This window comes from Rousettus aegyptiacus, unplaced genomic scaffold, assembly GCF_014176215.1.
Source record: "Rousettus aegyptiacus isolate mRouAeg1 unplaced genomic scaffold, mRouAeg1.p scaffold_m13_p_5, whole genome shotgun sequence".
Lineage (NCBI taxonomy): Eukaryota > Metazoa > Chordata > Mammalia > Chiroptera > Pteropodidae > Rousettus > Rousettus aegyptiacus.
In genome coordinates, this window is record NW_023416308.1 from 21,477,904 (window position 1) to 21,599,799 (window position 121,896).

Below are 121,896 nucleotides of genomic sequence, written 5' to 3' on the forward strand. Positions count from 1 at the left end.
TCACAGGGCTCTGATTTTGCACTATTGTACAGTTATGTTCAGCCCCAGGAGCTGATTTAATATTTGTCTAAACCAGTCATGGCACACCGATTTCCCTCTTCCAATGACGGGTCTAGAACTGGGCATGTAGATACAACCAATGAGGCATAAGGGAAATCTGCTAAGAGGCTTTCAGGGAGTAATCATCCTCCCTACCCCGCAACAAGTGAGAGGTGCATGCAGAGAAAGCTCCTTTCCTGCTTTAGCTGTCTTCCCTCCCTTGTTTTAAAGACCATCTTGTGAGAACGTGATTCTTGGAGCTGCAGCAGCCTTCTTGTGACCATGAGTGGGGATCACTGCCTACACACCAGGGAAGGCAGGACGAAAATATAGTAAATATCTACACCTTTAATGACATCGAACCATCCCAGATTTAGCTTCCTCCAGCCAGCCTGGTAAATAAATAAATAAACATCTTTATGATTTAAGCTACTTTTAGGGGTTTCCACCCCCCCCCCCCACACCACCACTTGCCACAGGATTCTTGGTTGCAAGTAACAAAAACCTTTTCAATCTAGTTGATTTGGAAAATGGAGGATCGTCGTAAGGATACTCAGAGAACTCAAAGGTAAGATGTGGATGGATTATGAGAATCATCTCTGAATTGTCTTTCTGTTGGCTTCCTTCTGCTCTCTCCCTACAGACCACTCTCCTCAGCGTCCAAGCCTATGTCACAGTGCAGTGTTACCCATTCCAGATCTTTCCAGATCTTCACCTGCTCCACCTCAGGGATCTGCAAGACTGAGGCTGGAACCTCTTGGTCTCCATTCCAAGTTCCCAATCAAGGCACAGATTGACTCAGTGTGGCTCAAGTGCCCATGCCTGACTTAATCAACCATAGCCAGGATTGGGTCATGTGCCCGGGCATGGCTCCCAGGAGACTGCCATGGAGCAACATGGGTGGGAAGGTGGCCAATTCCTAAGATGGGAATGGAGACGCCCAGCAGACAAAAAAAAAAAAAAAAGTCCACTGTTAGTTCCAGAAAGATTACACATCCAAATTCAAAAGCATTTACTTATGTGTGGTTGAATTGTCAATTTTTTCTTATTTATGCTCATCTGCATTTTCTCACTTCCCTACAATAAGCATGTAAAAGAAACCAGCAAGACTTGGCTGTGCCGTTTACCTCACCTCAGCTGTGTGACCTCACCTTTTTCAACCTCTGTTCCCTCATCTCTGAAAATGAGCATCTTCTTCCCTGTTTCAGCAGGTTGCAGGAAGGATTCAAGGGGATAAATGAGGTCACCAGCTTGACATTCTATAGACTGGGAGGTGTTTATATGTTTGTGTTTATATGCTGAATATGTGTTTCTCTTGTCTCCCCTGCTTGACTGTTAGCCCCCAAGGATCAAGCACCAATCTGCATTTTCCCCTCAGTGTTTCTACCAGATTGAAGTATCCTCCCAAAATTCACATCCACCCAGAATCTGTGAAGATGACTTTATTTGAAAATAGGGTCTTTGCCAATGTTACCAAGTTAAAAGGAGGTCATGCTGGATTAGGGTGAGTCCAAAATCCAATGACCAGTGTCCTTATATGGAGAGGGAGATCTAGAAACACAAACACACAGTAAAGAAGTCAGTCTAACACAGACGCAAAGACTGGACAGATGGTGCCACAAACCAAGGAATTCCCAGGGCCACCTGAAGCTGGAAGAGGGAAGAAAGGATTCTCCCCCCAGAGCCCTTGGAGGGGGCAGGGCCTTGTCAACACCTTGATTTTGGATTTCTAGCTTCTAGAACTGTGAGAAAATAAATTTCTGTTGTTTGAAGCCACCTAGTTTATAGTAATTTGTTAGGACATACCTAGAAAACTAATAGAGTGCTTAACATAGTACCTTGCATATGAGCAATTCTCAGTTAAGTATTTGAGTGAGAATGAATGAATGAATGAATGAGTAAATGAATTAGAAAGAGAGTCTGACAGGCCTTAGCTAAAAAGCTGTACCAGCATCTTTGGCAACCACAGGTAATGTTCAATTACATCTCCCATCCTGATTCATTCATTCATTCATTCATTCATCTATCATTCATATTTATTGAGTTCCTGATTTGGGCGCGATGCTAGGCACTGAATAGCAATCCTATTTTAACTAGAGCAAGGATTTGGGAACTGGTCTCTGTTCCCAATCTCCACCTCCCCACACACCTGTATTTTGATCGATGACTCCCCAGAAACCACCCAACCATGCACATACAATAAAAGGAGAGAAGAAAATTTAATAAGATTCCAAATTGCCTTCCCTTGAATTCAAATTGCCTCATATATTATGTTCACTATAACTACTGTAGTCCCTATTTTTTCTCAATCCCCCCCGTCTTTTCTAATATAAGACAAGTTCTCGTGTTAATGAATTCTAGATTTTCATTTAATAAATGTTGCATAGGAAGCTTCATTATTTGCAACTTCATCAATCTAAAGCAGACACATAAATGCCCCCTTTCTAAGTCCCTGGGATCAATAGAGCATGATTCTCACGTTCTTGGGCCCTACGCACTGCCACCAAGAAGAATTCAGTAATTGAAACGACCTTATAAATCAATACAGCCAAATTGAAAACTCCAAGAGAACTCCACATCATTCATTGAGGTGCTTGTTAAGACTCCTCTTTACTTTCAGAGGGAAAAAAGAAACATCACTAGGAAAAGGTTTGAGATGGGGGCAAAGAAAACAGATATTTCTATTTAATTCTAATCACTCTGCAGAACTGGTGGAACTTCTACTTAGCATTTGGACTTAATTTAGTTTTGATCAGTTGTCCTGATGATGATGATGATGATGATGATTGATGATGATGATGATGATGATTGATGATGATGATGATGATGATTGCCTTTGCCTCTATTCCAACATAATATCTCTCCCCTCCAGACCATGTAGGGATGGTTTTCGAGTCTTCCTCAGGGAGAAGAAGACAGAATTCCAATGTGCATCCATTAAGCCTGCCATATTACAGGTACTCAATAAGTGTTGTGGATTTCAGTTGAATTGCATTGAACCAGGTGACCACTAGGATGGGATAGAACCCCTTTCTCTCTGTTCCCCCACACACTTCCCTTGCCTGACAATTATCTACCATGGCTACAAGAGTTTAACTAAATTTATGTTGAATGTTCACAGCACAGTTGACGTTGTTTTCTTTTTCCTCCCATTTGCTTACTGATTGCAATAATAAAATCAGCTTCAGTAGTTGTAAACTGCCCATCCTGCAGGGAGAGGAATAATCTGTCAGTTGATGGCAGCACCTAGATGTTTGGATGTTTCAGAGATGCTTCAAACGCAACTTGCACAAACCTAAATTGATCATCTGCATCTCCACTCTGGATCCCCCACCCCAATGTGCTTCCCTTCCTGTATCCATGCATGCATTTATCCACAGAGTTGAATAGTTCCTCTGCCTCCCTCTACATCCAATCCCTGGCCAAGTGCCCTTCTCCACTCTCCTTCTTATATATCTCTGGACTCTTTCCATCTTCGTTACCAGCTTGATGCCACACCAGCCCCTGGGATCTTCCTACACTGCATATCTGATTATGTCGCATGCCTATTTTAAAATCCTTCTATGGTTTTCTATTGATTTTGAATTAAGGATAAATTCTTCACACTTCATAAAGTGAAAAAAGGTCTGGCCCCCATGCATCTTTTCTGCCTCGTGTTGTTCCACAACCCCTCCCCCGAATCTTGCTCTCTCCGCTGCAGCCTCACTCTCCTCAGACAGCTCTTTCCTGCCTCAGAGACTTTGCACCCACTGTTCCCGATAGCTAAAAAGCCCTTCCTTCCACACTTCTACTTACTAAGTCCTACTCCTCCTGTGAGTCTCTGTTTCATTGTTCCCTCCTCGAAGAGTTCATTATATGTTCTCAAAGATCCCTTTTTATTTTTTATTTTTTTGTAACACTTATCACAAGTATAAGTACATAACTTTGTGCATGACCATCTGGGACCCTCTTCTCCATTTCTTCTTCTAGCACCAGACCCTGCCCCCTGACCACTGTGATTGATGGCTCTTGACATGGGCATTTGATGCAACCTGAGCCAATCAGAACCTCCTCTGGGGTTTTCTCTCTGGAGGAGCTGGAGGATAAGAACCTTTCTCCTCTGGTTGTTCAGCTCCTCTTTTATGAAATTTCTTTTTCACTCATTTCCACAAGATTATGGAGGGAGCAGCCATATTATAACATGACCCTGCCTCTGATCACGGTTGATGAAACTGGGTGAAATTTGATCCAAGAAAGACTAATTAGTCTTGTAGTGGTTTAACTATATATCTACAAGTTCTTTGATACCCCTTCAAAGGGTGAAGGCTAATCTCTATCCCCTTGAATGTGGGCTGGACTTAGTGCCTTGCTTTTAATGAATCGAACAAAAGTATATGACTTTTAAGACTGGTCATAAAAAAGATAGTTTCTGCCTAATGCATGATAGTGTCTATACAGTGTGACTTTAGACAAGCCACTTAATCTTTCTGTCTTAATTTCTCTTAAATAGGAATTAGAAGGCCTTCTCAACAGAGTTGTTATAATTATTAAATTCAATGACATCTATAAAGCACAATGTTCAGCCACATGGAAGTCTATCAAGATCCTTACTGCTACAAGTACATAAAACTCCTCTCAACCTGTAATATATAATTGGAAATCGCAAGGCCACTCTTTATCTCTAATTCTCTTGATCCTTACTTCTTCATTGACTTCATCCACAAAAAGGCTTTCTTTATAAAAGCAATATAGTTGCAGCAGTTCCAGACTTCTTGTTTAAAACCCACACAATCCACTAAAGAGGATTATCTTCCTTCCAAAATCACAAGCAAGAGTCCTGATATTCACGCTGATTGGACTGACTTAACTCACATGCCTACCCGTGAACCAACCAGTGTCCACAGAAATGAAACGTGCTGATTAAGTTAAGCCAATCAAAATCCATCCCCAGTAGTTGGGGCTGGAGTCAGTCTCCCAGGAGCTAAAGGAAAGTGGAATGAAAATCAGGTACTGTAGGGAATAGGGTAAGAGGGAATGGATGCTGTAGGCCAGGGTTAACTGGCATGCCAGATTCAGCTCTCTGCCTGTTTTTATAAATAAAGTTTTATTGGAACACACTCATACTCATTGATCTACACTGTCTAAGGCTGCTTTTGTGTTACAACAGGAGGTTTGAGCAGTTGCCACAGAGATCATATGGCCTGCAAAACCTAAAATATTTACTCTCAGATTCTTTACAGAAAAATATTCAGACCCCTGCATGTAGGCAAACACACAAATCCCATTGCAATAGTACTCAAAAGCACAATTTCTTTCCATCTCTCTATCCCTTCTCTATTGAGTGACACCATGACAAACCAGCAGAGCAGGCATCTGTATGCAGAAGAATCTTCCCAGGGTCTATCAACTCCCACTCCATTGCCTATAACTAAACACAAAGCCTGTGAATTCACATCAGGCAGAGGATTGAGTTGGGAAGAGCTTTCACGGCTACTGGAGCATATGGGCTCTGACTCCATTACCCACTGCAGAACTTCACCATTCAGAGATCAATGACATGCAGGCTAGATGATGTTAGCAGTCCAGGGGTTGCGGATACCGATTTTTCCTCTGTGATAAATGGGGAGCAATCTCCAGGAGCTCTAGCCTGGAAGACAGCCCTAGTTAAATTACTTTATTGCCCAGCTGAGAGATGGCTAGCTTGGAGAAAATGTACTCAGGCAGCATGCTAACTAGAGTGAGCTGATCAGCACACAGTTGCCTGCCCCTGCCCTTCCTCAGAGCAATTCACTCTCCCTCCTCCTTCCATCGACGAGCAGAACTCCACCCTGGGATTGACCTATGGAAGCCGTGCTCCCTGCCACTTCCATTGTAAAGAAGACTGGGGGTCTGCTACAATATGCTAACCTTACATGCACATGTCCAGCAGTATCATTGCTTGCAAGCTTGTCAAGTGGCAGAGAATTTGTACATGATGGTGTTCTTGCAGACACTTGAAATACTGGTATATCAAGCTTAAAAGAAAACACTAGTGCAGCAGATAAGAGCACAGGCAATGGAAAGAGGAAGAACGGAGTTCAAATCCTAGCTCTTCAATTCTCTACTTATCAGGTGCACGTGTCTCAGTTTGAGATTCCTCAGAAACTTACTCTGAGACAAGTGTTCTAATGCAAGTAGCTGATTTAGAAGGCAACCTCATGAAGCACCAGCAAGGGACTTAGGAAGAAAAGGAGCCAATGCAGGGTATGTATAAGGAAGCTATCAAGGTAGCTGAAATCTGTCAGGAACCTCTAGGAACCAGTGTTGAATACTGCCCCTATGATAACTCATCCAAGGGCAAGGGAGCTGGGGTACTTATACACCAACTACTCTGTCACTATTCAAGGGATGCCCCCAAAGGCATTATCTCCCTGGCACATCTGGCTTGCTGAGTATGGGGACTCTGGTCATCACTGAGAGTGTTCTCAAAGGCAAAAAACTGCAGATTTGCAGGGTTGGAAGTCCATGGACCCTGAAATAGTAAGATCCAAGCAAGTAAGTGTGGAGGAGTACCAACAACATATGCTATACAGCAAGTAACCTAATCTCTTTGAGATTCATTTTCCTCATCTATAAAATATAATAATGTCTAATATTGTGGGGTTGCTTTGAGGGTAAAGGCAATGCCTTAAGTTAAAATATTCAACACAGTGCCTGGCACTAGTACAACTCTATAACTGATAGCTCTATTTAAAAGACCCAGCTTGTAAAATCAAATATGCAATGAATGCCATGCTCGTTTTTTTTTTTCCTATTATTAGAAACTTTTTTTTCCCTGATGAACTTTTTTTTAAAATTAAGTTTATTGGGGTAACATTGGTTAATACAAACATAAAATTTGTACATTATCGTTTTACATCTGCATATTCTATTGTGTTCACCACCCAAAGTCCGGTTTTCTTCAGCTACCATATATTTGATCTCCTTTACCCACTTCACTCTCCCTCTAACCCCCTTTAATAGATTCCCTTTACCCTGCCATGCTCATTTTTAAAAATCTACTCTGAGCCTCCAACCTACAGAGTTGGCGAGGAATTCAATCTCCACATTTTGGGGTGGTCCTTCCACCTCTCCAAAGTCACACTGGAATCTGAGAGGCTTAATATCTGGCTCAGGTAACAAGGATAGGCCTTCAATCTCCCATGTCCTCACTGGTGGGTGACCATCTAACTCTACAGAATCATTTAAGTTTGGACATAGGAATCTTTGTAGAGGCTGAGAGCCCCAATATCCAGGATCCAATGTACCTCAGCCATTTCCCACTTTTCCATCCCAGTACCAGTGGGTCTCCATCCATCTCCCCAGGATCCTGTGAGAGGGTGAATCATAGCACCTGCAGTGTTCCAACCAATTTCCTTCTGGTATTAAGAAATCTCCCTCCACTCGCACTGCTTCTGCCTTTTCCCTGCTCCTCAAAGTCACTTATCTCCCTATCTTCCCCTCTGAGACATCGGCCAAGGTTGCAAACTGAAGGACAAACAGAATGGAGCAAGTTCCCTCCTTGAGACTACAGAATGCCTCATAAAGGGGTTCTGAGCATCTGGGCTGCCAGAATCATCTGGGTGCACATCATTAACTTTTGAATGGTGACATTCTGTAATAGGCAAAGGAATTAGAGCCCTGCACTCTCCTACAGCATCCCTGAAAACACTCATCAACCCAGTCCTCTGCCAGATGTGAATTCACAGGCTTTGTATGTAGGTCACTGGATATGGAGTTGGTTTTGAACCTCCCTGGGAGAATCCTGCCTGCAGATGACTGTTCTTCCAGTTTGTCATGATGTCTAACAAGACAAAAAAGGGAAGAGAAAGGGAAACAAACATTAATTGAGTACCAAAATGGTGGGCATCACATGTCTGCCTACCTAGCAGCCATTCTCTTTTCCCCTTTCCTAATAGGATCCAGTACAGAGAAGGATTTATAAATAACTCCCAATAATTCTGATTCTTCTCCTGTGGAAAAACAAAACACAAATTAATACCTCAATGAATTTCCTGACACATACTCACAAGACAGCATCGAGATTTGGCCCTTTTCTTTCTTTTTCTTCCTTCCTTCCTTCCTTCCTTCCTTCCTTCCTTCCTTCCTTCCTTCCTTCCTTCCTTCCTTTCTTTCTTTCTTTCTTTCTTTCTTTCTTTCTTTCTTTTTCTTTCTTTTTTTAAATATCTGTATTGACTCCATTCTCAGGTAGGTGTTCCCCTCAGCTGACTGACAGCAGTTCCTTGCTCACATCCCAGAAGCTAGGGATCCCAGAAGAAAAAGAATGCCTCTATATCAGTATCTCTCTTGGAAGTCCTGGAATTCACTCTGATTTGACCAGTTCTGTGAGTTACCTGAACCAATCATTGTGTTGGGGATGCAATAAGTGTTCTGATTGGCCAGGCCTAATGTTGTCTATCCAGGGAGCCTGGAAAGGGGCTAATCTAACCCCCTTGAATCAGAGCAGGGATGGCTCCCTACAATAAAACAGAATGATGTTACCAGAAGAGGGAAAATGTATCCCAGGCACGCATGCATAGCTGATGCTCCTGCAGGATCTCCAGCTGTCATCTGATTCTCAAGGGATCCATGATCCCAAAAATAGTCATTTGGGTTTTTTTACTCTTTTTAATGTCGAAGTCATACACACTCATTGTAATAATTGCTTTTATTTTATAGACAAAGAAACTGAGGTTCAGAACAGTTGAGTAATACCCAAACTTTTAGTCTGTCCGATTCTAAAGTAGAGGAGATCCTTAAGCAGCTGAGTGGATCTCATCACTGTCTTTTCTTTTCTTACAGTCCCAGGGGTCATTTTTAGGATTGTCCAAACCCTTGTACTGTACAGTAGTCCCCTCTTATCCACAGTTTCAGTTACCTGCAATCAACCATGGTCTGAAAATATTAAACAGAAAGTCCCAGAAATAAACAATTCGCAAGTTCTAAATTGCACATCATTCTGAGTAGCATGATGAAATCTCATGCTGTCCTGCTCCATCCCACCTGCGATGTGAATTATTCCTTTATCCAGCATATCCATGCTGTATATGCTACCCACCTGTTACTCACTTAGTAGCTATCCTGGTTATCAGATTGGTTATGGCGGGTGAGAAGAAAAAGACCATATTCACATAACTTTTATTATAATATATTGTTATAATTGTTCTATTTTATTATTAGTTATTGTAGTTAATCTTTTACTGTGCCTAATTTATAAATTAAACTTTATTATAGGTACATACATGTTTTGGGCATCCACTGGGGTCTCAAAACATATCCCTCACAGATAAAAGGATGACTACTGTATACATAAAGCAAAGGAACCAGAGTTCCTCACTCCCACATCCCAGGGAAAGCAAACTCCAGCAGCCCATTTGCAGCCACCTGGAAGGGGAACTGATCACCAAACCAGTAATTCTGTGTTGGATAACGGAGTCACCTGGGCACTTGTTAAAAAGGTGGAATCCACAAATGAACAGGACAAACAAACAGAGACTCATGGACATGGACTATAAACTAGTGGTTAACAGAGAGTAGGGGGTGGGAGAGAAGAAGGTAGATAGAAGGTTAAAGGGGGTCAAATATAGAGGAGTAGGGAGAGGGTGAAGTGGGTAAAGAGGATCAAATATATGATAGCTGAAGGACTTTAGGTGGTAAGCACACAATAGAATATACAGATGTCAAATTATAATGTACACCTGAAAGTTATATAATTGTATTAACTAATGTTATCCCAATAAACTTAAAAAAAAAATCAATCCCTGAGCTCTCCTTCACACACCTATGAAGTCATAATCTGCCAGACTGTGTCATCCAGCCTCCAGGATGGTCCCCAATGATTCCTGCCTCCCACCGTATCCCTGGTAGCTGCACCCTTGTGTATATAGGCCCCTTCCACCGTGAATAGGCCTGACCAATTGTCTTAGGCAGGTCAGGCTGCTCTATCAAAAATACCATAGACTGGGTGACTTAAACAACAAATATTTATTTCTCACAGTTCTAGAGGCTAGGAAGTCCAAGATCAAGGTGCCAGGGTTCATTTCCTGGTTTATAGATGGCTGTCTTTTTGCTATGTCTTCACAGGGCAGAAAGGGGTAAGGGAGTTGTCTGGGGTTTCTTTTATTTACTAATCCCATTCATGAGGGCTCCACCCTCATGACCTAATGACCTCCCAAAGGCCCCATCTTCTAATATCATCACCCTCTGGCCCTCAATCCCCAACTCTAGTGAGCAAGTGCTAGGATGAGAACACACACCCCATCTCCCAAGAGCAAACAAGAACATTCGGAGCTGGAGCAAGCTAACTTCAAGTTTGGAAACAGATTTTTCTCCAGCTCTGCAGGGGCACGTTCTGCCAACACACACAGTTTGCATTAGGTTCTCTTTAGAATACTTAACGGCTCCATCTGCAACTTCGGCATTTGGGCTTTCAGAGCTTCCCCGAGAACTGCGAATAGATCATTTTTCTTGTTTTCTGTGTATCCAGTGCTCACACCCAGAATCAAGGGATGGTCTTTCTCAAAGGTAAATTTCAGTCTCCTTCTGGAAAGCAGAAAATGCATGGAATGTATTAAATGAGGGTTTTCCAAGCTTTGAAAAAAAAAAGTGCAAGTTGACTCCACTCTAGGAACACTGTTAAATATGAATTTATATTTTTCATTTATCAACAATATTTACTGAGCATCTAATACATGCCAGACAGTCTTCTAGGCCCTGAGGACACAGCGGTGGAGAAAGCAAACCAGGGTTCTATAGGGATTACATTCTAGTGCCTATATGCATGGAAAAAAAGCCTAAGAATATTTAATGGTTATCCTGAGGACTGTGATAATGACGGATTTTTATTTTTTTATATTTTGTTGATTGAAAATTTTCTGTTTAGTAAAATATCATGGTTCAGAAGAATATTTATAGCTGTGGCTGTATGCTCACAATATATTTATTGTTACATGAAAAGAACTGACTATAGAAGAATGTGCTAAGTATGCTGTTTTTGACAAATATATGTATGGGGAGGTGTGTGTGATGCTAGTGGTAACTTTTGACTGGAGAACTTATAAAGGAATTTGTTATTTAATGTTTTTTGTGCCTTTCTGTGTTTTCCAAGTGTTATGCATCGGGCACATAACCTTTATAAATAGGAAGAAACTGTGATGTAATAACTGGAACTGTTACCTAGCCCTAAGTTATTCTATCTGTTGGCCTATTAGAATACCAGAAATTTCTCTATTAGAGTCGTTCATTTGAATAAGCGTTGTGTGCATGGAGGCTCTAGTTGAAACACTGAAGAGGAATAGCAGACTGGTCTTTCATCATCTGTGAAATGGAAATGTAAGCAAGGGGATCAAAAAACGAACTGTTGCATTGGAGAGAGGGGCGTCCTCCTGGTTCGGTGCACGTGAACAGAGAGGGAAGATGATGGGGGCGTCCAGGTCAGTGAGGGGAAGTGGGAAGGTGGCAACTAACAGAGAGGTGGGAAAAGGGAAGACGCCCTTCCACGTCCCTCCACCTACCCTGACCAATGCCCAGAAATCATCCTGGAGGCCAAGTCAGAGTTGTTGAACACTAATGAACAACATGTTAGCTGAGAGGGAAAGGAAACCTATCTGTAAGAGGTTCTGTCCATAGAGAACAACCCTTCCCAAGTTTCAGAAGCTCCATGTGGGCTAACATCACTCTCCCCATCAGAGCCGCCAGAGCTGAATGTCACAGCAGCACCCAAGGACTCACTCGCCCTGTCTCTCTCGCTGTAGCACCTGCATGTTTTCATCCATTGCCCTGTTTTGTGCCATCTGACAGGAGATCAGAGCATCCTCAGAACCACAGCAGAGGGAGGGGACATGCCAGCCTGCAAAGAGAGGAACACTTCCTGACAGAATCCTAGCACACTTCTATTTTACTGCTTTCTACACTCTGGATGTTCAATGCCACCTGAACTCAAGTCATTCTCAAAGTCTTCTTCTGCCAGGACACTATGATCATGCATATTTAGGGGTGGGGGTGGGGGAGTCATTTAGCCAACATCACTTAAGACAGTAGCAGAGACAAGGCAATGACCCAGATCTCTGACTTCACTTCACTCCAAGGGTCCATTACAGCTCATTCCTCCTGCCCTCCCATGAATCTGAGGCACAGTAATATTAATCATCATAAAAAGGTTAATGAGATAGAATTAGATCTAAATTGAGACAGACAAGTTCAAGTCTATCACCCTTACCCCAATCCAAGCTGTCAGCAAGTTCTATTAGCTCTTCCTCCAAAATATATTGAGAATCCAAAGTGGACGAGGTCTACTTTGTTCGTGTGCCAAGTACATAGTAGGTGCACAATACATAGTAGGTGTACAAGTACATAGTAGGTGCACAATGTCTGAGAAGAAAAGAAGGGAGAAAGGTAGAAGGGAGAAAGAGAGAGAAAAGGAGACCCATGTGGGCTCCTCAGGGTAACATCTATGCCATGGCACCAAACACTCAAGAGCTGGCTAACCAACAAGCCAGCAGGCCCTTCCTTTCAACTGAGGCCACCATGTTCCAAGGTGCCAGGATCTCTTCAGCCACCTCTTCCCTGCCCTCCTTCGACTCTTGCTGCTCCACTGGTGTTCCCACGAAGCAGCTGGAGTCCTCTCCTTAAAATACAAATTGGATCATGTGTCTCTCCCTGGTTTAGAGTCTCCAGCAAATGACTTCTAGATGCACTTAAAATAAAACCTCTGTTTCTCACTCCAATCTACAAGAGAACACATGATCTGTCTGCCTTTCAGACCTCTTCTCCTGCAGCACTCCCCTTACTAACCCTGACTTTCTTTTTGTTTCTGGAAAAGCTCTAGCTCTCCCCTCACCCCACCCCATGGCCTCTGCATTTGCTATACCCTCTCCCTGAAATTCTCAGCCCCTAAGTGTCTGCAGTCAGCTCCTTCTCCCCCTTCAGGTCTCAATTCAGATGTCACTTCTTCCAAAAGGTCCTCCCTGGGCCCATCTAAAATCCCCTAGTCATTCCCATCTCATTAGCTATGTTACCGTTTCAGAGAAATTATCACTATCTGAAATTAACGTGGTCACCTATCTGTTCATTCATTGATTATCTGTCTTCCCAAACCATGATACACACACTACCGGGGTAAGGACCAGGTCTCTTTTGTTCAAATGCCAAGTACACAGTAGGTGCTCAATAAATATCTAAGATTAAAAGAAAGGAAGAAGTTGGAACAGGGAGACAGAGACTTGAAGCCAGTCCCAGCCCTCTGTCAATGCCACCACAGTGGGTGTTGTTTGTCACTTGACTTGGGCCTCCAGGGAATATGGTCATGGTGTGCCCAGAAGAGCCAGGTCCTCTAATAAGGTGTATGAGGACTCACCAGCCATTTTCTTTTTGAAGCCTGTAACGCCATTGCAAATACTTCTCTTTGAGTTGGGTTTGTGGCTCTTACCTGACTCTCATTATCAGGCATAACAATAGTAAGACTGAGAAAAATAGCCGACACCTACAGAATTCTGTCTCCCAGAGCTGGGCCCTGTACTAAAATGCTTTCTGTGTCTCATACTGATGACCGCCCTGTAAGGGATGTACCAAGGTTTAGAGGGCCCAGGGTCACAGAGCTCCTCAGCGACTATGCTGAGATTCATACCCAGGCAGGTTGAGTGCAGAGTCGGTGCTTTTAATCAATGCACAGGATTTCTCCTGGCACTGAGGATGCCATGAGGGGAGTGAAGTCTCCAAGAAGCCTACCTGCTGTTTTCTGCCTTGATTTTCTTGACGAAGGAGGTCTTGGGGTACATGGGTGGCCAGATCACAAGCTGGGAAGTCCACACTGAGCTGGGGAGAGGGTCAGTCCCACCCTGTGCCAGAGCCCTTTTCCCCTTGCTCTGCAAAGAACAGGGGCCTAGGTCCAACCAACCATGGCTGGTTCTCCCAAATCCCACTTTCTCCCTCAGGTAAGGAGAAAGTAATATTGATTCTGCAGGCTCCCAGGATGGTAAATTTGCCCGTGTCAGGCTGGCTCTGCCAGCTGAGGAGAAAACAAACCACTCCGAGCACCTAAATCTAATAAACCTGGGAGAAGTGGCAGCAAAGATTGCTGCTGGGAGGGAGGGGAGGGAGGGCAGGGGCCAGGAGAGATTTATGGGGCACCAGCAGGAGAGAAATGGGAGTGGTTGAGCCCATTCTTCTGTCAACCCCAGATTTATACACTCCAGGTCTAGTTCACTGTCCCCACAGGACTTTGGGGAACTTTCGACCTCTCCTCCTAGCCTTAGGGAGGTTATTCACACATGGAGAGGAGTTAGGTGTCAATGTATCATTGTGAGTGTGCCTGTGTGTGCTTGGGTATGTGTGTGTGAATTGTGTGTCTTTGTATACACAACTTCTGTGTGTTTGTATATCGTTGTGTATGCATGCAATTTTGTCTTTGTCTTTGACTATATCTTTTAGATATATGATATCAACATTCCATTCAAATAGCCTTTGGGGAGTTTACCACAAGATCCACACAATTCACACACACATACCCCTCCCCTACTGAATGTCATCAAACCTCATTTTCTCTTTCCAAATGTCAAGGCACCCTCTCCCCTGCTGGCCACAGAGAAAATCTTGGAAGTGGTCTTAGGTTATATTCAGGGATAAATGAAGATTTGTAATTGTGACAAGTAGATGAAATGGTGGTCCCAAGCCCCTACCTGATGAATACTCCCCACTCTTGCAAGTCAGTTCTTATTTATGGCAAATGTTTTTAAATTCTATGTCTGTAATCAGTTTTTTTTTTTTTGCAATATGTGCAGCTCTTATATTGTCTCTTCCTCTGCTTTCATGAACTAGAATCTATACAATGAGATGGCAACATCACAAAAATCAAAGCAGCCTGAGTCCTTGAGTCATTGCACGGAGGACCACCACCCTAGATGGTCTGACCCTCATCAGAATTTTCATAGGAGAAATAAAGCTTTGCTGTATTAAGCCACAAAGATTTCTGAGTTTGCTTCTTACTGCAGCATTAGTGGATTTATCCTGACTAATACAACACCAAAATCATCTTATATATCCCAAGTGGTAGACACAAAAACACAATGGAATACATTGGACTTGACTATTTCTAAGATCCTATTAATCTCTAAGATGTGCAGATCCTAACCTCTTATGATTCTTTCCCCCAGACCACACCACTGGAGTCTCTCTCAAGATAAAATCTTATCATGACTTTGCCACCCAACCCTCCAAAGTGTAAGGAGATACATCTAAGGATGCCATCAGGCCTTCCCAGAATGGCAAAGCACAGAACAGAGCTTTTCGCTGTGACCATGAGCCTTCTATACTTACCACCCACCTTAGGACTCAGCCAACTGCATGTCACCCTATGCTGGACAACCAAAATTAACCCAACCCAAACTCCTTCTTTCCAACATGTCTTTCTATGATCCAAAATCCTCTTGACTAAGGAAGCCACTTTGAAATTAACTATAGCAGGGCCCCAGAAATGCCCTTGGCTTCAAGCAAGCTGAATGCCTTGAGGGGTTTATCCTGGTTCTTGTCCAGTTGAACTGGACACTCATAAACAACTGGAGTGTCAGTCACCTGCATTCAAATCCCAACTCTGGGATTTCCTAGTGGTAAATTTGGACAATCTACTTAGCCTCTCTGGGCCTCATGTTCCTCACCTGTAAAATATGGATAGTAATAGTTCCTACCATAGGATTGTCCTGAGATTATATAGAACATAAAACTGTTTCCCCAAGGTTTTATGAGAGCAGCCTTCATGCAAGCGGAATGGAGAGATGCACCTGTATTCAATTTTTTCCTTCAAAATCTAACAAAGTATCAGTTCTCTTGCCATTGGAATCACTGATTTAGATAAGGGTACTGCCTCCAAAAATAAACTTGACCTGAGAGAATAGCCCTTCAACTCGCTATTGACCTCTAGCTCAGATTGGTTTCTCAGGTGTGTCATTGTTGTTAGGGATGGGAGGGAATGGGACAGAGGACTAGTAGACTTTGAGGAGGAAGAGTAGGAGGAAAGTCAGTGCTTGGAAAAGTCCCAGCCAGGTTTGAGTCGCCCCAAGCTCCAAGAGACAGCATGAAACTAATGTATGAATCTCCACTTGAGGAGCCTGTTTCTTCCTGGATAGAATCCGTAGGATATATTTAGGTCTAAAGTGGCTGTCATAAACTTTAAAGTGTGGTGGATTTGTGAGATGTTATCATTGCCATGATCATTATGACATATCCTTCTCCCCATGAAAGACCTTACAAAACCACCCCCTCTCCCAATGCCCACCCCTCCCCACACACACACACCCACACATTCTCCTTTTGGGAGCCCATACTACATGGCTAGATAAATCAAAAACCAACACTCTTCAATTTCCAGGACTCTCCTGGAATCATTGTTTGTTTTCCAAGAGGGTAGCTTTTAATTCTTGTGTAGGTGAGAGCCTGGCTTTTATTCCCTCTCTCTGCTGTCATGGAAACCAGCGCGCTGGAAACTTGGCATGGAAATAAGAACACGTTTTTCTTCTTTCACCGAGCAGAGAAAAGGCTGGAACAACTTCAGGGCGGGAGGAGAGACCTTACCCTTGTTTGCTCTCCCTTTGTGAAGAAGGCACAGCCTCCCAGACGATGCCAACAGGGGAGATTTCTGCAGAGACCTGGAACTAACTTCAGAACCATGGAAAGCTCCCTACAGGGTTAAAGGTTGAGCAAGGAGGCTGCACCTACTTCTCAACTTCTACAGGAAGCAGAGTACTGAAGGTGGAAACTGCGCTGTGTTTAAGGTTGTGCCAGAACCACTGAGAGAAAATTTCAAGTATCATTTTGTTCACAGTTCCTCAAAATGTGTCCCAACGGCCTTCATCAGAATACTTGGAGCATCATTCCTTTGGACATCTGAACAATTCTCTTTAAGGCAGAGCCCTAAATGTGTGCTTTGACACATTACCCCCACATAATTCCGATGCACACTAAGGTTCGAAGCTAAATGATCTAGAGTCACACCCACATTTTTCCAGGTGGAGAAGATGGGCTAATACACGTGAAATACAAATTTAAACAGAAAGTTGGATCCATAAGCCACATCTCCCAACTCCAAGATTTGTCTAAACCACCCAGCACTGCTTCAGGTCATACCCCAAATCCTACCCTAAGGACCTGTGCTGGTGGCCCCTCAGGAGCACATGAGATGATCATGCCCTGGGTCATTTCTGAGAGTTTTCCTCCATGTTGCAAATTCTTCCTGGGAGAGGCAAATCATCTTACCACCATATTCACATCCCTGGAACCTAACACACAGATACGCAATACATGTTGGCTGAATTAACTAATTAGTTCATGTGCTAATGAATGAATGAACCAGTGCTGCTCAACAATGGAGTACGATGTCTCTTATTGGAGCTATAAGAAAAACTCACATTTATTAAGCAAATACCATATGCTGGTTACAGGGCTAAGAAACTGGAATTTATTGGCTCATTAAATTTGCACAACGATCAGGTGAAATACAAACTATTATCACCCTCAATTCAAAGATGAAAAAATATAGCTTGAAGAGGCTTAGTAATTTACCCAGGGGGCATACAGCTAGTGTGGCAGATCTGGGATTCAAATCCAGGTGTGCTCAATACAAAGGCTGAGTTCCATCTCACCTTCTCTGGGTGTGCCTGGCCTCTGTGCACCAGGAAGAAAGTTAAACAAAATGACATCAGGCTCCTCTGGTCACTAGCCCAAGCCTCTGCTTGGGGATTACCAAAGAAAGGTGTGATTCATTCATTCATTCATTTCTTCATTCTGAAAACATTTGTTGGCCACCTAGTATATGGCAGGCCCAATTTTAGGTACTGGGGTATAGAAGTGAAGATAGACAAGGTCCCTGTGCTAGGTGACAAAGACAATCAATAAGCAATGAACTAAAAATTTGTATTACAGTGTTAGGTAGTAATGCATGTTAACAAGGATAGTGTAAGATAAGGGGATGGAGAGCAACAGGACCTGTTAGGAAACCGCAAAGGGAGCCACCAAAACATGCAGCTGTGTCTGCAGGGACCCCAAACAGCTGTGTCTGCAGGGACCCCAAACAGATGTGTCTGCAGGGACCCCAAACAACTGGCTGAAAAATAACGTGTCAGGCAATCCACCATTTTGCATCAAAACTTCACAACCTTGTGAGTGATTTCCTCCACTGGACTGATCTTACTTTTTCTTTTTTAACACAATCGCCCATGTACAGATAGAAATAGAACCTGAGAGCCAGAGGTTAGGACTCCATTCCCTGGCCTGCGCCTTTCTTCTGGTTAAGACAGCCCTGCTGTGGACAGTGAGGATTGGCAGGAATGCCCACTCAGGTCCCAAAAACAGAGGCTTGTCCACTGAGACTTGGGTTAGCTGGAACCCTCTGGATGAAAGTAACAGAAGCCTTCTAAATCTAATGTTAGGAATAAAAGAGGACTCTGTTATAAGTATACAGAAGAGTTTCAAGGAACAGAGGCATGCCAGGACTCAGGAGAGACCTCGATGAGCAGGCAGAAGGCTCTCAGGATGCTTGATTCCTCTTTACATCTGTCCCTCAGCTGTTTCTCTCTCTACGTATGCTCCTCTCAGTATATGTGACAGAAAACAAGATAGCTGCCTACAGCTCCTGAGTTATATGGTTTTGCTCAAAGGCATCCCTCTGACACTCTCATTCTTCCTAGTCTCACTCCCAAATTCCCAGGGAAAAGTCTCTAATTGGCCCATCTGGGGCTAGGGAATTCCTCTTTGACCAATCATCTCTGGCCAGGAAAAGTGGAACTTCCCTGAACAAATATGGCCACTGAGTACACATCCCAGGGATACTGTACATCACAGGGGTGGGTGGTTTTTTTGGGGGAGGGGGAAGGGAATTAGTGTGAGCTGTGCAGAATTTTGTAAACTCAGCATGACAATGATATATATCCTGGACCCTAAAAACAGAAACAGTTTATACTCTGAGCACTGAACAATTCAGTCAAGGGAGAACTTGGGGTCCATGTGACATGGAAGCCAGTGATGGAGATGAGAGAGTTAAGCCAAACCCATGAACTTTGAAAAGCACCCAACTTCACTCAGTAGTCATTGAAATGGCCTCCATAAAGCTCTGAGGCAAAATTATAGATCATCATTTTAATTGAGTGAAATTGGCTATACATTAATATTCATGATTATTAGAGCAGCTAATTTTCCCCTTTATAGAAAGTGAGTGGGGGATCATTTCAGCTTCTACTTACTTTTCCTCTCTTAGATTTCTGCGGGGGAGATGAAAGACAATAAAAGACCTGGCACTTGGAATCAGCCATCAAATTCTGAACATTGGGTAATAATTAAGAATTTTTAATTGCCTTGCCCTCGTAGAGGGGGCTGGAGAGAAGCATCTTATGAATATCAAAAACACACCTGTGACCTTTTGGGATTGTCCCTTTTGGCTGAGTAAAAGCAGATGATCTAATAAATGAACAAAGCATCCATTCCACTGTCCCATCAATCTACCAAGGATGATAATAACAACAAAAATAACAATAATAATTGCCATCAGAACCCAAGCAGAAATGAGAAGTGTATCTATACAAGGGTAAGAGCACAGGCAGGGTGACAAAGACATCCATGCAAGGTAGAGGGAGCGACAGTAATAGGAGAATTGTTTCTTTGATCAGACAGCTAAACATATTGATAATGGCAGCCATGGGAGAAGAGAGCTACAAATACAAAAAGAAAGAACACCAGAATGAACTCTAGGTGATGGATTAGAATCAGAGGTATCAATGTTTTTATGGTTCTCAACTATAGGAAAAAAATATAAAAATATAGATATAAACATGTCTATATGTGTGTATACACTTATGCACACACATGTGCATGTAAACACATGTGCACACGCACATACATATCCCCTAGCTTTGTTCACTGAGAGTCTCCCAATAGCAATAAACAAACCTAACACTAACATATTTTTTCTAGATATCCTCCACTAAGTTGAATCAGGGCTCCTTTGAGAAATGATTGATTCCAGGAATGGCTCAGGGAAAGTACAAGATGAACCTGGAACATCTTGTGCCAGATAGCAAGGAAGAGCTCAAAGTACAATGGGGTCATATGAAGGGACAAGGAAGGCAACTTGAAGTGGCTCTCACTAGCCAAAAAGAAGGGGATTTGAGCATCAAAATAAATTGTAATAGTATCGAAATGTAACTCACTAAATAAAACAAAGAATGAGTTCATACTTATATAAATAAATGAGTAAAGTGAAAGATTGATGATATTTACATAGTTTCAAAGAATCTCTCCACAAAAATAAGTACTAACAAAGTATTGTACAAAGAGGAAAAGAGTAACTTCACAGCAGAGAAGCCTGGCAGAAACCACCTTAGTCACATGATCAAAGTGACCATCACCGGTAATGGGACAAACAGAAATCACATGTCACCTGACAGGATTCAATGAGGACACAGTATCACTCCTGTGCTATTTCTGCCAATGATACATGACTTGGATCTGCATATGATCTAATTCATACCTTAAGGAAACTCCCCAACTGTGAAGAGAGACTAGATGGGGCAAGAAGACAAAATGTGGGGGCCGAAGAGCTAGTAAGTGGCAGAAGCAGTATCCCCCACTCTCTTGCTGCTTGTAGCAGCCATTCTGGGTGCCGTCCCCAACCCTCCACACTTACCAAGTTGGGAACCCTGCCCCAACTTCCAACCGCTATGCCAGCTCCAGCTTTCTCTGCCTCGCCAGGGCATACCTGGAATTCGGGGTGCCTACACCCGTGAGAGAGCATCCCTCAACAGACTGCTTGTCTGAGTTAGTGGATAAATTCCACCGCTAACTCAAGAAATATTGAGCCAAATGAGCCACTTCGTAGCAGCGTTGTGGAGTCCATCTTACATGTTAAGGTGGGGAGCATATGAGATCTGGGTTCTAACCCCAGTTCTGCCACTTAGTGGGAGACAATGGTGAAGAGCACATAGGCTTCTTACACTGGAGCCAGTAAAAAAAGAAAGAAAGAAAGACAGACAGATAGACCTTTTTTGTTTGAATACGTTCCATTTTATGTCTCCCCAACAGCTGAGACCAGCATTGTCTCACAGAACTTCCTGCCATGACGGGAGTGTCTGTATCAGTGCTGTCCAGTACGCTAGCCACTAGCTGCATGTGGCTACAGAGCGCTTAAAACATAGCTGGTGTGGCTGAGGAACTGGAGTTTTCATTTTATTTCATTTCTATTGACCTGAAGGTAAATAACCACATGTGGCTATTGACTACAACATTGGACTGCACAGGTCTACACACTGGGACAAACACTAGGGCACGTCTCCCTGGAAGGAGAACACTCACCCAGCTTCTGAGCTCTCCAAGGAAAAGGCAACCAGTGGGAGCAGCAAATCACACAAAGTTGACCTGACCTTTGCCACATGACCCTTGCCCTCTGGTCCCCGGGATGATCAACAGGGCTTCTCTTGCCTTTGTCCCATTGAAACAGTGCTGTTCCTTTACGAAGATGCACAATTATTTTTAATGAGTACAGTGCTAAATTGCATCTCTCTCTCTTTCTTGTCTCCTGACACAATTCTCCCCCTAATAAGATTTCCCCCAGCTAACTCATTTTCACGGCAGCTGTTCTAAATAGCCATCTTCTGGTTGAGCCGTGACTTAAGTAAGGTGTAGGGAAAGGGAGAGCAGGAGGCACAAAGCTAGAGGGATTTAGGTCTGTCTTCTCAGCTCTTTGGGGATAGCCAGGTGATACAATCAAGCCAAAGACATTTCCCTAATGCCTGCTGTGAGGCCAGCCGACCAGCACCTGAGGTGTTTGATTGACAGCAGAAAGCACCCTGGTCATGTGAGAGGCAGGCCTAGGCCCCTAACTTCTCTGGAGTAAACTTTCCTTTGTTCTTTTTGAAAAGTGAAAACAGAGACCATTTCTTGAGAGAAGATGAGTGGAATTTATTCTCCAGTATGAGATTGTGGGAGGAACTATCAGCATCTGACAGTTCTTCAAGTGTCAAGACACAGGTAAGCCTACATAAGAATTGTATAAGTTATTCTTTCCCTTATCCATTATAGCCATTCACAAGTCATGGCCTCTTTATCTCCAGCAAGTACTGAGTCCATTTTTTTCTCTCAGCCTCCCTACAACTGAAGCCCAGCTACCATCATCTCTCACTCTGAGGAAGGAAGTAGCCTTCTCAAAGTTCTCCTTGCTTACTTCCTGCCCCGTGACCCTCCTCTCACTTGGAGTAAAGGTGGCAGGTGGGAGAGGCCATGTTCTGATGCAGTAACAATCGATCCCAAAAAAGTTCATTACGATCAAGGATTATTTCTTGCTCACACTCCATTCAGCTAGGATATTGCTCCATGTCCCCACTTGCAAGATTCAACCATTACAACAAACACTGATGGTGTTTCCTGACAGAAAATGCTACAACCACTTCTCTGCCTCCAGACCAGCCACCTCACACTCCCCACGTCCCTTGCATGCAGCAGGAGCTCATGTCCTCCCCTTTGGCCCTGTCTCCCCCTGGGGCAGGTTGTGACAAAGGTCAGGAGGCTGCAGAATCTCTAAGGTAGACAAATTACCATTTCTGTCAACCTCCTTTAAGCAGTTAATGTCAGGAGTAAAAAAAAAAAAAAAAAAAACCACACAGGGACATACTCCCTCCCAATTTGGTACACGGTCTATCCCCGATTCCCTTGGGCATCCACACCAAGAATGGCAAAATGGTGAGTCCTAAACATTGATCAATTTGAGGTTTTACTTTATAGTTCTCAGAATTATGAAAAGGCAGTGTATGTTGGATAGGCCACCCTGATGTTTTTATTGTCGAAATCATTTCACACCAGTAGCAGAGTCATCTGATAAACAGGAAGGAGAAATCTTTTCCTGGCTTGGTTAGTGCCTATGTTCACCCCCTTATGGGCAATTTTCCTGGCCAAGAAGAAAGAGAGTATAAAGGAGTCTTTTTTATTTTAAGCAGCCTGAGCAGAAGCGAGGGCCTGCAATTCCTGAGCTCCTCTCTGGTGCGGGGAACAGGACAGGGGCGGGAAGCTGCAGCCAAGGGCCAGGATTACCCATGAGGGCGCCAATCCCAGTTCAGCCAATTAATATCTTCCCGTGACTTAGCTAAGCCTCAATTTCCCCATGGGTAAAATGGGGGGAGTAATAAGGTCATTTGAGGATTGAATGGGAGAGGGAAAGTGCATGCAGTTGGCACTCAACATTATGAAGAGTTTTTACGTTTGAGTATTGCTTTGGCTCCTGATGTCGGTGTCTTCCCCAGTTTGTCTACAAGCCCACCACTGCCCTTCCTTCAGGGCCCCCTCTGCTGGGGGGCCCTGAAGGAAGGGCAGTGGTGGGCTTGTAGACAAACTGGGGAAGACACCGACCTCCTTGACTTGATTTCCTTGGCCCATGAGGATCTTCATTGCTTCACAATCTCAGTACACTATTTAGGCCTCAACTATGAACTCCGGATCAGTCTTGCCTCCTCAGCAAGACCATAGTGTCTCTGGAGTTGACACCAAGCTCCGATTTCTTTGTGTCCTTTGCTGTATCCATCAGGGGCTGGACACACAGCTCAGCACCATCCCCTACACTCGATCCCCTATGATCAGTCTTCAGACCACCCTGAGAGAGCTTTTAAGTGCCAGTTAGGCCCTGCCACTACCCTTACTTGAAACCTTGCAGGGACCTATTCATTCCAACAGATAATGCCTAAGCCATTAGAATTTAAGGCCGAACCCCCACACCTCTGCGACCCCACTCCTGCATCCCCTACCCTCTCACCCAGGCCTCCAGCCAGACGGAGCACGCAGCCCTTGCAAATTGTCCAGACTCTGTCCCATCCTTGGCCACAAGCTGCTCTGCTTCTGCAATACCCACCCTCCTCCCCTCATTTCACCTTCCATTGCGCCTCTCCTCCTTTCGGTCATCACCCTTTTGAGAGAAGAGGCCTTGCCTGCCTCGTTTGTCCATGCCCCAAGAGCCTAGAACAGTGCCTGGCACAACAGTAGACACTCAATTAACATCAAATGAATGAATGAATGAATGAATGAACGAATGAAGATGTGGACTTCTCTTTGCTCCATTTTATGTAGGGAAAGGGAATTATAAATCAAGCTCCCTGTCTGGCTGGCAGGAAGAGATGTAGCAGATGGAAATACCCTTATAGACATTCACTCCAGAAATTCGCTATGGGCCTGCTGAGCCCAAGAGGGAGGGTGTGGAGACACTGCTCCCAGGAGGGCTCAAGGCCCTGTTGAAGTCCAGAAGAAAAGAGGCAGCCACCAAGTATTGGCTGAACATGTGCCAGGCTGCTTGGGTTTAAATCCCAGCTCTCCCTCTTACTACCGGGTAACCTAACCTCTCTGTGCTTCAGTTTTCCTTCCCTAAAAGGGGAATTTAACCTCCCCTCAAAATAACATCTGTCCCATTGGATTCTTGTGAAGACTAAATGAGACGATACCTATAAAGCAGATAGCACAGTGCTTAGGACATAGTGAGGGCTACGTCAATCTCAGATACTCTCATTGCCATTATTTTTAATGCTATGAAGAGAACAAACTGGTGAAGGGATAAGGAATGAGAGAGGGGATGTGTTTAGTTAGGGCGACCGTGAAAAGCTTCATCAAAAATTCATTTCAGCTGAGAAGTAAAGAATGAGAGAGAGCCAGGTATGCATAAGAGCTGGAGGAAAGAGCATCCCAGGCTGAGGGGATAGCAGATACAAAGGTCCTAAGGTAGGACGGAACCGGATGCCTCTGAAAAGTCCGAAGCAGAAAGCCGAGAGGGGCTGCGAATGCAGTGAGGTCACTCCCCCACCTCGGTGCCTTCGCACATGCCGTTTCTTCCTACGACACTTCCCCCTCCCTGTCCCCACCCTCACCTCCAGCCCAGCTCCTTTTGCCAACTACCTTTACCAGCTCAAAAGTCACTTCCTTGCTGAAGCTTTCCTTGATTTCTCAGATGAGGTCGTATGTTGTTATTGAACCTGTATTAGTTTCTTAGGGCTGCTGTAACGAATTACCACAAACCTGGTAGCTTCACTCACTCACAGTCCTGGAGGGCAGAAGTCTGAAATCGAGGTGTCAGTAGGGCTCTGATCCCTCTGGATACTCTAGGAGAGGATCCGTCCTCACCTCTTACAGCTTTTGGTGGCTCCAGGTGTCTTTTGGCTTGTGCCTGGATCACTCCACTTTCTGTCTCTATCCTCATATGTCCTTCTCATCTTCTCTCTTATATAGATACTTGTCATTGGACTTAGGATCCACCTGAATAATCCAGGATGCTCTCTTCTCGAGGTCCTTAATTTAATTACATCTTCAAAGATACTTATTTCCTAAATAAGTTCACATTCATATGTTCCAAGGGTTAGGACATGGACATATCTTTCTGGGAGCTACCATTCAATCCATTCTACTTTTTCATATCATCTTGAACCTTTTCTTCAGTCCCTTAAGCACAGTTTGCAATATTATATTTATTTGTAAAGTCCCTTGGCAATGTCTATCTCCTTAGGAAGCTGCAGGCAACAAGAGGGCAGATCCCATGCCTGCACTGCTCACCACCATGCCCCAAGCACCCAGCACACAGTAGGTGCCTGGCATGTGTTTGTTGAACAAACGAACTGCTGAGCCCCAAGCTCCTGGAGGATGCCTCTTGTCAAGGACGTGGGCCTCAAGACTGCAATGTGTTCAAGATTTTACAGCCCCATAAATCCCATGGTTGGCGACACGATTAGGATGAAGTCAAAATGCATGACATTTAATTTCCCAGTGTTCAGCCTGTAGGGCCTCATAAACTCACCCCCCTAAACCAATAACCATAAACTGATAAAACACCATGTGGTTTCCTGTTTCCCAGAAATTGTTCCTGGGCCCAGGGAAGAAGCCATGTTCCACTCCCACTAGAGGTCACTTGAGCAATGTAATTAATGTTTGGTAGAACTCTTCCTAATGGCCTGGGCTCTTTGTGGCCATATCAATAACAGTGATATGGACCCATCCAGTCTGCTGCTGAGTGAGATTCAAGAGGAAAGCTAGAGGAGAATCTCAGAAGCAACTTTACGTACATTACAGGGTAAAGAAACATGGTTGTGGATTTGTATGGTCCTTCAGGCTTTTCATTGCACATCCTAACCGTTGATCTCACATGACCCTTACTTTGTTTGGGTCTTTGAGAAAAGCAAAGCAAGGATTGCTCACTTTGTTTAATGGAAGAGAAAAGTGAAGCCCAGAAAGGGCTTCACCCAACTCATGCAGCTCACGAAAGCTCCAGACCTGACTCCTGATCTCCTTTCACACCATTGGTGCCAATGGTTGGAAGGCCAGTATAACGGTAACTGTGCCTAAGCAGCAGCAGGAAGGAGCTAGGTCAGGTTCAAGGAAGACCTTCTAGAGCATTCTACAGCACGCAACCATCTATAATGTCCTCCTCTTTTGCAAGTTCATAAGAGGAGAGAGCCCTATTCAGGGCTGACGGTCATCCAGATGCAATAGCAGAGCCTCTCACAGACACCCAGAAACCTGTTGCACACAGTCACCAGGGACCTTGTCGCACGCAGATCCCAATTCAGCAGGTCTGAGACAGGACCTGGAATTCTGCATTTCTATCCAGCTCTGTTCTTTGGACCACATTTGAGCGATGGGTGGTAGATGATCTGTGCTAGGATGCTACAGGCTTGGAAGGGCCATGGTTGGGTAAGAAGTCTCCCATGGGACGCTGGGTATGAGCCAGTCAGAGATATAGAGATCAGCTGGAATGGTGACCACCCACTCTCTGAGGCTGTGAAGGATCTAGATGTACTATATTCAGACTTTTGGCAAATGGTCCCATCTCCTCCAGCCCAGTATTCTCATCTGTGAAATGTAGGCTTGGGAAAAAAGGGAGTCGAGCTGCATAGTACCTGAGCTTTCATCTAGCCCTGATATCCTAAGACTCCAGGCATCAAAAATGCAAAGTAGCCTCTCAGGATCCATCTATAAGATCCCAGCCTGATCCTGGCAGTTGGCATCTATAGCTTAGGTCTGCTCAGCATCCATTCCCCACTTTTCTGGCTTTAGGACTTTATTGTCCTATGGAGAACCTCTGCCTCTTTCACTTGGTGGTGTTTAGATGGGCTGACCTTGCCTCCCGCTCCAAGGTGAGTACATACCACATATCTAACCAATCAGAGTGGCTCAGTGGTGGGCACATGACTCAAGCTAAGCCAATGAAATTCAGCCATGAGACTTTTTCTAAGATGTCTGAGGAAACGGCTCTACCTTTCTATCAGGGTTACTACACTAGTAAGATAAAAGTCTGGTACTGCCGGTGGTCATCTTCACCACTGTGTGGGTAAAGCCTGCTTAAAAGCAGAAATGAGAGACACAGACTGAGACGCAAGGCCTTCTATTGGATACCTGGGTCTAGTCATGCCTGAATTTTGCAATCCGTTGAGCCAGCAAATTACCTTACTTCAGCCAATTTGAACTGAGTTTCTAAGGCGGTCAGTCAAAAGAATTCTGACTCACACACTCTAGATTCTATCCCCAAGACGAAGACAGGGAACTGGAGAAAAATCCTTTCTCGCACACATAGGCAGGGATATAACTGGCCTCAATAAATTCCAGGTGTCAGAGCTGAAAGAGCCAACTCATTACACAGAGGAAGAAACTGAGGCCAAAGAGCAGACCTGACTTTCCTAAGGCCACACAGTACAGTGACCAAACCAGGACTCGTGCCCAGTTCAGAGTTCCTTCTTTTACATGCCAGCAATGAAAGCATCTAGCTACACCACTTTTCAGCACCCCTCAAACACACACCAAATCAAATGACCTTTCCACGCCCTGAAGTGCCACCATTGAGGACCCATTCCTCACTGTCTCTGCCTCCAAGATGCATCTATAAAAAGCATAAACCCAAAGAAGGAATGACAGCTAGGCTCTAGAGCGATGCAGCTAGAGAGGTGTGAATTATCATCGGGTAACTTTACAGGTGGGAAAACTGAAGCTAGGAATGGGACCGTGACTGGCCTCTCGACTTTTACAGAGGAATTTGCCTATAGGAGGCTGAAAGCAGAGCTGACACGACTTTGGGAATGACGCCAAAAGGGAAGAGGAAGGTGGAAAAAAAACCCAGTATCTTGATGGTGCCAACATCCCTAATTCACCTGAAATCAGGTGGGCCAGCTGGAAGCCTGAGTACCATAATCTGACCAGGACACAGACTCCATACCCTCCCTCCTTTAAGAGCCCAAAGAATCCAGCAAGCTCTAGTCACTCTTTCTGTGTGCTGAGAACATCATATTTTGCCCTTAAGAAATGGATGTTGACATCTCTTTACATTATTAGAGAAAATGCCCAGCCAAGAAATAAACCACCACTTTTATTTACAGTGTAATTCCCAGAACTCACAGAAATGTCGTGCTTTTCTGCATAGACCTCAGATCAAAGCATAATTTATCACAATACATCAAACTTTACAGTACATAAACCTCTCCCTACCTTATAAAAACATACAAGGAATCACTCACTCTTTACATAAATTACTTAAGAACATCCCAGCTGTACACATCATTTTGAAAGGATTTCTATTACTGGGAAGAACTGTTTTTACCAGGGAGGATCTTTTCGGTGGCTGCTGGGACGATTAAGATGGGAAAGCGAAGTTGAAACAGAGCACTCCGTGGGAAAGAAACCCATCCCAGATCAGCTTACAGCAGGATGCGTGGTTCTAACCATGAAATGTCCCCTTCTTACTAAAGTTCAGTCTTTCGAGGTGGGTGATAGAAATAGAGCAATATTGTAAACAGCCTAAAGGCAAAGGACCATGTCCGGTGTTGTTCACCACTGTATCCCTGGCGCATAGTGGATGCTCAGCTGAAGAGAGAGGGAAGGAGACTAGGAAGGAAGGAGGAAGGGAGTCTCTACAGAATGTAAATGTATCAGTTATCTGCTGCTACAATAATTCTGTGTAATAAATGACTCCAAAACTCATTGACTTAAAAAAAAAAAAAAAAACACTATTTTTATTCCGGCTCACAAGGCTACAGGTCGGCCAGCAGTTTTCTGGCCTCAGCTGAGCTCACGCACATGACTGCTGGTCAGCTGGCTGTTAGCTATTGGCCGATGGCCTTGGTGGGGACAACCGGGCCCCCTGCCACATGTCTCTCAGGTGCATGTGTCCTTTTGGTCTGGTCTGGATGTTTTCTGGATAGCCCAGGTACATTCTCATGGTGGCTGGTGAAGTCCAATAGAGCAAGTAGAAATATGCTAGCACTTCTTCCAGCCTCTTCTTGCATTTTATGCTAATATCCCATTAGCCAAAAAAAAAGTCACGTGTTCAAGGCCAGATTAGGAGGGTTAGGAGGTATAGGACAAAGGGCATGGATTCAGGAAGGACATAACTAGGATGGTCAGTGCAACCAGCCTACCACAATAACGATATCCAATTCCCACCAGCCCCACCCTCGCCCCAAACCCCACCCCACATTCAATGATCTAAAGCCCATAGAAAAAGAATAGAAAATAAGATTCTACTGACCCTGGGGAAAATCGGGGTCAAAGTCGAACTCTTCAATCAGTCGTATTTATTCATCGTATTTACAACCAGCAGCTGTAAATCTTGATATCTACAAGAGACAGGCAGGTAATAATTACTGAGCCAGACCAGGCAGGGATGGCATGAACCAGAAACCACTCCCCCCATCTCCCCAAGGGTGGCTTGGGGGCCACACAGCTCAAGCCAACAAAAGCCTCACAAGAATGCAGACCTAGGGCCACTGGCTCAAGTAATTATTCCAGGAGAATCTGGAAATAAGCATTTTGAAGTGGAATCATGTTTTCAAGTTAGGCACTATTTTAAAAAAAAAAAGTTTTAATCACATTCTGGGCCCTACTTGACTGTAGGCCTGGGTGTATCAGCTCTGATTGCAGACACTGCATTTTGGGGATCTTAAGCCCAATCTTTAACTTAATGATTTTGCTTCACCATGAGTGAGAGGTCAGATATTTTCAGAGGAAATGAAGGCTGGAACTCTGTCTGTCTTGTTTACCACTTTGTTCCCCATCTCAGAACAGGGCCTGGAATGTAACACCAGTTGGAAGAGGAGAAGGGAAGGAGGGTAAAGGGAAGAAGAAGGAGGGAGGGGAGAGAAATTGACATTTATGGAGCATCTGATATGCATTATGCAAGCATTTTACATATATTTTATGGACTGAACTGTGTCCTCCGCAAATTCATATGTTGAAGCCATAACCCCCAATATGACTGTATTTGAAGACAGGGCCTTTAATTAGGTTATTAAGGTTAAATGAGGTCATAAGTGTGGGGCCCTAATCAGATAGGACTGGGTCCTTATAAGGAAAGCTATTCTCCACCTTCCCCTCCCCTCTTTCTCCCTTCTGATGTGTGCTCAGAGGAAAGGCCATGTTGAGGACACAGCTAAAAGCTGCTATCTGCAAACCAAGAAGAGGGGTATCAACAGAAACCAACCTGCTGGCACCTTGATCTAAGATTTCCAGTCTCCAGAACCGAGTAAATAAAACTCTGCTCTTTCAGCCCCCGTTTGTGATATTTCGTGACAGACCTCAAGCTGACTAACACAATACACAACCCCATTCAATTTAACATATAGAACAAAAACATGACGTGGATAAATCCCCAACCCAGAGAAAGGTAAACACCTTACACATGTGTATTATTTTACAATTGACAGGCCCTGGGGCAGGGGGACAAATCTTTGCCTCTGCTTCTCAAATGAGAAGACTGGGGCTCAGAGAGGTTGAGAGACTCGCCCAAGGTCACACAGGGAGAACACTGAGTCGGTCCCGGATTTCGAGAGCACTCTTTCCAGGACATCCCGGGATCACCCACCTTAAACCGACTGCCCTGAACAAAATCGGCGCTCCGCCCAGATCCACCCGGCTTCACCGCAGCCTCTGTGCCGCCGCTGGACACGTTCCCCTCTACCCGCAGCCCCGTGACTCTTCCTTGGAGCACTGCCCTCAACTGCTGGCGGCTCTGTGCTGGTGCTTGTGAAGGGCGAGAAGTGTCTGAACGTTTCTCCCAGGCAGCCCTTCCTTAACGACTATCAGGTGCAAGTTTACGAAAGCCATCTTCCCTTCCAAGACACGGATAACTCTGGGATGTGACACATTCCAGGGCCCCTGCCCCCCGTCACAGGATCAGGCTAGGCTACTCTCCACAGGACTTTGCTGAAATTGTGCCGTGTTTGGCTTCCTCCCTTTCCCTGTCCTGCCCCCGCCCCACCCCCCACTCCCTTCCTTATCTCCCCTGGGACACGTAGATCTTTTTCTCAGGATCTTCTTCTGGGAAACCCAACCCAAGACCACATCCCCTTGAAGACGCATGCCCTACAAGGCTGGTTTTTCACCTCAGCTCCTGGTACAGCAAGAAGCCAGGCAGAGCCTTGTGGTCAATCCAAAGGAAACAGCCGTGTAGCTTTGGGGACAGCTGGGGGTGAGAGTGGGAATAGCAACAGAGATGAGGAGAAGAGAATAAGGCCCTTTGGCCTTTTATGACTTATGTATTGTTACATAATATACATATTCAGTGTATAAAAATGGTTCAATGCAGATTTTTATAAAAAGATTACCCAAAGATAAAATAGGCAGTCAACATATTGGAGTATCTCCAGTCAAACTGTGTGTCTGTGTTTAAACAAAAATAAGGCCATCTCATATATGGAGTAAGTGGCATGTAGAAGAGGCGTTAGGGATGTGGGCTCTACAGCCAGACTGCCAGGATGTGAATCTTGACGTCACGCTTACTAGCTGTGTGACTCGAGGCAACTAACTTTACCTCTCTGTGCCTTAGTTTCCTCATCTGCAAAGTGGTGATAATAATAATGTCAGCCTTAGAGGAGTAAATGAGCTAATGCATGTAAAGCACTTGGAAGAGACCCTGACATCCACAAAATTCTGTAGCTATGTTTGCCATCACCATTATCGCCGTCATCATCATCAGCGCTGTTGTAACTAGAGGTCATAAACCAGCCGCGTCTGGCAGCATCCAACCTGCAGATGTGTTTTGTTTAGTCCAAATAATGTTTTTCATATCTCTTCAGTTGCCAAAATTTCGAATTCCAGAGAGTTCACGTTAAAAGGCAGATTTCTGGCTTCTCGAAAAAAGCAGGACAATTGGGCCACACCTGGCCCACATAGTAGCAGGGTAAAATCATCTCGAAGTGGATCATGGCTGCCCCTGGCAGGGAGGCACAGGGCCTCGACTTGCTGCAGCACCAACTCGGGCTGCTGCCCTCACCCACATGCTTTGTCCCACGGGCATTCATGGGTGAGAGCCCTGTGCCTCTCAATACACAGTGAACACACCCTGTGAGTAACATTTACATAGCATTTTGATAACTCTTGATATTCTGGCCTGTGGCTCCACCCTCACTTATTTCACAGGATCCTTACTGTTGAACCTGGGGAATATTTTGAGTTTCCCACATTCATAAACAACACTCCAATGAATGTTCTAAGACCTACAACTTCGGGAGCACAGAAGAAAGCTGTGGGGAGGGTAAGAGCTGAAAGACTGCAGACATCCAAAGAAAGATTTAAGATAGGAATAGACCAAGAAAGAATGGGTGACAAGAGAAGGAATCATGCTGAGAAGGGAACTGAGGCATTTCAGAAGTCCTCAGGAAACCTGTTGGGTCTCCTTTCTCTCTTCTAGAATAGCAGTTCGGTGATTAAGTCATCTAGGGAGGGTTTAAAGAATCCAGATGCAGTGCATAGACCCCAGACTCAGGATACTCAGATTCAGACACTAGATGAGGCTCCATTACCCAAGTTCAAGTTCTCAACTCATCAAATGGCCCGAGGCAAATCTCTTGATCTCACAGAACTTCTATTTCTCCTTCAATTAATTGGGACAAAAGCCCAGGTCTTCCACCCAAATGGCAACAAAGCTATTAGGCTGTTGTGAAGGTTGAATAAAATAATATCAAAAATAAAATGCAGTTGAAATGTTTTTAAAAATGGTGAAGCTATAAACATCCTAGAAGACAGTGTCAAAGAATATTTTATGATCATTTAAAACCTAAACCCCTATAGAGCAAAAATAAATAAATAAAACATAATGGAAAATAACAAATTAAGACAAACTATCTGCAACATACATGACAGATAAAGAGATTGTTTTTTAAGAGTTTTTATAATCCATAAGAAAAATTTCAGAAACTCAACAAAAAATACGGAGGAAAAGACATAAACAGGCAATTTCAGAAATATGCAAATGGTTTCTCAACTAATAATCGAAGATCTATCAATTAAAACTGTAAAGTCCAATTTTCCCTTCATTCACTTGTCAAAAACCTTAAAGGTTAATAATATTCAGCATAGGGAAGCTCTGGAATGCAAATCGCTACAGTTGCTTTGGAGGGCAGCTTAGCGATCAGACTGATAAATGGGCAGACCCTTCATCCCAGCCATTACCCTGCAGAGAACTTATTCCCCAGAACTATTTGCACAGTCTAAAACATTTTAAGTACTAGGATGTTCATTGCAGCACTGTTCATTAGAGCTGTGATGTATTTTAGATGTCCAATTGACTGGCCATGGGCATTCAGATTAGACATGATTTCTGGGTATGTCTGTGAGGCTGTTTCCTAATGAGATTAGCTTTTGGATCGGGGACCCAGAAAGCAGGTGGCCCTCCCCAATATGAGTGGGCACCATCCAATCTGTTGAGGGCCTGAATAGAACAAAAGGCAGAGGAAGGGGAAATGGGCCCCTTTTTTTCTGCCTCTGATTGAGCTGGGACATCTCATCTCATCTTCTGCTTCAAACTGGACTTACAGCATCAGCTCCCCTGGTTCTTAGGCTTTTAGACTCAGGCTAAATTGCACCACCTGCTCTTCTGGGTCTCCAGCCTGTAGATGGCAAATCATGGGACATCTCAGCCTCCATAATTGTGTGAGCCAACTCTTCATGAAAGATGATGGATAGATGGTAGATAGATAGATAGATAGATAGATAGATAGATAGATAGATAGATAGATATAGGTAGAGAGGGGGAGAGAGAGAGAGAGAGAGACAGAGAGACAGAGAGACAGAGAGATTGAGAGAGAGAATTTCCTATACCATGGTTCTGGTTTTGTTTCTCTGGACTATCCTGACTAATACAGTAGTGAAAATTGAAAGTGATTGCACCAAAAGCAGTATCTTTCACATGGGTAAGTTGATTTAGGACCATGATCTCAGGGACAGGACTGAGGGGCGGCGGAGTGCATGGAGAAGGCGGAAGAGCCAACACAAGGATACATTATCAAACTGGCCACCACCTCCTCTGATGAGCGGCCTACTTCCACGGGATCTTTAGAGCAGCCCTATGAAATGCAGCTCATTAACCATCCTTCTAGGGGAAGACAAGAGGACACACTGCTCTATCAGCTCCTGCCTCCCACTGGTCAAGGACTACCCAAGTGGGATAGACTTCCTGGCACGTCCAGGTGGCACATGTGGAGGTTGCAAGCATGTTCCCCAGAGAATATCAGAGAAGCCCCGAGCAGGCTGAAGGCTGCACTGTATGGCCCCGGCTAGAATAAAAATAATGGCCCGTCACGGGCCAGAGCAGCCTGGCCCACTACATTGGTTTGCTTTGAGGCAAGGGCTGGCTGTGCAGTTCCAGGTTGGCCTTACTTCTCTCCAATGGCTTGTCATAAAGATGTCACCTTCCACGAGCAAGGCCCCTGTCATGGAAGGGCTGTGGATCCACTCAACTAAAAACCCAAGCCCTGCCAGTGGCTTCTCCTCTCCACCGAATGGCAGGACCTCTCTCCCATAATGAGGTCCAGGTGTCACGCCAGCTTGAGTGACGGGAATTACAGCTCTCCAGCTGTGTCGCTCCTTTTCTTCTTTGGAAGAAAGGCCAAGCCCACCATGTCCCCTACAGTCCCTGTCATCACTGATGGTGATAACTACAGAAATTCTGAAACTCTTCCGTGAGTAGCCAACCGCCTGTCCTCTCTGGGTGAGGTGGGGAGAAGTAAGACTTCAAGACATCGGACCCCGAAAACGGATGTTCAAATGAAGATAAGGGAAACGGTGTTTTCACCAGATAAATTCACGCCCTGCTCATTTTAGACTTCTTTGTCTGATACTGTCACCTCTTCCACCCAATTTTCTCGCATTTTCTTGGACTGCTGCGGAATGAGACGTAGTCTTAGATTTTTCACTTCGACTCCCCCTACAACAAGCACAAAAGCCCTCTGAGCTTTCAGAAGGCTTGTATGCTTAAGAGTAACTCTGAGAGGGACTGTAGGGGACACGGTGGGCTTGGCCTTTCCAGGACACTCTCTCCTTAACTGCCCTCTATTCTGTGAGCTTCTAGTAGAGCTGTCAATCACAGCTTCCATGGCAACACCTGTGGTTAATTAGAAACCCCACCCCCCACCCCCAATCCCCGGAGCCAGGCTGGTTCAGGGATATACATGCTACTCAAGCAGCACCAATCAAAATTCTCTCCCTGGAACGTCCCGCCAGAGCCATGGAAAAGACTATATATTGTCCCTGGGGTTGCAGTGCTGGGAGGATGAAAACAGGTTTGTGAGTCACATGTTCCTGCCGCTCAAAAGAAACCTGGAAGAATGACATCAACACATTAAAAGCAGCCAAGCCAAGACATGGGGAGCCCCAAAGACATTACCTGATCCCTGGTTCCATCTTACCTGTCAGTCCTGCCAGTCCTATCTTTCCCAGATACTCGAGTCAGTAAAACACTCTGGAGCTATCGCTAGTTTGGCTGAGATTTTGTCATTTGCAACCAAAAGAGTCCTGAGTTAAGCAGAAATCGCTCGTGGGGTGGGGCAACGGAAAGGAAGCGCAGAAGGTTCCAGGACTCAGGGTTATCGTTTTCAAAGGAAATTAAATTGTGTGGCTCCTGCTTAAAATGCTCCAATGACTTCCGTCACCCTGAGAATAAAATCCAAGTTCTTCACCACCATCTACGAGTCCCTCGAGCTCTGTCCCCTGCCTCACCTCATGCCTCTCTCCCCTCACCCTGCCTGCACTTCGCTTCCGTCTGGCCCTCACTCAGTTCTCCAACATACCATGCCCTCCTCCCCCTCAGGGCCTGTGCACACGATATGCCTTCACCTGACAAGCTCCTCTCCCTGCTCTCTACCTGGCTGACTCACTCCTTTTCCTCCTTGAGGTACCAGCATAAATGTCCCCTCTTCGTAGAAGCCCTCCCCTCCCCCCAGTCATCCAGCATAAAGCCTGTCACCGTGTTTATTGTCATTGTAGGACATCCTCTGAGTTTTACTCATTAGTGCCTGTCGCCCTTGCTAGGCCAGATCCATACCATGTTCATGGCTGTATACCCAGCCCTGGACCTGGCACATATTAGACACCAAAGATATGTCGAATGAATAAATCGATGACATCGTCTAGGTCAGAGGTCATCAGTGTCCTCCCCACCCCACCCTGTAGCTGCCTTAGGTTGGGTTATCTGGAAGCAGTCCCTAAGAATTTGTGTAAAAGTGGTTTTTTAGGGAATGCTCTGCACAGAGAGTAGCCTTCATTCAATCTCCAGGGAGCTCTGGGGGCAGTGCTGTTCCCATATTAGGGGTGATTAGGTCAGAGGCAGGGAGCTGGAGCATTTATTATTATCATCACTGATGGTGATAACTACAGAAGCATTAGGAAGTGTGTGGAAGTTTATTTGGTTGGCAGTGATTCAGTGGCTGCTGGCATATCGATGCCCAAAGACCAGGGATGCTAAACACTATACACTATCACCCCATTCCACAAATAAAAAAATTGTCCTACTCCTATAGATGGCACTCCTATAGTATAACACTCATCTGCTTCTAATTCCTCATTTGACAAGTGAGGAAATTGAGGCCAAGAGAGGGTAAGTGACTTGCCCAAGCAACACAGCAAAAAAGAGACAAAGCTGGGGGCTAAGACACTAGTCTCTTAACAGAAGCCCCGGAGTCTTCATTCCTCCTGAATCCTAAAAGAATATTCTGAGCCCCAAGTGCAAAATCCCTTCTGAAATTCTTCAGTGAGGAGCCAACCGCCTGTCCTCTCTGGGTGAAGTGGGGAGAAGTCAGACTTCAAGACATCGGAGGCCGAAAGCAGATGTGCAAATGAAGATAAGGGAAACGGTGTTTTCACCAGATAAATTCACGCCCTGCTCAGTTTAGACATTAAAATGAACTAACTTAATTTCATGCCATATGCAAATCCTTACCAGCTGTCGGCTCTGTAATCACAGGAGACTTAATGTAGTAACTAAACAAGAATAAAAACGCAGCAAATACAGGCTCTGGGCAAGTCCATTGACAGCGGGCTTTATGTTCCTGGAAACTCAGCAAGTGCAGGGCATTTATGGCGGACATCTGGAAGCAGCTCTGTGCCCAAACGTCTGCCATCTCCTTCACAAAAAAGCCTGTAGCGATAACAAATAATGGCTAAGGACTGATCTGGCTGTTTGGTACCTTGAGCCCCCATGTACCGTGAACATCTCTCTCTACACCCCACGGCTTCTTTCCAACTGTCAAGGTTCAGCTCAGTCCAGCCATCTGGATCGAGCACTCAGAAGTCGCCGAAAGATGTCTCCAGCTCACCAGATTTGGGTCCCCTCACCTAGAACCAAAGAGGTGGGAGGATGGCTGCTGGGGCAGTGAGGGGGAGCAGGAGGCCTTCCAACCTGAGAATGCCACATTCCTCTGCCCAGGCTAAAAATCATAATGGTTAACATTTATCAAATGCTTATCGCAGGCCAGGAGAAAAGCACACCACTGCGAATTGTCTTAATGTTTCCCAAAACATGGAGGATGATTTCAAACTGTCTGTTCATTCATTTATTCATTTATTATTTCGACAAACATTTATTAAGCATCTATTACGGGCCAGGCACGGAGCTATGGATATACCAGCAAACAAAATACATGAAAATCACTGTAAAGCTTAATTTCTGGTGGGACACACATTTTTTGAAAACAGCTATGATATGTATTAGGAGAAAACACTCTGCATTTGTGATGACACTAACATTACTGCCTTCGAGTGAAGCTCTATGTTTAAAAGTTGGTTTAAAATTAATTGATTAATTAAAAGTCAATTTAAAGAAAAATGTTAAGTAAATAATAAAACAGATGATGCACAGATGATGGGTTAAAGGTATTACTGTTAGCCCCACTTCACAGCTAGGAAAACTGAGGCTTGGGGAGATGGAGTCATTTGCCTGAGGTCACATAGCTGAGACGTGATGGAGTTCAGACACGAACCCAGGTCAGTCTTCAGATCCGGTGTTTTAACCACCAGACTGAGCCAAAGTGATACATCAGGTGGCTCGTTTCAGACTAACACTTGGCTCTCTGTCACCAGCTACCAAAATTCACTTTGCAAATGGCTTATACCCTCTCTGAAAATCTCACCAAGAAATTATGCAATTTCTTCTTGTTTATCTTTTAGAGTTGAGGAGGGTTCAATCTATTTTATATCTTTCCTTAAGTGAGGGGGCCAGGACCCCCCCATTCACACAGCAGCCTAACTGAGGGCCTGTGGAAATGACCAGGCTCCCACTACAGGGAACAACTTTCGATAACCCACAGCTAATTCCCCAGCCCCACCAGGACCGAGTCTCGATTGGAAGGTCTGTGACCATGTCAGTGACCAGTGTGTAAGCCTGCCAGCACTCCAGCCAGGAGCAGCTCAGAACATTTTCGTTTCCAAACGCAGGGAGGCCAGCTGTCCAGAAGAGCAATAACATCTCCCATGGACTGCATGCCAAGAGCTCACTCACTCCATGTGGTAACCCCCATGATCATTCCTGTTTTGCAGATGAGAACACTGAGGCAGAGAGAGCTAAGGAACTTGCCAAAGGTCACACAATGGCTCAGTGGCAGACGTGGGTTTCCAACTGCACAGTCTGGCCTCAAAGCCCTACCAGAGATCGGCAAACTTCCATAAAGAGCCCAACAGTAAATATTTTAGGTTTTGTGAGCCATACGGTCTCTGCTGCAATTACCCAACTCTGCTGTTGTACACTAAAGCAGACAGAGACAATATGTAAACAAACGGGCACAGCTTTGTTTACAAAAACAGGTGGCAGGCCGGAATTGGCCCCCAAGCCATAGTTTGCCAACCCCGACCACTGCCTCTTGTCATTTCTAAAGTGTATATACCCCTGTCACCCACTGGGATTTTGTACCATAGAAAAAGCAAATAAACAATAAGTAGGCCTTGAAGTCAGGAGGTAAATCCTGTGGGACCGTGAGGAGATTACGTCACCTCCTGGTTCTGTTTCTTCCACTCTGAAATGGAAATAGTATCTGCATGGTACACAGAGACAGCGCGTGTGTGCGCGCGCGCACACACACACACACACACACACACACTCCATGGGGTTATTATTATGACAATCCAGTAGGATAATGCATGCAAAAGAGATTTATGAAATCATCCCTGCACAAATGTTATTATTGTTATTATTACTATCATTGTTACTGTTACTTATTATTGGGGCTTCCAGCTACTTCTCCAGGAGCTACAGAAAATATTGAGCATCGCTGTTAAGAGGCTCTCGACAATATCTGAGGTCTCCTCCTTCTCTTCAAATCACACTGGAAACTATCATTCGCCCTCCACTCTGGTTCCAATTGAGCCTCTTAATTCCCTCCCTGTTGAAGGCCATAAGTACTAACACGTGAGTTAGCCATAAGTTTAACACTCCACTCCTCACAAAAGTAAATGCATCCACGTACAGGAAAATGTTGAACAACTAACTTTTCTACAGGTGATGTGGCAGGAGCAACTCTCACCTGGCAGTTTCTCTCTGTTGACTCCCGGTTTTCATTTGGAAGAACTTGGGGGTATGAATGGTCAACACTGCCTCCCGTCCCGCCTCACAAAAAACATGCAAAAAATGGTGAGGGGGAGCCACGGGGAAGGCTTTTATAAATGGAAGCTGTAAGGTTCAATAAAAACCTAATCAGTCTAGGATATAAAATTTTTAGTTTCTGTGCTCCAAGCAACTTTTTCAACTAACCCACCAGACACTTGTCAATGGACAAATGACATCAGGCTCTATATAATATGTCATCATGGAAATGCAAATTAAAATAACAAATAGATACCACTACACATCTACTAGAATGGCCAAAATCCAGAACACTGACAACAGCAAACGTTGGTGAGGACATGGAGCAAAAGGTTCTTTTCATTCATTGCTAGTATGAATGCAAAATGATACGACAACTGTGGAAGACAGTTTGGTGGTTTCTTACAAAACTAAACATACTTTTACCATGGGATCCAGCAATTATTCTCCTGGGTATTTACCCAAAGTAACTGAACACTTACATCTACACAAAAACCTGCACACGGATATTTACAGCAGTGTTTTTCATAATTGCCAAAACTTGGAAACAACTAAGATGTCCTTCAGTAGGTGAATGGATAAATAAACTATGGTACAATCCAGACAATGGAATATTATCCAGCGCTACAAAGAAATGAGCTATCAAGCCATGAAAAGACAAGAAGGAACCTTAAATGCGTATTATTAAGTGAAAGAAGCCAATCTGAAAAGGTTATATACTGTATGATTCCAACTATACAACATTCTGGAAAAGGTAAAACTTTGGAGACAGTTAAAAGATCAGTGGTTGCCAGTCGTCTGGGGTTGGGAGGGATAAATAAGCAAAGCGCAGAGGACAGTGAAAATACTCTGTGTGATACTGTAACAGTAGATATGTGTCATTAAACATTTGTCCAAACCCATCGAGTGAAAAACACCAAGAGTGAACCCTAATGTAAACCATGAACTTGGGGTATTAATGATATGTCAGTGTAGGTTCATTCATGGTAACAAATGCACTGTTCTGGTGGAGGATGTTGATAATGGGGGAGGCTGTGCATGTGTGGGCAGGGGGTATACGGGATATCTCTGTACCTTCCATTCAACTTTGCTGTGAACATAAAACTGCTCTAAAAAAAAAAATGTTTAAAATTTAAAAATATTATATTAGGCTGGCCTCTCAACTGTACATAGGACATGTTAAAAGTGAACACTAGGAATGTTATTAAATCTTTAAAAAGAAAGGAAATTCTGACACATGCTACCACATGGATGGCCCCCGAGGACATTATGTGAAGTGCAATCAGCCAGTCACAAAGAGACCAATGTCGTACGGCTCCATTGATAGTGGTCAGAGTCGCGGACTCGGAAGGTAGAAGGGCGTGTCCCCCGGCTTGGGGAGGATGGCATGGGGAGCTCCTGCTTAATGAGCACAGAGTTTCGGTTTGGGAAATGAAAAGAGTGATGGGAAGGATAGCGGTGATGGCAGTGCAACAATGTGAACGTGCGCAACACCACTGAACGGCGCACTTAAAAACGGTCAAGACGGTAAGTTTTGTGGTATGTGTACTGTACCACAATGAAATAATGTAAATAAAATAAATGAACAAGCACGGAAGCAAAATACCTAGACTAACAGACTGAAAAGTGAGGTTATTTCTACATGCATGGTTTATGGCTGAAAAATAGAAAACTAACCCGGATTACAGCCTCGGCGAACATCTTCGTGAAATAGAAGAGGTGGCTTTTCAGTGAATTCCATTAAAAAAAAAGAAGAAGAAAAGAAAGAAAGAAAGACCATTTCTAAAGCAATGAGATAGTCTTAACACACATGCTGCTCCTAGTCTGCCGCCTGGCACTTGGTGGTTGTGATCATAATTCCCCCACCCCAGCCTCAGAAAAAGGGAGACGTGGAAAGCTCACGCTGGCATGACACCTGTCCCGCTGTGATCCAAAGGGGCTACTTTCCCACTTTGGTCTCAGAGCAGCTCAGAAGGCTAAAATGGAAGAGGGAAGGTCGGGGTTGGTGGCATTGGAGGAACCTGCTCACTTCCATTCATCTCCAGCCCACGGTCTAATGTGACAGCTGCACCCCCCAGCCAATGAATTGTTCTCAGAGAAACTGGAGACACTTTTGTCAGGGAAACTATGGAGAACCTTAAGGAAGCAAAGAATAAAAGCACGGAAAGGAGCCAGTCACAAAGGATCACCTGTTGTATGATTCCATTTATAGGAAATGTCCAGAACAGAGAAATCTACACAGACAGAAAATAGATGTGCCAGGGGCTGAGGGAGGACAGTGGTGGAGAAATGGGGAATGATTGCTAAAGGATATGGTGTTTCTTTTTTTGGGGGGGGATGGTGACCAAAGCGTTCTAAAATTGGTTGTGGTGATGGTTTCACAATTCTGTGAATGTACTAAAAAATCACTGAAGTGTACACTTTAAATGAATGAATTGTGTGTTATGTGAATTATATCTCAAGAAAGCCATTACTAACAAACAAAAAAAAGTTGCCTCGGCTCTAAACTTATATTCCAGTTCCTCTAAGAACTCCAAATCCACTATTATCTTTCTGATTAGGTTTCACTATAATTTTTTAAAGAGCATTTCCTCAGCACCTGAATAAAGGCCCTTTGATGTCCATCCAAAGCCTTCCTAGGAATTCTTATCTATCTAAAAGGGGGAAATGGCTATTAAAAGCTTGGCTTTCTTGGCTAGCCAAGCACCCATGTTAATTTCCTTCTCTCCGTGTTACTATGGCAACAGAAAGCTCCACTGAGAGCTTTCGGGGTGCAGCCAAAGGGACTGCAATTTGGACCCAGGGTGAACTGCAGCGTCTCTGCACAGAGCCCCCACGCCCTGTCTGCCTTGCTGATGGACACTGCAGGAAGGGACAACCTACAGTCAGGTAGAGCTGGGAAATCTGAGAGGGAAGAAGATGCAGACAGTGGCTTCTCTGGGTCTGCACTCCATGCTGGCCAAATGACCGCCCTGAGTCACCATCACCATGCAGGTAGAAGAGGGGTTGTTAGTTATATCTTTTAGAGGCTGTGATCTAAGATGGCATCTTGAGCACCTGAGCCAGTCTCCATGTCAACATGACCTGAAAGCTTTCATTAAACAGCTAGGAGAAAGGCCCGCAGCAACTGGGAGCCCACTGTTCTCACAGGTAAGTCTCAGACTGGCAGAAGCTCCCTGCCTCTCCACCCACAAGGCCAAAGGGACCTAAAGTCCGTGCTGCCAGGCTGTTGGGTAGAACTCTTGGGATTGAGGAGGGCCAGGCACAGTGGGTGTAGGGTAGCAGCCTCCAAGACAGTCCCCAATGACTTTCACCTCCTGGTGAACCATAGGTAGTCCCCTCCCGCACCATACCAAGGTTGGTCTATGCTGTGACTCATAGCGTTAAGCAGAGGTGACAGTGTGTGACTTCTGAAGCAAGGTCATAAAAGACATTCTGCTCTTGGATCACTCACACTGGGGGAAGCTGACGGCTATGTTGTGAGGACACTCAAGCAGCCCTATGGAGCAACCCACATGGGGTAGAACGGAAGCCCCCTGCAACCAGCCAGCGCCAACTTGCCAACCACATGAGTGAGCCACCTTGGAAACGAGTCCTCGCCCCCACCAAAGCTTCAGATAAGTGTGCCCCCAGCCCCATGGCCCAGCATGACTGCGATGTCAGAGGAGACCTGGTGTCAGACGGATCGAGCTAAGCTGCTTCCGGATTCTCAACATTCGTGAACTATGTTTGTTTTTGGGTTAAGCTGCTAAATTGGGAAGGGGGGTGATATTTAACATACAGCATGGATAATTGATACAGAGTGAATCCAGATACCCCTAGCATAGCCAGAAATTGTCTTGAGAAGAAAAGATGGCTTTATTAAGATCGTTTCCTCCTTGCTCCTCACTCCCTTCACCAAAGTACTTTTACATAAGAAAATGATGTGTTGATGAATAGAGAGTCTAGAGACCTGGATTTCTGTCCCGGCTCTGACCTTGCTCTCCATCTACCTAAGTTTTCCCTCCTGCCAAACTGAGGAATTAAAGTGTAACTTCTCAGCTCTGAAATCATAGGGTCTCATAGTGGTTAAAATCAGACGCTTTGAGTCAGAAAGACTGGTTGTGAACCCTGGCTCTGCCTCTTGCTTGCTGTATGACTTCAGGTTAATTACCTAACTTCTCTTTGCGTATTTTCACCTTCCACATAGTGGGTTTAATGATATCTACTTCATTGCACGGTTATAAACATCCAATAAAATAATACATATAAATTATTTAGTATATTAAATGCTTAATAAATGGTAATTACCACTACCAATAATGAGATAATGTGACAGGTACATTTCAATTATTTCCACTTATGGCCAAGATACAAGAAGATCAAAAGGGTTGGAGGACTTTATTAGTCTGGAGTGGGCCCAACTATGGGTGTTTTTTAAAAAGCTCCTCTGATGATTCTTTGACAAACTCTGACCTACAGAAACTGATTTTTTGTGCCAAAAAATCGAATGGGAATTTCACTACAGTGCTGTTTATAATAGGGAATGATTGGAGATGATCCAAAAGCTGATCAATAGGTAAATGAGAAATAAACTGTAAATGGAATACTACACAGCAGTATAGTAATGAACCAGATCTACATGTATCAACATGTTTATAAATCTCTAAAATATAACGCTGAACCAACAAAAAATGCAGGATACATAGAGTATATATAATGTGTGAAAATATGCAGAATATTGCTATATTATTTAGGAATATATACATATGGGTAAAAGCAAAAGACCATGCATGGATATAATAGGCATCAACTTCAAGGTGGCCGTTAACTGTGGGAGGGAAGGAAAGGAATGTGATAAGGGGAGAGGATGCCCGAGAGCTTTGGTGTTTGGTAATATGATACACTATTTAGTATTTCTTAAGCTGGGTGACAGGCACACGGGTACCCACTGTATTAGCTATGCCTTCTGGATGTCTGAAAATATCACAATTTAAAAATAGACGGCATAGAAAAATATCTAGTACAGTTGTACCTGGGTATTTTTTCTTCTTATTATTTGTGCCTTCTATTATATCTATAATATCTTGTCTTGCTTTAAAGAAATAGTTGGTTATTTAAACAAGAAAAAAAAAGCAGTTATGTTTAATTTTTTGGAAGTAAGAAATATCACTTCCCCAAATAATTTGCTCTGAAAACACTTATTTGCATGTCTGAGATGTTAACAAATTGGTGAAAATCAATTCATCACTGTATGACATGTGTATATTGAGTCCAGAGCATGAACCATCGGCTCAGGGACACCCACACGGGGTCCCCAAAACTCTGTCTCTTGAGGGTGCCTCAGAAACTGGGCCTCACCCCACCGGGTATGAGTCACGAGGATTAACCATTAGTCAGAGAGAAGGTTGCTGAGGCCTCTTATGCAGCAGCTTTAAGTTCGGAGAAAAAAAAAAAAACCAAGCAGGCTGGGAAAGGAGAGGAACATGGGCGTGAAGGGAGAGAGAACCGGTATGGCATGTTTTCTTTTAAACGAAGGTGAGTCATTCTGGAGCCATCCCAGTGCAGTATAGCCTCAAGTTGGGGAGTTTCGTGTTTCCTAAGCAATCCGACTCTGCCAGTAAGAAATGCTTGAAAGCTGTTTCTTAAAGATGCTTAAGTGTTTTGCTTTGTTTTGTGTTGTTTTATTTTGTTTTGTTTTGTTTTGTTTTGCATAATGGCCACATATCCCATGCAGCCACTTTCTAGTTCTTTATCAAGTGTCAAGGTAAACTTTTTAGAAAACTCCTCCATGGGCCACGGGGAGGCAATTTCTACCCAATACAGTATACTTAAGATGGAGAAAGCCAACTTTTCAATATCGCTTCAGGGACCATATTTTTCATGCATTTAACACAGTGGAATGCAAAGTAAAGAAAGAAAATTAAGTGTGCTCTCCTGACAATGGGGATTGAATGGGGAAAGTGATGCTAGGTGAATTACTGCCCCCTGGTGTCCACGTACAGTGGTGCAATCATTTGCTGAGAGTCATTTGTGTTTTCCTGCGTGGCCTTGCCACCATCTCCTGCCCATTTTAAAGGCCTTTAAGCAGGGAACTGGCAGCCCTCCATAGCCAGCAGGAAAACATGCCAACTGTTTAAAAATCTGGAGATTTTACTTTAAAATCTAGGCCTGAAATTGTTTTTAAAAAATTGGAAAAGCTGTCAACTTTTGGACTGCACCCCAGAGAAATAAATGTAGGCTAGAATTGAGAAACTCCTACCCACTTTGGATAAGGCAGGTGCCTCAGAGTCTCCACACTCCCACCTCTCCCTATTATCTCATTCCCAGGCAGTGTTACTCACTAAGAGTTCTTGTGAGTTTCTAGATTTGCTACCATGGCCTAAAGTCATTAAAGAGTTTACACTGGCATTCCAAGAAGGAGTAGATATGATAAAGGGTCTTTAAGTGTAGATGATTACATCACCTTATGCCTGGGAGGGGACAGAGGTCCACAAACCCTATCATATCCAGTCCAGGGAGATAAGTGACCCACTCGAGGTCACACAGCTGGTAAGCAGTGGGCTCTGCATTTGAACACAGATATGTCTGTCTGATCCCAAAGCCTCACTGCTTTCCACTCCAACCATCCCCCATAATTAGCTGGTTCCACAGCAGGCCCTCCTCTGCAGGACATTTTTATATTACTGCATAGACCATTAGAAGAGAAATTCAGGGGACTCTGAAAGAACAATGTTCAAGACCTTTGTTCAAAAAACAGAAACAAGAAGCTCCAGAAGTAATCACCATCCTCCATCGTTGGTCCTGCTTCAGATATTTCTTATTCAAGTCAATAAAATTTCTCAAGCATCTACCACATGCCATTCTCCATGCCAAGGGCTTGGATTTGGGGAAATTGAGGACTAGTTACAAGTTATAAACAGGGAACCCACTGGCAAGGGCCAAAGCTGTTTGGTTCTTCACCTCGCAATGTCCCCCCATGGTCTCTTTCATAACAGTACACCTCTGGTGGCCTGTACCTGGACACTTCCTTTTGTGCTATCGGTCAATGGCTTCCCTAAACTGGAATCAGACTGAGACCTACAAAATGCCAATGGGGTCTCTCCCCAGTAGTTAGAGCTCTGACAGGTTCTTCTGCAGATAACAAATAAAAGAACAATGACTTGGTGTCTTTTCTGGGAAAAATTGCAACAGCAGATGCTTATTAAGTGTTTGTTCTGTGCCAGGCACATAGGATCTCACTTTGCTCTCACACAAAACCCAATGAGGATGTACTTTCATCACATTACCTCATCTTACAGAAACACAAATGGGATAAGCAAGGTGAAGTCACTTGCAAAATGTACTGTTTGCAAATGGCAGAGCTGGGATTTGAACCCAAGGTTCTGTGGCCCCAGTGGTGACACCCACAATAACTACCTGGGAATGGCTTCCAAGAAGAATGTGTGTCTGGAGGAGGTCAGGTTTGGAAGCTCACTAGGCCTTCTGCAGCAGGGTGGGAGCTGAGCTGTTAACACCGAAAGTTGGCTTACCAGACAGAAGCAGAGCTGCCACACTGATGATGCCTCTCTTGGGCAGCCTCACAGTCTGTTGTCCCAGAATTATGCTGTTTTGTGATTAAGCTGTTTTCACTAAATAGTCTCCCCCTTCACCACAGCCCAAACTGGGGACTCCTGTTGGCACTGAATTGACACCAAAGACCACCGGTTGACATAATATTTTAATGCTCATCATTTATGGGCACGTCGTAGACATCTTGTTCAATATTTGAGAATTAAGATGGAGACTTCCGCTCTCTACGTAAAGATAAAATCCTCTCTCTTTCTCTGGGAAGCGAAAAGAAGCAGCCAGGCCCTTCTCTGAAGGATTCAAATTTAAAAGTCAAGGAGGAAGAGAGAAGGTGAGAGAAAGGAGAAAGAATGCAGCCCCGGTAGCATAGGGTGGAGGATGAGAACACCACTGTGAAGTCAGACTAACAGGGTAAAGAGATGCAAACCATCAGTATCTTCATTTTACACCTAAGGAAACTGAGGTCAGGAAAGATGAACTCTGATGAGACCTGTGAGAAGGGCAGCATCTCCAAGAGGCCAGAACTCCGAGTTTCCGAGTTCCCCTGCCTACACCTTATGGGGCCCCAAACCGCATCCGCCCCGGGCTTTTTTCCGCACCTGCTACTCTGGCCAGTCGCCCAGGTCCCGCCCTTCCATGTCCTTTATTGGCTGCTGCGGGCACGAGACCAACGCAAGAGCTAACCAATGGAAGTGGCCCACGGCGAGCCTTACCCCGGGAAGGCGACGCGGACGCAAGAACCCGGAAATGCGAGGGGCGGACCAGTGCAGAAAGCCAATCCGCCAAGACGACGATGGCGGACCGACCAATGGCGAGTCGCCAAAGGCGGGGCCAGAAGTCGGTGACGGAAAAGGTCCTGGGAGCCGGCGCCGCGGAGCCTGCGAATGCGGGGAAGACGGCCACAGAGTCTGGCAACTGTGTGCGGTGAGGAGGGGTCGAACCCGAGGGTCTCCGAAGAAGCGAACTGGGGAGGGTGCAACAAGGCAGCGAGGCCAAGGGAGGGGTTCGGAAAGGGGCGTCTCCCCAGAGTAACTTTAATCCAGTCCCCTCGCCTCTCCTCAGTTTCCCCTTTCCTGTTCTAATGAGGGGTGAGAGATTCGCGCCTTCCAGAACGCACTTCTTCCTCCTGGGCACACACCGGCGTCAGCCGCGAACTCCAACCTCGCCGGGAAACCGGTCCTTCGGGAAGCGCGCCCAGACCACCTGGACTAATCACCTGGGTGCACACCGTCGTGCGTACCCCCAAAGCACGCCAAGCACTCGCCCATTAGAGCGCGTACTAAGCTATTTCTGAATCAACGTGTCAGGCTCCCCCATTGGACTCACAGCCCTGAGCGATCAGAAACCTAGTCAACCATTTCTGGGTCTTGGTGGCCTAGCACCAGGAGCAGTCCGGAGCAGGTGCACAGGCACTGCTTACAAGGTAGATGTGAAGTTACAGGCACTCTGAACTCAGACGCACGGGGGATTCTTGATACCTGTTTGTGAGCCTTCTGGGTATTGACTTATCCTGTCTCTGCATTGTTTCTCTTGGAGCTGGAGTAGCTTGCCTTCTCGGGGTAGTGAGGGTTAAGTGAGATAATGCATGGCCAGTACTTAGCTCACCACTCAGCACACCATAGTTGCCCTATAAATGCTACTGATAGCATAATGGGGCTCACATACCTGGCCTCTCCATTCCCAGTGCCAGCCCCAAGCACATGCACACTGTCACAGAAGGCAAGTGGTCAGCCACTCTGGCCCACACCCTGAGTTTTTGAGATGCTTGGCCTGTCTGGACTCTAGACAGCATCCTGCTGGACAGGCCAGGAAAGAAAGGCCAGAGAGGGGATCAGCATTGTGGTTAATATCAGGGTGAGGGCAAGAAGAGATGGCCACCCATATGGCAATAAATTAGGACACCAAACAGTTGTGCTTATGCTTATCAAAGAACGGGCCTTAAAATTGCCTTAGCCAATCTGGGGGGGGGGGGGTGTGTGTGTGTGTCCGTCCCCAGACACCCAGTGTTTGGTGTCAGAGGGCACAGAATTTGTGGGGAAGCGGGAGACTTTAGAGCCATGGGATCCTGAATTCAAGTCTTACAGCTGTCACTTGCTCACTGGGTGATTTCAGGCAAGGGACTTCACCTCTCTGCGCTTGTTTCCTCATCTGGAGGGGGTGGTGATGATAGCATCAGTTCCTCTTGAAGACTGCAAGAGAAAGTATGTGTAGGTCTTTAGCATAGCATAGGACCTGGTGCACAGTTAAGTGCTTAATAAATGTTGAGCAGCGGCGATATTGCTTTTCAGTCACACCACTCTGGAGGTGGCACCAAATCCTTCCAGGCTGGCCCCTCCCCGTTTATATCCACTCCTTGCTTGCCCCTACCTCCTGGTCATAGTTAAGAGGTATGGGGGTCTCCAGGCCCTAGCTGGAATCAGGAACGTATCCTAAACATATTACTTCCCCTACTTCATCTCCTACAACTCTTGGTTCCTTGCAGATCCAGCACTCTCAGACAACTGTGGATATGTGCAAGGGGCCCACCCCTGAGTCCAGATGACACTCATGTTGATGGCTTCAGTGATGGCAGTGACTGAACCAAAATGGGTCTCAGTCGGGGGCCGCTTCCTGTGGGTGATGCTGCTGAGCATGGTGCTGGGGTCCCTGCTGGCCCTGCTGCTGCCGCTGGGGGCCATGGAGGAGCAGTGTTTGGCCTTGCTCAAAAGCTTCTATCTGCTCAGGAGCAAGTTGGACAGGGCACAGCATGCTAACACCAAGTGCACCAGCCCATCCACAGAACTCAGTGTCACCTCCAAGGACGCAGCACTGCTGGTGGTCAAGACCAAGGCCTCTCCAGGTAAGACAGAATGACTATCTGTCCTCAATGCTTTTATTTTTGGATTATGCTACATTTTGTTTACCTATTCATAATTTGTGTTTACACTTTTTAATTTATTGGGGTATCATTAGTTAAAAACATAAACTTTAGGTGTACAACTTTATGACATCTGTATACACTCGTGTGCTCACAACCCAGAGTCTAGTTTCCTTCCGTCACCACATATTTGACCCCTTTAACCCTCTTCATCCTCCCCTCAACTACCTTCCTCTCTGGTAATCACCATTCTGTTGTATCTGTGTGCATTTTTTGTTTGTTTGTTTTATGTGTTCATTTGTTGCTTTTGCTTTATATCCCACATAAGATTCTTGCCCTTTAACCTCTGACGTATTTCACTTAGCATGCTCTCAAGATCCATCCATGGTCTCAAATGGCAATATTTCATCTTTTAATTGCTGAGTAATATTCCATTGTATATAAGAACCACATCATCTTTGTCCAGTCATCCATCAAAGGACACTTAACATAGTTAACATAGGGATACATATATCTTTACAAATAAACGTTTTCAAATTTTTCTGGTAGATACACAGAAGAGGGGTTGCTGGGTCCTATAGTACCTTTTTTGAGGGACCTCCATACTGTTTTCCTTAGTGGCTGCACCAATTTACATTCCTTCCAGCAATGAGAGGGTTCCATTTTCTCCACATTCTCTCCAATGCTTGTTATATCTTGTCTTGTTGATAACAGCCATTCTAACAGGTGCGAGGTGATATCTCATGGAGGTTTTGATTTGCATTTCCCTTATAACGAGTGATGTTGAGCATCTTTTCATATATCTGTTGGCTATCTGTATGTCATCCTTGGAAAAGTGTATCAGTTCAGGTCCTCTGCCCATTTTTAAATCAGATTTGTTGTTATTGAGTTGTATGAGTTCTTTATATAATTTGAATATCAGTCCCTTATCAGAGGTATCATTTTCAAATATCTTCTCCCAGTTGGTTGCTTTTTTTGTTTTTTTGATGGTCGCTCTTGCTGTGCAGAAGCTTTTTAGTTTGATGTCATCTCATTTATTTTTGCTTTTTACTTCCCTTGCCTTTGGGGTCAAGTTCACAAAAACTTCTCTGAGACCAAGATTCTTAAGTTTAGTGCCTATGTTTTCTTCTATGTATTTTATTGCTTCAGGTCTTTAATCATTTTGAGTTAATTTTTGTCAGCAGTCTAGTTTCATTCTTTTGCTGTGGCTGTCCAGTTTTCCTAATGCCATTTATTGAAGAGCCTTTCCTTTCTCTATTGTTTTTGGCTCCTTAGTTGAAAATTAGTTGCCCGTATATGTGGGTTTATTTCTGGGCCTTCATTTCTGTTCCAGTGGTCTGTGTGTCTGTTTCTCTGCTAATACCATACTGTTTTGATTAGTGTAGCTCTGTAATAAAGTCTGAAGTCAGGGAGCGTGATGCCTCTGGCTTCGTATTTTGCTCAGGATTGCTCTGGCTATTCGGGGTCTTTTGTGGTTCCATACAAATTTAAGGATTTTTTTGAGTGGGGAGGTGGGAAAGAAGAAAAGAGTAAATGCCCTCCCTTGGCTTCTTTTTCCTCCTGCTCCCCACATTCCACAGCACCAACTCTTGACTTCTCCCTCCCCCAACATGGAAAGTAAAGAAAATATAAATATCTATACACACATACACACACCCCATTAGGAGTTTGATAGGGATTGTATTAAAGCTGTATATCGCTTTAGGAAATATGGGCATTTTAACTATGTTGATTCTTCCCGTCCATGAACTTGAGAATACCTTTACATTTCTTTGTGTCCTCTTCAATTTCTTTCAACAATGTCTTGTAATTTTCAACACAGAGATCCTTCACCTCCTTTGTTAAGTTTACTCCTAGGTATTTTATCCTTTTGTTGCAATTGTAAATGATACTGTTTTCTTCACTTTCCTTTGTGATGTTTCATTCTTAGTGTATAGGAATACAACAAATTTGTTTCCTACTCTACTGAATTTTGTTATTTCCAAGTTTGTTGGTGGTGGAGTCTTTAGGGTTTTCTGTATTTGGAACCAAATCATATGCAAATAATAAGTTTCATTTCATTCTCAGTTTGGATGCCCTTTCTTTTCATCTAATTGCTCTGGCAAAGACTTCCAGTACTATGTTGAAGAACAGTGACAAGAGTGGGTATCCTTGTCTTGTTTCTGATCTTAAAAGATACCTATTTTTCAACATTGAGTATATTAGCTGAGAGTGTGTCATATGTGGCCTTTTATTAAGTTGAAGTGCTTGCTTTCTACACCTACTTTTTTGAGTGTTTTAATCATAAATGGATTTTGTAACTGGTCAAATGCTTTTTCTGCATTTATTAATATGATTTTTTTCTTTGTTAATGTGGTATATCACATTGATTTGCAGTGTTGAACCATCCTTGCATCCCTGGAATTAACCCCACTCGATCTTGATGTATGATCCTTTTAATGCATTGTATTCGATTTGCTAGTTTAGGATTTTTGCATCTAATGCTCATCAGAGAGACTGGCCTGTGATTTTGTGTTGTCCTTGCCTAGTTTTGGTATCAGGGTAATGTTGGCCTTGTCAAATGAGTTACCAGGTATTCCCTACTTTTCTGTTTTTTGGAGGAGGTTTAGGATTGGTATTAAATCTTTGAATGTTTAGTAGAGTTCACCAGTGGAGCCATCTGGCTCTGGACTTTTGTTTTTCTGGAGGTCTTTGATTACTATTTCAATTTCCTTACTAGAAATGGGTCTTATTAGGTTTTCCAATTCTTTATAATTCAGCCTAGAAAGGCTGTATATTTCTAAGAATTTGTCCATTTCTTCTAGGTTATTGAGTCTGATAGCATATAGCCTTTCTTAGTATTATTGTACAATCCTTTGTATTTCTGAGGTGTCCATTTTAGCTTCTCGTCTTTCCTTTCTGATTGTGCGTCTTTTTTCCTCAATAAAGTCTGGCTAGAGGTTGGTCAATTTTGATTTTTTCAAAGAACAAGCTCTTTGACTCATTTTTTCTATTGTCTTTTTGTTCTGTTTCATTTATTTCCACTCTGATTTTTATTTCCTTCCTTTGACCCAACTTCAGGGTTTGTTTTTTCTAGTTCTTTAAGGTGTGATTTTTAGATTGCAAATTTTTCTTGTGGTAGGCCTATAATGCTATAAACTTCCTTCTTAGCTCTGCTTTTGCTGCATCCCAAAAATTTGGATATGTTGTTTTCATTTCCCTTCTCCCCCCACCCCCACCCCCACCCCTCCCCCTATGCTCTGCCGGGGTATTTGGGGTAGGGGAAGCAAGTCCATGCTCTCACGGCTCCACTTCCACCTGCCTCCACCGCCACCAGCAAAAGCTGTCAGCATGGCTGTGCTAAGACTTCCCAGCCACATTTACCTGGCCTGGCCTCCATGGGGAGCTAGGAAGAGAGAGACCTTCTACCAGAGAAAAACTGTTCTGCCCCTTTTACAATCCAGGCTGTACTGTGAAGGCTGCAGCCCAGCTTCTCCATTGTTGCCAGTGGATGCTGAGGAGCCTCATCTTTGTTCTTACCCCATCCCGCCTCCCCTACTCATTCCAGGACATCCATCTTCAGGTGTTCCAATGCTTGGATCTTTCAGGTGTGTGTGTGTTAAGCAGGGGATCCTTTGTTGAGTTACAGTTGTCCAACTTGTAAATTTAAGGGTAGGAGCAGTGAAGTCTACACTCTGCCATAATGCTGACATCACTCTCCTCCACACAGTCTCAAAGATGTATGCCCTGAGATCCCAACCTAAGCAAGCCGATAGGTGACACAGAGACACTAGTGTGGTGATAAGGGAGAAAAGGGGCTGCAGGCATACAACAGGAAGGCTCCCTGGAGGAGGGGATGCCTAAGCTGTGACCTGAGTATAAAGAGGAGTGACCCACGGGAACAGGCACAAGGGGAGAGTGTTCCAAGCCAAGACTAGATGATGAGAGCCTGAAACACTTGAACTGAAACCAGTCCATTATGTATTGCTCACACGGACTCAGTGCGGACTCAGGACTCAGTGCGGGGTTGGCAAAAGGAAGACTGGTAGTTGAATAGGGTCCAGCTGAGACGCAATCAACAGGTTAAAAGAATTAAAAGACCTAGAGATGGGAATGTCTCAGAGGCTAATACCAGTGGGGAGCTATTCAAAGCCTGGCCTGCAGGGGCAGGGCAGGCACCATGAGGATGGATCACCAGAACAACCAAGAGCCAGAGAAGATACAGGGAAGGGCCATGAGATGAGAGCTGTGGACACAGAGGAATACGTCCACTCGCTATGGCCGTCAGAAGGCAGGGCATCAAGTGATGCCTCCTAGGGTACAGAGAATGGCTCTGAGGACAAGTGGACAATTAACAGCCTACCGCCCCATGGGGCTGTGGGGAACAAACACATCCATAAATGTAGTGGTCCTAGGCACACTGAAGAGCAGAAACAGCATGGCTAGAACGAGCCCCGAGGCCATGGCTTCCCCTGGGGGCCTAGCACAGTTGACAGCTCACCTGAACATCCTTTGCCACTTCCTGCCCTCCTTGACGGTGCTTCTTTGGCTCTTTTCTAGCTGCTAACTTGGAAGCTAAAGCAGCTTTGAACCAAGCTCTGGAAATGAAACGCCAGGGCAAGCGGGAGAAAGCCCACAAACTCTTCTTGCACGCCCTCAAGATGGACCCAGACTTTGTGGATGCGCTCAACGAGTTTGGCATCTTCTCGGAAGAAGACAAGGACATCATCCAGGCAGATTACTTGTACACCAGAGCGTTGACCATTTCCCCCTACCATGAGAAAGCACTGGTCAACCGGGACCGGACGCTGCCACTGGTAGAGGAGATCGACCAGAGGTACTTCAGCATCATCGATAGCAAAGTGAAGAAGGTCATGTCCATCCCCAAAGGCAACTCAGCATTGCGAAGAGTCATGGAGGAAACATACTACCATCACATCTACCACACAGTTGCGATCGAGGGCAACACCCTCACCCTCTCAGAAATCAGGCACATCCTGGAGACCCGCTACGCTGTGCCAGGGAAAAGCCTGGAGGAGCAGAACGAGGTCATTGGCATGCATGCAGCAATGAAGTACGTCAACACCACACTGGTTTCCCGCATTGGGTCTGTCACCATCAGCGATGTGTTGGAGATCCACCGGCGGGTGCTGGGATATGTGGATCCGGTGGAAGCTGGCAGGTTTCGGACAACACAGGTCCTTGTGGGCCACCACATCCCTCCCCATCCCCAAGATGTAGAAAAGCAGATGCAGGAGTTCATACAGTGGCTCAATTCTGAGGACGCCATGAATCTGCACCCAGTTGAGTTTGCAGCCTTGGCCCATTATAAACTCGTTTACATCCACCCTTTCATCGACGGCAATGGAAGGACCTCACGCCTGCTGATGAACCTCATCCTAATGCAGGCAGGCTACCCACCCATCACCATCCTTAAGGAGCAAAGATCTGAGTACTACCACGTACTAGAAGTTGCCAACGAAGGCGACGTGAGGCCATTCATCCGTTTCATTGCCAAGTGTACGGAAACCACTCTGGACACCCTGCTTTTCGCCACAACAGAATACCCAGTGGCGCTGCCAGAGGCCAAACCCAACCACTCTGGGTTCAAGGAGACACTACCTGTGAAACCTTAACCCTCTAAATCCTCCCTTGGTGACAAGGAACATCCAGGAGGAGGAAAAAAAAAAATCAAAGAAGCTGATCATTTCTAGAAACCTTGTTGTCTCCCAAAGCAAAAGGAGATAGATAAGGGACTTAAACATTCTTTACCTCCAAATGTTTTTTAAAGAAAAAAACTAAATTATTAAGCCTTGTCTATAAGATAACTTATAATTCAGCCAAGTTATTTATTTTCTTTTGAGTTAGGAAGTGTATGATATCTGCTCTCTGTGCTGGTGGCCCCTGTTCATGTGGTGGTCCCAGTAGACTTTGGGGGCACCAGTGCTTATGTGACCAGAAGTTTCTGGAGTAGAATTTGCACTAAGTTGGGAAAGAGGCCAGGAGCTGTAGGATGAGCTCCAGAGCCAAAGGACTAACTCCTCTAAGTCTTTCTTTGAAACGGGCTCCAAGGTTCTGTTCTGTGACTCTACCTGGGAAGTCACCACTCCTGGGGAGAACTGGTCCAGTTTTGAGAAATGATTGAAAGCTTGCTTACTTAGAGGATTCTGTTCCCCTACAAAGAGATTAGTGTTGTAACTAATTCTTAGTAGTAGAGCAAACTTCGAGATATGAATGTTGAAACATTTCTAGTTTGATACCCTGCTTATTTCAAGGAAGAGTATGAGCCACAGTCTGCAAACTCTGGTGCCAAAGGCTATTTTTCCATTTTGAGGCTATTTTAAGAATAGGGGAGTGGCCAGCCTAGTTTTCTTTTTCTATCACTGTTTCTTTCATTTCATTTGCAGCAACTCAGACCAGATGTTTTAGTCTAAAAGTTCTCTGGGATTTCACCAAACAACTGAATCATACTGCAAATCAAATATTGTCCAAGTGGGCAAGTCTGCCCTTACCCACCATCCTCTGAGTTCAATGCCTTCTGATGTTAAGGAACAGATCTAAGAAAACAGATGCCACATCAACACCAAATAAGCATTTTTGACGATGAGAGTACCAGTTTCCACTGAACCACAGAAAATCTCTAACCAGAGCTGGGACATGTCTCTTTTATTGTTCAGCTTTATCTACTTACCAACCTGACCCCTACACCTCCCACAGCCACTACTGTCCAGCATCCCCTCAGGGAAGCAGAACTGATTGCCTTGGAGTGGCCTTATTTTTCTAGCAACTTATAGAATGTTATATGTAATATGGCCAAGTTGTCATTCTATGGAAGTAGAATCTTCTCTTCCAATCATATAAGGCACAGGTGCCAATATAACTGCTGCTGCTTAAGAAGTCAGAATGGTCAGAAATCTTTGGGTTCCTCTTCTAGGGACAAAGTCCATGATGTCTAACACTGTACTGCACTTTTGTCAGTATCTGATGGTGAATATATACAGGGTGTTGCCTCTGGTTTGAGAATTCAGATCCTGATAGTAATAACGGCACTATTCTTATGTAGCAAGTGTTTACAGTTGTTACCTAATTATATAATCTCGGAGTGATTTTCCAAAAGATTAAGGAAAATAAGTGTAAACATATATGAAATGGCCCCGAGTGATAGTTATTCAAACCTTTATAGAAAATATTTTCATACTTGTATGCTACCCTAAGGTATTTCTTAAACCTTAACTCTTTTATTGTCTTGGTTTTATAAGCATACCAAGGAGGCCTGACAGCAGTGCTTGCTTTGTACTATAGAAATTGGCACTTTAGCTATATGTGAAGGATATTATTTTAACAAATAACTGACTCTAATATTAAAGTATTTTATTAAATAAATGCCTAAGACTTTGCTGTCTTATTCAAGAGATGATCCATTTGTCAGAAGGATGCAGAGATTATTTTCAAAACCTTAGCCCTATTAGGATTCTGGTAGTGAAACAGATCTGAGACAGTACTTTCAACAGGAACACCAGACAGAACTAGTTGGGTAAGCTGCCCACCTCGGTTGAAAGGAACAGATCACTGACTTTTCACTAAGACTCAAGTAACTGAAATAGTTTTTCATGTTTCTACTTACCATGAGTTCACGATTTTCTGAGGAAAACACATAAACCTAGTCATTCCTGAAAATCCACTTACAGAATAGTCAACACCCCAAACCAAAACTGGGTCCTGCTCAAGTCTGAAAAGGCTCAGCTCTGTTATGAGCCTATGTTAACATTTGAGACTATGAAGTAAGGTCAGAGGACTGGCCAATAACAAGAAAATAAAATAGTGAAATATGAAGCAAGCAAAGAGTAAAAACACCTGAACCTAGATTGATAAGGAGATATTCATGGCTCTTCATTGTAGGTCCCCAATTGTCCCAAATCCTCATCCACAGAACAGGCTTCAGCAGGACAGTTGCCATTCTAGAGAACATGGTTTTTTCTGACTGCTTATGAGGTGAGAAATAGCCACTGCTTGAATTTAATTCAGATTACTCCAAACAAAAAAAAAAAATGTTTTTGTGCAAAAATGTAGACAAGGTAGAGGGGGGGACCTACACATTAAAAGACTTGAGCAGTTATCAACTAATCATAACTTACAGGGGGAACTGACATTTATGAAACGAGAAAACGAATTACTGCTAATGTTTTCAAGAATAATGCTAAAACTATGGCCTTTAAGTCCTTATCCCTTAGAGCCACATACTACAATATGACTGAAGAGTGTTATGATATCTGGGGTATCCCTCAAAATAGTATGGAAGGGGGAAGGAGGTGGAGGTAGAGATGAAGGAAATGGGCTATATGACGTGAGAAACACTGACATTCAATGATAGGCACATAGGAGTTTATGTCATTCTTTTTAAAATTTTCCATTAAAAAATGTTAAAAAAAAAAGTAGTGAAGCCTGATGCACAGAAAGTTACAAAAGATAAATGAGTTGGCTTCCATCATATCTGAAAGAATCCCATTTTTCTGCAGAGCATCTTTATAAAGGAAGTTCTCCCTACTAAATTCAATGTCGCTTTCAAAGTAATAAATATTTGATGAAGGGTAAAGAGCTTAAAAGCTAGAGGGTCAAACTGATAAACTGAAGTTTTAAAACTGAAGACACATCACAGCTGAAAAGATTTAAAGGCAACAATAGTATTTGACTTAGAAAAGTTCTATTTACACATCTATTAGGTAAAGCAAGGTATACCCATTTCAAAATACAGCCATGTGTGAATGTACAGCTGAGTACCATTCCACAAGAAGTTTTTAAGAGAACCTGGGTTTAACAGACAAAGCTAAATGGGGAAAATTTAAGTTTGCACTTGACATGGTATTTAAACTAAACCAAAGGACTGAAACTCAATATTTAGACAAAGAACACAGTCAACTACTCACTAGGCAAAGAAAATGGTCCACAGTAGATGGGACACAGAATTCCTATATAAAACAAATGTCACAAATATTTTGCTTTTAGGAAACATAAGGGGTTGACATGTCATTTACAAATACATAATATAAAAACACACAGCCCCCTTGAACAAAAATCCATCAAATTTTTTTGTGACTTCCCCTATCCCCACCCCTTTACTAAAATAGGCCATTCCGGTGAATTACTAGCATCTGCCATTTTTGTCTTTAAAAAATTAAGAGTGATGAGCATATGTGCTATGCAGAGTGTAAGAGAACTGTCTTATAAAAAGGGGACAGAGTTGGCCAAAAACACTTGGACAAGTGGGTCTCAAAAGAATGTGCTCAAGTTTCACTTCCATTTCTCACTCTTAAAAGACAAAAAAAAGAATCTGAGAAACTACACCCTGTGCCCAACCTGTGGAGTGACTGTTTTCCTCCTGTTGCCCTCAATATGAGGGAGCACTTAAAGCCTCTTCCTTGGACACCATTTTCCTGTCTAACCCAGAGGAAACTACGTGGGTGCAGGCGCTGCCGCAGGCCCTTCCATACCCAGAGTACAGCGGGATGACTGATGGGCCTCTTGGCCAGCATGAAGTAAGGGATTTCTCTTCTCTTAGAGTCTCATTCACTTCCTCAGAAGCAACTTCGCAAAATCAGCATTGGACATCTTGGGAGCCTCAGTGGTGGCTGCGGTGCTGACCGCTGGCTTTGGGGCAGGGCCATTCTCCGCCTGAGCTGCCGTAGTGCTTGGACGTTGTAGGGCGCGAGGCAGCAGAGAAAGCTGGGTCCTTCCCTTCCCCCGCCTGGAAGAGCAAATACTGAATGTACCCTTTCAAAGCAACAATTTATAACGCTTTAATTTGTGAAAATAAACCAGGATAGTCTTCAATCACTCAAAGTTAAAAGGTGAAAAGTAAAAAATAAGAATGATCGGCCACTGCCTAAGTTTTCTTGACTTTAGTAGGTAAAAAATCACTTTACCTTGGCCTTTTCCCCATTTTGGAAAGAACCGAACCTGTGCAATGTAGTCACCCATAGGGTAGATAAAAATGGCTGTAATCTTTCAGACCTCACCAAATCACCTCACAATTTCGCATTGTTATCCCTATCAAATAAAGACATAGCTTTTATGTGATGAAAGCCAGAGCTGTAAATTTTCCTAGCAAGCATACAGTTGCCAAGTTTTGTTTTAAACATGGATTCACCTGAGGATTTTAAAGTAATCAATGCCTGACGAAAATTTGACCTTAAGTAAATCACAAGTGTAAACTGGCAAACACCAGGAAAGGTTTCACTTCTAGGCTTGTACTCTGTATCACCCTGCTCTGGTGACTACAGTGGACAGCAGGCCCCGGCTTTCTGTCCTCACGTGCTTTACTAACAGGAAACAAATTCATCATGGTGCTGGCCCAGGCACAGTCTGCACTGGCTAGCATGCAAACACTTACGCTCCATATATCTGCCGTGGCACCATGGGGCCACCTGGTCCTTTCTTTGCTTCTGGCTTCTCTGGAACTTTCCTCTGAGGGGGATTGCTGATAGCCACTTTGATGACGTTCTCTTTAATAGTCATGCCATCCATCTTCATGACAGCCTGCGATGCCTGGGATTCATTTTCGTACTCCACATAGGCAAGGCCCTGAAAGAGACCAGAGCCAGGTCAGGCACTGCAGAGCCAGATGCAGCCTTCTCTTTCAAGTCAGGAGGCCAGGGCAGGCACCTCATTAATAGGCGACCTTCCCCACCACCACCATCTGTCTATAGGTTTAGTTCCCTGCCCTACCCTTCTTCCCTTTTTCTGTAATTAACTATAACTTTGGATAACTTTTTTATAGATTCAGTACATCTTGTGCTTACTCCAGACAAAAACAAAAACAAAAACAAAAAAAACAAAAAAAAAACAGACCAGTATAAATCTAGCAAACAGATGAGGTGGCCTGAACACGGGAGCACCCTTCAGCCTCCCCTTATTTCATATTCTTTAACATTCGATTAACCTGGATAAGAGCAGGGTGAGGGGAAGAGGTAACCCATACTAGTACTTAAACAACACTACTCAAAATGTGGTACAAAGAGGATTTAACAAGAGGCTGAGAAGGGGCCAGAGGGGAGGACGTGATAATGGTGAACCTGGTGGAAGGACGTGAGGAAATGGCTGGGAGACACAGTGAAAAGGATGAGTCTGGGCAAGAGGGAGGAGATTGCAGAGGATAGCCCCTCGCCCCAAGGCCCCATGGCTAGGGCTCCGCACTGTGCTTCCCACCGCCCTGCTAATTTGTGGTAGCTTTTTCTTTTTTTCCCCAAACGCTTTATTTCTTTTAGTGCAATTAGCCAAAAACAGGTTAATCTGGCTATAAATGCAAGTACAACCTAGTGCACCTATCCTTCTGTTAACTTATCATTTGTTTCTTAACAGACAAACTAGGAACCCACTCTAGAACCAAATACTCCCTGAACAAAGGACTAGGTTTCTCTGAGCCTAGTGCTTGGGTGTTGCAGGGCATGAGGCAGCAGAGAAAGCTGGGTCCTCCCTGCTCAGACACTGACCTTTGGTTTGCCGGCCCGGTTGGTAACCAGCCTGATGTCCCTCACGGTGCCATGAGCCTTACAGATCTCTTCCAGTTCCTCTTTAGTGCAGGAAAAAGGCAGACCCGAGATAAAAAGCTTGTGTTTCTCTAGGGCAGTGCTGTACCTGAACACCTACAGGAAGAAAGGAGGGGAAAAAAAATCAACAACTCAAGGCACAACCCAGCACACAGACCATACTCCAGCCAGTCCCAGCCGGGCACAACAGAGCTGACTATGGGTGCCAGGCATTGTTAACTGGGTCTGGGTCACCCTAGGCAAGTCACTTATCCTCTTCTCAAAGCCTCCACTTCCTCTTCTGTAAAATGGCAAGAATGAAAGTAGCTATTATGAGTTTGGATGAAGATCCAATGAACCAATTTGTACAACATTTAGCACAGTTCCTTGTCATCCCTAAGCATGCAATGGAAAGTAGCCATTATTACAATTCCTAATTTTATGGTCACCTGTCAACTAAGGCAAGCTCGAAGTGACTAAGGCATGAGTCAGACCTCAATTACCAAGCTTGGAATGATGGACCCCAGATAATGTGGAAATTTAGTCCTTAACAGGGTACATTATTCCATGCATATTTTAAATATTAGTTGCTGCATGAAAAAAATATTTAGTCTGTCTATAACAACCCTTCAAAACAGGCACTCTTTTCCGCAAACATACCTTAAAATCGGGATTTTTGCTCTTATCCACACAGGGGGAAACAAACATTGGCCTCCCTTCTACATTCTTCCGGTCCAACTCCAGTGCCTGCAGAGCCGATTTTTCTTCTTTAAACTCCACGTAGCAATACCCTCGGAAATCGCCCCGGTTGCTGAAGATGGGGCGAATCTCTACTACTTCCCCACAGGCTTCAAAAAGCGGTCGGAGCTTCACGTCTGGCTCCTCCATGCTGTAGGGCAGGTTGCTGACAAAGACAGTGATGCTATCCTTGCTGCTGTCATGGGGCACCTTGGGCACGTCCCTCTTCAGAACAGCTGCCCTCTCTTTCTGCTTTGAGGGAGGGTCGACATCTATGGGTGCGCTTTTCCCAAAAAGTCCTGTTTCCACTTCTAGGTCTTGTGCCTCTCCAGCTGAAGGAATGCTGTTCTCAACCCTTCTGCGTTTGGAAGGCTGCTCTACAGGTTGTCAAAAGAAAAGAAGCAATGATTAAGTATGTCTTCTCTGTAGTGAGCTGTTCCACATACGTGCCCTTCCCACTACAAATAGCTAGTCTGCCATAACTACAAGCGATAAATACTTCCCACTCCACACACCGAAATACACGTACCACACCCTTTATCAAATTTTTTTGGCTCCCTAGCTTGTCCTACTATTTTCTGGACCCTATTACATTCAGGTAAGTGGACCAAATCAAGTAGAACTGATCACGCTAAGTCCTTGCTGTCTACTTTTAATTATATAAAAGGTCAGAGGGTCTCAAAGTTCAGATGGCCCCTCTACTAGGAAACCTGGGTGAGCAAGGGCAAGATGGGGTTTAGGGCCTGCATTTAAACAAGTACCTTGTGAGTCTGAAGTATGCTTCACATGTAGGCCACACTTTGGAAAGCACTACAAAATGTCTACAGTTTCTAAAAACTTCTACTATTGTCGTGTTCTTTAACAGAGTATAACGACATTCTATTCCAACTCATTCTCCCCACTGCCTCCAGAGGGACAGTACTGAAACCCAAATGGCACTGGCCACCTACTTCCAGACCCTTCCATCAATTCTCGGCTGCTTCCCAATGAAGTCTAACCCCTGCATGCTGCATTTAAGAGCATCCCTGAGGGAGGCCCAGCCAGCTGGCCCGTCTGCTGCTTCAGCCTTATCACCCCTGCACCTGGCCCCCAACATGAACCAGGGCTCAAACCCAGTTAGTTATCTGCTAACCACAGAAAATACCAAGCTGTTTTGTGCCTTACACTTTGCTGATACTGGCTGTCTGGCTTCCCCCTTCTTTTTCACTTGACAGTCACTCCCCAGAGGCCAAAATGCATGCATCGCTTCCCCACAAACTTTCTTGCAGGGAGCTGACCCACTTAGTGCCATCATTTGGCTCCCATCATTATTCACACCTACATCTCCCATAGTCCCAATTACACATCACTGCAGTCACATGTCACATTCGCCTTACCCTGCTAAACTGGGAGCTCTGAAGGACAATGAGCTATGGTAGTCATTTCTGAAGGCCCCAAAAAGATGTGCAAGAAAGATAAACTTAATGATGACTGCATTACTATTTCTCCCTGGCTGACAACTTTGCACTAGGAAAACGCAGAGTCCTTTAATGTCTAGAGACAGTTCTTTACCATGACTGACTTTGCTGAAATAAATCTGACCCACACCTGCCCATTCCTGAAGTTGCAGAGTTGATAGAAACATTGGTTGGAAAATTCCGTCAAGTCAAAACCACAGGTCGGGGCAAACAAGGCAGGTGTCCATGCAGAGTAGGGCTGCAGCAGTGGTATGGGATACTGGAGCCTGAGTGGGAAAAAGGGGATGTCCATACATGGGGCAGTAACAGGGACACCTGGGGGTATGGGAGCCTGAGCAGAGCGAACAGGGTACCACACGGGCAGCAGTGGTGGCAAACAGGGCATGTAGGGAGCGGAGCCTAGGTGGCTAGACAAGAGTGTCTGTGTAGGGCAGTGCCTGGAGGCAAGCAGGGACAGCAAGGGTGACAGGGCATCATGCTAGCAATTTGTTCTCAAATGGATCAAGAAAAAAAGTTCTTTGTACTGTTTTTGCAGCCTCTCTGAAGTTTGAGGTGTCCCAAAATAAAATTTCCGGAAAGCTTTACCTTCTTCATCATCACCCCACTCTTTCTCATCATCCTCATCTGCTTTGCGCTTGTCTGCACCTCTGGTCTTTTTCTTCTTTTTCAATGCTTTCTTCTCGGCCCGGGCCCTCTTCCGGTGTTCAGCCTTTTCTTCTTCTTGCTGGGCAAGGGCGGCTTCCTTCTCCACAGCCTGGAAAATTGGGAGTAAGACATATCACCGAACGCAGCAATGACATGAATTCTACCGCCCTGTGATGAGGAGAGAGATGAAAGGGGACAGGGACTGGACATTCATCACCCAAGTGAAAGGATGAGATCTTAAAAACAAGAAAAAGCGCTCACTACTTTCCCCTGCCAAGGCTTTTTGAGCTTAGGATCATGTCTCTCAAGTATACAGTATGTTTTAGTGTTTTCCTAGTAATTATCCACCCAAAAATAATCTATCAAACTGGGGCCCTAATTAATTTGGGGTATTCATATTGCAATCACTGGGCTGAGACTGCTTTTTATTCTTTTTCATCTTGTCTAGCATATTTTAGGGCCAAAATTCCTCTACTACATAAAAAAAGTATTGGTGGGCTGAAGTTTTAAGCCAATCTAAAAAAGTAATACTAGATAGATTTAAATGTTGATTCAAATATTTTGTAATATTCTCTATATAAAAGACTCTTTGTAGGAAAACTTCTATGGTTTTGACAAGAAATATATCAAATACGGAATAGTTATCAAAGATTCTCTAAGACTCCAAATAAACAGCATAATTACCTTAATTCTCTGCTCATTAACACGTGCTAATCGAGTTTCAGTTTTCTGAACAGCTATATCCCAATCTTCTAAAGTACCTTGATAAAAAGAGAAGCAAACTTTCACATTTTAGGTTTTTGAAGGATATAAGACTTTCTTAATTTATCCACACTCCAGAAGAGATCTCTCCCATCAGATAAAAAGAACTAGGGTCAGCTCCCCATTTTAAGAAGATTTTATTATATAGGCTTAAAGTTTTAGAATTTAAATAGTACTTCCAGGTGTGTTTAAAATATCTCTTCTCTTTTAAAAAAGAGACTTGAAAACTAGAACATGATCTATTATGGGCTCTTCCTAGCAAAGATTATGAAAACATTCTAATGCAAAAGGTACAAGACACTTATATTAAGACTAAAAAACTCTAAAAGGACCTCAAATGATAAATGTTGGGGTATTTTATAATTTGTTGTTGCCTGGGTGTTTTATTTCAGGTTCTGAGGGGTTTACACCCAAAATCCAGACCAATGCCCACATACAAATTCACTATTTTCCTATTAGAAACTTAATGTTAAGGCTCTGAAATTTGGCAAGTAATACACACATAACCAAAAGCACAGGTAGCCATCTGCTTGTCTATGACCCTATGGTGGGCGTGACATGGTACTTGAGCAGAAGTTCTCAAATGGAATAAACCTGACCTCCAGGGAACATTCGGCAACCTCTGGAGGGTTGGGGCAGGGAGGATTGCTAGTGGCGCCTAGTGGGCAGAGACAGGTCAGGGATGCTGCTAAAGGTCCCACAATGCACAGGATGGCCCCCACCACCAAGAACCCCGTGCTAGAGCTATATGACAGAAAATACCCCTTGTATCTGAAGATTTGAGATGACTTGTTCTCACTGGAGAATACCACGTGACAGTCTAGTCACAGTGCACCACTTGAGGGGCTGTAGCCATAAACGGTCTGTCCTTATAGACTCCAAGCCAGAGTAGAGAGGCAAGGATCCCTACCTTCTGTCCTCTCCATGGTGAGCAACACTTCACAGACGTGCTCTGGGTAGTCACTGGTGCACTGGACGGCCCGGTGCAGAGCCTTCCTGCAGTGCTGGGTGTCGCCATGTGCCCTAGGGCAGAAAACAAACAGGTGCTGCCACTAGGACACAAAGCAGAAAGCATACAAAAGGAGGGGCAGTCTTCTCAGAGGTAATGCCACAGGATCAAGAGCTCTGCCACAATTCTAGCTTCTGAGGAGATTAGCTTCCAGAACTATCCACATAAAGCACTTTTTCTGCACACTGAAGTACAACAGTTGTCGCAAAGAAAATAACTATTTGGGGTGCAATCTAGTTAGTTTTTTTCATGAAACACCATTTTTACTTTTTAATATGATAAATATTAATTCACATATATAAAAGCTTTTGGGGTCCTCAAATTTTAAGAGTGTAAAGGAGTCTTGAAACACCAAAAAGTTTGAGAACCACTATTGTAGAAGAATTTTCAGCAAGTAAGTGGTCATCTCTGGGGATGGGATTATAAGAAACTTTCTATGTTCAAAATATATTGAATAAAAAAACTGGTCATACAAATACTATATGATTTCACTTATATGTGGAATCCAAGGAACAAAATAAACAAAACAAAACCAGATTCAAATACAGAGAACAAACTGGTAATTGCCAGATTGGGGGCGGGGGGGGGGGCAGGGGGGTCTAGGTCAAAAAGGTGAAGGAGTTAAGAAGTACAAATCAGTAGTTACAAAACAGTCACAGGAATGTGGAATACAGCATTAAGGAATATAGTCAATATAATTGTAATGGCTGTGTGTAGTGCCAGGTGGGTACCAGAGTCATCAGGGAGATCACTTTGTAAATTATATAAACATATAACCATTGTGCTATACACCTGAAACTAATATAAAATCAATTTTTTAAAAATCTGGTCATATTCTTTATATCTTATCAGGTATATCTTATTTAAAATAATTTTAGAGGTTAATTACATGTACACTATAATTGCATTTTCATTTTTTTAAATTTAAGCATAGAAAAGTCTTGAAGAATATACTCAAATCATTAATCAATGGTAGTTATGCCTGGGTCCATAACTGCAGGTAATTTGAGGTTTTTTCCTCTGTGCTTGTTAGTATTTTACACTTTTATATCAAAACAAATAAAAAGAAATACCTCTGAAAAAAAGTCAAACAAAACATTCATGTTCAAAAATCAAAAAAACAAATCAAAAAAATTTTTTTACTAAAGAAATGCATAGCTATAAGAACCCAGGCACAAAATATTGTGTTTGGTTCTCTAGCCCCATTCACTAATCAAAGAGACATGATGAAGAAGGGACCCACTCTAAAGAACAAGCCCAAGCCAGCAGAGGTCAGCCAGGACTGAAGACCAAGACCGTCACTCCCGATGAAGCACTGCCTTCCCCGCCCAGGCTGTTACCTTTCCAGGTTGTAATACTCAAGCCACATGTTGGCATACTTGGCGTTTCCTCTGGTCATGATGCTATCCCAGAGCTCCCGCGCTTTCTGCATATTATTACACAGTCGAGCCTAAGATGCATTAAAAAGCTCGGTGAGGAATGGACCCGCACCTTACAGTATCAACACCTATTGCAAAACACACTTCAGACAAGTCTAAAAAGCCAACCCCCCCTAACTATTTACATGAACCCCTGGACATTCCCGAGGCTGCCCTCCATGGGAACGGGCCCAGCACAACCACTTCACCCTTTCTGCAGTGACAAGCCTCAAGTATGCCCCTTTGTTGAGAACAAAGAGTGAGAGCCCGTGCACGCTAAGACAGTACTGGCCAGGCATTTGCTTTTTATTTTTATCAAACTCTACTATAAGTGTTTAAGGAGCAGTAAAGAAAGTCTGATCTAGGAGCAAATGCCAACTCCATCACTTACTAAGTGACTTGGACATGTTGCTTAACTTTTCTGACCCTCTGCTGCCTCATATTTAAAATGATTACAACACAAAAATCCCACCTAGAAGCAAATGTTTCTTTGACCTGATTCTTCCTCAGAGAATAAAACATTAGAATTTTATAATTCTCTGAGCTGATCAAGAGCAGATTATGTCTGACCTTGAGGTCTCTGGTCCAGTAATAACATTCAACTCATTATATCTTCTAGTTATTTGTCAAATTGTCTGTCTTCCACACCAGATTAAAGCCTTACAAATGCAGGGGCCTTATCAAACTCATTTTCCCATCACCTAGTAAAGTGCCTGACAGACAACACTACAGACTTGGTATGCTCTCATGAATGAAACACTGAGGATAGGAGAGAAGTAAATGAGTGAATGCCTGACTTTCAGACATCTGCTGCAAACCTTCTACATAGCAGCTAATATTTTCACGAAGATATGAACCTGAGTCCTTACAAAGCCTAGACCATCAGCTGGGATTCTGACTCAACTTTCCTGACACTATTAGACAAAGGTGGATGAAACTGACAGATGTGTCAAAAATATTTACCTCAATCCTGGCCCAGTTCTGCATGATCATGCAGCTTGGATCCCCACTCTCATTGAAACCTTTAAGAATAGAGTTAGTCAAAATTAGAAAGTAATTTAGAGATAAAGAGACTTTGCCTGAAAAGGCACATCAACTGAGAACAGGAAATATAACTGGACAAAGCAGCAGGTTGGAGCTATGCTTACGTTCTTCCACCTCCTGTTTCAGATACTCCAAAGCGCGAGTGAATGCGGATCTCAACTCTTCCAACTCTTTACTGGAATCTGGTAGAAATCACAAAAGAGGTTTGGCTTTATAAAACCACATACCATGTTTTCGTTTTTTTTTTTTTTAATCCTACGCTGAAACTCCCAGGAGCCTATTATGCACATGGCATCATGCTGGGGACGCAGAAATAAAATTGCCAGTCCCTGCCTTCACCATGCATTGGGGAAGAGACACTGGAGCAAAGCGCATTATAGGCAATACGATGGCAAAAGTGAGCACGGGGTACTGGGAGCAGGAATACAGGAGAGGTGGTCTCCCCCACCCAATGGAATGGCTGAAGGCCACCTGCATGAACATGCAAGAATGAGTTAGATGAGGGGTAGGGAGTTCTGGTTGCTATTTTTTTTTTTTTTTTGAGGGGAGCAAGAAGAAAGGCAGGGGTCCTGCGGAGGTTCAAAGACTTAAAAGAAACATAGCAGTCTTATTTAGAGAACTATTTAGGATATATAAAAAGGAGAGAAGAGATAAATATGATATAAAATCAAAGAAGCTGGCAGAAACCAGCATAAAACATAAAACCATTAATCTCTTCCTTTACAATCCAAAGCATGATTTTTTAAAGACTTAAATAGCTAAAATTTCTGGGGGAAAACAGTTACCAGTGGCTGGTCTACATCATTTGCCCAATCATGATGTATTTAAGCAATTAAAACATCTCAACAAAAGATATGTTAAGAAAAAGTTCAGTTCTGATATGATGCATGTGAACTTATATACCTTGTCTGAAATCAACCCTTCTCCTCAGGTAATCCAGGTATGCCTGCCAAATCTCCACATAATCAGTGGCCTGAATAAAGCCAGCACTCAAAGCTTTCTCGAAAGTCACTGGAATTGAAGAAAAAGCCAAGATTTGTTGCCAATTCAAAAAAAAACTGACACGAAATTATTGAGATTATAAAAACCTCTACTGACTATAAAATATTATATAATCAAAAATAGTAAGAAATGACATATTAACAACAATAACAAAGTGAAATGAGCTTGAAAGAAATCTTCCAGAGAAAAGCTACTACAGCAGTGCACAAATTATGTTCTAGAAAGAGCACATTCCACAACACATCCTGCAGTAAGAGTTCCAGGTCAAGTAAGTTTGGAGAAAAGACCATGACTCCTCAAAAATCGCAATAAATATTAGCATGTTAAAAAGTTCTAAGAAGTCAAAAATACAATCAGTTCATCTCCCAATTAGAGCCCTTTTTGTCACTAATATCCAATATCCCAAAGTAACACCCTGTGAGGCTGATTGTAATGACTCTGTCAGAACTCTACATGTCTGACTTGGGACAAAAAGCTTAGAAGTCTTCCCACCAAAACATTCGCACCAGAAATCGTTTGATGATCAACTCCATGTCTTTCCATGGCCAAGAGGTACCGACTCCACAGGGCAACCGTCCAGGGGCAGTTTCTAACAGCACGATTATGTACAGACAAAACCAAATCCTTTACTTTCAGCTGCCGATCCTACGATAAAGAATTCCAGGGTTAGGAGATAAAAATTTTATGGTTAAGACTTCACCACTGACAAGACATTTCCAGCACAACCAACCAACAAAAAAAAATTTCCTTAAAAATGTCTCCTGTTTCTTCAACGAAGAAATTGAAAGAGGAGAGGGAAAACCATAGATTAAAATAGCCTTAAGAGACATCGGCCAATCCTAATGTATGGACCTTGTTTGGATCCTGACTCAAATCTTTTATACATACATACTGAAATATTTACCAAGGAAATGTGATTTCTGGATTTGCTTCAAAATAAAATGGAATGGATAAAGTAGGTAAGGATATAGATGAAACTAAACTAGCGCTGTTAGGTAATTGTTGAAGCTGGATGGTGGGTACATGAGGTTTCATTTTACTAATCTGTCTACCTTTATGTGATTACATTTCCATTATAATAAAAGTTTTAATAAATTAATATTATAAAGTCCTCAACAGTAAGACTATATGATTGTTTTTACAACTGAAAACACTAGAAAAACTTCCTGAGTTGACAAAGAGAAAAGGAGAATGAAGGAAAAGTGAGAACGAGCGGAGAGGAGCATACACCTAACTCCAAGCACTCTTACTGATTTCCTTTAAATAGGTCCCAAATTGGTAAAAATAAAATGAAATTAGAACAGTTATCTTACTAGGTACTGACTGTAACGGATCCATAAGTCTGGGACAAGGCAGTTCTCGACCAGGGCACGTTCAAAGATCAACTGAATGCGAGCAGGATCGCCAATTTTCATCTCGAAATCGATGTATGCTTGATATTCGGCAAGCCTGGGAGCCTCTGCTTCCAACTGGGGCAAAGGAAAATTGCAGTGAAGTTGAAATGAGCTACTGGATGCTGTCAGGAAGCACAACACATCCTCATAGTTAATTCTGGTGAGACTGGCTACACCGAGATAAGAATCACCAGTCCTCACTCTCAGAACCTCTGCATATCAGGGTCTATAATTCGATGGGCAGAATGACAGTCCAAAGTGCTTCTTCACGGCAATAGCTACGAAGACTCCATAAACCCTTTTTGAAACCCATCCCTAGACTGCAGGGAATTTAAATTCCCCATCAATCAGGAACTGCATGAAAGAGAAACACCTTTGCCAATGACCACTGCTAGCCATCCTTCCAAAAGATAAGCCACTTTCATGGCCCAATGAATGGAGCCAATGCACCACACTGGAGAAATTTGGTGCCCTGTGCTATTTCAGGTTTCCCATTCCAAGTATCAGCTCCTGCCAGAGTACACATAAATGCAGATGATGAAAGAGGCTACGGTGAATGTTCAGTGATCCTAAGACATACGGTCAGAAGTCTTTTTAGATAAAATCCTCTTATTCACCTTGTTTTCTTTTCAGCCACTCTCAGCTGATGGTCAAAACAAAACTGAACTGCTGAGGATGTCGTTACTGAGGGTCCATGAACCACAACTATATGTAAATCATTTAATAGGTAAAAAGGGAGAGAGAGCACATGCAGTCTAGCAAGAGAGCACACACACTCTGAACACAGAAAGATCATGTTTTAGAGCCTCAGTTTCAAGTAATAATGACAAATTGGTTACCCAGACACACTATGCCACTGAAAACAACTAAAACTGCTGAATTAAATATATTAAAAAAAAAAGTCTTGAAAATTATCAACAACCTGGTAAGAAAACAATACTAAGAAAAAAATCTAGTGAAGGTGGTTAAGTTAAATCAAAGTTAAGCTTTTGCTGGCTTAAGATATTTTAAGACTGATCTTCACAACAACCCTATGAGACAGGTATCATTATCATCATCGTCTTAGATTCAAGGCAACTGGAACACAAGAAGGCTAAGTACTAGCTTAAAGTCAGAGAGATAGTAAGTGGCAGAGGTAAAATTCAAATTGGAGGCAGCCTGGCTCTCAACGTCTGTGTTCTAATTCACTATGCCATGAGAAAGACCAAAAACATACCCAAGAAGCCCAACAAATCACAAGCACGATAAATATAAAGGTATCCACACCTGGACTTACTATAATTAAATTGCAGGACATCAAACCAAACCAATGACATCTTAAAATTGGCTAGAGAAAAAATAAGGACTATGTTCAAAGAAGCAAGAGTTAGACAGTTGATTTCTCAAGAGCAACAACAGAAGCTAGAAGACAGAAAGATACATGTAATTGCTGAAGGAACACAAGTTATCAGTTTAGAATTCTATACCCTGAGAAATTAACCTTCAAGAAGAGAACAAAGTAAAACTTTTTCAAACTAACGGACACTGAGAAAATCTGTTAGCAGCAAATATTCAGCGCAGTAGACTCTAAAGGGTGGACTTTAAGCAAAAGAAGTGATTCCAGATAAAAGATCGAGGAAGCATGGAAGAAGAGCAAAGAAAGTGGGAAATGATTATAGTAAATGTGAACAAACTAGAACTGTATAATACAAAATTAACAATGATGACTTGTAGGTAAAACAAAAAGACAAGAAATACAAGGTAAGGGCGTAAGTCTGAGGTATGGTAAATGAGTCAAAAGTATTCTAAGTCCAAGACAGAAAAAATGCCACTTACAAATAATATTGTAAAAAATATATATATTATTGTCAACACAAAAAAATCCAAAAAAATCCATAAATTATTAATATTAGTAAGAATTTATCAATTTTGATAGAAAAAATTAATATAGAAAGTTACATTTTATATACCAGGCACAACTAGAAAATCTTTACAAAGATACCTTTTCAATAGTAGCAAAAACTATATAGAAATATATCTAAAAAATGTGTTCAAGATACTGGATGAATTCATAAATTTATAAAATGTTATAGAAAGACAGGCCTATTTTAAAAAGCACAGGCCTACACCATGTTCATAGATTGGAAGATTCAATAGTAAAAAGGTGTAAATTCTTCCCCAAACTGATCTACAGATTCAATGCAATTCCAATAAAGAATTCATGAGTTTTTTTTAATAGAACTTGAAAAGCTGATTTTAAATTCAATGAAAGCATTAAGAGCTAAAGAAAGCCAAGACCCTCTTAAAAACAAGGTGAGTGGGACTCGTGCTACCTGAGATCAAAATTTATAAATTATCATTACAACAATGTAACATAAACCAGTGGGGCAGCATAGAGAAGCCAGAAATAGTCCCACATATAAATGGACAGCTAATCAATGACAGATGTGGGATGGCATATCAGTAAGGGGAAGATGGAGTTATCAGTATCAGTGCTGAAACTAATTCTCAATATGAAAAAATGAAACTGAACCTTGCCTCATACCACACACAAAAAAATCACCCAGATAAAGACCTAAACATGAAATACGAAACTATAAACTTTCAGAAGAAAATAGAGCAAAGTATATTAATGACTTTGGAGTATGGAGAGATTTCTTAAGAATAACAGAAGCACAAACCGTTGGGGAAAGAATGAGAAACCCAATAAAATTAACATGAAAAACTAGTCATCAAAAAAGTTGCCATTTTAAAAAGTCAGAAGATAAACCACAAACTTGGGGAGGAAAATTTTGTAACATATGCAATCAAAAGGAACATTTAATATCCAGGACCCTCACATATCAATTAGAACAAAAAAATAAACCAAAAGGAAAATGAGTTAGTCTTTAACACGTACTTCACCAAAAAAGGAAATCTGAATGGCCAACAGACGGGAAAAGATGCTCAACTTCATTAGCAATCAAGGATATCCAAATTAAATATACCAGTTTCAGATTCACCGGACTGGCTAAATTTAAGTATGTCAGTATCCAAGGTCAGCAAAAGCTATGAGGAATCTCAGATCCTGCTGGTAGGAGTGTAAAGCATAACCTGGAAAAGAGTTCTATCCCTACGTATATACTTAGAAAAACTCTTTTCCATGCTTACCAAGAGACACATACAGTGGTCAAAGCAATGCTGCTGCTCCTAGCAAAACACTGGAAACAATCCAACTAAGAACATGGATAAATTGTTTATATAGAGACAACTTTATAGTAAAGTAAATGGACTGTAACTAACTATACTTATCAATATGAATAAAACCCAAAAACATGTTGCATGAAAGAAAATATACAGCATTATTCCAGTATATACAAGTTCAAAATTAAGCACAATTAAACAATATATTAAGGATACATTCGCAGGTTGTAAAACTATAAAGAAAAGCAAGGGAATGATTATCACAAAAGTCAGGAAAGTGATTACCTCTCGGGAGAGGGAAGAGGAGGCAATCGGAGAGGGACACATAGGAGACTTCTAAGGTACTGGCAATGTTCTATTTCTTAACCTGGGTGGTGGGTACATGGATGTTCACTGTATTATTAGTATGTAAACTGTAGGTATACATTTATACACTCTATATATTTCACAATAAAACAAGTGTCAAAGATATTGTTTTACTTGATTAGGGAAAAGTTTGTAGACAGACGATTATAGTAAAAAAGCCAACACTTACCAGGGCTTCTTCATAGGGTTTATATTTCTCCAACTGCTGTAGTGCTTTCTTATAGTTCTGAATTACTGACTCTGGTATTGGGTCTTCTGACCATTCTTCATACTCTGCAAAAGTTGCCTCCATATCTATTGAAAAATGGATTCAGCCCCGTGGGTCTTGCTATTGGGTTTTTATCAATCCAAACATAGATTAAACCATGAGACTCGGGTGCCACTAACCCCTCCCACAACTGTGGCCATGACTCTTCTTACTGATCAAATCCTGAGATCTTCTGCTGAGCTCAGACTTGGCCTTTCACTGTCTCAAAGTACTGTCCTAGGAAGTCCTATCAATTAATCGGTCAGAGCAATGAAACTAATAGCAACACTTTAACAACACTTACCTAGAGCCTGCCTAGGTTCTAACACTTCACATCCACTAATTCATCTGATCCTCACAACTGTATGAGATAGGTTCTACTGTGATCCCCATTTTGCAGTTGAGGAAGCACGGGCAAGCAGAGGATTACATCGACTGTCTACAGTTAACGGTAGAGCAAGGTTGTGAACTGGCAGTCTGGCTGAAGGTTATACTCTACTCCCTACGCTATGCTGCCTCATGCTCGTAGGCGATGAAATGTATAAGCCAGCTCCATTCTAGCCTTTTCAGTATGTCACCTAAGGATTTGACTGGAGAGCCACTTTACAATTTATTAAATCAAATCCAAATAAACCAGGAAGTAAAAAGAGACATAACTCCTGGGCACAAGTAAAAAATAATCATGCCTAGGGAGGAAACAAGATGGCAGTGTCAAACTCCCCATGCTGGAAAAAAATCCTCCCAGCACTGCTCATACTCAAGGCTCCACGACCTCAAAGGCTTACCATGCCAAAATATATTCACCCAATAAGGAGAATCCTTACCAAACCCCCAAGAAATTCAGATACGAATACTTCCGATCGACGGTGGTCCTGAACCAAATCACCCCCAACAGAAGAATGATATAGGCCCATGTAAAATCCTCATTCTGTCATGGAAGGTTACTCCTGAAGAGAAAATGCTCAGAATGGACTCTAATTCAATAAAGTTTCCCCCAGAAAATACTGGGAGTCAGTTTCTCTATTTCTTTCAGAGATCTCCTCTCTCCCTCTCCAACAGTATTGTAACATAGTAAACTGGGAGTCAGGAAGTCTGGCTTCCAGTCTTGCCTCTAACTCTCACAACCCACTTGCGTATTAACAATTCATACATTTTTACCAAGGGCCTCGTCTACAGTGACACTATCCAGTGAGAATAAGAACTCCAGCCACACTTGCCTCATGGGATGTTTGGAAAGGCCTTATTACATGACATACCCAAAAGTGTTTTGAAAACCACGAAGGACTGGCTGTTGACGTGTCAGTTTCTCTTACCGTAGAGTGGGATCGCCAACTGTCGCCGGAAGAGACTGTGCACTTTCTCCAGCTGTGAATCAAAGGTTTGTTCCCGGTCAAAAGGGGAAAGGAAGCCAGCTATGGGCTAAAGAAGCAAATTCGTAGTAAATGACAAACTTTGGTTCTTCCTACTTCAAAAATTATTTCAATACATTTCTACTTCAAACTAAAAAAAGAAAACTTTATGACCTCTTATACATGAGGTATTGTGCCAAATGATGCAATAGGTAAAAAAACAAATGTTATCTCTGCTACTAAGCAGTTATGATGGGGAGAAAGTGAGAAGGAATACAAGAAACATATCCGAATGAGGCAGAGAGAAGATTAAGTATAAAAAGCAAAGTATCAGAAGTATCAAAGTGTGGCTTGCTTTCAGGTGGTTTTCAAAGCTGAGTTTTGTTGTCATGAAGGGAAGAAACCAGGAAAGACTCCTGGAGGAGCCGGCACTTGGGATGTGTCTTGCAGGCTCTCCAGAGGCAGCAAGAAAAGCAAACTGACTCCCAGGTGAAGGAACATTATGAATAAAAGTACGGTAGCCAAAAAGAGCAAGAAAGTTGAGGGGGTATGGGAGCAGAGTCCATTCAGGGTTATGTCATACTAGAGAACACCACAAATATCAGCCAGAGGAGTCCGGCTAGATGGCTTAGTTGAAGGCACCACCGCCGATTTTCAACAGGGCCATAATCCAAGAAAGGACTAAACTACTTTAATAATAATGATCTATTACAGGGCTTCACTATTTACCAATAACAACTTTGCACACATATAAATACAGTGAAAAGGTGACACAAAGAAGGGGTCTGTAAAATTCTATAAATTATAGTCTAAAAAATGCAATTATGATAGGGTCCAATCTCACAGTTACTACTGGACATAATGTAGAGATGAGAGGAATGACATGGTTATTCTTATATATTATCCTGGAACCTGGAACTAAAACAGTAGTAGGTTTAAACATCAGGAACAAATTGTAGGTTCACCTGATTTATTTATTGTCAAAGAAATCATTCACGCTATTCCACAACAACTGTTGATTTCATTTATTTTTACTGCCCAAACAATAAGGGATTAGTGAAGACCATTTTGTTAATCATGTTCTACCAAGAACACTGACAATGACAGACTCGACTATTCAAAAGCCAGCACTGGTCATGGAGACAGGGGCACTCACCCGGGCAGCTTCCACGATTGCACTCTCAAACTCTCGATAAGCCTCCCAGATGGCCAGTCCTTTGGTCATATGTAAACCGACGGATGAAAGAGCCCTTTCAAACACAGAGCGGACTTTCTCAAGGCCACCTTTCTGACCAATCCCACCAACTGAGTACTGGCCATACTCTAGCCAAATATTTGGACCTAAAAATAAGACGTGTTCTATTAGACCAGGATATAAAATACCCAGATATCAAAAATGATGTATAACGAAAGAAATGTACCCAACCAAAAAAGCACTCAATCATGCAAAAAGGTTAAGAGCATCATCAACAAGCACCCCAACTTACCTATACTAATATTGCAGCCTGAAAAGGAAGTATAAACAATGTCCCTACTTGACAGAAGCATTGAGATTTTACTGCATTAACATTATATGCCAGGTGGTAATATATAGACCATGATTATAAACTTTTCTTACTAAAACTGAAAAAAGATAATAGATTTCAATAAAAACAGTTATATATCTTAGTAGATCTTCAGAAAGATTTCAAAGCCTAGAATTTTTCTACTTTTCAATCTTGATTCATTTTTAAGCTTTCTGATCAAAGAGAAAGAAAAAAATTAAAAGCATTAATCCTGTTACTAGAAATCTCTATTTTTAATGACGTTTAAACAACAAAAAAGACTTGGTTGCCTCCTTTCACTCTTTTTAAACTTTTTATATACTCACATAGCTTTAAGATCAGACTAATGAATTAAACTCTTTATGAATGCATCAATTCTTACTGTACTCATTTTGCCTATACTTTTCAAAGATCCAAAACTAATATGTAAAATAAAAATACTAGAAAGATAAGCAAATTTGAGAATTACTGTATTCTTGAGGCTTGCTTTTTCATTGAAGTAGATTTATTTCAAGAACTTAGACAAAGTTTGTTAGCTATTCTGTTTTGCTCACCAATATAAAGCTGCCAGATGGCCTGCAAAATAAAAATGGAAATGAGCTAGCTCTTGGAGCTGACGCCCTTAGCAAGGGTAAGTCAAGTCTACAGATGGTCTATGAAATGGGTCCTCCTCTTAGAGAAGGAAATTTTCAATAGATTACTTCATAGCTCCTCCTAACATTTAAAAAATCTAGAGGGGGTAAATAATTTGAACAATATTTTAAACTCAGAAAACTCAAGGGTACTGAGTCCACAATGACTATGAGAGGCAAAGGAAGAATCACTGGATTCTGTGTTCTAAAACAGGCAAGAAGCCTCTGCACACAGTTCCTCCAAAGACTGAGAAACCTAGTTTTCAATATCTTATTAGTGGTACAGCCTAAAATCAATACTGAGTACATGCTAAGAAATAAAGGTTGTACCTAGCATCTTCAAATGTGCAAAAATATAGTTAAAAACTAAGACGCATTCGAAAGCAGCTTTTGAGCATTCAAAACAAGTGACACAATTTCCACCCACTAAAGCTCCTAAAAATAACACAAGGACCCTTGGGCTCCCCATTCAAAACTACTTATGAGACGATCTAAAAAGTGTGGTTATGTGGTTTCCAACCCACAGCAGCTCTGAAGCAGCTAGTGGAAAGGGAAGGCACACTGACATCAACATTAAGTGACAGTCGAGGCCTGATGGCAGAGATGACTGCAAAACTATAAAGGACCGAAAACATTACAATTTGGGAAGGGACAAAAGATCCTTAGAGAAAGAGAACTGGTGCCATTATCATGATGACTCTGACACCAAGAAAGGGGGAAACAGGATCCACAGAAAACATGGGAACGTCATGCATTTGGAGCTCTGCCAGAGATTCTAAGAGACTACATGGGTGGAATCAGAGCAGAGACACAAGGACAGCTTTTAAAAGCACATTCGGTATAATTTTATATGCAGGAAATGCCTATTATTTTCATTTTTCAGATTCTAAAAAGTACAAAATTAATCAATTCTTCTTGGCTGGTAAAGGTACATGAAAAATTCTCTTCCTCAGGGTGGTCTACCCTCTAACTACTGATACTTCTCACAAATGGAAAAATGCCCATAGTGGAGAGTGAGGAAAATCAGGGAAGAAAGATGTTTAATTTAAAAGAGTGAATTTTTTTAAATGCTTTTTAAAAACATTTTGTCCATAGCCTTGTCTGATGTGGTCCCCAGTGTATACAAAGAAAATATTTAGAGAATTATATAGTGAACAGGGGGAAGGTAAAGGGACTTAAAGGCAACTTAGGCATCTACACTTCACTTGCACTGCAAAACAGCAGCACCACCAGACAAAGGAGAGAGCTCTGGGGCAAGAGAGGGTTCCGTAATTCAATTGCAGTGGCAACTACCTAAATGTACATCTGGGATAAAATTTCATAAACCTACACATACATGTTGTACTAAGATCAATTTCCTGGTTTTGATTTTGTTCTCCAGTTTTAAGATTTTAGGGGAAACTGGATGAAGTGAGTATTCTGTGCTAGTTTTGCAATTTCCTATAAATCTATAATTATTTCAAAATAAAAGGTGGCTGTTCATTTTTTTTAATATTAAAAAAAAAAATGCTGTCCAAACTTCTAAAAACTCTTTTAATGTGGAAATACCTGTAAGTTCTTCTTGCCAGATAAATGCTGGGTGTGAGTATATTCATTTACTTACTACAAATATTTCTTCTATTTATACATACCTCAGCGATATTACATGTTGGGCTCCAGACACCACAATAAAGCAAATACTGCAAGAAAGCAAGTCCACAAATTTTCTGGCTTCCCAGCATATATAAAAGTTATGCTTAGTCTATACTTAGTCTATGAAGTATGCAAGAGCATTATGTTTAAAAAAACAATGGACACACCTTAATTAAAAAATACTTTTTTGCTAAAAACTGTTAACCACCATCTGAGGCTACTGGAAGAATAACACTGATAGACTAGTTGATGCAGGGTTGCTACAGAGTTTCAATTTGTAGGACAAAAAAAAAAAGAAACTGCAATATCTGTGAAGAGCAATAAAACAAAGCACAATGAAGGTATGCCTGTATTTTAAAACTAAATATCCTCAACTAAAAACCATAGACGATGATAATAACTGAACTCAAATCTTTCTAATTGCTAGACTAATGCTCTCTTTTCCGGGAAGCAGCATCTCACAATACAATACAATCTATAACACTGCCAGACACACTTGGAAAAGCCCAGAGGGAACTTACAAATGTAATCCTTCACAGCTTTCTCAAAGAGGTCGTACACGTGCTCTCTGTCCAGACCGTCCAGGGCCATGCTGATCTCGTCATGTAGCCATTCCAGCCAGAGCTCTACAAGACAACAGCACATCCTGCATTACCCCCTCCCTCACCAAAGGCGGGGCAGAAAGCAAGAATTTTACTGAGTCACCAACATACAAACCTTTGCTCCATCTTATACAACCTGGCACAGTTCAGAGACATTCATTTCTTAAAACCAAGCACATAAAAGGTTTATACTTCCAAGTAAGATTAAATCACTAAAATCATAATATCCTACACCTGTTGAGCATTTTGTATTTTGCAAATTCTGTGTTTATAAAAGCAGCCTGCTGAAGTGTTACCTTCGGTCAAAGGAAAGATCTCACTCATCTTCTGGCGGGCCATCCTCACTTTGGCAAGCTCCCCTTCCAGCCGGAGCAGCCGGATCAGGTCCACATGGCAGTTGTAGTCATAGACATTGATAGACAACTAAAAGGAAAAGAAATAGAAGTTGACATTTAAAATGCCATCCTCAAAATAACTTAGCTTTTTTCACCACTGGTGACAATGCACATGTCTACCACAAACAAAATAAATGTGCTATCTGGGAGAGCCTCTGAAACAGAAATGCAACATTTATCCTCAGAAAAAGGAAGAAAAAAAATCAATGAAACGAGGTTTTTGATAATAATCATAAAGGTCCCTCAAATCTGTTACAATTCCTATCAGAACAAACTTAAGTTTTCTCTGAAATACAGAAAACATTTTAATGAAACAAACACACACAAAGTGTGACCGTAGGCACACTTTTCTAAGTCTCCATTTCCTCATCTATAAAATGGGCATACCACTTAGATTGTAGCTCATAAGGTTCTCATGAGGATTTTAAAGATAATTTAGTAACATGCTTTAATGCATGTCAGGTACATAGACAGGTAACAGCTCTTTTCTTTTACTAAACGACAGAGAGAGAGGAGCAAGATGAGGAAGGGGGGTACAGTGAAGGAGGCGGGGGGAGGAGGAAGAAGATCCATACTGGCAAAAACAAAAATGACAACAGACTGGTGTCTGCTGAAGCCAAGTGATAGCACATAAAAGTTTACCTTAACGTTTTGAACTTTTCAAACTAATAAAACAATAAATTAAAATAATTGCTTGAAAAGCTATCAAACATCTGAGACAAAGGAAAACTAAAAATTTTACTAGCAGACTTACTCCTGAAGAATAGCTAACAAAAGTTCTTCAAACAGAAAGTGATCAAAGAACTCCTGAAGCATCGAGAAGAACAGAAAGAAAAGTGGGTAAGTACAATAAATGATTCTTCTCCTTGTGAGTTTTCTAAATTGTATGTGATAACTTAAACAAAAATTGTAAGACTATCTGGTACCCAAAACAATGACAATTAAACAGGGAAGGCAAAGGGGCATAAATGGCAGGGAGATTTCCACTCAGTAGTAAACACAAATACCATGTAAGCCAAATATACTGAAATACCCAAAGCAACCTTTAGAAACTATACAAAGCAATACCCTAAAAATCACTATAAATAAACGAAGATGGATGGAATCCTAAAAATTTTCAAGTAAACCCATTCACATCCAAGAAAAGAAACAGAAGAAAACATGAACAGAAAATACCTTTAGTCCTAACATATCAATAATTATATTAAATGTCTAAAATCTAAATATACTAATTAAAAGGCAGAGAATGGCAGAGTGCATAAAAACATGATTATAAGAAACTCACATCAAATTCAAGGATGTAATTGGCTGAAAGTAAAAGGATGGGAAAAGATATGTCCTGCAAACAATCAAAAAGCAGTAGAAATGGCTATATTTATAACACATAAAATGACTTTAAAGCAAAGAAAATTATCAGACATTTCATAATAATAAAAGAATCAACCCACCAGGAAGACAAAACAATTTTAAATGTGTATGCACAAAACAACAGAACCTCAAAACAGATGAAGCAAAAATTGACAAGAGTTGAAAGAAAACAGACATCTACAATTATATTGGAGTCTGAGACATCCCCCTTTTCAGAAACTAAAACTACCAGACTGATGATCAGCAAAAATACAGAACTCAATATCACCATCAACCAACAATGACCTAACTGACATATATAGAACACTCCACTCAACAATGAACAAAACACATATTTTTTTTCTTAAGTGCCCATGAAAAATTCACTGAGACCATATCCTGGGCCATAAAACAAAGCTCAACAAATTTAAAAGAAATGAAATCTTAAAAGAGTACATTTTCTGATCACAAATCAATAACAGCGGGACAATCTCTAGACACATGGAAAGGAAGCAATATACTTCTAATAATCTGTGAGTCAAAGAGGAAGTCGCAAAGAAAAATTTAAAATACAAAGAACTAAAACTGAAAATACAGCAAATCAAAATAAGTGGGATACAGCCAGTAGTGTGGAGAGGAAAACTTATAGAACTAAAAATTATACATGACTAAGTGGGATTTGTTCCAGGTATACAAAGCTAGTTTAATCTTCGAAAAGCAATCACTATAATCTACTATATCAACAGCCTAAAGAACAAAATCATGATTATTGGTTGATACAGAAAATGCACTACTTCACAATATCCAATAACCATCCATGATAAAACTCTCAGCCAATTAGGACCTTATCAAAATTAAAACATTTTGCTCTGTAAAAGACTCTGTTAAAAGGATGCAATGACAAGCCACAGACTGAAAAAAAATATATTTACAAAGCACATATCTGACGAAGGACTAATATCTAAAATATGTAACTCCAAACTCAACAGTAAAAACAAAGAATCCAATTAGAAAAGGGGCAAAACACGTGAACCAACATATATGTCCAAAGAGGGAGGACGCATAGACTGCAAATAGGTGCACACGTATAGAGTTTGAACATCATTAGCTATCAGGGAAATACCAATTAAAACCACAATGAGATATCATTACACACCTAACAGAATGGCTAAAATAAAAAGAGTAACAACACTAAATACTGAAGAAGATGCAAAAAACTGCATCACTCATATTGATGATGAGAATGTAAAATGGGTATGCAGCTCTGGAAAACAGTTTGGCAGTTTCTTATAATATTCAACATACAACTACCATATCACCCAGCAAATACACCCTTGGGCATTTTCCCGGAGAAATAAAACCTATATTCACACAAACAACCTACATGAATGTTCATAACAGCTTTATTCCTAACAGCCGAAACAGGAAACAACCCAGATGTACTTCAATGGGTGAATGATTAAACCAACCATGGTACACCCACACCATGGAATATTACTCGGCCATTAAAAAGGAATGAACTACTATACACACAATACAGATGAATTTTGAGGGGAATTACACTGAGTGATAAAAAGCTAATCCCAAAAGGTTACAAACTATATGAATCCATTTTAGATAACTTTTTTTTTTAGGCAAGGCAACCCTTGATTGACCTCACAGATTACAATTACGAGGACCTTGTCATTTTACAATCCCTTATTTTTTTTTACTCTACGCCTATAGCACCTGGTCTTCCTAAGTGGTCTCCCATCCAAGTACTAACCAGGCCTGACCCTCCTTACCTTCTGAGATCAGACATGATCGGGCTTGTTCAGGGAGGCATGGCTGTAAACTAGATAACATTCTTGAAATGAAAAAAATTCTAGAAATGGAGAACAGATAGTGGTTGCCAGAGGTTGGGAACTGTGGCTATAAAAGGGCAACAGGAGGGCCTGACGCCTGTGAGGGAAGTGATCAAGTGCTGACTGTGCCAACGTCGATATCTGCGTTGTGACGTATTAGAGTTTTATAAAAGGATACCGTTAGGGGAAACTGAGTAATGGATATACCGGATCTGTATTATCTCTTACAACTGCAAGGAAATATACAATTATCTCAGAATGAAGAGTTTAATTTCTTAAAAAAGCTTTCATCCAAGTTGGAGTACAGGGTTACCTTAAGTCTACACTGAGACTAAACTAGTATCTACCCTTCCAACCTCTGCCACATTTCAGCAGTAAATATGTCCCTCTCCAGTGATGGCAGATTACCTATACCTCATCCAATTAACATTCTACCATCTGATAATGTACTCTAAATAATCTAGGTATTAGCTACTGCATTAAAATACATATAGGAGGATTTGTCTTACCAGGTAGCGAGTCTCGGCAATAATGAGTTAGATGGTCAAAATGACACAGGATAGACAAACTGGCCAATAGAATAAAGAGAGTGCCCAGAAACAGCCTCAAGCAGGTAGAAAATAGATGAGGGAGGTAGCACTTGCTGTATTCACTAAAATGAATTCATGACCCATGACCACGACTCCAGTGTGAAAAACACAGACTTAGAGAAACTCATACATGTTCAATAGTGGCGCACAGTTCAACAGTGACAATGTGCCTTGTAGTTTATTTATAATAGCAGGGGGCGGGAGAAGCTATAGCAATCCAAATGCCAGAAGAACTGATAAACTGTGGGATATTCACACAATGGTATGCGTAACATGGATGAATCTTAGAAACCCACTGCTGGGTGGAAAGCAGTCCCAGAAAATTATGTAAAGCCTGATAATAAGACTTTTCAAAAAGCTCAAAAACAAACAAAAGTGGACAACACATTGCTTAGGGATGCATACTTCAGTGATCAAACTATACATGTTCTGAAACAGAAGGAAGCACACAAGATTCAAGTCATTACCTGGGTTTTAGGAGGGACAAGGGAGGAGGCTCAAGGTAGGACAATGGAACGGGGAGAAGCCATAGCACAGGTACATCAACAGTACTAAAGAAGTTCTAACTCTTAGACAAGTAGCGGGTAAGTGGTGTTCATCTGATTACCATACTTTATAATTCACACATGTGAAATGTGTTTGCATATATCAATCCATATACAAAAAGATAAAGAAAATTCAATAACAATTTTTTAAAAACTCTTCAGACTCTTAGCTATGTTCTCCTGCTTGTGATTTATAAAATTTGACAAGCTGAACTCATCTCATGATTACATGACGGTTTGAAAAAGGACTGGACTTGGTCAGGATACACATGTTCTACTCTCCACTGGGTCTCAGTTCCCTCACTTGTACCAGGAATGAACTGGAGTAAACCTCTGGTTCTCAAGGCTGTCAAAACAAACTGTTTCAAAATTGTCAAGTGTGTCACACAAGTAACAACAGTTATAGAAATTAAGTTTGTGAAAGATGCACTTTCCTCATTAAAAAAAAAACATTCTAGGTTCACTGTCACCCCACCACTCATAACTCACCTGGGTCTGAACGTGTTTTCCGAGTATAAAGACAGGGTGAGAGTCCTTCCTAGTTAGTGTAAGAAATGTCTACACAAGTACCTACCCTTCACGTGAACACCATGTGTAGGTCAGAAGAAAAAGGTATAAAAGTCACTGAAGTAAAGTAACTGCCTCTAAGAAGATTCTTGGTCTAAATTTCCGATTTTCAGGCCCAAATAATGAAGATAGTATATATGGGGAGGTGCTCTGAATGTCTGATTTAAAAGAAACATTTCCAATGTTTCAGCACTGGAAATGCTGGAAATCAGCACTGACAAATGAACACATATGCTGGCCTATTCTGATCTCAGATCATTAACAACAAAGGATGCTTTACACAAAGAGGCAGCTTAGTCAGTGAACAAAATGACTGCTAACTGATTTCCTAACACAACCTGGAATGGGGGTGGAAAATAACAGAGAGGCTTGGTGAAAGGACACACTGCTACAATCATAGGAAAGGCAGGGAACGGAGAACAGAGCAGGCCTTAGCATAGCACCTACTATGTTTCGAACTCTGCTGGGAGCTTTACACACATTGCGTCACAACAGCCTCCTAAGGGAGGCACTATTACAACTCTTGTTTTACCAACTGGGACACCACAGGCTAAGTGGGCTGAAATAACTTGTAAGGCACCATGAGATGCCACTTTCGGTTTCAGGACACGAACACAAATAATAGGAAATCTTTGTTTTTGTTACTTGTAAGCTTTCGTAAAACACACACAGGGATGACAACTGGACTTTGCAAATATGGCACCCGAGTCTTTCACAGGCCCACCTGGAAGTTACTCATCATTATGCTCCACCACAAGAGCAGTTACAGCAGGAACTAGAAGCTATGGGATTAGGATGAGTTGGGAGAGAAGTTTGGAAAAACCAGGTCAATAGAAGCCCCAGGACAAAGAGGATAAAGCCAAAAGCTCTTCAATTCACCATCACTTGCCAGATCCCATCCTGTGTGGCCACTTTCCAAGCTCCATCCCACCCTTAGTGCCTTGAGGCAGGGAGGCAACTGCAAAACACCAGTACCCAGGAAACCTCTGCTCAGACCCATCTTCCTCTCTAGTAAACTGGGCACCCTACATCAAGGACTTGATCTCTCTGCTTACGAGTCTCCCCTTCCACTAAAACAGGTAATCCTATTTCCCCTACCTCACAGAAAGGTGGGATCCAAGTGAGCTAACGGTTCATTAAAGGCCCAAGGCTATAAGTCTCAAGAACAGACCTCCATCAGGACAAGAACACATGGCACACAATGCATTTCCTGAATGAATAAAAGACTGAACATCGGCATACTTATTTATAAAAAGCAGAAATGGTAACCACCTGCCTACCCCAACTGGTTCCTTTGACATTTAGATGTATGTGATGAGTGGGACAAGCTACACCAATGGAGAATATCACTATTTCACAACAAAAATACCACTGCTAGAGAGGACATTATAAGGAATTTTACACCCAGCAAGGTTGAGTAACATGGGTTAACAACTTCACATCACTAAGTGATTTCATATCCAATGTGGCACTTGGTCCACGACCTTGAAAAGTTCAAATCCCCTCTCTTATGAGTGACTTTAAAACACATCATCTCATTTGTTCTCAGCCTATTTCCTCTTAGGTAAAATGAGAATGTACTCAATCTGTTTGCCCCTCCAAACCCACTCCACCCTCTCCTCCCTGTCCTGTACCCTGCTATGTGAAATACATAGGTGGGATCACTGGCTCTCTTGCTTCCAGCAGAGTTGCCCAGGAGAAGGCAACAGCAGATGTTTGGAGAGAAGCAGGTCAGGGTATTTCTTCCCATATCCCAATTCCTAATGGAAAACTAGGGCTACTCTCTAGGTGCCCTCTCTACATGACTATTCAGGAAAACAGGCCACCTCCCTCACCTCTACCAAATGGTAGACACAGGTCCTGCTGTTAAGGACCCTGGGGTCCTGAACCTTCACCCCTGATTTCCCCGCCTACATCTTTATAAATACGGTAGTCCCTTTAGTAACCTTTTCTCAAATTATCCTAAAATGAACGTGCCTCTATTTCCCGCTGATACCCTGGATTACACAGGAATTACACCTGGCTATAATTACTGTTATACAATTACATGATGCAGGAATTGTTGCTCCTAATTTACAGATGAAGAAGCCGAAGCTCAGAGAAATTAAGAAATCCGCCCAAGCACATACAGGTGTGGAACACCTACAAGTGGGGCCTTAACCTCCATACGCTGAAATCTCTACCTATTTCTATAATCATCCCTACGGTCAATAATTTCCTACCACACCATACTTCACCAACGTCATCATTTCTACAGTGAAATAACTCTTACAAAAAGAATCTAATTTCTACTGCTGGACATAGTTTAACAGTGTGGGTAGGAGTGGGAGTTGTGGAGTCGGCTCAAAATTCAATGCCACTTACAAAAAATATAATCCTGAACAAGGGAATTCACTCCATGAGGAGCCTCAGCTTCCTCCGGTAAAAAAGGGAATGCACTACTTCCTCACTGGGTCGCTGCGAGGGTTCAATGGCATAACGCTTGCAAAGACCAGGCAAGCAGTGAGCGCCCAAATGACAGGAGCTCCGGTGATTAACAGCGGTTTTGCGGCCCTGGTGGCTTTATTACAGCTCTGGACGCGAGAGGCGGGCTAGGGCCTGGGAACCTGAGAGGAGCCCACTCCCTATCCCCAAACTCACCTGCTCCTCCAGCCGCTCGATCTCCAGCTGGTTCTTCTCCTCCTCTTCGTCGTATTCCCACTCGTACTCGCCAGGGGAGCTCTCCGCTGAGGAAGCCATGGCGTACTCATCTCCATCACTCTCACTCACGCCTTCCTCCTGCTGGTCCCATCCTGGCCCCATGGTCTTGTACGTTGCAGTGGCCACAGTCCGCGATAACACCTTCTTCCTCGTCCTAGCTGCTTTAGCCTCATCCTCCTCACCCTCAGCCTTGGGTGCCGCCTTGGGCTCAGTCTCTGGTTCTGAAACCGATGTTGCGGCCGCCGTCGCCATCTTGCGATTCCACTGACTCCCGGGTTTTCACTCGGCCGCCGAAGACCCGCTATGTAAAAGCTGCCCGCGGCGTGCGCCTGATCAAAACCTCACTCTCTTAACAACTAAAAGGAAAATGTGAGCCTCGGATGACGGGAAAAGCTCTAAAGACACGCAACTTATGTTATTTTATATACTTGTACAAGTGCTCGTGAGAAAAAAAAAACCACTAACACAGCATGTGTTCCGGCTCAACTTCGGACAAATTTGGGTCTTTGGACAGGAAGGAGAAGCCATTAGAGGAAGTCGTAGAGTGAACGTGATGACTGTAGTGAAGGGTTTGCCGCCATCTTGAGAAGGTCAAAATGATTATGGGAATAAACGCTTTCCTTACCCCCTAGTTTAACCTGGCGCGTAGTTCAAGTCTCCCCAGCAACTGAGCCTCAAACGCAGTGAAAACTCCAAGTTCTCGGGGATTGATTGCACAATTCATGAGTAAAGCCCATTTTCCAAAGAGATTCCTCCCCTTTACGTAATGTCTGGTACCTAGTAGGCGTTAAATACACGTATGGGTTTTCTCTTTTTGTAAGATTATATTCTGCAAACTAGTATTAATAAATTACATTACGTTTAATTAGAAACTCAATGGCCAGGTACTGCCATATAAATTGTAACAGTTTCTATGTAAAAATACTGGCATAAACATTTTTTAAAAAATCAGAACATAGTGTTCGTTTCCTTAATTAAGATTCCCATTTTTGAGGTAGGAAACTATTGGAGTATGTATTGCCTTTCTCCTTCATTAGAACGCTTAATGAGGCAGGAGGTATGGGTTTTTCTATAGTTGGATCCCAAAGCCTAATGTATAACGCCTTGATAAATGGTAGGTACTCAACAACATATTTGTTCATAAATGCAAGACTTGTCTTTGAACTACGTAGTACAAATGAGAAGACCGAGGCTTACAAAGCTAGTGTCATTTGCCTAGGGTCACACAACCAGGAAGGAGCAAAAGCGGAATTCTAATTCAGGAATGTACGAATTCGAATCCCAAAGGAATCTTAACAACTCTGAGGAACCCTGCACAAATTACTAAACCGCTGCGAACCTCAACGTCCTTAGCTGCAAATTAGGGTTAAGAGAGGTGAACCGGTAGATCCTCAGTGCCTCAACCTGGCAGTGGACTTTGTGAACGCAAACTTGGGTTCCGCACTCCAGCCTGCAATCCTCTTAGATTCAACACCCAACACGGAGGACGTGCCCTCCAGCGACCTCAGACCTGCCCGCTCCGCGCCCCGCCCCCCGAGGGGCGTGGTCAAGGCGGGGCCAAAGCACGAACACGTGCACAGAGCGGAAGGGCGCAGGCGCGAAGTCCTGGTGATGTCGGGGCGCGAGTTCTAGCTAGAAGCCGACTCGCGGGCGCGCCCCGCGTCTCGGTTCCGCGTGTAGACTGCGCAGGCGCAAGCCTGCAAGATGGCGGCGGCGGGAGCTGGCCATCTGAGGCGGGCGGCTTCGGCTCTGTTGCTCCGGAGCCCGCGCCTGCCGGTCCGGGAGCTGTCAGCTCCGGCCCGGCTCTATCACAAGAAAGTAAGGTCGGGCGAGGGGGTGGGCGGGGTCCGCATTGATCAGGGGGCGGGAATGCGAGGACCTAGCCTGAGAAAGAGTGGCCACCGGATTCTGCGCGGCCTGGGGAGCCCCCACTACGGCCAGGGGTAGGGACGGCGCCCAGCCCTGGATGGAGGGCCTGCCCTCTCTCACAATGTTGTCTCAACTAATTTTCCCTCGCTGCGCAGTGACACTAACCGCGCATGAAATAAAAATGATTGCCCGTGGGCCCAGCTACTGGCTGTGATGCCGGGCATCCTAGCCTTTAAACATCCCAACAACCCAGGAAGGAGAGTCCTTTTATGACCTGCCAGCCTGACTCCGGAACGAACACACACACACACACCCCGGCTTCAGCCAAGCCACTGCCCTAGCCAAGTGACCTTGGGCAAGTCACTACCCTTCGCCAAACTATTTCCCCATTTGTAAAATAGGTATATCAGCAGCTCCCTACATGAGATAATGTTTGAGAGCCCTCGACATGATGCCTCGCACATAGAGGCCATCCCATCTGTGGTGCCGCTGTTGTTATTCTTGTAGGAGCTCATAGCCTCCGGGTGGAGTCAGACACGTAACCAGCAGTTATAATGTTTTTATTTTCATTTTGTTTTGGGACTGGGGGCGGATGTAGGGATTGGTATGTAGTTTGCAGCCTTTGCCTTTCAGGGATGTAAAATCCCTTAGATGTGAGATTCTCGCACTTGGGAAACAACTAAAATTTGCGGCATATCAACATGGGGCAAAAAGTCCAAATTGGATATCATCTTGTACGTCCTTGGGCTTGGAGTCAACATCTATCGTCGGATCAGTGGGGGGAGCAGGCCTGGAAGATCGCTATACTTAAGGCTAACTGGTAAACAAACCTCAAGGCCTTCTCTGTGCCAGTTTGAATAGATATTTTTTTCTGTTCTGGCTTCAATACGTTGCCAAGGACTTTGCTCCTCCTCCTCCCGGGGGTGTGTTTTGTTGACACTACATGCTGAATGAATTCGGGCTTGCAGTCTCGGAGCCACCAGGGTGTGCTGCTGCACCAGGGCGATTTCAGGACGCTGAACCGAATGAAGCTGATATTTATCATGTACAGAACCAGACACATTCCATAGCATTGTTCCTGTAATAGTCTCCTTGAGGCTTCTGGGAAAACCTCCAATTTATGGACCATAATTATTTTTAATGTTTTAATAGTAATCATTCTTTAAGAATGGATTTTATTTGGAAATAAAAATGTTGTATGAGCCCAAACCTAGCAACTTAGGTGGGTAAAGGTCAAATAATTATATGTGGTTAAAAACCCTATGGAACTAAGACATGATTTTGCCAGTTTTTCTCCAGTATCTCAAATCTCTGAAGATAGTGGAAAGAAGATACAAAAAGACTTTGGATCACAAATGGTTCTCCTTGACATGAGTGTAAGCCTTCCCACCCAGGTGAAGTTCAGGTTGCTGACGTCAAGAAGCTTACCATCAAGTCAGTGCCAAAAAAAGAGTGATCATGATTTCTCTTAACTCTCTCATTTCAGGTTGTTGATCATTATGAAAATCCTAGAAATGTGGGGTCTCTTGACAAAACATCTAAAAATGTTGGAACTGGATTAGTCGGGGCTCCAGCATGTGGTGATGTAATGAAATTACAGGTACAGATGATTTTCACCTTTGATGGTAATGGTATCCCCATGCTTATACAATGTTTCATAGTTTACAAATTATTTGCACATATGCCATTTCATTCAATCTCCATTTTGATTCCTATGAGATAGGATGAGTCAGTGTTACAAATGATTAGAAATGAGAAATGAATCCTCATTCTCCTGCTAGTATACTATTCGGACCCTTTCTGATGTAGTAAACTGATCTCACTTTTCTACTCACTGAATCAGCTTAATTCCGACTTCAGCTAAGTAAAAGGTTTTGTGAATTTTACTGACAATCAATTCAGCTAGCAATCCCCAATGAAATAAGCAATGCAATAAAACAAACCTCCCCCAAATTGGAGACAAGAGAAAGGTAGTGACTGGCATTCTGGATAAACTATAGCTTTATCCACAATCTGCTTCATCATGGTGGGTGGGCAGCTTGCCAGAGTCTTTATGTGTATCTTAGAAAATAGAAACAAGGCAGGATGGAACCACTAAACTGAATATAATTTGATACCCAAGAAAAAAGCATTAACTAGAGACCATTAGTGCAGATTCTCCCAGTATTTTAAGAGGCAGATTGACCCAGCAGCCATAAGAACTTTATAACCAAAAAATAAGTTAGGGTTGCAAAAACAAAACAAAACAAAACAAAAAACTGCGGAGGGGGCATGTTTTTCAGCTGATCTTTACCAGGTAGGTCTATATAATTCTGTATAGTTGTTCCTACATTTAACATTTTGTCACTGAACTCTTTGAAACAAAGCAAACTCAGTAATTAATGCCAAAACTTAATGTGGAAAGCAAGACCAAAGCTGGGGAGAGCCCCAGTGAACTTCCATGAGTACCAGGTTCTACAGGGTGATCCAACTCCTCTTTTCTAGATTCAAGTGGATGAAAAGGGGAAGATCGTGGATGCCAGGTTTAAAACATTTGGCTGTGGTTCTGCGATTGCCTCCAGCTCCCTAGCCACCGAATGGGTGAAAGGGAAGACGGTAAGGTTGCTCACAAATCTGAAAGAATTAAATCACATTCTCTACAAACCTGACTCTCAAACAAGGGAAAGACTGGGGCACGGGACTGATTTTTTTCTAAATATTATTCTAAGAATTTCTTTTTAATATCTCTTACCCAGATTTTAATTAAATTCTTCTCCACGTGGAATTATGGGTAATTTTGTTGTGTTTTTTTTTTAATTGGGGGCGATTGTTCATCATTTTTGTTTGGGAGTTTTGATAGTGTTCTGTTTTTCATTAAATAGAAAAAAAAAATGTCCTCTCCTCTCCATCTAACAAAATAGAGCTGAAAAGAAATCTTTGGCTTTCTCCAAGGTTGTTGTTATAATTTCTTAGGTGTCTTCAGTCATGTCAGGGGGTATTGTGTAGTGGCTTTTCTTGTTTATTTCCTCCCATCGTATTTCAGGAAGGACTGCAAGTAGCTTAAAAGGATTCAGGAAATAACAAACTGGCCTATGCTAAAAGAGGGATTGAAGAATCAAAAACAGTGAGGATAAGGACAAAGTGAACAAATATCAAAATAATCCAGGTGGCTGGTTACAGACCCTCTGAGAGGTGATAAGAAAGGCCGGAACATCTTCCTTTTCTCTGCCAAAGCCTCTGCAGCTGCAGAAGTAGAAGATCCCAAATCCAATGAAGAGCTGGACTTTCTAAAATGTAGTCATCATTAAAACTTCTCAGAAAAGTCATACAGCAGGGTGTTCATCTTTGTGGCCCCAAGGGACCAAGTTCAGGGAACTGAGTCATGGAGAAGCATGCTTGGGGAGCTGGGCAGCTCTAGCAAAGCAGTATGCCAGGCCAAATGTCACCTGCTTCCTGTGGATCTTCTGGCTTAGCAAACTCCTGGGCCAAGGAAGCACAGACCTGGACCTGTTCTGACAGGAAGTGGCTCTGATTTGTTAAGAACTGTCCACAGGAAAAGGGGAGGTGAAGAGACAAGGTACCTGTGCTTCCTTTCCAATTCTCAACCCTTAGAAGACTATGAGTTGTGATCAGAAAATGGAGGAATGAAGCCTTTCTTTGACCTTGAGATCCTCCCATCTGAGTGTCCAGGAACAAAACTTAAATCATAATTCGGTGGAGTTAGAGGAATTGGGAAATTGAGGGATAGGTGAGGCAACCTGGCTTTCCTTAAGACAGTGGGATTCTGTTCCATGTGGGTAAGGAACTGGCTGCCTCCTGTTTTGCCCTCAGGCTCTCAGCCAAACCCCAGGTATCATTTTCAATCTGTGTGGAGGAAATAGTCTCCTTTCAGCAGAGGATGAATGAGCCTAAAGAGCTCTCATCTCAAGACCTGTCTGTGCCACTGCCAGAGTGCCACGGGTCTATCTGACATATCTCCAACCTCCCTGATGCCATTCGGCATTTTTCATCAAGGAGTCTTATTCTAAACATTTCCCATAAGCATTGGAGAAGCCGACATTTACAAAACCAGCATTGAAATTCACTGCCCTTTTTAAAAAGACTCATGTTGCTGACTTCCAGCAGATCCCTGAGAGATTTCTCACAAGTCCTCTCAGCCTGTGGAAGCATCTTCGCTGGTCTTTGCCAGCCTTGCACACACCTGCCGAGCACTGCAGTTGTGTATACTTCATATCTGAGAATCTCAACTACAGCCTTGATGCACAGTGGGGGTCCTGAGAAGGTCCTCAGCCCCTTGTTTGGGTTATTAACAGAAATCATTTCCCACCCCCCTACTCTGAGGGCCTCTTTGACTTTCCCTTTTTTATTATCTGTCCCTCAAGGTAGAGCTTCACTAACACTGCTTCTCTTTCCTGTATGCATCTCAGGTGGAGGAAGCCTTGACCATCAAAAACACAGATATTGCCAAGGAACTCTGCCTTCCCCCTGTGAAACTGCACTGCTCCAGTAAGTCTCTGCTTTCCAGGATGCCAACAAGCCTGGACAGTGGGAAGGGATTTTGTAATGGCATCAACTTGCGTTTGTGTTCATGGGGTCCATCTTTATAACCTTCAGAGGGCTCGAGCCCCAGGAGAGTCTCCAGGAGAGTCATACAGGAGGTAGCGTGCACCAGGCATCATGCTGAGCACTTCGAGCATCATTTCTAAACCTCAGAAGCCTCCAGGCCACAAGAGGTGTCATTACCTCTCCTTTAAAACAAGGAAACGGAGGTTCAGGTTAAAGCACCCCAGTCACATGGCTCCTAAGTAGGAGAGCCAGGATCTAAGTCCCAGTCTTTGATTCTGGAATCAGTACTGTTCCCACCCCAATGTAGTAAAGTTAGGACCAGCAGAGGGGAAGAAATTAGCTTTCACCATAATCCTGTTCGTGGCATATTTCATCACTTCTGTCCATATTCTGTTGCTGTTAGGGTCTGCTTCTGTGTATATGGGATGACTGAGCCCAGTTGTGCAATACTCCCCTCTACCCTGTCATAAGAAAAAGCCTCGAAGCTTAAAGACTGATACTTGGCCTTCCAGTTCAGTCTCTGTCTTAAATCTACAACTAATTTCATCTTTTCTTAACCTTGGGAAAGGAGGGAATGAGAAACAACAGCCTTGACATATTGATGGAGATTTTCTGACCAAATTAGTTAAAAACCAGCAGAGAGCCAAGCCGCTTGCTAGGGTAAGACTCACCTGAGAAGGACTGAGTACTGGGACAAGGACACGCTGGTGCATTCTTCAAGGAGTCTGCTAAAACCCGTGTTCTTTCCACTTGAGCTAGAATTTCAAGTACCCATGAATAAAGGCCATAGCTTATAAACATTTCACATGGCTTCAGAAAAACCCCAGCCTTTTCATTAGGTTTTCTTGGGTACTGAAACCTTGAGCTAAAGGTCTCTGATGTTTGCTTGCTTTCTGCTGTCATTCCAGCTCTCAATTTTTATTTTTCCCCATAACCTCACTTTTAATATCAACTCCAAAATAAATTTTCAAACTTGAAATCATTAGAGGATCATGTGGCAGACGCCATCCCATCAACAAATGACGTGGCCAACATTACACTAACCAGCTTATCCAGCATCCGCTACGTTTACTCCAGACTTTCGTGTAAGCAGATGAGAACTAACCAATGTTGTCCCCACTGTGCATCACATAATCCCAGCAAGAAAAGCATGAATGATTGTCCATTTTTACAGGAGGGAGTGGATTCCAAGAGGCTAAGGAGCTAGAATCCCAGGTATTAACCTCACTCTGTCTCCAAACCCACCGTAGGAGGAATCCAGCTCTGGAAACAGCTGGCTGGCTTCACCCTGGCTAGGGGACTGTGATGCCATGTCTAGCACCACTGCCCTCCGGCTCTTAAAGACTTCATTTCTCAATGTCTAGAAACTTAGGCTCTCTTTCCTTCCCTTACTTCCAGTGCTGGCTGAAGATGCGATCAAAGCCGCCCTGGCTGATTACAAACTGAAACAAGAACCCAAGAAAGGAGAGGCAGAGAAGAAGTGAGCCCTAGGCAAAGATTCCAGCAGGACACATCAGCTGCTTGCCCACCCGCCATGCTGTCACCGTAGATTTCAGAAGCCCCTCGTGCTGCAGTGAGCTATACAATACACACATTTTGATGTTCACTTTGTGGCTCTAATGCAAGCAAAATATACAGCTTAATTGTTCTGAATCCTGTGGTTTCTTTCAGCCCACTTTTGTCGCCTTAACCCAGTTTCTATATATTTTGAATTGTGTATATGGTCTCAAAATCTGTAATGAAGTCTCGAGTTTTGAAAGTGCGTGAAGTACATGAAGATCTATTTTACCTGAATTCATTTTGGGGAAGATGGCCAATAGAATGTCTTATGATTCTTCGATAGAACTAAGTATTGTACATAAGACATCTGCATATATGCAGTAAATAAAAGAATGTAAGACAATATTTTTGTCTCCTAAGCCTTGTCTCTTGGCTTCCTCACTCACCCCAGAGAGTTTCCAAAGCTCCTTGGTGTTCCCAGATGCTGGACCATGATGACACATGCACTTTTCTGAGCAAATGGGAGTGAAAACTGCACGGAGACTTTTACAAAGCCACATGTGTATCATGTTTTATGAAATGGGAGAAGGTGAAAAGAGGTAGCCATCACTTTTGGTTGCTCTTCGCAAAGAACAGAAAATTCCTTTTGTAATTTCACTGACTTGCAAAATCTAAAATCTGGCAAACTCTGGCTTAGACAATACCCTAAAGTGGTGGACAAAATAGATAAAGAGCACCTGGGAAATTGAATGAGTTTAAAATTCAGAATTTACCCTTAGGTCTAGACAGGTGATTCCAGTTTGTGTGGTGGCAGATAGGCCATAGGGAAGAAACTTCTTTGTTCCATTCTTTGTCCTGCACAAGTGGGACGTTTACATGGTTCATTCTGAACTGTCTTTATGTGTACAGTGAGCTAAAGTTGGAAACATCCATCCCTAGCTCATATGTTCTAATCACTGTCCCTCTGTGCCCTTATCTCCCTCCCCCAGGGTTGAAGGGGAGGGTATACCCACAGCCATACACCAACTAAAATCCCACTAAAGGAGGCTCAATGTTCTAGTGAAAACATAAAATAAAAATACCAGCTGAATCTCAATTTTCTTTCAACTCTCCCAGACTAAGTTTGTCTTTTCTGATGGTGGTTTTTCTGTTGTTCTTATTCAGACATAGGCTGGCTGCCTCTTCTCTTAAATATACCTCCTCTGTTAAAATATATTTTAAAATCCTCTGGGTTCTTGGGAGGGGCACAGAACTTCAAAGGCCATCCCCTCCACAGCCTGTGGCTACGACAGAGCGGGACTTTTATAATCTCAAATTAGAGCCACCAGGTGGAACCATGTCAGATTTTTCTTTGTGGCATGTTCTACTATTTAATTCACAGTCTCTCTAGGCTGTATTGGTCTCTTTCCCTTCTTTATTATATGTGGTAACACTGCAATTCCCCACCACTTTTCTTTGTAATTTTTTTTAAATGAGACATTTTTGTCCTGGTTAACATCCTCTGGGAGTTGAAGCTGAATTCTACACATCAGAAACGTCTCATAAACAGCCCAAACAACATTACCAGGATAGCCCAAATCTCAAAATATATGGTTGTGCAGCTAAAAGAAATGAGTGGGTTTTTGTTTTTGTTTTTGTTTTTAATTTACATTAAACACTCCTTTTCCCAGACAAATCTAGTTTTAACCACACGAGGGCATCAGATACCCTTCGGTGAGCTCAAGTACAGGGCGTATTCTGTCTCCAAGTGGGTCTTGGCATCTCCAAGTAAAATCTGCCATGGAGATCTTAACGTGAGTTATGATAGTCCATCAAGCACCCACGCCCTGTGCCAGGTTCTTATATCTGTAATCCTGTTAAGTCTCATAACAACCCACTGAGGTTTGTTTCAAACAAGAAAACTGGCTCCATGGGTCAACTGACTCAAGGCAGCTCACTTGGGCTGTGTGACTCTAAAGCTCAAGCTTCTCCCACCTCGTTTCCTTCCAGCAGAGCATACCAAGGATTCTGACTTCACATCAGCCGCTCTTCTGTGCCCTGAGCATCACATGAATAAGATGAACCAACCCGGGATGAGCCCTAATTCATTCATTTGGCCAATCCATCACCAAGCACTGCGGCCCTCGCCCTGGCTGTGCATCATAGTCGCCAGGGAGCCAAATTTCATCCCAAAGCCCAGTTAAATCCTATGCCCTGGGGGTGGGGCCTAGGCACTGGTTTTATTAAAAGCTCTCCAGGAGTCTCTAATGTGCACCCATGGGTGGGAACCACTATGAAGTACTGTACGCTTTGCAAAGCATTTGGGTAAAATTGTTTCAGTAGATGCTCACTGTCTTCTGAGGTGTCACACTTCACATATCTAAAGAGCTTTTGAATCCCTTCCTCTCTGCCCACCTTGGGTTTGCCTTAGTCCAGGCCTTCATCATCCCTCACTTGGCCTCCTCATCGGTCTTCCTGCCTCCAGTCTCACTGTCGCGATCCATCTCCCACATGGCCACCAGAAGGATATTTCTAAGCAAAACTCTGACCCTGTCACTCCTCTGCTTAAAACTCATCCATGACTTGCCATTGTCTTTCAGACAAATTCTAAACCTGCTACCACATTGGTCACTTTGTTCCAGCTACACTGAACCTTAACTGCAGGCCTCTGCTCATCTGTTCCTGCTGCCAGGAAGGCCCTTGCCAGGCATCTTCGCTTAACTTCCACTCAGCCTGGGAGCCTCATCTCAGGTATCCTTTGGGAAGCCTCCCCTGATTTCCCTGGGCTAAGCTAGGTGACCCGCTATACTCCTACAGTCTCCAATACTTCTCTAATCACATATGTATCATAGATAGCATTGTAATTTGCTATTTTCTTATCTTTTTATATCATCACCCAGAGAGTCTTCTTTTAATATAAATTACTTTTTTCAATTTTAAACAGGTAACACACTATTTAACAAAATTCAAACAGCTCGAAATGGAACGGCGTGATATATGTGTTTCCTTGCCACCCCTACTAATTCCCCAGTCTCCTTCCTCAGAGGCAATCTCTGATACTTGTTTCTTAGATGTCCTTCCAGAAATTTTCTAGGCATATCCAAGTATATATATGTTTAAATAGTCTACCCATATTTTTTCTTTTTTTACGCAAATGGTAGCTAACACACTTCCCAGACTTCTGTATCTTTTTCTTTTTTTCTTGAGTCTATTTCTTCTATCAGTTCCTATAGACCTGTCTCAATCTTATTAACAGCTACACAGTATTCTATATATGATGGTCTGAAATTTAGTTTTCTGTTGATGACTGTGTGGATTCTTTTCATGGCAATGTCTTAACTAGCGAACCCAACATCTGCTACAGTTCTTGACTTACTAGGGGCTCCATGAATGCTTATTAAATGGGTAGACAGGCGAGTGGATGGATAGATGGATGGACGGATGGATGGATGGATTGATGGGTGGGTGAATGGGTGGGTTTATGTGCAGGTGGATAAATAGATGGTTGGGTAGGTCGATGGATGGGTGAGTGAATGGGAAGGTGTGTGAGTGGATGAGTACGTAGATAGATGGATGGACAGACGTGATTAGATGAGTGGCTTTATGGGTAAATGGATACATAGATGGGGAGTAGGTAGAGACATACATGGGTCTATGGGTGGATAGATGGTGGGTGGGTGGATGGATGGATAGATGGATAGATAAACAACAGAAGCTCAGAAAAGCAAGATGCTCTAGCTGAGATATCCTGCCCACCTCTCACCCCCTTCAAAGCACCACACCACAGCTCTGACAATACCTCTAAGCTTTCCTAGATGTTGTACCTGGATTTCAGCCACTTGGGACCACATCAGAATGCAGTTTTAGAACATTGCATTAAGCATTGTCTTGTCAAAACTAGCTGTGTCTACCATCATATCTCCTTAAAAAGCCAAGCAAATGAGAGATCACCTCTTTACGATTTAGGCCTCTTGAACTTGAGGGCAAAGTGCAGACTCTGCGTCCATCTTCATGAGAGGACAGAAGACTTCTTTCTAGGTCCCACTGAGTCTTGATAGAGTTGGGGGGACCCTGCAGGTGAGCTCCAGCCTCAATCAGAAGATGGATATGGAGTGCATCCCTCATCAATGGCTCTTTCTGGCCTGTCTGCTTGCTTTTTCCACCCTCCAAGATGACATCAGCCAAACTTCCAAAATGCTACCTTTCCAGAGAAGACTGCCTCTACATAGGGAAGCAGCATCAGGACCAAGCAGGGTGAGCTTGGAGAGTCAGTCAGACAGAGTGGGTTCAAATGCTGGTTACCACTGTGCAACCCTGAACAAGACCCTTCGACCACCCCAAGCCTCAATTTATTCATCTGCAAGACAGGAATAATAATAGTGCCTACCTGGTCGGATTTACATGACGATTAAATGAGATAGTGCATAATAAAAAGCACATTGCACATAAAAAGAGTTCATTGTTGTTATGGCAGTTGTCATGATTATGCATACACTTCAGCCTTGACTCTACTAGGCACAGTTTCTGGGTGTTTTATAGTGATTACCTCCTCAGAAATCCTAAAATACTATGATTATCCCATTTTACAGATGAAGAAATGAAAAGGTGATCTGTCCAAGATCACACAGACAGGAAGTAGTGGAGGCAGAATTCTTGCCCAAGGCTACTACACTATTCTCTCTACTGCTATTATTATTATTACTATTAGCATTAGTACTATTATTACCATTACTAGTAGTAACTATTGTTACCATTACTACTATTGTCACTACTACTACTAGTAGTAGTAGTAGCAGTAGTACTATTTTTTAAATACTGTAACCTCCAGGCTTCCCACTTATGGTATCTTTGCCATGGGAATATCCCTTGCAGCAAGGCCTCCGAAATTATGCAAAGCTGTGTTCTTGCTGCACCCATGGAGGAGACACACTGACATGACTTTTGTCACACATGACTTGACAGGCAAGCTCGCTCCATAGTGCATGGTCAGCCACAGGGCACAGCTATTCCCCAGGCCCAGCCTCAAATACCACCAGCACCTCCCTACCAAGCTATCTTTGGAAATGTCACATTAAACACTCCCACTCTTGGCTTAGCTTCAGAGAAGCCCAGCTCTCAGAATAACTCTAAAGGCACCCCGGGTGAGGACAATTCTTGCTGCCCTGGAGCTTCTGGTACAAAAGAGGTTCCAGGGGCCTCCCTTCCTGCTCCTGGGGCCTCAGGACAGTGGGTCAAAGAGTTGGGCTGGATCCCCGTCAGCCCAGACATCACATGCAGCCCTGTGTCACTGACCCCTTTTGTGCAGGACCTCAAGACATTAGGGAACAATCTTGGATGGGGACTTGGGGCCTTGGTTTCTGATCTCCGCTCTGCCATGATCTTAAGCAGATATGTAACTTCTCTGAGCCTCATTTCCCTTGCTGAAAAATCAACAGAATACCAGCTCCTAAGTTGTAGAAGTGATGTGAGGATTAAAGAAATATCAAATATAAAGAAAAAAAAAAAAAAAAAAGGAAAAGGAAAAAAAGCACCGCGCCAGGAATGTGGCATGTGCTCAGCACATGTGAGCTATCATCACCATCATCCACACCACCATCATCACCATCATCATCGCCACCACCAACAATCATTGCTGCCATAACTATCACCATCACCAACCTCAGCAGCAGCAGAGCTGTCACAATTGTGGTCGTCATCATCATTACTATCACCATCATCTCTGCTATGGACTAAATTGTGTCCCCCTAAAATTCATATGTTGAAGCCTTAACCCTCAGTGTAACTGTATTTGAAGATAGAGTCTTCAGGAGGTAATTAAAGTTTTTTAAAAAGTCATAATGATGGGGCTTTAAAAGGAAGTGTCTCTCCAAACACACTCAGAGGAAAGGTCATATGAGGCCAGATCTACAAGCCAGGAAGAGAGCCCTCACCAGAACCTCTACCCTATCAGAACCTTGATCTTGGACTTTACAGCCTCTGGAACTATGAGGAAATTAATTTCTCTTGTTTAAGCCACACCGCCTGTGGTATTTTATTATGGCAGCCCTGGCAGACTGACACATCCACCATCACCAACGTTGTCAGCATCAACATTATGACCATCATTGTCATTATCATCAACATCATCATCATCATCATTATCATCAATATCATCACCATAATCATCATTAACACCATCACAGTCATCATCAGAATATCGCCATCATCATTGTTACAAGTCAAATTCCTCAGGTGATTCCAAAGGTTATTATTCGGGAGTGTTCTTGGGCTCAGACACCCATGGAAAAGCAGTTATGAATGCAGGATTGGGCAAAGGGAGGAGACAGGCAGCAGGCATAGCCCCAACTAAAGTGTCTGTTGACCCTCTGAGGAGCTATCAATTCGATCATCCCTCAGAGCTGTCTGGTGTTGGGGCCCCTATCATTTACATTCTCTAAAATTTATCGCACTGTTGGGTTCAAGACTTCTTCTTCTTACTCTTTTTGTCCAAAGGAGATTTGCATTTTACAAGAAGAGGGGCCAAGAGCAATGCTTAGTACCAATGAATAAATCATTAAGTGTGGAATTCCAGGCATTTGTTGGGCTCACTATCTGGGGCAGAGGAGCTTTGTGGGAGCTTCTCATACTGTCCCACTTGCCCTTCAGCCCCAGAATCTTGCTTGCTTTCTCACAACAGCAGGGCGCCCCTGAGGACAATCTCCCTTCGAGCGGGTACTCATCCATTCCGACCCCAAAGGCCCCAGGGTAGTGCAGCCCTGCTTCCTGGAAAGGCTTCTTTGGTGGCCACGGGATCTGAGTCTCCTCTCGACCTTTCCCACTCTTTTTTCTAGGGAGCTGAACCAAAGGACAGTCTGCTCGTGCAGGCGAATCCTTTTCTGGCCAAGTTAACCTCAAGGGAGAGAGCTTGGGTCAGGGATGCCTGCACTGAGTGAACCCAGGCAAGCATGGACCTCTCTCATTTGTCCTCCTTAGATGGAGAGCTTGAAAGGGGCTGTTGCAGGATTAAACGAGATTATGTGGACAAAGTGCCCAGGACAACTGGGCACATCATAGGTGCTTACTAAATAAATGCTCATTCATTCACAGGACAGGCCCTTAGCGGGTAAAACGAGGCAGGAGAAGGACTCAGGAGGGAGATCATGCTTCTGCTTTATGCAGAGCAAGAACCTCTCCCTGGCATCCAAAAACCTGCCTGACCCAGGTTTTGCTCACTTTTTGCTTCACTCAGCCCACTCCAGTCCCATTGGCCTCCCTGCTTTCCCTTAAATTCACCAAGCTCATTCCTACCTCAGGGCATTTGCACATGCTGGCCCCTCCGCCCAGCATCCTCTTCCCCAGAGCTTCATGGGGCTGCCTCCTCCATTCAGGTATCACTTTAAATGTCATCTCCCCATACAGGCCTCCCCCTCCACCCTGACTTAAGTAGAAATCCATGCCTACTCACTAGGTCATTACACTGTTGTTTTTCTTCATAGCACATAACGCTCTGGATTTGTCTTGCTCAGGAGAGTGTGTCTGAGGATTCACCGTTAAATCTCTGATGCCTGGAACAGTCACTGCATACAACAAGGGAAGTGCTCGCAAAGGCTTATTCTGGCCATGGGCCTGTACCCACAGTGAGGGCCCTGAAAAAACTAGGAGACAAGAGATCCAAACTTTTCTCCCTCTCTGTATTTGTAGTTTATCTGTAAAGTGAGGGTTTGAACCCAATGAATCCATATTCCCTTCCAGCTCAAACAAAAAAATTCCACAAACTTGGACATCTTCACCTTTTAGCCAATAACCAACTCATGCCAGAACATGATTCATCTCTGCCGATTCTGCCTAGCAACTGGCCCTTCTCCCCACACCACGAACCAATACCCCCGCCCCCCCTCCACAAGAAAAATTCCTCCCCCACCACATACCCGCCCAGCCTTCCCATGCCCCTCCTCCTTGGGCATCCTGGAGAGGAATGCAAGGCTTCAAGATTCCCCCCTGTCTGTCTGCCACCAGCATTTTAAAGCAACCTCAGAATGTCTCAGGCTATGTCTGGAACAAGTAGGGGGAGCGCCTCCCCCCCTCCCCGGTCGGTCGGATTAGTACAGGAAACAGCAGCAGAACCCAGGCAGATGGAAAGCGCTGACCCAGCGCGAGGAGATCGTTTCTATTCTGATGCCTCGCCCTCCTCTAGTGTCCAGTTCCTCAGGCCTTGAAAACTGTCTGCATTTTAGGGAGAAAGAAGAGACAAGAAAATGTGAAAGAGTGGGAGGGTCCACACTTGAGACAAAGCCAGCTTGTTTGGGTTTCTTAGGAATGTTTTTATCCAGTTCCCCACAGTGAGAAAAAAAGAATCATCTCATCATAGGAGATATGCGGAAGCATTTGATAAACTTCAAAACCTATTTGCAATACAAAATTTTGGTAATCCAAGAATAGAAAGTAATTTCCTTAACTTAAAACAGTGCATTTACCAGAAAAGCGACAGTAAACATTATGGCTACTGGAAAATTTTGGAAGCATTCTCAGCAAGATTGGGAATAAGGCAAGGATGTCCATTACCACCACCGGCTCCACCATCACCACCTCCACCTCCACCATCGTGGACCACATGCATCACCACCACCTTCACCTCCACCACAACCACCAATCATGTTGAATTAGAAGTTCCAGCCATTGCAATAAGACACACACACACACACACACACACACACACACACACACAGTGAAGAGCATAGACAGGAAGCTATGAAACAGTCACACATGGATGCTTCAATCATCTATCTACCTAGAGATCCTTCTTGAATGGGAACCCAGAGAGTCAGGTAACCTGGGATGGTGATCTGCCTCAGCCATTACCTTTCTGGGTGACTGGGGGATCTCGGTTTCCTCATTTGTAGGTCAAGTGATAGCACTATAGCAATTGTTTGAAAACTATGCTCCACTGAGCTCCAGGGGCCCCTGCAGGGGCCAAAGGGAGGCAAACAAATGCCCTGGGTATCCTATCCCTCTTGACTTTCATTCAACTTCTGTTAGCATTTTTAGTAAGAGTTTATTAGAACAAAAGATTTTATGGCTCAAAAAAGTTGAAAATCAACAAATACACAACCAACACAAGTGGCGACTAAGTATAGAAACAGGTAATTCATAGGAGAGAAACTCTGTCTCACCTAAATGAGAGAAAAGCCCCTATATTACCAGTAATCGGAGAGCTAACTAAAACAATGGAAGACTATATGTCACCCATCCAATTGGGAAAAAAAACTAAAAACTAGCTGTGTTGTCAAGGATATGGGGAAATGGGAACACTCTTAGACCAAGGTAGGAGTGGAAATGGGTGACATATCTTTAAGGAGTCATTCGGCAGTATCCCTGATAATGCTACACATGTCCCCTTTGACCTAGCAAACCCACCGGTAGGACCTAGGAGCACGTGCGTATGAGGGATATCCTTGGAAACACATGATGACACAAAGGCTCTCCAGCTCTGCCATCTGTGATCGCCCTTTGTGCACTCTCTGGGAGAGTGCACAGGCCCCGCCGACAGACCAGAAGGAACCCTGAACTGACTCCACGCCAGAGACAGCCAAGCCCAGGTAAACTGCAGTCTGGGCTCACCCCTCAAGCAGGTGACGTCTGTGTGTGAGACAATCACGTCAGGGCTGCTCCCTGGAGCTCAGAGCTCTTTCCCCACCTGTACGGTAGACCACTACCCATAAGGAAGTTGAACTCTGAGGCCAGAACTCGGACCCAAGCCCTCTCCCCAACTCACCCGCTGTGTGACCCCGGACAAGTCACCTCACATCTGTGGCACCGCATTCATCAACAATCCTCTGAGCTGAAATGGTTTCTTCCTCAGCTAAATGAAGCTGATCGAACCAACTTCATAGGGATTCTGCACATGAAATCATTTATGTGAAAAGCGAATTGGGAAATATTGACCATATTTATGTTCTGGACCCTTGTCCTGAAGCAAATTCTCTCTAAATATCCTTTCACTTGACAGAACCAACATCTTTTTAACTCTCCCTCACTTATGGGTATGTAGGGAGTTCCTTTTTTGCTCACTTATTCTAAACAATGCTGGCCCAAACATCCTTGCACATCCATCTCAGGGTCGACACACCTATTTCTGTAGGCAGTTTCCAGAAAGACTGTCTGGGGCAAAGAGCAAGGACATTTACAACTCTGACAGATGCTGCCATATGACCCTCCAAAAAGGCCGTTTCTCTCTCACTCCGGTCTGCTCAAAACCAGACAGTGCGAAGATCAGATCTAGACAAAGACAAAACGTTCTTATCTTATGAGGGGCCGTGAGAAATATTCGAAAGTCTTTCTAACTGGCTCCCCAATGGCTTGCCCAGTCCTTCCAGCCAGCAGGCCAGGCTGTGAGGAAACTGGCTGTGGGATCAGCCTGTTCCACTTAGGTTAGCTAGAAGAAAGGACTTCCTGATAAAGGGTTTGTTCGGATGCTGGAGAGATGACCAAGGGAGCTGAGAGATTTCATTGAAGGGTCTCTCAAAATGGGGAGCGTTTGATCTCTCTGGGATGGATTAAAGGGGGAAAAAGAAACCAGGTTCTCCTGAGGCCTTCTTGTCCAAGAATCAAGTGATTATTTTTATTTAGAGGAAAATGGCATCTGGCATCTCTTTCCCCAGGTGCTAATAACACCTCACAGGAACATAGAGTTTGAAGCCCACCAGCTGTCTGAAATTCAGAGCAAGCCTCCTTCTTCCCTTTGTCAGAGATGAGACTGAGGCCCACAGAAGCACAACCAGGGAGGGGGCAGTGTTCGACATCCACCCCTGGGATTCAGACCCAAGGCCAATGCCTGCCCAGGGCCCCCTACCTCCATGTTCATTCCCCCCACCCCGAGAGCCCCAGGTCTGTGGCTTAGACTCCAGGGCCTGTGGACTCCCCCTTTTGCATGCAGCATCCTGGTCACCCCAAGGGCTTTGGAGTCCTACAGGCTGACTTGGTTATTCACCGGTCATGTGACCTCTCGCTGGCCCTTTTAGCATATTCTGTAAAATGAGTATAAAGGCAACCTATTGGGTCGTGGTCCCAGAGGCCACGATGCTGTGCTGGGTGAGCATCCCGCGTTGCTCCCGGAGCAGAGTGCGCGCATGCGCTGTGTGCGAACTAGAACGGGCTGACCCCATGGCCCCGTTGTGGTCAAAACCCTCTTTGTAGCCTTTCCATCTCACAGACCACAAGGCGGGCAGCACCTGGCAGCTGTGAAGACACTTGAGTCAGCTGAGCTGTGGAGCCGCAGGGCAGTTTGGACACACTGGTTTTGGGCCCCTCCAGCCCATTATCCTGCATTCACGTACTTGTTCATTCATTCATGAATAGGATTGCAGGCAGTGTGGAGCAGGGACTATGGGGACCCGCGGTGCCGAGGGGCTCAGAGCCCAGCTCAAGTACTTTCTGGCTGTGTGACCTTGGGTGAGTCACTTCCCCTCTCTGGGCTTCCGTGTCTTCCTCTATAGAAGGTGGATAATATCCATGCCCCTCTCATCTTTGTGAGGACCAAAGTATAGAAAGCACTTAGTGTTATGCCTGCTACACAGCAGGTGCTCAAGAATTGGGGGTCAAAGGGGGTTCCCGGAGCCCCTCACATCACAATCTCTCTCAGGGCAGGTGCAGAGATGTCCGGCTCCCCCAGTGTCACGCTTTCCCTCTGCTCTTCATTCAAGGAGCTCCTAGAAGGGAGCTCAGCACTTCCCGCTCAGCATTCACTGAGCACCTACTGGATACCCAGCTCCATGCTGGGCCGGACCCACAGGGCTTGGAGGAGGTCAGAACCACCCACAGCACCCTCTTTGGAGCTTCCTGATGGTAGGAATGACAAGGACAATCAAAAGAGCCAAGAGAAATGTAGCCCTTTCTCCATCCTGGGCCACATGCTCCAGGTGCCTTTTCTCATTTGAGCCTCGAGACGCGATAGGACCTGTTGCACAGATGAAGCTCTGAGGCTCCGAGAGGGGACAAAAGCCACTCAAGTTCACATGGCCTGGAGGTGGGATTTCAACCCCAGTCCTTCGAGATGCAGACACCTTATGTCCTTCCCCCACTGTACCTGGACAATTTTCCTGCCAGAGTTGCTGCTATAAAAATTTGTTTTATAGCTGAGAACAGAGAGAGGGAAAGACATGTTCTAGGTCACATGGCAGCTAATCCCACTGGGTCCCCCTCACCTTTCCACCCTCCTCAGAAATAGCCCTGACACCTGCCCCCTTGGGCCCAAGTCCCTCGGCTCCCCAAGCCATATAGCCAGCCACATCTCTACACTTGCCCAGACAATGTCTAAGCCCTGGCTGGGGTCACCGTAGCCCAGAGGAAGACAGGGAACAGCTGCAGCATGCTCCCTGGCCCCCACTGGGCGCCAAACCCCTGCAGAGGGGCACATGGGGTGGGGGGTTTCACCACCCAAAGGGCAGCATGAGACTGTCTCCTCTGGCCACACACTTTATCCCTCCCTGAAGTTCACGGGGCTTCCCTGGCTGCTGGCGCTGCTCTCATTTCACCAAAACTTCCAGGACTCTCTGCCCTAATCCCCAAGAAAAGATGTTGAGACTCCAAAAAGTTTCAAGCGTCTAGGAATCACTGATCTTATGATTCTGAAGTTTCTAAACCTAGACCTGGAAAGAAGAGGCAACTCACAGAACAGCCAGACATTTAGACACAGATGTTTCTTCCTTTTTCTTCTCTGCACACAGCTCTTCACAGTTTATAGTTAACAGAAGTTCACATTCATTGAGCGGCTGGGGGCGGGGGTTGTCCTAAGCATTTTAAGTGAACGACCTCTGCTTCTGTCAGCCCTTCGAGATAAGTACCACAATTTCACAGATGAGAAAACTGAGGCCCAGAGAAGTTAAGTGACTTGCCCAAGGCCACAGAGCTGGGAAATTGCAGAGCTGAGATTCTAACTCACGTCCTCTGAAGCCTGCACCCCTAACTGCCGTACTACACTGCCCTGCACATTGTAAAGTGCACTTACCTCTATTAACTTCTCAGTATTCCAAGCAGACAAGGCAAGGGCTGTGGTCCCAGCTTTACAAAGGAGGAACCCATAGCTCGAAGAGGTTAAACTGATTTGCCCCAAGTCACACAGCGAGGGGGTCCCTAATTGGTTGGGTCTCCTGGTTTCTTATTTCCATGTCCGACTACCTCCCTCTCCCCTTGCTGTCCCAGTCATCGATCCCTTTGCAATCTCAGTCCCTCCTTTTCCTTCTCCAGAACCCTACAGCTGAGTCTGGCTCCCCAGATCCTAAGGGAGAGGCCCCGGTGGCCACCCCTAGACCTGGACCCTCCAGGTCTCCAGGGCAGCCCCAGGAGTGCCAGCAGGGCCCCAGTGGCTGGTGGAATGCCTGTGCTGGGCATCTCAAGGGCCTCTGGCATCAGGGACCCTGGCAAGAAAGGATTTACGAGCAGAGTTATTTTATACTTTGCAGCTGCTGCCATAAACCCAAGACCCGCTTGAGAAGTGGGGAGCAGCTGCGGGGGAACCTCCCAGGCCCTGGAGCCAGCGCAAATCCTTCCTGCTATTTCTGAGTGGCCTGAGGAATCCTGAAATGAAAACCTCCTGAAAAAATGGCAAATCCCTGTCCCACTCCAGACAGGCCCAAACCTTACTTCACAATAGGTAAGAGCCGGGACAAAGCAGAGCAGAGCTGGACATAGCACCAGACTGCCCACCAGACTCCCAGACTCTCACCAGCTCCTGTCTGGACTTTCGATGCCCACATATAAAACGAGGGGCTGGTCTCTATCAGGGGTTCTGAGACCTTCTGAACTTTATAGTGTCCCTAAAGTCACTTAGCTCAATCAATCCCACTGTTTAAGTTTCTACACTCCAACTACTGGTTGTATGACCTTGGACCAGTTACTTGACCTCTCTGGGTCTCTGCTTTTCTCATCTGTAAAATAGGGAGAAATAACGACCATCTCATTAAGAAGGTTGTGAAAAAGAAATAAAATAACATCAGTAGTTCATGGCAGGTTTATTTGTAATCGCCGAAAACCGGAAACCACCCAAATGTCCATCAGTAAGTGAATAGATAAACAAATTGTAATACATCTATACAAAAAAATACCAGTTAGCAGTAAAAAGAGTGAAATACTGATATACACAATAACATGAAGAATTCTCAACATATGTATGCTGAGTCAAAGAAGCCAGACCCAAAAAGAGTATACACTATATGGTTCCACTTATATAAAACTCCAGAAAATAAAAATGAATCACGGTGACAGAAAGGAGATCAATAGTCCTTGGGACTGGGGGTGGGGGAGGGAGAGAAGCAGGAAGGATTGTTCCCAAGGGGTATGAAGAATGTTTCGGGAGTGATGGATATATCCATCATCTTGACTGTGGCAATGGCTTTATGAGTATACACATATGTCAAAATCATCAAATTGTACACTTTGTGAATTTATTGTGTGCCCATTATACCTCAGTAAGGCTACAGAAAATAAGCACCAGGCATGCATAATAGTCCATTTATAAAAGATGGTGCTTCCTGTTATTAACCACTGTGATTGCATTCGGACGATTCTTTGTTGAATTTTCATCTCCTCCACTAGAATATAGCCTTAGATCTGTTTTACTAATGCTGTGTCCCCAATACCTGGCACATAGTAGCTGCTTATTAAATAATTGTGGTTGGAAAACACAGGGTTTATGACCCTGCTACTTGCTCCTGGCCCACCTGGGCACCCAAGGCGTTAAGTAATCCCAACCAGGGCAGACTAGAGGATACCAAGCCTCTATGAAAGAGAACCAAGACAAGCCAGACCCACAGTGCTGAGCCATCGCCGTCAACTCCCCAGAGGGCAAGGCAAAGTTGAAACAAGGAAATGGGACCCATGGTTAAATGCCATGGACACAAAACACGTGTGCCCACACCACGCTCAGCAAAGAGGCTCGACCCTGGGAACAAAGACAAGCTCAAAAATGAGGTGGGAGGCTCAGCACTGAAGAGCCCAGGCTGAGGAGCCAGATGGCCCTGGGTTCAAATCCCAACTGTGCCCAGCCGTGTGACCTCAGGCAAATCACTGCACCCCTCCGAGCCTCAGTTTCCTCATCTGTAAAAGGGGGTAATGATACTTCTGTCTGTGAAGACTGTGGAGAGGGTTAAATGTGGTTATGCATGCGCTGGCACGTGTGCCTTCCTTCGGCCTTACGTGTACATGCTCACACGAGGAACACCTACCGTGTGCCAGCTGCTGATGCTGGGGAGACAGTCGCCCACTCCTTGTGAGCGTTGCATCGTGGTGGTGACAATTCCCCAGCCATACCTTAGGACACTCTAATTTAATTGGTCTTGGCGAAGGCCCCAGAGCCAGGATTTTTAAAACCAGGTAGGGTAGCATCATCCCCTCTTCATACATGTGGCCCAAAGAGGTGAGGAGACTTGCCCGAGGACACACAGCCAGGACAGGGTGGAGCTAGCAGTGACCCAGGCAGTCTCACCCCAGGGCCCAACACCCTTAACCACCCAGGGGGTCAAACAATGTGCCCAGAGCGGAGTGGCCCAGGAGGTGGGAGTTCTGCCCCTCCTGCTCTCACCCTAGGCAAGATGCCCAGCCAGCAAATGGCCAGCCCATCAGGATATGGAAAAGGGGGCTCTTCAGCACCCCTACCGCCATTCCCCCACTGAGCTGGGGTTCATGTCTTGGGGTGGTTTTGCTCTCTCCCTCCCTCCCCATTTATGATGACAGCAGGCCTGGCCCTAGGACAGACTCGCAGGCTGAAGGCAGCTGTGCGGTTTTACAAGCCCTGGGACAGTGCAGGGCCTGTTTAGGCCCTGGCAGATTCCCGGATCCGTGGGAACAGTGGAACCCCTCACCCCAACCCTCAGGCCCTACTCTCCCCCCAGCTCAGCCACACATGCCCCCAACCACTGTCTCCCTCCATGGCTCACTTCTCACTGGTCAGAGGCCCGATATGTGCCCATAAGAGGCCCCTCCTGGGTTACTCCATCAAAGATGGGGGAGTAAATTGAAAGGGTTCTAAGCAGGAGTGGGGCCGTGCTGTCCCCTCCTCCAAGGGCATCATTCATTCACTCATTCATTTATTCATTCATTCATTAAAAAATGCAGTAGAGCCCAGTGGAGAACTCAGATTCTACAATCAGACCAAGGGGCTGGAATCCTGGCTGTGTGACCCGGGCAGCTAACTTCACCTCTCTGGGTCTCAGTTTTCTTATTGGCAACATAGGACTAATAACAGTCCCCATCTTGTAGGGTCGTGAGTCTCAGTGAGATAATGATGTCCAGTGCTTAGAGGAGTGCCTGGGACATAATAGGTGCGCATTAATTGTGAGCAATCATCGTCACTGAGCCCAGGAGATTGTGGAAAAGAAGCTGGGTGAGAGCCGTCAGGGAAGGCTCCCAGGAGGAGGGGACATTTAGGCCAGAAGCTAAAGATGAGAGGAAGTTAGCAAGGCAAGGAGATGGTTTAAAGGATATCATAGGCAGACGGAATAATAGCTGTAAAAGCTCAGAGGTGAGGAAGAGGTTGACTCTGACTCCTGCACTAGGGCTCAGATGACCTCCTTAATCTCCACTCTGCCCACCCCCAAGTCCCAGGGGTCATAGTCTATGGCTAAAGCCCACACTCCACATCCTCTGGAGGGAAGTCACTGACCAGGGAGCTGCTGATTGGGAAACATCTCCCACGTCCACTTCTGTCTTACCTGGTTTTTGCCTATCATGGTGAAGCTTAATGCCCTTGCTAGCCATACCCCAGAGCCCAGGACCTCACAGGACCTCAGGAACAAGGAGAGAGCCTGTCACACCCCAGAGAGGTTAAGTGACTTGGTCTGAGCCACACAGCATCCGGGTATTCAGTATTGGTATTCAATTCTCCCTATGTCCTTGGGCGGGAGCTGATCTGGGCTGAGAAAGGGAGGGTGCTTCCCCACTGAGCAAGACAGAGGCCATTGTGTTTTATGAAACCCAAACCCGGGCCCCCTCCTGATGGATGTAGGGTCGACAGAGGAGAGGGGGAGCAGGGGGATGGCCTCCCTGCCCCCATCACCCTAGAGATCCAGCACGTGCTCCCAGCTCAGCCACATCTGGATTCCAGCTGGCAGCTCCAAGGCAGAGGGGGAGCAGTGGCCACAGGAACTCGCTATCAAAGGCGAGGAGGAGCCTGGTGGTGAGGAGACAAAGGCCAGGGCTGCCTCCAACCCCAGGCGCCAGTGAGGGTGCGGTGAGTGCAGCGTTGTCCAGAGACCCGTCCCATCCTCAGCCACTCTTCAGGAGGACGGGAAGCTGAAGCCTCCACTGGAAGCCCCTCCACTGTCCTGTCTCCTCAAGGAAACAAAGAGCTGGGGGCTCCCCTGTGGCCACAGTAAGCAGCAGAGCCACGCATAGAACCTGGCTATGTGGCTACATGTCCAGGGCTGGCGCCCAGCCTCGGGGGCGTGAGTTCCCACCCCCTGTTCCTTTGGACACTCATTCTTCCTTCCCTTGCCCCCCACCTCCTCCCGCCATTCAGACCCTAGGGCCTGGCCTATGTGTCTCCTCCCAAAAGTTGCCCCACCTCCACGAAACAGCCCAGGGGACATGCCTGTCCCCATCTCCCAGCGGTCTCATTCCCCCCTCAGAAAACTAGCGAGACTCGGGCCAGAATAAAGGTTTATTGTGCTGGTTTGTATGTAATATCTCAGCACCTGAGAGTTGTGTGGAGGTTGAGGGGACGCAGACGAAAGTATGGGGAAGAGGACCCCCCAGAACCTCCTCAAATTAGGACGGAGCTCAGGCTCCCTGGTCAAAGACTAAAGAATGCTATAGACACAGGCTGCCAGACTACGTGCATGAGCAGGGGGCTGGGGGTCAAGGGTCCCCTGCTTGGAGCTGGGCGTCAGAAGCCCTCCCCCACCCCCTCACACACAGCTCCCCACCCCACCCTGGCGTCTAGGCTGCTTTGGAGCCTGACAAAAAAGGTTCAATTCATTCGCCTCATCCTCACAGCAGCAGTGGGATGAGAGGCAGCACTTGAGAGGGGCCCAAGCCCCCACAACCTACAGCCCATACTCCGGACCAAACAGACACCGGGGGCACCTTCGGGAACATTCAGAGCAGTCATCTCCAGAGCGTGCTCTGAAGGATCTCACTATGCAGCTATAAAAAAAAAAAAAAAAAGTATTTTGTGATCAAAAGGAGTTTGAGAAAGGCTAAGTGAAATGCGGCGGCCTTTACTATAGCACTTGTCTGAGTCCTGGGCTGCTCTAAGGGAGTCACGGGGAATAAAAGGGAGTGTTCCTTCAACTCACTGGACTCCAAAATCTTTTTTGAGAGAGCACCTTAGGGAACCCGGTTTGGGAAATGCTCATTTAAGGCCCTGTTGTGACCACATGCAAGGGCCTGTCGCAGAAGCACCCTGATTAACCACACCAACCCCAGGGGCTTCTGCACCTCTCATTCAACCTCTCCCCAAAGCCCTAGTAGTTATTCTGTTTTTCTTTTCTGCCTCGATGGAAGAGCGGCAACATTAGCACTGTCACAAGGGACCTGAGAAGTGTTTCCCAATTGACATGGCTGTTAACGGGGATACGTCCCCAGCCTCACCTGCCCAGCGGAGCTGTGCTTTGAAATGCAGCCCTTTGGGGCTGCAGGGGCAAATGTTCTAGAACTTGATGAGATTCCTGGGGCGAGCCAGAGACCAGTATCTCTGCCAACTATAGGATCAGGACTCGATGGGATTTGCAGCTGCAGGTGGTTGAGGAGGGGGCATCAGGGAGCTTTAAGAGCCAGGGGCCTTTCTATGCCCAGGGAAGGGACCACTGCGTATCCAACAGTCAGAGCCACAGCCCTGGAGGCCTGTTAGACGCTGGGGCTGATACTGCCACAAGCACAGGGGCTTTCGGGGGGGCCAGCTGGACCTTCAGCTTCCTGGGATAATGAGGGAGCCGCTTGTGGCTCCCCTGGGCCTTCGCCAGCCACCACAGCCCCCTCCACCACTGCGGAGCACGGGTCCTCCGGCCCCCCTGCTCTCTCCACGGGGACCCCACGGCCCTCTGCCTCCTGGTCCGCCTCCTGGCTTCCCTTCTCCTCTTGCTCCGACTTGCCCTCCGACTTGCCCTCTGTCACCCTGGCTCCATTTCCACTGCCTGAGACTACCCTGGCGGGAGACTTGAGGTTCTGTGTGGCCGCAAGGATGTCGGCCTGGAGCTGCTGGGAGGAATCCAGGGCCTCCTCCGGCCGGTCATCAGGATCCTTGTCGGGGACCTCACTGAAGGCCTGGGCACCCCCAGCCCGGTCATTCTGGTCCACGTACTTCGTCTTGGGGAAGGACGATGGGTAGTAGGCTGAGGCCTTGTGCTTCTGGCGGGTGATGAGGGCGGCGCACACGATGAACATGAGCAGGAACGCCAGGGAGCCCACCACAGCGATGAGCATCACGTACTGGCGGAAGAAGTCCATGATGCCATCCAGGAAGTTGGTGGGGGGCTGGGGGCCCGCCACGGGCGTGGGCTGGGGCCCCACAGACGTGGGGCTCAGGGCAGGGGTACCAGGTGGAGGGAGGCTTGGGGAGGAGGCCGATGAGTCCTCAGCCTCCCCGCTGCCCCCCATGTCCTCCGGGAGGGCGGCCTGCAGGGGCACGGAGTGGGTGACCATGGGCAGGGCCCTCAGGAGCAGCAGCAGAGACACGATGAGGCTGGGAGCCACTGCAGAAACCATGTTGCCCAGGACCTGTGGGGAAGCAAGGCAGGAGGGAGGTCAGGGTGCCACTCAAGGGTCTCAGGGGACTCTGAAGGAGGTGCAGGGAACACAGAACATGTTCTGGCAAGTCACTTCTTTCCCCCAGGCCTGAGGCCTGAATCTCCCCACCGTACAATGGACCCCGTTTCTTCTAAGATGGAGTTCACACCTGTCCCCCCGCCCCCCACTTCTCTCCGAGGTCCTGGAAGGCAAGGGCTTAATCTTAATTATCTCAGTATCCTCAGGTTTTACACCATACCTGGTATACAGTAGGTGTGCCATAAATGGATCCTGGCTGACTTGACTGAATTTAATAACTTATCCTTTTAATGCTTTCCACATGCCAGACACTATTTTAAGTTTCTTACATGGACTCTTGAGAACTACTCGATGGAGGAGGCACTATTATTAGCCCCATTTTCCAGATGTGGAAACTGAGGCTCAGTGGGGTTTAGTGACTTGCCAAGGAAGAGCTGGGGTCTGAATCTTGGCACTGAGGGAGAGAAGATGATACAGCTGAAATAAGTGAAAACCTCAGTAACTTTAAGCTGACCCTTACGCCTGTGGGGAGCCCTCCCCGGCAGCCCCCAGCCTCTCTATGATCCCATTCCCTTCTCCAGAAGGTTCTGGGGTTTGGAAGCCTATAGACTCTCTGAGCTCAGCAGAGGGCCTGTATGCCAGGACCATGCTGGGGGCATCTGCCCCATGGCTAACCCTCACCTAAAGGCTCAAAGAAGGACCTGGAGACCACAGCGGAAACCCCTCAGGCCTGAGACAAAGCTGGAGCCTGCCAGAACCCGAGTCCTATGGCCACCACTAAACGGGAACCAGATGAACTCTGCACCTTCCTCTCCTGTTGGAAGGCTGCTGCTCCCAACATGAACCCCCAGATCCTCTGTGGCCCAGACTTCCTGGCTAAATAATAAATTCCCCATGGGCCAGGTTTACAAAGGCATGAGGCCAGCTCCAGGCATGACAGAGAGAGAGAGAGAGAAAGAGAGAGAGAGAGAGAGAGAGAGAGAGAGAGAGAGAGAGAGAGAGAGAGGGAGAGAGCGAGCGCGCATTCTTGGAGTCACACAGAAGAAGGTTCAAATCCTAGCTCTGACACTTACCACCTGTGTGTCCATGGACAAATCACTGTCCATGGATTTAGAAGGACAGCTTCTAAAACACAAACTCTCCCAGCCAGCCTGAGTGGGGCTGGGCACTCAAATAAACCCAGGGACCCCTTTCTGTGCCCCTTAGGACAACCCCTGAAAATCCTACATGACCCAGTGGAGGGCCCAGGCCCTTGACACTGGGTGAGGCTAGAAGCTCCAAGATGGAAAAGCCTTAGGATGCCCTGTCGGAGGACCTCTCTCAGGAGACTGAAATGGAGAGACGGAGTCCCAGAGAAGGCAATGGGTGGGCAAATGCAAAGCCACACAGCAAGTTTCTGAGCTGGAGGAGGAAGTTAGGCTCCCAACACCTTGACTGCAGGTTCCCTTGAATACCCAGGCTTCAAGCCCTGATCCATAAAACAAGCAACGGTGCCAACCTTGCGGTGATTTGTGGATTCAGGAGATGAGGTAGGAATGATGCTCAGCCATTGAATGGCTTGTTCTGAGTGACCTAGAGCCTCCCAATTGTCAGTGACTGAAATTAATTGTACTGATATGAATTTGGACAAACTGGCTCAGGTAGGGAGAAAAAAAAAGGTAATTCCAGGACATAAAAAAAGGCAACACTACTCAGGGGTTCATTTAAAATGAACCAGTCATTCTGTACTTTTATCAAGGGTCACTAATCTGAGCCCTTTGGTAGATACATCCTACAGAATACTACAGAAGCCAGTGCTATCATTACCTCCATTTTTCAGATGAGGAAACTAAGGTTCAGAGATGGACAGTGATTTGCCCACAGACACACAGGTGGTAAGTGTCAGAGCTAGGATTTGAACCTTCTGTGTGACTCCAAGAGCACGCACACACACACACACACATGCGCGCGCGCTGTCTCTCTCTCTCTCTCTCTCTCTCTCTCTCTCTCTCTCTCTCTCTCTCTCTCGTGCCTGAAGCTGGCCTCATGTCCTCTGGTTGACATCACATGTCAACTAAAACAAAGATCTGAAGATACTACATGAACTTGCCTTCCCGGCCACTTGCCTTTCTGGCACTAGCTGGCAAAGGTTCCTGCAGACAGCTTTTATCCTAGGGTCTTTGCCTCACCAGCCCCCATCCTGTCTTCCTCCTCCAGTCAAGTCCCAGGAGAGACTTCTCAGGGCGGCAGCTGAAGCTTCTCACCACAGACCAAAACTACAGCCCAGTGGTGGATGAAGACCAGGGGACTTTCCCCAGGGGCTGACTATGATGTTCCGTCACTGAATTCTGCAGGCAATGGAGTGGCGAAGCTGGTCAGGCTGGATTCGAATCCTGGCTCCATCTCAGTCTAGCTCCACCATCTAGCCCTTCTAGGCCTCACCCTTTCCATCTGTAAATTGGGGGCATAGCGTGGGGAGGTGACCACAAGTCCTGCCTGGCACAGAGCAGCCACTCACCAAGGAAAGATGGCATTCAGGAGTGGCCAGATTCCTCCCCCAGCAGAGCCCTAGGGTCAGCCAGCATTTTCACACAAAGGCCACAAATGACTGTCCTCACCGCACGTGTACATTTGCTCATTGCCCCCCACCCCGCCGCCACCCCTGCATGAACAGATTAACTTTTTTTACCTTGTTGGGTGAAATCTCCTCGGCTCTGATTACTGAGGAACCCAGAACCACACACACACGCGTGCGCACATGCACTCTCACACGCATGTGCACAGCTGAGAGTTGGACAGAGGGAAGAGTTCCCTCCCCCTGAAGCCTTAGGGTCAAGGGGCAGAGGATGAAGAAAGAGGCACCACAAACTATCTCTGGCTCTTAAAGGCCGAGATCTCAACTCAACCCCAAAGTGTGAGGATCCAGCCAGGCCTTGCAGGAAATGGCTGTGTGACTCTGCATGATGAGCCCATTACCCTCTCTGGGCTTCACTAGTGGGCTTCACTTTTCCATCTAGCCTGGACAGCTCGGAAATGGTCACCTGTCCAACAGCTGACCCACCTCCTCCTACCTGGGTCCTAAATTTTTCCAAGACTCAGGAACTCACAGGCCATTGGGAGCTGGGGTCAGGACAATGCTTCTCGTTTTACCCAGAGGAAACTCAGTCAAGACTGGGAATGGCTTGCCTAGGGCCCACAGCTAGTCTGGGTGGAGCCCTGAACTGAAGGGCCACTTAGAATACCCCACCAGATGTCACTTCCCAGCTGTGCGTCCTGGGGCCAGGCATGTCACTTCTCTGGGCCTCAGTTTCCACATCCGCACAATGGAGCTAAGGGCCACCTCCCTGGACTATTGTCAGGACAAGGGATAGCAGTACCTGGCATGTAGTAGGTGTCAATTAGTAGGTGCCACATGATCAACCAGGCCACCCAGCTTGCAGTTGGGCCTCGCTTTGGAGCCCTTCTCACTCAGAGTTTATTGTTTTAAAATGTGATGGCCCCAGTTGAGGTCAGGAATATGCAGGCGGGACGAATCCACCCGTAAGGCCGAGGTACCCCAAGACTGAAGTCTGAGGGGCCAGAGCAGCTGCTCCACCCCCACCCAGAGACTGGTAAGCAAAGGGGGAAGGGCGACCCACAAAAACCTGGCTTCAATTAGTGGCGTTTGGGGGAGGAGGGTCTGGCTGAAGCACTGCACCCCCTACTCTGGGGCAGCCGAGGACAGGGACTGGGGCCCCTCGGAGGGGAGGCCTGGGGACGGACACAGGGCTCGAGGGTTCAAAACCTACACACACACACACACACACACACACACACACACACCAACAGCAGCATTAGCAGCAGTAGCGTGGATCCACAATACATTTACGGACACACAACATCCAGACACCCCAGAGAGCTCAGCAGCCCACCAGCAGATACACAGAAAACACACATGGACACAAAACGGGCTGATTCTCAGAGTGTACATACATGGCCCCCTGTCACACCATAAATATCCTCCAGGACAGGGCAGTCCCAGTCCACACCACCCTCCCGCTGACCCTGGGAGCTACTACTCTGGTGTCCACTTTCAAGAACAGCACATCCCCCTATCGCCAGGCCACAATGGCACACACACAGCACTCTGGCCGAGCAAGCAGCTCACGGGTCACATAGGAGGCACACGCACATTCGGACCCCCTCACCCTTAGCACAGATCACACCCGTACACAGCATCCAGCACACCCTCATAACTCACACACACTTAGAGATATCCCTCAAAGGGCTCCGGCTGGTTCCCAGTCCCGAAACTCCAAAACGCCCCATGCTTCCCGGACGGATGAGGGGACCCCAGGACTCACCAGTCCCTCTGCACGCACACAGGCCTGGTGCTCCCGCCAGGTGGAGCGAGAGAGAGTCGGTGTGGTGCCCGTCGCGCTCTGGGCTGGCCGCCCCACCCTCCTCCCGCCCCCTCCCTCCCTCGCTGGCTACGGGGCCAGCTTGATTTCATTAAGGGGTTTGGGGTGGGGACAGGGGGAGGGGCGGGGCTGCACTGGGCCACACACATCCCCTCTGGCTCACCCTCCCGCAGACGCCCCCTCCACACTCCAGGGAAGCCCAGATGGGGTACTTCCTCCTTGACTGCAAGTCCCCAGGGCTAGCTAGGGCAGACAGGGCTGACCCAGAGTGCCGCCCCCTCCCGAAACGGAGAGCTGGGGTCCTTCCCTCCTTCCAAAGAAGACAGGTCAGGGAGGTTCAGAGGCCCCTGGAAGTGAAAAGGAAAATTCCCCGTCCTTGGTTCCAGCTGTGAGTCAGGTTTTCCATGGAGGCTCGGGGTGCAGAGTGGGAGCTGGGGTGTGTGGAGGGGAGAGCGTGAGCAGAGGCCTGACGGAGGCCCGGGCTGGCACGGGGAGTGAGTTTTGGCACTCACTGTCTAGCCCTGTCAGGCCCTCCCCTCCTCCAGGCCTCAGTTTCCCCATTCGCAGGGCTGGACGGAGAGCCTTCTGGGCTCCCTCTGGCTCTGACTTTCTGAGATCGGTGGCCTCACAGCACCCCAAATGGGGTGACTACAGCAGGAGCTGTGGTCCTATTTCGCAGATGGGGAAAGTGAGGCAGGGTAAGTGCAAGTGGCTCGACTAGGGAACCGAGGTAAGTCGGGCGTGGCCCTGGAACAGGCCCTCTGGCTCACCTGAGGAATCCGGGGAGTCAGTGGCCCCTTGCGTTCATTCATTCACTCATTCGCCAAGTTGATTTTATAAATGTCTGAACGAACTCCTGCAGTGCACCAGGCACTGTGCCAAGCAGGTTTCAGAGGTAAACCAGACACAGCCCAACACTCACAGAGCTTGCAGACTTCCAGGGAGAAGGACATTACTCTTTTTATAAAACAGAAATGGGTCTGTGGCAGGAGGGAGGCCAGACCAAGCAAGGGCTTGGGGGAGGAGGGAGGGATACCCAAGGCAAAGAGAGATCCACTGAGCGAAAGAGTCAGGGAAGCGGCCCCAGAAGATGTGGCCGTGAACTAGCAGGGTCTGAACAAGAGGAGA

General features: G+C 44.5%; 4 protein-coding genes, 1 long non-coding RNA gene and 1 pseudogene across 9 annotated transcripts; 2 read left to right on the forward strand and 4 right to left on the reverse strand.

Annotated features, from left to right (window-relative positions):
* Nucleotides 1-1,335: 1,335 nt before the first annotated feature.
* On the reverse strand, nucleotides 1,336-31,065 carry LOC107518367. Its single transcript, XR_004951075.1, has 4 exons — nucleotides 30,881-31,065; nucleotides 29,549-29,636; nucleotides 10,435-10,578; nucleotides 1,336-1,590 (listed from the first exon to the last, which is right to left on the reverse strand). It is a non-coding gene; the product is annotated as an uncharacterized LOC107518367 (long non-coding RNA).
* A 17,179-nt stretch (nucleotides 31,066-48,244) lies between these two features.
* Nucleotides 48,245-57,654, forward strand: FICD (FIC domain protein adenylyltransferase). 3 transcript variants are annotated; one of them, XM_036220457.1, is made up of 4 exons: nucleotides 48,279-48,337; nucleotides 48,476-48,836; nucleotides 49,896-50,252; nucleotides 54,810-55,932. In XM_036220457.1, the coding sequence occupies exons 3-4, from the start codon at nucleotides 49,952-49,954 to the stop codon at nucleotides 55,883-55,885; spliced, it is 1,377 nt and encodes a 458-aa protein (XP_036076350.1). In that variant the 5' UTR covers nucleotides 48,279-48,337; nucleotides 48,476-48,836; nucleotides 49,896-49,951; the 3' UTR covers nucleotides 55,886-55,932. The 3 variants fall into 3 exon arrangements, with proteins under 3 accessions (XP_016015507.1, XP_036076350.1, XP_016015508.1); XM_016160021.2 differs by lacking the exon at nucleotides 48,476-48,836 and having other exon boundaries at nucleotides 48,245-48,337; nucleotides 54,810-57,654; XM_016160022.2 differs by lacking the exon at nucleotides 48,279-48,337 and having other exon boundaries at nucleotides 48,373-48,836.
* A 1,256-nt stretch (nucleotides 57,655-58,910) lies between these two features.
* SART3 (spliceosome associated factor 3, U4/U6 recycling protein) lies at nucleotides 58,911-89,055 on the reverse strand. Of its 2 annotated transcripts, none has more exons than XM_016160018.2 (19): nucleotides 88,703-89,055; nucleotides 81,071-81,197; nucleotides 80,694-80,798; nucleotides 77,521-77,705; nucleotides 76,329-76,434; nucleotides 74,938-75,062; nucleotides 71,160-71,315; nucleotides 70,353-70,491; nucleotides 69,748-69,855; nucleotides 68,949-69,026; nucleotides 68,764-68,822; nucleotides 67,723-67,832; nucleotides 66,284-66,396; nucleotides 65,296-65,372; nucleotides 64,552-64,720; nucleotides 62,432-62,886; nucleotides 61,736-61,888; nucleotides 60,637-60,827; nucleotides 58,911-59,991 (listed from the first exon to the last, which is right to left on the reverse strand). In XM_016160018.2, exons 1-19 carry the CDS (start codon nucleotides 89,012-89,014, stop codon nucleotides 59,814-59,816), a joined length of 2,946 nt encoding a protein of 981 aa, XP_016015504.2. In that variant the 5' UTR covers nucleotides 89,015-89,055; the 3' UTR covers nucleotides 58,911-59,813. The 2 variants fall into 2 exon arrangements, with proteins under 2 accessions (XP_016015504.2, XP_016015505.2); XM_016160019.2 differs by having other exon boundaries at nucleotides 76,329-76,380; nucleotides 88,703-89,054.
* Nucleotides 84,233-84,351, reverse strand: LOC118603106 (annotated as a pseudogene).
* Nucleotides 89,056-90,427: 1,372 nt separating the features above from the next.
* On the forward strand, nucleotides 90,428-97,081 carry ISCU (iron-sulfur cluster assembly enzyme). The gene is made up of 5 exons (XM_016160058.2): nucleotides 90,428-90,580; nucleotides 92,118-92,231; nucleotides 93,116-93,226; nucleotides 95,038-95,116; nucleotides 96,575-97,081. Exons 1-5 carry the CDS (start codon nucleotides 90,467-90,469, stop codon nucleotides 96,658-96,660), a joined length of 504 nt encoding a protein of 167 aa, XP_016015544.1. The 5' UTR covers nucleotides 90,428-90,466; the 3' UTR covers nucleotides 96,661-97,081.
* Nucleotides 97,082-114,266: 17,185 nt separating this feature from the next.
* Nucleotides 114,267-120,797, reverse strand: TMEM119 (transmembrane protein 119). 2 transcript variants are annotated; one of them, XM_016160064.2, is made up of 2 exons: nucleotides 120,712-120,797; nucleotides 114,267-116,341 (listed from the first exon to the last, which is right to left on the reverse strand). In XM_016160064.2, exon 2 carries the CDS (start codon nucleotides 116,327-116,329, stop codon nucleotides 115,472-115,474), a length of 858 nt encoding a protein of 285 aa, XP_016015550.2. In that variant the 5' UTR covers nucleotides 116,330-116,341; nucleotides 120,712-120,797; the 3' UTR covers nucleotides 114,267-115,471. The 2 variants fall into 2 exon arrangements, with proteins under 2 accessions (XP_016015550.2, XP_036077388.1); XM_036221495.1 differs by lacking the exon at nucleotides 120,712-120,797 and adding an exon at nucleotides 119,058-120,704.
* Nucleotides 120,798-121,896: the final 1,099 nt, after the last annotated feature.

Coding starts and splice junctions, on each gene's coding strand:
- FICD (XM_016160021.2), top strand. CDS start 49,952: ATGACACTCATGTTGATGGCTTCAGTGATGGCAGTGACTGAACCAAAA. Junction 50,253..54,809: donor CAAGACCAAGGCCTCTCCAG/GTAAGACAGAAT, acceptor GCTCTTTTCTAG/CTGCTAACTTGGAAGCTAAA.
- ISCU (XM_016160058.2), top strand. CDS start 90,467: ATGGCGGCGGCGGGAGCTGGCCATCTGAGGCGGGCGGCTTCGGCTCTG. Junction 92,232..93,115: donor GTGATGTAATGAAATTACAG/GTACAGATGATT, acceptor CCTCTTTTCTAG/ATTCAAGTGGATGAAAAGGG. Junction 93,227..95,037: donor AATGGGTGAAAGGGAAGACG/GTAAGGTTGCTC, acceptor TATGCATCTCAG/GTGGAGGAAGCCTTGACCAT.
- TMEM119 (XM_036221495.1), bottom strand. CDS start 119,144: ATGCGTGTGAGAGTGCATGTGCGCACGCGTGTGTGTGTGGTTCTGGGT. Junction 116,342..119,057: donor AGGAGATTTCACCCAACAAG/GTAAAAAAAGTT, acceptor GCTTCCCCACAG/GTCCTGGGCAACATGGTTTC.
- SART3 (XM_016160018.2), bottom strand. CDS start 89,014: ATGGCGACGGCGGCCGCAACATCGGTTTCAGAACCAGAGACTGAGCCC. Junction 69,856..70,352: donor TGATCATCAAACGATTTCTG/GTGCGAATGTTT, acceptor CTTCAATTCCAG/TGACTTTCGAGAAAGCTTTG. Junction 61,889..62,431: donor GCAAAAATCCCGATTTTAAG/GTATGTTTGCGG, acceptor TTCTTCCTGTAG/GTGTTCAGGTACAGCACTGC.